Raw genomic sequence first — 127,830 nt, 5'->3', positions numbered from 1 at the left:
ATTATTTCTTTAAAATGACAACACAATAGTAAAAAAAAAAGTAATTGGTAATTAATTATTTTGTTTGATATTTCAAACAAGGGAAATAATTTGTATTTGATTGAAGTGGTGGTATAAGCTGAATTAATCCCATTTATTGTTTGTTGGTGGTAGTGCTGACGAAGTTAACCGTAGGACACAGAAACAGATGCCCTTTACATCATCTGCCCTATAGACCACAAAGTCTGAAAGGGGAACTTTTAAAATGTTAGTTGATTAAATAATTGGCTATTTTTAATGTTACATGTGTTGTCATCTACACTAAACTAGATCCAAGAAAAGAATGTGGAAATATAACGAGCGTTTGACCAGACAAGTCGTTCAATATAATGTTGTTAAAATAGAATATTCTCTCAGGTTTACTTTGAGAATAAGTCATTTTTAGCGGTCCTCGTCTGTCCCGTTTAGATCTGAGAAACTACAAGAGAAATAGAAAATAGCACATCATGATATTTTAGCTCATTCAAAGTTCTGATGCAACGGCTACTTTTTTTTTCCTAAAGTGAACCATCTAATTTTACAAATTATCTATGCAAGCAGATTTTTTTTTAAAAATTACACCACTTTTCAATGAAAAACTTCAGGGGAGGTAACTTTTTTTTTTTTAAAGTCATGGACTTCTTCATTAGTTAATCAAGCTTCATTCATAGATTCGCGCATTGGTAAAAAATAAATTGCATCTAAGGTCAAAATGGTAAAAATGTCAATGGATCATTATAAAATATATTTTCTATTTATTTACTAACTCATTGAATAGAATACTGATACAAATGTTGTTTTTAAGAAAAAAGAATTTTGATACGAACTTCGTTTTAGTTATAAGTTAAAAAAATAACGTACTATTTTTATAGCGCGCAGTTTTAACATATCCTCATTATATATATATATGGCTCCTTTTGTCTCGAAAGGCAATGGATGCGCCCAAGTGAGTCACTGGTTTTGGCTTAATCTTGATAGGGGGCAGAATCTGGTGTGGCTAATCAAGCCAATTTTAGAACGGCAGACTTTGCCACAATTCGTACATTTGTATGCCTCTGATTTAGGGCTAGCAGACAGGGCAGCTTTCTTTTTTTCCCTCTTGATTAAAGCCGCTTCAATTCTTTTGTTCTCAGCAAGGGTTGTCCCAGCACGCACAGTCTGTCTCCATGCACTCCGGTCTTTGGCTATGTTTTCCCACATACTTTCACTGATGCCTGAGGCTCTCATGTCTCGCTTGCAGACATCTCTATATGTTAGTCTTGGGCGGCCCTTGGGTCTGACTCCTTCCACAAGCTCAGCATATAAGATATCTTTCGGGATTCTACCATCTGGCATGCGGGTGACATGTCCGAGCCAGCGTAATCTCCTTTGTGTCAGGAGAGCATACATGCTGTTCATATTGGCCAGTCTCAAAACTTCCTGATTGGAGACATGGTCCTTCCAAGAGATGCCCATTATGCGTCTCAGGCAGCGCAAGTGGAAACTATTCAATCTGTGCTCTTGGTACATGTATGTTGACCAGCTTTCACTGCCATAAAGGAGAGTGCTCACAACACAGGCGTTGTAGACTAGGATTTTGGTCGCTGTGGTCAATTTACCATTTTCCCAGACGCGCTTGGAGAGTTTTGCCAATGCTGTGGTAGCTTTTCCTATCCTTTTTGTCAGCTCGATGTCTAAGTCTAGGTTACTGACAATTGTTGAACCCAAGTAGGTAAATTCCTGCACCACTGAAAGGGTGTGGTTCCCAATTTGTATTATAGGTATTTCTGCAACGTCTTGTGCCAGGATTTCGGTCTTGGAGAGACTTATAGTAAGGCTAAACTCTTGACAAGCAGCTGCTAAGGTTTTCTAGCTTCTGTAGACCTCCTTGTGAGTGAGATACGAGTGCCGCGTCATCGGCAAACAGCAGCTCCCTTATCAAGATACGACGCCTTTTCGTTTTGGCTTTAAGACGTGCCAGGTTAAAGAGCCTTCCATCGGATCTGCTATGGATGTATATTCCGTCTTCCAGGGATTTAAAAGCACTGGATAGTACGACTGAGAAGAAGATGCCAAAAAGTGTAGGGGCCAGTACACATCCTTGTTTTACACCGCTTTTAATGGAGAATGGCCTGGAGGAAGAACTTCCAAACTGAACGGTGCCCTGCATATTTTCGTGAAAAGCTGACACTAGTTTTCTTAACTTATTTGGACAGCCGATTCTCTCTAGTACAGCAAACAGACCGCTTCTGCTAACAAGGTCAAAGGCCTTGGTCAAATCAATAAAAGCTATGAAGAGGGGCTGCTTTTGTTCTCTGCTCTTCTCCTGTAGCTGCCGCAGAGAGAAAATCATATCTGTTGTAGATCTTCCTGCCCTAAAGCCACACTGCGACTCTGGATAAACACGATCTGCCAGGATCTGTAATCGCTTTAGTAACACTCTAGCAAAAGCCTTTCCGACTATGCTAAGCAGTGAGATACCTCTGAAATTGTTACAATCAGAGCGGTCGCCTTTATTTTTATAAATTGTAACAATGTTGGAGTCTTTCAATTCCTGGGGGACCATTCCTTGTTCCCAGCACAAGCTTAGCAGTTCATGGAGTGGTTTGATTAGGGCATGTTTTCCAGCCTGAATTACTTCAGCAGGAATGCCATCTCCTCCGGGTGTTTTCCCATGTGCAAGCATGTCAATGGCAATGCTCAGCTCCTTTACTGAGGGCGTTTCGTCTAATTCCGTCAAAACTGGAAGTGATGGGAAGTTGGAAACAGCATTTGGTGAGATGGCGTTTTCAATCTGGTAGAGTTCTGCATAGTGTTCTACCCATCGTTCCATTTGCAGCGCACGATCGCTGATGATTGAGCCATCTTTTGACTTGAGTGGAGCACACTTGCTGGTGTGAGGTCCAAAGGCTTTTCTCATGCCCTCATATAGTCCTCTTATGTTACCACAGTCGGCACAAGATTGAATATCTTCGCATAGCTCCTGCCAGTATTTGTTAGCACATTGTCTCGCTACTCTTTGGGCATTGTTACGTTCAGCTCTGAGCCTTTTTAAGTTGCTTGGGGTGGGATCCTTCTTGTAGATTAGCATGGCTGCTCTCTTGTTCGTAGTGGCAGTTTCCATTTCTGGTAGACTAGCTTCAAACCAGTCTTCGCTTTTCTTGGTTTTGTTTCCAAAGACCAGTGATGATGTTTGGTAGATTGTATCACGCATAAACGTCCAGCTTTTTTCTACCTCAGTCACAGAGAAGTTTTTAAAAGCTTCCTCTAATTTGTTCTCAAATTCGGTGCAAAGATCAGGATTTTTTGTGCTAGTAGTATTCAGGCGTGATTTTCTTTTTCCCTGTGAAGTGTGGATCTTAGTTGGCAGCAGTCTTGTCCGGCATGACACTAAAGTATGATCAGTATCACAATCCGCGCTTTGGTAGCTACGTGTCAGCAGTATATTTCCAATGTCCTTTTTTCGTGTCAGTATCATATCCAGCTGGTGCCAGTGCCCAGACCTAGGGTGCCTCCATGAGACACAGTGCTGTGGTTTTGTTCTGAAGTATGTGTTGGTAATGCAGAGCTTATGGTATGTGCAGAATTCAAGCAGTCTTTGTCCGTTCTCATTCATCTTTCCGATTCCAAAAAGCCCAAGACAGTCTGGCCAGGTAGTGTGATCTGATCCTACTCTGGCATTGAAGTCACCTAGAAGGATCATATGTTCTTTTTGAGGAATGTTTGCAATGGCTTCTTTGAGGTTTTCATAGAACTTGTCTTTGTCCTCCTGAAGCGAGCATAGTGTGGGGGCATAGGCACTAATTAGAGTGACTTTTCCAGATGCTGTAATCATACTTATGCTTAGTAGCCGTTCCGAGCCAACAACTGGAGGGACTATCATGGGAAGAAGACTGTTCTTGACAGCAAAGCCCACACCATGTATTCGAGTCTCATCCTGTGCTTTCCCTTTCCAAAAGAAAGTGTAGTCAGTCTCGCGGAGCATGCCGTTTTCGGCCAGTCGGGTTTCTTGCAGGGCTGCAATGTCAATATGTAGCCTTTTTAGCTCGTTGTTTATAACTGCCGTCTTCCTTGCATCGTCGATCTGCCTTAGATCATCAGTGAGACCAGGACACATTGTCCTGACATTCCAAGTGGCCAGTCGCATGACAGGGATTTTCTTTTTCAGTTTAATTTTTCTTCTTTTGTTACTTGGTGCAAGTTTCCAGCCTACTTGTCGTTTTAAACTAAGCTCTAAGCACCCATTAGAGCAGGCAGGCTGTGGCGGATCAGCACCTAACTGACTGGGGGCTGCCCAGGTTGAGGCGGGCGGTAGCTGATCAGTGAGGCGCGAAGACCTCTCCCACCGTCAGAGACAACCCGTGGCGTCCATACATTACGCCAATCAAGTTGGACTTGACTCAAAGGTTGTCATGGCCAGGGGTGTCAATGGGGTTAAGCTCCCATTGTCTATAAAGTACTCCTAATGGCATGCGTCTCAAATAGCCTCTGACAACTAAGTCCAGCACCTGGCCTGCTCGTGTGGCTTAGATATTAAGCCCGGCGAAACTGCTCTTACTAACAGGTGAAGGGGTGAAGGCGGATACCTGGCGCCACAAAACCGGGAGCTTCGGGCAGATGGAGCTCGTCAGCCTAGTAAGGCAGTTCATCTAGGAGAGGGGTACTCTGACTTCAAACCCCCGCTGCCTTGCGGTACTGAGGCTTCAGGAGACAACCTCGAGGAGAAATCAGGAGTGAAGCCCCTTAGGCGTTGGGAGTATCAGCTATGAAATTCCCTCCGGCAGCTTCTGCAACTGAGTTGGTGCCAAATGTAATGCGATGCGTTCCTTTGGATCACATCAGCAAGGTCGAGAGAGGGATCATGACGCATGGGCCACCCATGACCCCTTTATCCAAGGCCCAGGAATGCGCCCCGGAGAGGAAACTCTGGTGCTGCTGCAAAGCGGCTAAAACAACACGGGAGACAACAGTTACGGGTTATATCCTCATTATAGGGGCCTAAACTTGATAGTCTAAATAAGACTAAATAGAGCCCAGATCTAGATATATATTAATATATATTATAAATGTATTGATAATTTGAACAAAATTTTAATTATTAAGGCAATAACTTATCTTCTGACATCTTAGGGGTGCAGATTGATTAATTATGTAAACAATATATATATAGTACCACATTAGATTAAGAAATGAATCGGATACGAACAGCATAGTACACCATTACCCTTTAACAAAAGGCCTACTATTCATGATCATAACATTGTCTAGGTCTAGTAATTGTAAGATTAAACTTGTAAATTCAGACGAGTTCTAGTCTAGATATAGTAGATTCTATATCAAGATTTTATATCTGGTTCTAGATCTAGAACTAGACTTAGATCTAGATATAGACTTAGATCTAACTCTAGTTCTAGACTTAGTAGGCCTAGATCTATTTCTAGATCTAGACTTAGATCTAGATCTATAACTAGGTCTAGATCTAGCTAGATCTATGTCTAGTTTGTATGACAAATGACAATGGAGATATTAATTTTTATTTGCGAGGGGAAAGTGTTGTTGTACACTTAAAGTAGGTCAAGATTTTTTTTCTTGTTGCCAATTTATTTAATTTATTAGAAGAATAAATCTTTTTTAGTTTCTCTTTATTACATGTAACATGATATTAATTTTGAATGTATGGATAAGGTTAATAATTATTGTTTTAAAAAATATAAGTGTACGCTAAATAAATATATGGAGATGCTTTGGCAGATGGGACCGGAAGTCCCGTGTTCGAATCCTGGTGAAGATTGTAGGTGGACCACTTCGGGTGCCGATTTTGAGTTTGTGTTTACACACAAACTGTCTTTGTAACCTTGTTTTGTTTTTTTTAATCTAGAAATGCAATAAATGCTAAAGACTTCAAACTAAAAGATAATAACGATTTGATTTTTTTTATTAATTATTATTGTTAATTGCTTTGTTTATTTCCACTGTAATTAGATATACAGTTTTTAAAAAAAGCGAAAAAGAATAAGATTTTTTTAAAGCTTTCAAACATCAGTAGATTCTGTGTAGGCTTCAAAAAAAAGCTGGATGAAGCTTGGAAGAAAAAAAATCATTTTGGAGAAAAATTATCCAGTTAATTCTGAAATAAATGGGTCGCAGTGGCTGAGTGGTTAAGCGTTTGGCTTCCGAACCTGGGGTCCTGGGTTCAAATCTCGATGATGGCTGGAATTTTGAATTTCGGGACTTTAGTTGGGAAAAAAAGTAAAGGCGGCTAGTCGTTGTGCTGGCCACATGACACTCTGCTCGTAAACCGTTGGCCAAAGAAAATGATGACATCATCTGCCCTTAAGGTCTGAAAGGGGAACTTTTAATGTCGAAATAACGAATGATATGCCACCCTCAGGATTAAAAAACATAATCATCATTTTAGCAGCTAAGTAAACATGCTGCAACTAAGAAATTATCCTAACAAGTAACTGATCACCAACCAAGAGAAAACACACGTCATATGTGTGCTCATTAAAGCAAGGTTTTGACAACACAGGATCTAACCATCAAAACAGAGGCGCAGTTAACAAGAGTCGTATAGAGTGCAGTTTCGCTCATTTTTTCCCGTTAACAGGATATGTCGCAATTCATGTACAATTCATGACTGACTGAAACGGTTAAAACAAGTTAGGATTACACCAATGACCTTCCATAACTGACGTACAACTAATCAACACTCTTCACTAGCCCATGAGTACATTTAAATGGACGTATATGCTATAATACAACTATATTAGGCCTATAGGAAAACCAATGACTTGGAAGAGTTAAAGTCATCGATTAACATGCATGACTAGATTGACCTTGGAGCACACGTTGGACGTAGTCATCCTTTTTTTTTTTTTTTTTAAGTAACGTCTGTAAGATGACATTTATAAGATCTATAACTATTACCTAAACTATTATTCTATTTGTTATTTACCTTGGGGCACACCTATTGAGCATGACAAGCTTTAGTTTAAATAAATCATCTTATTAATAGATAAATTTTATTTATTTCTTACTCTGAAAAATTATAAGTCAAAATTAGAGTTTTCCCAACTAGTATTTTTTTCCCAATAGTAAGATATATAATTTAAATTATTCAACATTTAATGACTCAAATTGTGTTGTTTCACCAACTTCTCAAATAGACCTTCTAGTCACTATATCCTTCAGCATAAATTGTTGTTCACATTTCAATCTACGTCATACTAAAAATGTTTTCGAATAGGATGTAACATTTCTGAAGGACGCTTGAAACAAATGAAACAGCAGACCAACAAGAAATAGTACTTTGGAGGAGACTGACGCCAGTTAAAAGCAATTGTACTTAACTTTTCTGTTGCTATGTTAAGGCATGACGTGTATCAGTGAAATCCTCTATCATATAATCATTTCTTTGCTGGTGTCAAAGTTGATCTGATTTTATTACAAAGCTTATATCTGCTCATTTCGTCTGTCTGTCTGTCACAAATGTTGAGCAAGTTATATCTTCCTCTCCTCTTTCTCGGATCAAGTGGAAACTTTGCACATGTATTCATAGTCACTAAGAAAGCATGAATCAATTAAAACATTCATTAAATTTAAATCAGCAACATCTACATCAGTCACACGTAATCTCTTGCAACTTGTCGGCCGTATTCATTTCCAATACGCGGGCCAATTTACAGCAACCCCCTCCCCCCAAAAAAAACAAACAAAAAAACAACTTTGGTCCAGTGAAAACGATCCTATACTTCTCATTATGCCTGTTGGACACGAGTTTCAAATGACGGATAGCATTGAGTCAAAGGCCGGATGTGGCTCGCAATCCATAGTCTTGGAATCTATTATCTGAATTATGAAACACTTTCCCTGTGAAATTAAAACAAATTTGCTTTTCTTTCCTTAACCTGACCCTTATTCGAAAACATTCATATATAGTCTTTCCCAGCCATCATATTAAGTCAGTCTGTTAAGTTGTAGGCTACTAATCATTCTCATTGTTTTCTTGGACAATACAAAGAAATAGACTTTTCTAATCATCAAGCTTTAAACCAAATACGTGTAAGTTGGAAAGAACAAAACCATGTTGCTATGTTTAAAATGAGTTTGCTATTTTCATCTATGTCCATGTTTTTGAGTCATGTGACATGTTTATCTGTGTTTTTGAAATGATGTTTTTAGTAGTAGCGTGAATGTCCTGCATCCTATGTTCTTCTGGGCGTGGAAAGGTAATTAAAAGTCACACCAGATCACTATATATGTTGGCTGTCACAGCTCATTACGCATTCTCTTTAAGCTGTCTTAAAGGTAGATATTGTACAGTTTTGCTTTCTATCTTTCTGTCTATCTATCTATCTATCTATCTATCTATCTATCTATCTATCTATCTATCTATCTATTTATCTATCTATCTATCTATCTATCTATCTATCTATCTATCTATCTATCTATCTATCTATCTATCTATCTATCTGTCAGTCTGTCTATCTATCTATCTATCTATCTATCTATCTATCTATCTATCTATCTATCTATCTATCTATCTGTCTATCTATCTATCTATCTTTCAATGAAAGTTTTTACATTTACAGTAGAGAGTGAGTGAGGGAGCAGAGGACATGTCCATAGAAATAAATGTAGGCTATAGGTAGAAACAAAAATCCTGGTTAAGCGTGGTTATAAATCAGAGTATTTAACATTGTAATGATAGGAAGCATAAATTGTATTTATAATAATAATAATAACAATAATAATAAGGCTTGTCTTCGATTCCAAAGATTAATGAAGAATGTAGTATTTCCCGTGGCTACGCAGCCATATCTGTGCCCTACATATTTTGCTACACCCAGGGCAAGCATAACCATTGTCCGCCGGTGGTTGATTTAGATTTTCTTTTCGCCGTCTGCGTCTGTTCGCGGCAGCGGATTTCCTTTTGGTCTTAATTGTTTATCCTGCGGCCTTTGTGAGTGACCTCTAGCTGTCTCGTTTTGAGGCCGCATGCAACCAATCTATGTCAGCTAAGACAAGTTGGCGCCTAAGCTGGTCTATAAAGCGTTTCCGTGGAGCACATCTGTTACGTCGACCACCTTTTAGCTCACCAAAAAAAGACTGCTTTTGGCATACGTTCGTCCCCCATACGGGATACATGCCCTGCCCAGCGTAACAGTCGGACCATAAGAAGTCCCTCTATACTGTCCATGCCGGCGTTCGCAAGGACATCGCTGTTTGTAGTGCGGTCTTGCCACCGTATGTCCATGATGGAGCGCAAGCATCTTTGGTGAAAGCGCTAAATTAGTCTTAGTTGCTTTCTGTATAGTGTCCATGTCTCAGATCCATATAAAAGGGTTGAGAGAATCACCGCCTTGTAGACATTGATTTTCGTAGGCAAGCGGAACGATTTATTCCGCCAAACTCTGGCCTGAAAGCGTTTAAAAGCAGTATAGTAACTATAGTCTGAGACTTAAAAGACGGCTCGAAAAAGTTACTGAACACTAATTTATTAAACTCTTGAAAGAATAAGCCATAGTCTTATATATACTGAATCTAGACTGGACATGGAGATTTTTAAATCTATAAAATATGTAAAATGTTTTTAAAAAGTTGAAACAAGTCGTTCTTTTGTAAAATAGTTATAAGAAGTAAAGAATTTTTTTCAAACTCTAACCTAAGTAACATAACTTAATTTTTTAAATCTAGATCTAGTAATTGAACATAATTATTATTTTGCAATCTTTAGAAATCTAGAAAGATCTAGGTAATCAATCTATTGAAATGTACACAAGATGATGTTGGGACACGGTTACTGTGTGGTCAACCGTGACACATGGTCAAGAGTTGGGTATCGAGAGTTAGGGGACTTGGGGGAAGTGAGGAGTGTGTAAACAAGAGAGAGAGAGAGAGAGAGAGAGGAAGTCAGCGAGTGAAGTAGGAGATCTGTATATAACGTTGCCACAATGCCATGTATATATGTTATGTTGAAATGTTACACAATTAAAAAGGCACTTTAAACGTAAAAAGACTTGTTTCTTCACAGATGATTAAAATCAATAGACATGAATTATTTCGAGCTAGGATTTTGAAAGATTATCTCAATGGAAACTAACAGGAAATGGCTTTGTTTCATATATTAGCGTGAATATATAGTTATGTTATTCATAGCCCATTCTAAAGAAAATCTGAGAAATGATTTTGCATTATTTCTAAACTTTGAAAATTAAAGATCATTACATTTCTAAGACAGAAAAGATTGATTGGGGCGACTTCCCTTAGAGTTTGAAAAAGAGTTACGTACATACAAATCTATATTTAAAGGTATGTGAATTGATCAATCGTTGATAATTTTTTTTTCCGGTTTCCAGTCTAGATATAATATTGTTGCAACTCTCGGTTAGGCACTCAACGAAAAGGCATGCAACTCAACACAGTTTAACAGGAAATAAATAGTTGTGTTTATTCACTAGGGTAAACACATACCCTCCTTCAGCTTCCTCAGAGTCTTACTATTAAGTATACCAGTCCTTTGCTACTTAACCCGAATGTGGACCAATGAGAGCCTTCCCCGCTTCGCTCCAGGTCCCTACAACAACCTTCAGGCAGCACAAAAGCTGGCCTCTTAGTTTCCCAAACATTCAGACTCTTCACAATCCCTGATGCACTGTTCTTCTCTCTATTCTAGTGCGTTCAACAGTGCGCTAGTGCGCATCTCAAGCACTGGTGCAAGGCAGGGTTACAACAATATATAAATCTATGGAATAGGTCTACATGCGGAAATACCCGAAGACGCTTAGTCTGTTCAAGATATATATTTTCTAGATATCTCGCCAAATTAAAATTATTATTTTTTTTTATACTTAAAAAAAACAACCAACTATTACGTTCATTGTGGGCTTTGTGGTTAAATAGTTAGTAATTCTTTTCTCAAAGATATACATCAACTGTCTAATTTCTAGGAAAATCGTTAGAGTACTTTTCGAGATACGACGCCAGATTTTCCCACCAGGAGGTTTTTTGGTGTTATTTGCCGATGATGTGCTACGTAGGCCTACCTGAATAAAAGACTTGTAATAGCAAAGCTTATATTAGTGAAACCAACGCAAATCATTGTAACATCTTTCAATCCTACACGGTTTATTTCTCTTTTCTATACAAGCACAATTTATTATTTGTTTTTTACTTTAATTCAACTATGACCTCTACATCATCTGCCCTATAGACCACAAGGTCTGAAAGGGGAACTTTGCGTTACTTTTTTAACTATGAATAATTGTGGACAATTATCCAAGAGTGGGATGTAGGAAAAAACCTTGCGACCTATAGGGCAGGTGAAGGCCTAAAGGTCATATGTTTAATAAATCGCCGAAAATTAACGAGGGTGTCATGTGGCAGCACATGCAGCAGCACAACAACCTTAGGCCTTTGCTTTCCTCGAAGTTGAGTGGACTCAGGGGCCTCCCTAAAAAATATCTCTAAATTCAAAAATCAAATTTTTACGACATTTGAAACCTAGACCATTCGGATCGAAGGATAACTTTACCGCTTAGCCACCAAGACATCTTATTATAAAGGGCATCTATTATATAAATAAATAATAATAAATATAGATAATATATTAATTCAAAAATTACATTTTGATATTAAAATAACACTATTGTAAATTATTTCTTCTTACCGACCTATATAGAAATACTAGTTTTGAAATAAATAAAATATACATGAATTATTTTGTGATCTTTTTTTTTCTGCAGACGAAAGTATTGATATGTGCATCAGTCGTATTGTCTTCTTTGTTCTGGCTGTTGCAAGGGGGTCACTTGCTGGCTACCTCAATGACTATGACCAGCCTTTCGTCTTCAGCTGTCAAGAAAATCAAATTATCAGCTACATTTCCAGTGTTCATGATAACCACTATGAAGACAGACGCTGGGAAGTTCACTGCCGGACTGCAGGGCCTACATCAAACTGCATTAACTCAGGTAAAGCTAAAGCATTAATTGTGATCGAATAACTTCACAATAACGTTGTACAAATGCTCCGTCATAATGAGCTACCAAAATTCAACCTTATCAAAAACTTTTAAGACATCAAAAGATTGTCTTATTTGATATTTTGTTGAACCATTTCAAAAGATATTTTGGCCATATCTAATGAACATTACCTGTGTTTTAGTCTTTAATTTGATTGTCTCACTGTAGTGCGCGAAGTTTTCTGGATGTTCTTTAATATGGATACTAAAATACTATAGTAACTTCTGAATCTCCAAATTGTTAGCATCAAATAAGTAAATGGCTCATACCCTCGTGAGGTATAAATTGAATGGCAAAAAAAAAAAAAAAAAAAAAAACACTAATACAAGCGTTAACTCTTTCTCTCCTAATCGACGATAACATCGTTGATTTTGACCTCATTAAAATAAATTAATGTTTAGTTTTATAAACTTGACTTTGTGTTATATAAAAAGAGCATGCATTCCCCTTAAATTCTAGACCAAATAAAACATTTTTGTGATTACAAACAACAAAGCTATTGAAGCCCAATCATAACAGAGTAGTAAAATAGTAATGAGCAAAATGAAGAACTCCTTCAAAAAGTGGAAAAATAATTACGGGGAGAAAGAGTTAAAAGTTTGCGATTAGAACAGCCTGAGAAGGTTTCATTTTTACAAAGTTTCTATCCATCTCACTCTGTCTGGCCAACAGTCTGTAGCACGTTGTTTCTCTGACACTCCATCTCACTCTGTCTGGCCAACAGTCTGTAGCACGTTGTTTCTCTGACACTCCATCTCACTCTGTCTGGCCAACAGTCTGTAGCACGTTGTTTCTCTGACACTCCATCTCACTCTGTCTGGCCAACAGTCTGTAGCACGTTGTTTCTCTGACACTCCATCTCACTCTGTCTGGCCAACAGTCTGTAGCACGTTGTTTCTCTGACACTCCATCTCACTCTGTCTGGCCAACAGTCTGTAGCACGTTGTTTCTCTGACACTCCATCTCACTCTGTCTGACCAACAGTCTGTAGCACGTTGTTTCTCTGACACTCCATCTCACTCTGTCTGGCCAACAGTCTGTAGCACGTTGTTTCTCTGACACTCCATCTCACTCTGTCTGGCCAACAGTCTGTAGCACTTTGTTTCTCTGACACTCCATCTCACTCTGTCTGGCCAACAGTCTGTAGCACGTTGTTTCTCTGACACTCCATCTCACTCTGTCTGGCCAACAGTCTGTAGCACGTTGTTTCTCTGACACTCCATCTCACTCTGTCTGGCCAACAGTCTGTAGCACTTTGTTTCTCTGACACTCCATCTCACTCTGTCTGGCCAACAGTCTGTAGCACTTTGTTTCTCTGACACTCCATCTCACTCTGTCTGGCCAACAGTCTGTAGCACTTTGTTTCTCTGACACTCCATCTCACTCTGTCTGGCCAACAGTCTGTAGCACGTTGTTTCTCTGACACTCCATCTCACTCTGTCTGGCCAACAGTCTGTAGCACTTTGTTTCTCTGACACTCCATCTCACTCTGTCTGGCCAACAGTCTGTAGCACTTTGTTTCTCTGACACTCCATCTCACTCTGTCTGGCCAACAGTCTGTAGCACTTTGTTTCTCTGACACTCCATCTCACTCTGTCTGGCCAACAGTCTGTAGCACATTGTTTCTCTGACACTCCATCTCACTCTGTCTGGCCAACAGTCTGTAGCACTTTGTTTCTCTGACACTCCATCTCACTCTGTCTGGCCAACAGTCTGTAGCACTTTGTTTCTCTGACACTCCATCTCACTCTGTCTGGCCAACAGTCTGTAGCACGTTGTTTCTCTGACACTCCATCTCAGATCAAGCGGAAGTTTGGCACTATTATTTCTTTCACTTAACAACACAAGAATCATTAAAACAAAATTAGTTAATTTACTATCGATCATAAATTATTTTGTTTGGTATTGTTAGACACCTAGTTTATAGTATTAGTTATTTAGCGACGCACCATAGAAGACGTATATTGAACGGGACTAGTGACGCTTGAGATATTTTGGGTTAGAGACTGGAAAATCAGTTAGCAATAGGATTCTCTTGGGTAAAGACGTGTTTTATTTGACAGAGACTCTGACTGTGGTCTTTTATTGGATTAAACTTATTATTCATTGTTCATTAGTGTTGACCACATCTTTTCACTTGTTAAATCGATGTGTGTTGATTATGTGCTGTCGTTCAACTACATTGAATACACCCGAACAAGAAACCCAAACGCTTGCTGAGTAATTGATTGAAATCTAACAATCAACTACAGTTGACTTCAGTACATAATTAAACATACATCACAGTATCTCAAAAAGGGAAAGAAATTGTACCTGACTAAAGTGGTGGCATTAGCTGAGCTAGTCCCATTTATAGAGTCTTAGTGAACACAAACATGAAATAGAAACAATAGATAACATAAATATACAATCTTCCATGTTCATAGACAATTCGCTAGTAGAGTGGTTAACGCGTTGGCTTGAGAAGCCTGAGAAGGCTTTAGCCCACAAATTCGAATTCATTTCCTTTTTTAAAAAGTGATCACCTAAATCACATTCTTTTCCCCGTATACCTTTCCAACGAGACCAGACAAGTGATAGGATCGTAGCGTAGTGACTAGACCAGACAAGTGATAGGATCACAGCGTAGTGACTAGACCAGACAAGTGATAGGATCATAGCGTAGTGACTAGACCAGACAAGTGACAGGATCATAGCGTATTGAGAAAGCTAAAAGCACAAATTGCGCTAAAAAAGACTATTGGTAACAAAATATTAGTAACTACAGATTTATTATAAATTTAAAGACACGACTGATCCATAGAAGCTTTTTTATTATATATATATATATATATATATATATATATATATATATATATATATATATATATATATATATATATATTGTATTTTGATTGTTGAGTCACCTTGAATTTTCTCTAGATTACTTCCCTCCCCCCCATGACTTAAAACTATCATACATTTTAATCTTACAATCAGCAATATAGAAGCTTTTTTATTATATATATATATATATATATATATATATATATATATATATATATATATATATATATATATATATATTGTATTTTGATTGTTGACAGTCACCGTGAATTTTCTCTAGATTACTTCCCCCCCCCCCATGACTTAAAACTATCATACATTTTAATCTTAAAATCACGCAATATATATATATATATATATATATATAATATATATATATGTAAATGGAACTAAGCGTGTATTAAAAGTATACTTTCTTAGAAATATTTGATACGTCTACCTACAGATTTTAAAATGTGCTCCTATTTTCCCCAGGCTACGTGAATAACTTCGATAGCCCGATGGTCTTCATTTGTCCTGGAAACGGAGTTCTGACCGGCATTGAAAGTTATCACGATAACCATTATGAAGATCGTAGGTTCGCGTTCAAGTGTTGCGATGTGAATGGAAAGATCCCTAGTAATTGCCGAACCACTAATAACATGAATAATTGGGATGGTAAGCTGACTATGCTAGTCCCAGAGAATCAAGCAATCACTGGAGTTTTTAGCCATCATAGCAACCACTACGAGGACAGGCTATTTAGTTTTAGACTTTGTACATTGTAGTTACATCCAGACAACACATTGATTGGTCTCACTCAAAGCTGTTGTCCCACAATGTCACTCGTACCTCTTCCCAGGATGAACTTTTTAATAAATATATCTCGTCTACTTTTTGTATTTATGACTATGTTTTTTTTTTTTTTTTTTTAAGAAGAGGGCCGGGGAAAAAATTACATACATCAGATGTTGCCATCAGTTAATTCATCACTTTGTATGTAGAAAATCAAAGAATGTTCACGCTAAGATTATTGTTTTGAAAACGACAATATTTCTCGCATATTTGGTGATAAGGATCGCGGGCAATCATGCTATACATATAGATTTAGAATGGAGGATTTGATTGTCGCCCGTTGATTTGTTCCCAGGCTTTAGAGGGCCTATATTGTTTATTTCGCCATGGAATCCTTCATTTTTTCCAAAATTGGACCAGCCCGTAAATTTGAGTATCACTTCACAGTCCCCCCCCCCCCCCCAACAACTCTTCTCCATGACCTGACAAATAGGGTCGACACTTATTTACACTTTATGATATTTGATAGGCTCTATTTCTTTTTGGCCAGAGACCCCCCTTTTTTAGGCTACATTCTGAAAATTTTCACATATAATACTTTGGCTGTACCTTCAACCCCTTCTTTTAGGCCAGTATATTCTAGTTTTTGCTACGTTTAATGTTTAACTGGAAAGCCGACTTTAAATCGCTATCTCTTCTGGCTTGATTTGATTTCCGAAACATTGACTGCATACAGTCTTAACCAAAAATAAAACAAGAATACAAAGAGAGTTTGTGTTATCGGATCTGCCTATTTGCAAGGAATATTCAAGACATTTTGGTTGTCAAAAGTAATAATGTTTCAAGATTCATTTGCGGTTGTAAAAAAATGAAAATTCTTTTTTTTTCTGTTTTAAATGTTTTGGATGTTCCTTCAAAGTTAAAGATAATTAATTTCCTTGTCCAAACCTCCCGCTGGACGACGGAGGATGGCAGCGAGCAGCGTATGAACCCGGCTTCATCGAGATAATCAGTGCAGCACGCTAACCACACGACCAGGCATTGCTGTTAACTTAATAACAAACTGGTTATGAACTAATAGCTTATTATTGATAAAGAGATATATTACACTTTACGGCATGACATCTACCGGATATGTACAATATGTCAGACGAGCGATTTTAGATCATCTTTCAGCATTGATTTAATTGTAGGCCTAATCAAAAAATAAAAAAGAAGAAAAGAACAGATATCGTGCTTGTACTTCAATGTATTTAAATGGAACTAGAATGAGAATGTAGATCTAACTTAACTAAACTTCTGATTTAGCACTCTTAAGATCTAGATCTAAAATATAAATTAGGAATAATTTAGATGTAATTTAGATTAGATTTATGAAAAAAAAAACAACTATATAATCTATCAATAGACTGAATGCAACATTGAATTTAAAAATAGTAGATTATTTTTAGTATATCATATCATAACATTGCAATATTGATCTAGACGTTTAGAAATCGAAACTCTACACTTTAAGTCTAGAAAATGAAATTCTATATCTTGGTCTAGTCTATATCATTCTAAACAAGACCTAGAAATTCTAGATCTAGAATCCCACAATGATTTTAATTAGAAAATAAATCTTGATCTAGTTAAAAATCTAGATATACTGTAAAAAAAATCTAAATCTAGTTTTAAAAAATATAGATAAGATCTAAATCTAGCTATCATGCCTTTTTTTAAATACGAGTCGGAGGCGTGGTGGGTGAGCGGTACAGCGCTTGGCTTCTGAACTGGAGTCCCGGGTTCGAATCCTGGGATTTTTAATTTCGGGATCTTTGGGCGCCTCTGAGTCCACCCAGTTCTAATGAGTACCTAACATTAGTTAGGGAAAAAGTAAAAGCAGTTGGTCGTTGTGCTGGCCACACAACACCCTCGTTAACCATAGGTCACATAATTAGATGACTTTTGCATCATCTGCCCTATAGACCGCAAGGGTCTGAAAGGGGAACTTTACTTTTTTTTTTTTAAATACGAGTCAGATAACGAGCTTTAACTGAACATAACTATACCGAGTTGTTTAAGCATTTCATTTAAAGAATTCATTCCATATGACGTCTAAGGAAAAAAATCCAGTACGTCACACTAACAAATGTCGTCATCAATACGAGCAAGTTTTCGAGGGTTAAAAAGACATTGGTGCACAGATTGTTTTTTAAGCATTACATTTAAAGAATTCATTCATATGAGCAAGTTTTCGAGGGTTCAAAGACATTGGTGCACAGATTGTTTTTTAAGCATTACATTTAAAGAATTCATTCATATGACGTCAAATGAAGAACATTCCATTACGTCACACTGGGCTAGTACCCCCCCCCCCCCCAAAAAAAAATGTCTTTATTATACGAGATATTTAACAAGGGTTCACACATTGGTGCACTGAGTTCAAATAGAATTCATTTAAAAAGAATTAAAGCCGCATTTTTTGTGCTTTTTTGTCAGTCAGTATGTCTGTTCGTCATGTTAATATAAAACAAAACAACTAAAAGTTAATGAAAATTTAATTAACCTTTAATTTTCCTTCTGAAACATCGCAATAGTTTTAAGTATGTATATAGTTTGTTCTGGATGTTTGTATATAAAGTGAGAGAAAAAGTGAATTTCAGATAAATCTAATACCGTTAATTAAATTTTTTGGATGGTCTCGTATGAAAATTAGATGTACCACAGCCTTGTGGAGAGATTTTCATACCATGCTTTGGTGTTTGAAAGTTGTTTTCCTTAAAAAATGAAACATAATATTAACAATAATTATATTTTGTAACGTTTTAGCTAGAAAATTAAATGTAGTGTAAGAGAGAAGTAGTGATGGGAACTAAACTAACTTTTAAAAGTTAAACTAAAACTAGTTATCAACTAAAATAAAGTAGTTAAACTATTAGTTTATCATGAATTTCAAAATATAGTTAAACTAAACTAAAGAAAATTAATTAAACTATAACAAACTTTTTTTTTTTTGGGGGGGGGGGTTGACCTAGAAATATTTATCCATAATAAAATCAGTACTAAGTAATATAAGTTACTTACATAAACGTTAATGCACAATAAAATTAAAGAAAGAGATGTCTAAATAAATATGTGTGCTTTGTATTTTTGCCTCTTCAATTAAAACCTTTAGAAAAAAATAGTACTCTTTTTTAAAATTATATTAACTTATTATATAACGGAAAATTTTAATTACTTATGCCGGTAAAGTTTAACATCTCATTAGATAACATAGAATTAGAGTTTAAAAGTTAGATCTAGTAAACAATGAAATAGAATCGAAATTGTTGGAGTTTTAAGAAACATTTGACCGTATAATTATTTGATCATGTTAAATACATGCTTGACTAACCATGCCGATGTGCTATTTTTTGTCTGACCACTAAAAATACAACTAACACTATTGCATAACCGTTAAACGCGCAAGGGAAAAAAAACAGGGTGGCCTTATAATCTTTATGGACTGCACACTCAGTACACTATATAGGCCTACACGTGTACGTCTATTTGGCCAGGTTGTTAAAATCAGTTGGACACACCGTCTATTTACTTTCTGGGCTGGAGGGTGTGTAACTATTTTAGTGTAAAGAACATGCTTGACTAGCCATGCCTCGTCTGACCACTCCACATTAAGCAAAAACACGATTGCATTACGCGTATTGAAAAAAATGCAAGTTAGTCTTGTAGTATCATCAACTACACACGTACAGTACACTAGGCCTATGTGTGTATGTCTAGCTGACCAGACGTTAAAATCAGTTGGACACAGTCTATTTACTTTATGGTCAAGAGAGGGCGTGGATTAAGATTTTTTTTTATAGAGTTGGTTATCCTATATAGGCCTAACTGTCGATTCTTAGATCTCAATAATAAGTCTTAAGACTTTAAAAATAGTGTACTTGATGTTTCTGCAGTTCATAAATTATTGTTTGCGCAAATGAATTGATCAAAACCACTAAATATTGACCTAACTCAGTAATCAGATTCCCACTAGAAACAGAAATTAAACACCAACAAAGTGGCTCTAAAAAAAATTCGGAACAATCCCATTTATAATATTGCAAAGAAGAAACATTTTATTATACTGCTACTTTCAATTGCAAATATTTAATCCCATGACTTCTATCAGCATCTTACTTTACCCTCTTCAAATGCAGACTGACTAAATAGTTGTTAACTGCATAATTTTTTTGATAATCAAAGTTATTGATATCACATGACCAGAAAACAGGAATGTGCGTTTTAACCCTGACCACATGTTGAAAAGTTTTACAAATTTTAATTAAACTTTTTAGTTAGTAACTAAAAAAAATTAATTAAACTACGATTTTAACTAAACTTTTTTTATCTAGTTAAACAATGGCCTTAACTAATTTTTTTTAGTTAAACTAAAAGTTTCTAACTTTTTAGTTAACTTTTGCCCATCACTAGAGAGAAGTGAGATTTTACAGAAATAGAGTTAAAATATTTTTCATAAAAAATCCGGAAAAATTTCGTAAATGATAAGAATATTATTTGTTTTATTTATTAGAACAGGGATTTCAAACAGTTATTTGTTGTTAGTAGATTTTTCATATAACATTCGTAAATTTCTGGCGAAGATTTGTAAGAAAATTAAAGTAATGTAGATCGATTTCTATTTCAAAACCAAACCCAGAACATTCTAATCCGATGTTTCGGCCAAAAAATTTAATGTAAAATAAGTCTAAAAAGTGATTTCCAATAATCGTTTCTATTAAATTACTTTCTTTTTTAAAAATCCAGAACAAGCTATTTTCGATATTTTTAAAGAATAAAGTCATTAGACATAAATTTGTTTTATAATGAAAATACGAAACAATTTGATATCGATAATTAAACAATAGTGACGTATTGTCAAAGAATATATATATAAGCGTCGTATTAGTCAATTATGCGACTTCAAACAATCATTTTTTATGAAACAATATCCAGTATAGAGATTTTCATTTAGCATTTTTATGCTACTAGCTTTAATTTTACCCGGCTTTGCTCGGGTTTTTCTTTCTACAAATAGCATGCATTTATTCCGTTTGAATAATCAATAACGGCGTGAACAAAAAGATGATAAATTAAAAAATAAATCAATTCATCTAGTATTTTATAATCAAATCGAACGCGTGAATGTAATTGTTTATATAACATTGTTAGTTTAATTTTATGTAGCTCTAGATTTAGAATCTAAACAATTTGAATGCCACAGTAGTCCAGTCAATAAATAAAAACTTTGAGCCTATTATAGTTAAAGACTATAAACACTGTGATGTGAGCTTGTGTCGATCAAGGTGTAATGTGTTGACCTAGATACATTAACCGTGTTTCATTCATCATTTCGTAGCTAAGTTGCTAACATTTCTAAATGCGTATTAAGTAAATCTAAAAGAAAAAGTACATTGAAAATAAAGACTTAAAATTAAACCGAATCGGTAACTGTAAGCTTAAAAGCTTTTAAAAAAAATTTGGAAATTAAATTGTATTATGTAAGTAGTTTATTAATTTAATAATATGCCTTTATAATGCGCAATATTATGACCTCTGACATTCATTTCATTTGTATCACTACGCGATATAATGGTGCCGCAAGCTACGGAAAATTATGTCAAGACGTTTAAAGCTATTTACATTTAGAGCGAACGATTTTATGAAAAAAAATGTTTTGTAAACTCAAATTTGAAGGTTAATGTGCATCAAATAATGAAATGAATAGACACGTATTTGTATGTTCATGTGTAAAATAACAAAATTATGTTTTCTTGAATGAGAGCTAATTTAGGTCTAGAGATTTTCATCTCTGCGCATGCGTGACCTCTCCATCTTGTCTCATCATTTAGACACATCATGTAAACATGGCCTAGATTTATAAGATACAATACTTTTAGAGTTGGGCAACTTTTTTTTTTGAGGGTCTTAAGTTTGTTTAAGTGCTACAGCATACAGTACGGTCTAAGTTAGTACCCACGGAACATTTCTGCCAAGTTTTATCAAGATCGGTGAAACGGTTTTGATTTCTATGCGGGGACATACATACATACATACGCCTTACTTTCTGCTTTATATATTAGATTTACATTAAAAAACCAGAACAACATATTATTGATCATGTGTTTTTGCAACGTTTAATCATGGAAATTAAATGTAATATAAGTATAAATATAAGCTAATATAAGATAGAAGAGCAAACAAACTTTCGTTGGCATTGATTTGTTTTTCACAAAAACATCCGAAACAATATATTATAGATACTTAAAACTATTGGGATGTTTCGAAAGGAACATTAAAGGTTAAATCAGATTTTCAATAGATTTTAGAGTTGTTTTTGTTATCTAAACGTGGCGGACCGACCTACCGTCAGACAAAACGCATAAAAATAAGCATCTTTTATTCTGATGGGGGCACTAAAAAAAAATTGATTATTTTTAAAAATTTGAGGGAACTGATTAGTAGTATTTCTTGCCGATGCTTGTCTCGATACTGCACGAAAGTCACTGCATAAAAAGTCCATTTTAAAAAATGTGCGTGATATTTACATGCAAAGTGCATTCTTAGCCTGTATAAACAAACATAAATGTTTTCTTTTCATTTTAGCAGCTAGTTGACCAGAAAAAAAAAAAAACTTTAACTAATATTTATAATTTTTGTGAACATTTTTAGTACATCCTATAAATGTATTTGACTTTGTGATACTGAAAATACACAAAAAATTGTCCTTCTTTATCTTTTCTTATATAATACAGACGTGATTTCAAAAAAGAACATATTGTAACATAGCTTCCTTTACATTTACGTAATTGTTTAAGAATTGATGTATTTTTATAAAAAATCGCTTGCGTAACTAATTTTATAAATGGTGAAATAATATTTTTCATTTTTCTTCTAGTTTTCGAGATCTGAGTGTGACATTTTGCACAAATCTAATAGCGGCTTTTCTCCTACGGGGGCCGCTAAAAAATTAAAATTTTGCGCATCGTCTTCTAAGTATAGATCTAAAGGCCCACAATTGAAATATGATGAAGTCTAATAGATTTATACATTCGCTTAAACCAGGATTCTCAAATGTGCTATGGTTATTTTATCTAAAATTTTTTTGATTTTTAATATTGATATTCGCAGTTCAAAATTTGAAAGGCTGTGTACAGATTTAGGGTCACTGGAGAAAAAAGTGAATTAAATTTACAGCACAATTGTTCTAAAGGACCTGGAAAGGAAAAATATGTTGATTACTGACTCGTATGATCGCATGAAAAAATTAGCGTTTGATGTTCATTACCTACCGTTATTGGGGTCTTCATGTGTATGCGAATAATAATTTTCAAGCATAAAATATTAATGAGTAAATTAAGAAATCTGATTATAGATGAGAAATTGCAATCATGCCTAAAATAAAAAAAAACAATAAAAAAAAAAATCACTTACAATATTAAAGTAGGGCCTATTTGTATGTTTTAGCAAAGCTTAAATCAACTCACTGGTTTGGTCAAAAGTTTGTACACGTTATTTCTCCTACACCTAATCTCAGATCAAGTTGAAATTTTGCACAATTATTTATTTCTTTTACCTGACAAAACAACAATGAATGAATTTTTAAAATATTAGCTAATAAACTATTGGTACCCGGTAATTAATTAATAGGGTATCGAACAAGGGAAAGAAATTGTACTTGACTGATGTGGTGTTAAGAGTTGAGTTAGTCCCTTTTATACTTTGTAGAGAGAATTAGGTCGCAGATTTAACATTGGAAACTCACAATAGATAACAATAAAACCTGTTTTTATAGCACTTAGCTGCATCAATGGCATAAAAGAGCTTCAGCAATCGAGCTCGAATACCGGTTGTTTAACTTACTATTATTATTATAAATGCATTTAAAAAGCTATCACAGTAACATTTTCACTGATATCCCCTTTTAATGGTTAGAAAGTTAGCTAGTTGAAAACTTTAAAAAAGTTTATTGATCATTATTTAATCCTGTCTGTTGTGAACTCCTGGCTTGACTTAGACATGACACATAAACACATACACTTCTTTCAATACATTCCAAGAGACGCCAGAGATGAATTAACAACAAAATATAACTTGAATAAAGGTAATCAGGACAACTGTAGCTGTAGACAACGCATCCAATGTTAACTATTAAATATGATCAACTATGAAAACTGACTTCTATATTACTTATACTACACGACTAGACTCCAAAAATCAGGCCTCTGACAACACTCAGAATCTCTCTAAGGGCCGTCACCCTGTCCCAACCAATGAAATAACAACAATAAATCTAGAAATCGTTAACTCTTACACCCAAGATTCTATCAAGTGCCATCCACAATACTACATACAAACAAAATCACCACATTTTCTCTACTTTGTATATGAGCTGCATGTATACTATATATTCTTATTCTGTCTCTACTTTGTATATGAGCTGCATGTATACTGTATATTCTTATTCTGTCTCTACTTTGTATATGAGCTGCATGTATACTATATATTCTTATTCTGTCTCTACTTTGTATATGACCTGCATGTATACTGTATATTTTTTATTCTGTCTCTACTTTGTATATGACCTGCATGTATACTATATATTCTTATTTTGTCTCTACTTTGTATATGACCTGCATGTATACTATATATTCTTATTCTGTCTCTACTTTGTATATGAGCTGCATGTATACTGTATATTCTTATTCTGTCTCTACTTTGTATATGAGCTGCATGTATACTATATATTCTTATTCTGTCTCTACTTTGTATATGAGCTGCATGTATACTATATATTCTTATTCTGTCTCTACTTTGTATATGAGCAGCATGTATACTGTATATTCTTATTTTGTCTCTACTTTGTATATGACCTGCATGTATACTATATATTCTTATTCTGTCTCTACTTTGTATATGAGCTGCATGTATACTGTATATTCTTATTCTGTCTCTACTTTGTATATGAGCTGCATGTATACTGTATATTCTTATTCTGTCTCTACTTTGTATATGACCTGCATGTATTCTGTATATTCTTTCATGTCTAAATTTAAAAGCATTAAACTCTAAAAAAAGTATATCAGCACTGTGTCATTTCATTGTTTATTAAAGTGGTTTTGAACTATAAATACGGTACCTTTGAATTGGTGTGTCTGATGCGTTTAAAGAAAATACTAAGAAAGTCTATCTCTTCAAAATAAGGATGTGACAAGGAACATATAAATATAAATTCTGAAAGAAGTAAAACAATAGAAACTTTACACAACCTAAGTTTAGATCAAATCATTAAAAAGCCAACTAGATTAAACAACACATTAGATCTCTTCTTAACCAACAGACCTGGATTAGTAGTTGATTATGATATTATCCCTGGTCTATCAGACCATGAGATCATAAAAATACACAGTCAGATAAAAGCAGTAGCCAATATAAAACCCAAAAGAAAAATCTTACTCTGGAATAAATGTAACCTAACACAACTACACCAAGCTGCATTAAACTTTCAACAAACATGATGACCTCTGGAATTTCATTAAAAACCATCTTAAAAGCATTATAGAAAATCAAATACCAACTAAATACACATCAAACAAAATAAATAAATGCTGGTTTAATAATAGACTAAAGAAGCTTTGTAAACAGAAGGAAAACCTATATAGAAAATTTAAAGAAACTAATGCAGAAAGAGTTTACAAAAAGTATATAAAAATTAAACACTTAACCCAAAAAGTAAGCAGACAGCTGCAGAGTGAATACATAAACAATGTAATATCTAAAGACAACAACAAAAACCTATGGTCATACATTAAGTCTAAGAAAATGGAAACAACAGGCGTAGCGCCATTAAAAGATGAACATAACATAATACATAATGATAATGAAACTAAAGCAAACATTCTAAACAAATACTTTGCATCAGCATTCTCAGCCCCAGGAGACAAAGACATATTACTGAATTTGAACCAAGTAGACAACATAGAAGATATAGTAGTACAAGAAAATGGAATTCAAAAACTATTAGCCAACACCAAACCAAATAAAGCTTCTGGGCCTGATGGTATTCCAGCTAGATTACTCAAAGAACTAAGTAATGAGCTAGCCCCAGTGTTCAAAATACTCTTTCAGGCTTCACTTAACCAGGGCAGAGTACCAAAGGACTGGAAAGAAGCTAATGTCACCCCCCTATTTAAAAAAGGAGAAAAATCTGGCCCAGCTTTGGTGTACTGTTCTTTTGACAAGATCGTTTTGGCTTCTGCCAGAAGTTTAGTAACCTGGGGTTCACTGGGCTTGAGTATTCCGTCGGGATTTTCACTGCTGCAGTTTCTTATCATCTCTAGAGCATGGCAACCAGCGATGAGGCTTCCTTCCCGTAAATGTTTCTCCTCTGTGCCGAGGTTCATAATTCTTACGGGTACCTTTTGGTCTTTCCTAATCGTGACTAGTGTCTTTCCTACTGCTATCCCGTTATAGTTGGTGTTCAAGCTTTCTACCAGCGCGGTTTTTGTCGTGGGATAGTCGTCCTCAATCTTCCCCCAAATGATCATTTCCGACTTAGCAGGCAAGGTTGTATTTTCCACCAACGTAACCCTTCTGGCTCGGCCATCTTCTTCATTTTCGTCGCCAAGCAAGGGTACTTCGAGGTCCCCACATTGTAAAGTGCCTCCGCCGATATTCAAAGAAAAGCCATATTTCAGCATGAAGTCGAGTCCTATTATGCAGTCATCTGTGACGTCAGCAATCAGGAATTCGTGTTTGAATGACTGATTTTCGATCTCGACTGTTATGTCGATCAGGCCTTTTATGGGCATCAGTTCTCCACTGGCTGTTTTCAACGAGTAGGCCCTAACTGGCGTTTTCTTGCTATTGTCCACTTTATCCGTCCGGATGACTGATCGTGAGGCACCAGTATCAAGGAGGAAGTGATAGTTTTGACATCCAATTTTCCCGATGACCTTTAGACTCTTACTTTGCCCTAGCACGGCGACCGGGATGATGGTTGCAGGGGCTCTCATTCTCTGTGTCGCCGGGTTCCGCCCCTTGAAGCCGGCGCGTGCTAGTTTCCCTAGTAGCCCCGAGAATTTGGTCGTGCATACCTTTCTGATCTGTAATGGGTTCCAGTTTGTGCAAATCTTCTAGTGCAGCTTCTTTGTATATGACCGAGTTCACCACAATTCCAGCATCGTACAGGAACCCTAGGTTGATTTTCTGGTACTTGGTTTGTTCGTCGTTCATCTATTGCCTCTGTCACCCTTCTCACAAGTTGTGTAAATTCTTCCTCTTTGACTTCTAACCTTCGGCCTTGATGAGTGCTCCCTGATGCGTCTTTGGCGGCTTCATATGAGAGAGCATATACGAGGGCTTCACTGGCCTTACGTTTACCACTAACTCTGGTGGCTTTCTTTAACTCGGGGTCTCGAAGGGCATCAATGAAAGCGTCTGTAATAATGACTTCCAGAAAATCTTGTGCGGCGGTTGGGTAGGCCAGATGTGCGAGGCGTTCGATGTCTGTCTCTAGTTCCTGTAGTGTTTCATCGGGGCGCTGTTGTCTGGTCTTTAGTTGCACACGATATACTTCTTGCAGATGTTCATCCCCGTATCGGAGTTCCATAGCCTGGACTAGGGCGGCGAAGTCTTGCTGGTTCGGTAGAGACTGTAGCAATTCGGAGGCTTTTCCTCTTAGGGATAACACAAGGGCTGTTGCTTTCTCCTCCTCACTGATCCATTTGTTAACTTTGGCTGCTGCGTCAAATTGCTTCTTGTATACTGACCAGGACACGGAACCATCAAATACGGGGGGCTTCATTTTCCCGGAGACTTCAGGTACAAATGACGTCATATCTGCTTCTGGTACATTTGTGTGCTTGCGTTGGACTTGTATCTTCATTTCGTCGATGGCCTTCTCCACTGCGTCGACCCTCTGATTCATCTGCTCGTCAATGTTGGTGATTCTCTCCTCCACAGCATGTATGCGTTGGTTCATTGCCAATAACTCCGTTTTGATTCCCGAGTCCATCGTGTCTATCTTGGTGTCCATGGCATCTATCTTGTAATTGATCTGTTCCAGCAAGTCCGGTTTGACCTCAAAAAGATATGTGTCCGGATCTTCTTTTTCCTTCACCAGTTCTTCCCGTAGGCGTGTTTGTAAGGTTTCTTTGTTGCCGCTCGTCTTCAGGCCTCGATCACGGAGCTCTTCCTTCAGTTCCTTCACACGGAGTTGGTCTAACGTTTTAATAGTAGCCATAGCGGATCCGTTCCTATCCGATACGATCCGATCCCACTTCTGACACCAGTGTTACCGTTCTCTTCTACTCCGGCCTTCTATAAACACTGCTAAACACAACACAACACATCAAGAACCTGCCAACAAGAGCTCCACAATAATCTGGTACTTTAATAATGAGTGAATAAGTAGAAGACAGCCAATACGACACAATTGGCAACACAATAAGCTACTACGAATGTTAAACTGTACATCACCGTATACAACTCTACTGTCTCTATTTCTTCCTAGACTCGTACATAACACTTGAGGACTCGACAAGGACCGACTTCATGGCCAACTAACAGTCCTGGTCTCAACGCTCTCCGGTCTTGAACTGCCGCTTTCTTACACACTGTGTCACTCGTACCGCAGGCTTTCGATCACATGACCATAACATTGGTCATATTTGCGTGTAATCGTAGTACTGTCCCTTGTCCATGGCCCCGCTGACCTGAGTGATTCACGGGTGTGTCAGCTGAGCCTATAGTTAACCCTTTTGCGCCGCCAATAGGGTCGTAACACTATATATATATATATATATATATATATATATATATATATATATATATATATATATATATATATATTCTGTGGCGTTTTACGTCTCGAGAGACGATCTTTTCCTTTTGCAACTTCTTGTTTGACTAAAGGGGACAATCCTTGACAATCCGATCGCAAGTTGGGCATATGAAATCACCAGGCACCGTTGCACTTTCACCCTTCTTTCTGTTTCTGTTGTGTATGACATCTGCAATCCTTGACCCTACCTTTATGCTCTCTCTCTATGTGGATCTATCCAGTGCCACCTCTTCCCAGCTGCTAGTGTCGATTTTGAAGAGCTTCATTTTTGCATACATCCGTAAAACGTAAAAGTGGGCGACCAGCGGCTCTCCTGCCTTCTATTAGATCGCCATACAGAATGTCCTCCCCTCTCTCTGTATATATATATATATATATATATATATATATATATATATATAGGTCCGTGCTGTATCGTTTCTGAAAAAAAATCTCACGCCAAAAAAGTAAATAAAAGGTCAATATAGGTAAGGGAGATAAATCTACTTTATAATGGCAACAAAATCTCTTGGATTCGTTTCTGTGTACGTAAACAAATAATTTATAGACCTAATGAAAAATATCGAGATCTTAAGATCTATATTACCGAACTTATACAAGACTTCTTAGAAGTATAATCTAGCTGTAGTCTAGATCTAGTAGTAGTACTACTGAGTAGTAGTGAAGATCTACAAAGAGACATGACTCACATGATTAAAAAATAAAAAATTGATTAGATCTATAGATCTACAATAGTGAATTTCAATTTGTCATCTATTCATATTCTAATTCTATTAGTCTATTGACTATTGGTCTATTCAGACTATTCTATTAAAAAAAAATCTATAGATTTACCATAGTTGATAGTATAGTCAGTCAATCTCAAGTCCATTTAGTCAATACTTTACTTACAATGAAACAGTATTATATAGAGTAAAGTGCGAAGTTTGATCACATTTGATTAAGTGTGATTAAGCCTGCTGGCGGCAATTTTCTCGTTTGGATTTTTATAGCACCGTAACGTAGCTATGCGAAATTCCCGGATGTTGATAGTTTTCAACTCGCGGGAAAAGTGGCGCCGCCATTTTTCATTTTTATATTTATTTAATTATGGGTGCTATTGATTTAAAGCAAAGAATGAAGAACCAGTCAATATATGAAGCACCTTAGAATTTTTTTTTTATTTGTGAATATTTTTTTTACAAAAATTAAAAAAAAAAAAATAAATAAAAAAAAAAAAAAGTGTTAATTTTTATTTGGCCGGACTTTCGTAAAAAGTTCGTTATTTTCTAGATCTATTTCGTGCTTCAGGTTGTTTATACGTTGAAAAAGTTTGGTTATTCTTGAAGATAATTTAAATGGCCGTAAGTTGAGCAAATTTCATTGTAATATGATAATCGAAGCGATTTTTGTCTAAATTCTTGTGAGGCAACAAATGTGACTTGTTTTAAAAATGGCGGGAATGGATCAGACCTCGAGGTCCTTCAGTTTTGGCAATAGACTAGATCCAAAAAACATTTTTTTGATGGAGTTTTTAATTTATTCATGTAAAACGTGCATTCTTCTACCAATTTTAGTTATTCTGTTTTCTATAGAGAGCTAGATGACTTCTCTAATAGCATTTTGGTTAAGCATGATACATGTTAAAAGGCGAAAAAAAATCAATTTATCATTACTGTCACGTGACAGCAATGTAGTATTTTTAGACTATTTTGTCTGTAGTCAAGTGTAAACATTTATTATTATTATAGTCTAGATCTAGACATTCTAGATCTACATCGAAGGGAAACTGAGCAATTCTTGAAACTGTATATCTAGATTCTAGATCTATATCTGAATTTTAGATCTAGATCTTTATTTAAATGATCTTGATTAATCTTGATAATACTTGATCTAATTATCTTGATATAATTCATTAACATCATTAAACTCCTTGTCCTTCACTGAAAGTTTCAGTGCCTGACTTGACTTAGACTTTTAGTAGTTTTAGAGTTAGACTCTGAGTCTTAGACAACATTTAGTTAGATTCTAGATCTAGATCTATATATAATATTATTATTAATATAAAATATAGATCTAGTCAATTACTAGTACTAAGTTTACTAAGACACTGACTATATTATAGATCTACTTAGTTACTATAAGTATATTCCAGCACAGTCTACTCTACTGACTCTACCTCTAGCTATAAGTTACTAGAATCTAGTAGTAAACTCTAGTTTATCAAGTATATCTACTCTGACTATAGTCTATAACACGACTACTCAACTACTGTATTAACTAATAGTGTGTGTACACTGTATAGATCTACATCTAGTATTTATGTATTAATAAGTTACTGGATGCAGAATTCTATACTAGTGACTATATCTAGACTACATAAAACTAGATGTACATACATTAGATTTAGATCAGTTTGATTGATTTATTTTGTTAGCTTGATTAACATTCATATTTATAATTAGATCATGACTCTACTATATGTCTATAGTCTATATTATATAGAAAAATAGATCTAGATAGCTTTTTTTTTTTTTTGGTTTAAGTTTAATGAGATGGGGTATTTCAATCTCATGAAATTAAACCTGCTAATCATGCTGATTGCTATCATTATTATCATACTCATGCTTTATGAGTATGATTAAAATGCTGATTTGACAGAACATCATGATCATCATGCAGCCCAGAGTGCCCAGACCATTGCTATGTAGTCCTTTATTTAATTCTATGATGAATCTAGGCTACTTACATTTTATATAATTACTATTAAAAATATATTCTAATTCAATGTTTATCTAATTTATCTAATTACTAGATTGTCTAGGTCTACAATAGAATATCTACTTCAATGTTTATCTAATTACTTGATCTACAATACAATCTACTATCAAATATTACTCAAGAATTATTTAAGATTTTCCATTGGATTATTCACTTACGCACCCACATTCTTTTATCTGATATCATGCCAAGACAAAGAAAAAGAAAGCTTTCATCCTGTACAAATGTTGAAGACACTATTTTGTACAAATTCCTTTATGAAAATTTTAATTATTCTGAACTTTCACCAGATGACAATAATAAACTATGCTTAAAAGGACATGTCCTCCTAATTTATATGCAAAATCAGTCCTCCCAAACATCCACAGCAGAAATTGTTGCTTCAACTTTTGGATTCCCATTTAATCCATGTTTAATTTCAAAAGTTCATTATTTAACTGAATGCACCATTGCAAAGTATAAAAGTAATGTAACAAAATATTTGTCAGAAATTCAAAACATTTGCTATCAAATATTTTACCAGTTACCTAGCACAACTGCTCCTAACTCTGATTTAACTCCAACAAAAGCTATACAACCAACTGAAATAAATCCTGTTTCATCAAATTTAAGAAGCAATGATGAATTAACCCCTCGTAGAAGACATTTAAAAAGACGACTTTCTTTTGTGTCCCAGGCAAGAAGTGAAGACAAGAATAAATATAGGAAAAAAATATGTTTATTAAAATCTCAAATTAACTCTCAGCCTAACCTTATTAAAAATCTTAGACGGTCTGTTCACCGAAAAAATGAGAGGATTAGTAACTTGTTAAAAAAATTGCACAAATATGAAATTGATTCTGGCAAACGTTTTTTAAAATGTAAAAAATGTATTTGGCAAACAAAAAAGCATCAAGAGATATTAAAGAAAATGAAATCATCATTTAATAAAGAATTGGCTGTGAAGGACGCTATCATAACATCTCTTCAAAGTGATAAACTACTTCTTGAAGATGAACTTAAAGAACTAAAAGAAAATAAAGCTAGGTCCCTTAAAAAAAATAATAAAACATATGATGTTATGACAAGGTTAATGTTTTTTAATTGTCTTTTATACCAGGCCCCAACCTCTTCCATCTCCCCTATAGTTAGTAGTTTATCACAGAGATTGGGTGTTCTTCTTGATTGCGTCCCTCACAGAACATCAGTAGACAACTTTGTAAGAGAACTTGGTGTTATTTCAGACCTACAAGCCGCTGAAGTTGCCATGAAAACACCACATCTAACTCTTGGGTTTGATTCCACAACCCAAGAGGGTGTACTTGTCAATTCAGTACATCTCACCACTCCAACTGATACTTTTGTTATAGCTTTAGATCAGTTGAGTGGTGGGAGGGCTGAGGACTATGAAAAACACTTAATTGAATCAATAAAAAATTTAGCATATGCTTACTCAGATTTTCATAAGATAGAGTTTTCCACTTGTCATAATGAAATTATCAAAAATATTTCCAACACTATGTCAGACCGGGCATCAGTGAATCATGCTTCCATAGTTAAATTAAATGCATTATGGGGTAAAACCTTAAATGAACTTAATTGCCACCTGCACCCACTTGATAGTATTTCAAAAGGCTGCAGGTTGGCACTTAAGTCCCTGCAGACAGAAAGGAGCAGCCTTATTGGGAGTGACTGCATAGCAGGCAACATTGTCTTACAAATAGACAAACTCAGGTATCGAGATGGAAAGGGTGACCCCAAAAATTTTATTTCCTTTCTACTTAATGAAAATTTACCGAAGGGCCTTATTCCACGGTATAGGGGAAATCGTTTGCATGTGTTTTTCCATACTTGTGGAATATTGGTCCTTCATTATGACCAAATATTATCATTTTTAAAATCCCCTGCCCTTTCCTCTGGATCGCTGATAAGTTGCCTGCACAGTGACCTCAATAGTGAAACTGGGAAGAAACAACTTTTTGTTATGGGTATGGTAGGGAAACTGCTGACAAGCCCTTGGATGAAAAAATTTTACATTGCGCCTGGTGCGCAAGCTGTTTCTCATCTTGGGGCTGTCACAGTCATTAAAGAAGTTCTAGCCCAAGTAGATCAATGCCTTAGTAATCCCTTTAGTATTTTTACAAGAAACCTAGACTTCTTTGGTGAAATCCTTGATGTTAATGATCCCATACTGGAGGTTCTTTTGCTCTGCCCTCAAGATAAGGAAGTTGAAAACATGATAAAAGCTAGTCTGTCTTCTATTGCAGAAACTATCAATAGGCAGTATAAAAGGTATCTTAGTATGAATGTGTCTGATCTGATGAGCACCCAGACAGAATCTGCTAGGCTACATAACATGGATTCTGAAGAGGTGATTGGCATGTTTAGTGCAGCCAAGAAAAAAGCACCAAATGCAACGATGTGCTACATGTCCTCTAGAATCCGTTCCCTAAAGAACAGAACTGTAGCCTATCTAGATTCTATGAGTGTCTCAGATATGACTGAAAGGGTGACTTGGGCCATTGGTGTCTCTCGCAGTAGGAGGCAGGCTAATCGAGTGAGGACGTCAGAGGTGACTAAGGAGATTGCTCTGAGGGCGGAGCAAAAAAACCAGGAGACAGAACAGAAAGAAAGAAAGAAAATTGAAAAACTTTTAAGACAAGACAATTACATTGACAAGATTAAGGAACTGATTACTAACGTGACTGAACAGACTTGGATGGATGTGCAGGAATTGTTATCTGGAAATGTTATTGACAGGTTGATCTGTCACTATTGGTACAGTGCAGGCCCTGTATTATATAGTGGCAGGGTAAAGGGACTGAAAAAAGGAATGAAAGATGTATATTTGGTAAAATATTGGCTGGATGATGAGGATGAGAGTAGAGGGGTTGACTATGACATGAGCAAGTATCAGCTTGCCTGTGACATACTGTTCAAAGACTTGACATTACTGTAGAATAGTATTTGTTAACATCAAGGATTTTTCCCTACCCATTGACAAAAATGTTCCAGTTTCACTTCTGTCTGACTAACAGGGATTCTTTATAATTGGGTGGTAAAACAATTCACATACTAATATAACACACTAATAAATCTGTTAGCTAATCATCAGTGACTAATACATTTCACTAAAATAAATACTTTTATAAAATTTTCAAACTGTAAAGTTTATGTCATTAATTTTAAACATATTCTATACTATTATAAAATTAACTAGAGGTAAACATAGTCTTAATCCTTTTATACTATTTTTTTTTAAGCTTTGAAATATTTAAAATAAAATAGTACCTTAATAAAAAAAAATATGTAAATAAAACTATCCAATTATGAAGAATGATCATTAATTTTTTTTTTTTTTTTTTTTTTTGTTGTTGTTTTCAACAGAAAAGTAAATCCCCTATTTCTGTAAATTTGTAACAAAACATTTGTGTTGGGATTTTTTTTGATAATTTGATTATTATTCATTTTCTTCATGCAACTATAATTTTTAAAATTATAAAACCTACATATTGTTTAAATTTGTTTTCCCATTGCATCACATGTAATACTGCAAAGTTTAAAATTAATAATGCTACCTTATAAGTGTTTCTCTAGTCCTCCCAGTAGATCTGAAATAACACCAGTTGTTGTCTACTTGTACTTTACATTTTTTTTTATTGCGCTTTTTTTTCTAACACACTATTTTGTTTTATATCATCTAATTAAATAATTATCAAATTTAATAAAGCCAATTAACTATTTTTCTTAGCTATTTTTACTATACATGGTACATCATCACTTTTTATATACTGTTCCATTTTAAAATTGTATTGATGGTTCATAAACAATTAATTTAAATAATGTGTAATGTAAAGCCATAACTTAAAATTAAAATATTTAATAATTTTTATAAATAATAATATTATTAGTTTTATAAAGTTGTCTTCACTTCAAGTTTGTGACTGTAAAGATATGCAAACTTTCCTTTTTATATTCATGTGTACCATTCAATATTAAGTTTTTTCAAACACAAATCATCATATTTCCTATTAACCTTTTATCTCTCAAACATTTAACTATCATAAAAAAACAACACTTTTTTTCCAATCCATTTATCATTAACCCTTCATTAAATTACACATTTAACCCTTCATAAATTCCCACATGTGCCTTATACTTTCATGATGTCCTTCAACTACTTGCATGTAATCAGAGTTCCTTCGGCACCATTTACTTCATCGTCATCCATTACATAATAACTTGCATGTCATCAGAGTCACTACTGCACCAACAAATAAGCCACCATTGACTTCATCATCATTATGTGCTGCTTACTTGCATGATATCTGCTTTGCTACGCTTGTAACAAAAAGAAGCCACCATTTACTTTATCGTCATCCAGTACACACAAACTTGCATGTCATCAGAGTCACTACGGCATCAACAAATAAACCACCATTGACTTCATCATCATTCTATGCTGCTTACTTGCATGATATCTGCTTTTCTATGCTACTAACACACAGAAGCCACCATTCATTTTATCGTCATTCAGTACTGACTAATTTGCATGTCATCAGAGTCACTACGGCATCAACAAATAAACCACCATTGACTTCATCATCATTCTATGCTGCTTACTTGCATGATATCTGCTTTTCTATGCTACTAACACACAGAAGCCACCATTCATTTTATCGTCATTCAGTACTGACTAATTTGCATGTCATCAGAGTCACTACGGCATCAACAAATAAACCACCATTGACTTCATCATCATTTTATGCTGCTTACTTGCATGATATCTGCTTTTCTATGCTACTAACACACAGAAGCCACCATTCATTTTATCGTCATTCAGTACTGACTAATTTGCATGTCGAGTCCCTATGTCACTAACAAATAAACCACCATGGGCTTCATCATCAGTTGGTCGAACTTAATTTCTATGTTATCGCATTCATCTTCTACGTTATCAGCACAAATCCAGCAATCGTTTATGCCTTGCCATCTTACCATGCTATACTTAAAAATTAACATCATATTATCAATTTCCAAGAAAAATGTATGTAAGTAATTAATTTTTTTTCTATACAAAATGATTTTAAGTTTTTATTTTTTTTAAAATATACATGAATCTAAAGATAAATTTGTTTATCACATCTAAAGTTTTATCTTTATCTTGGTGTTGTTTTTAGATGTGCTATAAAAATGAGTGAGATGGTATGCTTCATTGATTTCATTGTTAGGCCTAAATTTAATTGCATCAGAATTTTTACATTTCTGAATGGTTAGACTTATTTCAATAATCTAAATATCATTGGAAGGATCTTGACAAGTAACATTTAATATAAAAAAAAATATTATATAATGCCATGTTGAAATATAAAAAAAAACTATTTAAATTTTATGAAAATGAATATAATTTTATTCACTTTGATTTATTTTGTTCATTATGTTGGTAACAGTATATGGTTCTTAGTGGTGTGATAAAGATTAGCAAAGTGTCACGCATTTTCGTTCAATTTTAAGAAAACCTCACTTAGTGTTGAGTGAAAACGCGTTAAAAAAATTTGTAAAAAATTAACCGTTTGGCATATAGCAATATTCTATATATCATTGGAAAGCTCAGGATAAGTGCTTCACTTATCTGTTATCAACATTTTGTTAAAATAGAAAGATAAGAACATTTTATTACAAAAATAAATAATGAGAACCTCATATTGAGTTGGTTAAAATTAAAAAAAAAAAATATATATAAATAAACTGTATTAAAAACATAAATACATTTATTAAGCACACCCTAAGCTTTATTTTGATATATAGATTATAGCAATGTGATAAAAATTAGCGAAATGGTACACATTTTTGTTCATTTTTTCAGAAAATCTTGTGCCATGGTTTCCCATTGCTTCAATGTTAAGTGAAAACGCGTCAAAATTGTGTGTATTTTTTTATCTATTGGACCCATAATAACATTCTATACCTCATTGGAAAGCTCAGAACAAGATCTTTAATAATTTATTATCCAAATTAAAAAAAAAAAAATTTCAACAATTTTGTCACATACCTACGTAACGGTCTGACCTATGAAAAAACTGATGGTATCTCTGAATTTCTCGTCCTTTTGTGTATAAAAATAGATCTGATTTAATGTATCACTAGGCTTAATTAAAATTAAATATATATGAGGTCAAAGAGGTGTAGGGTGGGTATCGCCAAGTGTAATTTTCCTCAATCGGATTTCTCCCCTAGTTAGTTAGCTCGATCGGACTGATGGAAGGCTTAATCAGATCAAAGAAAATATATCTAAAACATGTTTTAATCTTTAATTTTCACTATGAAGTCATTTTCTTTTTACTCCAGCACAAGAACACCATCTACTGCCACCTTTCCCATGCTCCGCAACTTCAAATAGTCTCTTTGAGCTAATGAGCCACCAGAATTAAAAATATCCATTAGCCCATGTCCCATTTCCTTCACTACCGGGTAGTAAAAAATAATAATTCCACACCTCTTGAGTTTGACCTCATCATGATCTTAGCCTTTACAAGGAAAAGGAAATAGTATGTGTCAGAAGTGAAGAAAAAAGGTGCATGCGCAGTAGCAATATAATAATAATTTGGTAAACATTCAAATAAAAAAAGTTTTAGCAATAAAAAGTGAACTGATCGAACCTCTGTGCAAATCGGGGCTGATCGAGCTTCGCAATTTACTATAGATAGACTAAATCTAGAATCAATGGATGACTGCCTGGTCACGCCTTAGTTGTGCGGTTTGCGCACTGGACTGTCGTTCTGACTTATCGATGTTCCCGGGTTCAAACCCTGCCCACACCCTATTCCTCCGTCATCCTGCAGGAGGTTTGGACTAGGAAGTAAACTATCTTCAACTCTGAAGGGACTTTCGAAACATGTTTGTAAAACATTTTACGAACAGAAGACAGAATCAGATCTAGATTAGATCAATGAAGTTTTAAGGATTTTTCTATCATCTAATCATTAATGATCTAATTTAGATCTAAATAGTTTATAGTAGATCTATATTATCTTAGTAACTAATCTAAATCTAGTTTCACAGTCTTATTTGTAGAAGTTGTACTAGATCTAGATTCTAGATCAATCTAGATCCAGGATGAATCTATAGTTAATAATATAGTATATAAATATAAGTATATTAACTATATAGATCTAGATCATGATCTAACTAAGTATGTATACCTACCCTAGTCACTCGTTTCATATAATATGCATCCTCTGTTTGTGACCCCTCAACTCAGGAAAACATTAAGAAACTGGAACAGTCATAAAATAGAGCAATGAGATGCATAACAAACGAATATTCACATTTTACTACAGTAACACCTTTAGTAAAATCACAAATTTAGAAAGCCTTAAAATAGAAGACTTGAAAGTAAAGTAGCAATCATACATAAAACACTAAACCATAATCTTCAAAAATACAAAAACAAAATCTAATAAAATACTCAGAAAGACACAAAGATAAAGGCACTTTCTCGTTCCTTATGCTAGGACAAATTTGTACAAAGCTCCTTCTTCTCTCTGTCTAGTGCTATTAGAGCATGGAATGGGTTGCCTGAGCTAGCCAGGAGAACCAGTGGCATCTAAAGGCACTTGAGAAGCTGCTAATGGAAATGATTATAGTAAAATGCAACGGAGAGCTTGCAAAGTATAAATTTAAAAAAAATAAATTTTTACCTTAATTGTCTGGTGATTACATGTGATATTACATAGATATTAAGTCTACTAATCTAAGGATTGTATATTTAGAAAGCACTGTCTATTTGACATGCTTTATAATATTAATTGGTCCTATTTTGAGCACATTATTTTTAAAGAAAAGAAGCAATTAAATTTATATAAAATTTGTTTTAGTTATTTGGAAAGAAATGATTATTGAATTAATCTTATACTTTTATATTTATCATTTCTTTTCATAACAGAAAATCTCCATAGAGAATTGAAAGAAAATTCTGAAACTAACCAAAGCAAAACATGGATCACAATTTGAATCTTGATAGAAACATTTAAACACATAGGATATGGAGGGAAAAATTGACAATGTTTTGTTAGCCCAGTCCTATGAAGAACAATCTCATGAATCCTCTTGTACATCTTACTCTAATCCTAATTTTTCTCTTGAACTGAGAAATGTGATGACAAATGATATTGGGGAAAGGATGAACAAAGTTATTTCACCCCAAGCTATAAAAGAAGAAACTGACACATTGCATTTAGAGTCGGAAAATTATGAAATGAAAGAAAAATATAATGCCTTGTTTGATTCGCATTGCCAGGTAATAATTTTATTTTTAAATATTTAGACATAATAAATAATGTACATGTATTGGTCACTTTAACATTTTTAATGAAATTTAACAAAATCTATGTTTGGTTTAGTGACACCTGTATCTTTATTAGAAGGTCACCTTTATTAATAAGTCTTTTTTATCCATCTTTGTTTTTGGATAACTTGAAACTATATTTATATTTATAAATTCGAGTCTCAGAATAGAATTGTTAACACTTTTAATGAAATTTAACAAAGTCTATGTTTGGTTTAGTGACACCTGGATCTTTATTAGAAGGTCACCTTTATTTAATAAGTATTTTTAAATCCGTCTTTCTTTTTCGATAAATTAAAACTATATTCGTTATACAATAGTTCTCTTACAATTCTAAAACAAATTATAAAGTTAGCATTAATTTCCTTTTAATTCACTTTTATTAAGTTTTCTTTATATGACATTTTTTCCTCTGTCAACCTCTGGATCTCACTAAGAGTGGAATATGTTATATTTTTTGTGTGTAAATGGTCCTTAGACTAATTTGTTCGCTTAACTATTTGTGTGTGTGTGTGTGGCCCATGTAAGAGAAAAAGTCACTTTTTTCTGGGTGATCTTATGTCTGTTGTATTTAGATCTCAGAAATGAGAAAGGTTTTGCTTTTAAAGTTTATATTGTAAACTTGATTTTCCTACAAGCACATTTTAAAACAAGAAAAACATAAAAAAATACACCAAAAACAACAATGTTTATATGAAGTGTAATTGTATCAATTAGTTTGTATCAGTCATGTAATTAAATTTGTAATAGATATAGACCAACAACAATAAATCTATGTGATTAGAAATATTTTTACCATTTTGTTTTCATGCCAATTTTTCCTTATCGGGCTGTCAGAGAGTTGTCACCATAACAATATATAAATATGTTTGTATTTTTGGTACTCTACTCTACTGTCAGATGGATTTTAAATCTGTAGTGGTTTGGTTATGTTTTATTATATTATAGCAGTAAGGGAGATAAACCATTTAATTTTCAGAAAAGTGGCAGTACTTTCCTTAGATAAGTTTTGTTTTCAAAAAGTATTCTTTTTTTCGTATTTCTTGTTATGTAGTCTAATTTTATTTTTCAATAAACATTTCAATGTTTTCCTTTACTATTCCTTTTTTCTTCTAAATTATTATTTTTCTTTTCTTCTTCTTCTTCTTCTTCATTTTCATTTTCATGTTTGAGCGTTCAGATAACTAGACCAATATATGAGATGAACTGCGCTGTGGTTTTAAAAATCAGGGAGCTCTCCATATAGTTTTCTTTCTATTAGGGTGTTTTGGGGCCAGTGTCTTGTACGGGCGACTTGGTAATGAGAACAGTTTTGGAGGACATGGTCAGCATTCTCTGGTGACACTTCACATGGGCAGATTTCACTGGTTCCAATTTTGAGGTTCTGGTACATATGTTGTCTCATTCTGTTGTGTCCGGTCCTGAGTCGAAAGATTAGATGTTGATCTTGTCGGGATAGCTTATAATAGGCATCATCTTTCTTGTGATTTGGATAAGAGCTTTTCCATTTCTCATTTATTTTATTTACTATTAGTTTCTTCATTTCTTCTGGATAGAGTTCAATGTTTAATTGTGAGTTTGTTCTCCCACTCTTGGCGAGTGTGTAAGCCTTCTCATTTCCTTCTAGTTCTATATGATCTGGTATCCATTGAATAACAGTTTTTTGGCTGTTGTTGTTGAGCTTTGTAAGTGCTGTCCCGAATCATTTTATATAAGAGGAATCAGAGTTTTCTCTCCTATATGGGGAGCTACCACCATCTACCAAGCGTGTCCCCAGGTGGTAGATTGGGGAAGGACTCTAGATATAAAGGTTAGTTGTGAATACCAAACAGCCGCAGACCAACTGGTTTGCAGTCATGGAGGATGAGGTGGAGTATTTCAGTGGTTAGAATATTTACTTAAAACATCTAAAAAATCCGGGGAAATCATTGCGCTCTAACTCTAAACCTGGATAGATGAGGCTCATTAGCTAGGGATAGCAGTTCATCTAGGAGAGAAAACTCTTAAAATAAACACCTGCTGCCTTGCAGATAATCTTTGATGATCAAAGGCTATGTGAGCACACCCAAAAAGAAAAGCAGGCTGAATTCGGAGTCAATGGGCCTCCTGGCACATAACACATTGACACGCAACCTCATTTATGTTGGAGTTCAATTATTGTTTTAACATGGTGAAAATTAAAATATGAAACTGTGATTGCATGAGTGCATCTATGCTTAAGTTTTGCTGCTATGTCTTCAAATCTACCGCACCTTTTATTTTATTTAAAGAAGACATGTTTCAAAGTTCCTCTATGCTAGCAACACACTTTCCATAAAAACAAATTCACTGATGTTGCAGCTTCATTTGGACTAACTTTAATTTCAAAATAGTTTTAATCATGGTTAAGAAACCTTTCAAATAAATTTACTTGACTGCTAAAGGTAGTCAATTATTTTGTGTATGTGGATAACAAATTATGCAAAAGAGATCTTCATAAAGCTAGCAACATTCTTGGTTCCCTTTTAACTGTTGGTGGTGTGACGATACGAACTTGCATGCAATAGTTCATTTGAGTTTTTCCCAGCAAATCGTGAGAAACTTTAAACTTTAACTTTATCAATTATTTTCATGTCCACCCATACTTAATTTCTTTTAGGATTTATCTCCCCTTGCACTGTTTCTCACGAGACGAATCTCGCCGTAAAACATTAACTAGCCTCTCTAGGGCTAACTTTTAATTTTGACGGCTGTACAGGTGACCAGCACACAATAGTCGCTGCACCAGCGCTACACGCAGCGGCCTAATAACTTTTCACACCTATTCTCGGGCCCCCCCCCCCTCCCCCGCAGGATAAGCATCGCTCTAAGAATAGCATTGCACTCGGGCTGGACAGATACATATTCGCGTAAGACTTTACTCTCACGGTAGGCAAGGAATATTGACCATAAATCTGACCTGACGCCTGACATCTCCGGTACATCGATACATGTGAGAAAATCAGCTAGATTTCTTCCCCACCCATTAAACAAAATGCCCCAACTATATATAGAGAGAGACCCAAGCATTCTAAGTTAGGCCCGCTAGAATTCATTCAGTCTTCTATGTTAGGAAGTTTATTAGTGAGGTTTCATTAGGGACAAACGGGTGAGTGTAAATATTTTACTATACCTATTTTATCTTATAGGAATGTGTGAGTACACATTAGTACACAACCACATTCCCCGTCATTACCTTATGACCTTATTATGTACGTACCTTGTACTATTTTATGTCGATGCTATATCTTCATATAGTATTACTTATGCCGCTATGGTTGTCTACATTTGAAACCATAGTTATTATATTTGATTTGTTATGTTTCATCCATTCCTGTATCTTAGTGATTGATGTAAACAATACCCTTTCATGAATCTAAGTACTGTCTAAGAACTTAGATCACAGTGCTCTAAACTTACAGAGCCCATGTAAAATTAATCATTTCACATTTCTATTATATCCCTCATACATATTATTATGTCTCACACACTTGTGAACTTATAGTTCCTTGGATGAGTTTAATTTTGATTAATTATATCAAACCCTTATCATTGTATCTCAATCCCTAGTATTTTATTTCCATCTTATCCTTTAGTATACTATGCTCATTCCCCATTTTACTATAACTGATTACCTATTGTCATAATCAAATTTAATGGATGAATCTTGACTAGTATCATCCTACATTGTACGATGACACATTTATTGTGGTTATCTTACTTGTATCTTTTTTGTTATTGAGTTATATGCATGCTTTAAGATTTTATACATGATTGTCTTAAATGCCTTATTGGGATTGATACCAATGCCTGCATCTGAATGATTGCAAGGCATATGGGAATCCCTACTCAATGCCGTTAGGAGGTTTCTAATTGTCTGTCTTATCCCCAGCCTGGTTGCTACACAAGATTGCTACACCCGATTTCTACAACTACCAGATCTCCACCCAAGGCTGTAACCGGAGCAGACCACACCAGATCCCCCCCCCCTCATTATATACCTATTAGCAAGAAGGCATTGCCTACTGTCCTTGGCCTTAACATATTGCCCAGTGTCCACAGTGCCTTATACTGCCCAGTATCATCTGCCCAGTACCCGGCCCAAACTGTCCACTGCCCAATAGCTATTGCCTAAAGCCGACAGATTAGAGCAACCTTCGCTGCAGAAGATAAACTGGTGTTGAGTTACCACGGCTCTCTATGAGCTAGAGATCACAGCTGAGAGATTGTCCCACTACAACTTAGTCTGCAGCACCAACCCTCTCTACTGCTAAACAGGCAGCGGTCTCACCCTAGAGCCATCTTGCCTACAGCATAGAGAATATCCCGAGCCGACGTCCTAAGACAGAGCCGGATGACTTATCCTTCTGAGTTCCAGTCCTACGACCGCCAGAAGACGACCTACAGGCTAGCAGCTAAGAAAATAAGTAGCCAGACATAGGAACATTCTTCTCTTCCAATCACTCACCAATTAGCAATCCATGATGAGCAGTTATGTTAGATACTAGCACCTTCATTTCATTTCTTAATTATAATTTTATTTATCATTTTTCTTTTGTAAACTTTCATTTATTAAATTATTTTTATTTATAAACTTATAATATTGGTCCATTCTTACTGTTAGTTGCGGTGTGCCTGTACAAAATCTTATATGTGAGCGGGATAAATTAATAAAATTTCCCCCTAGACTTAAATAAACAAGCCAAATAATAACTAATTAACCTCTCGTCACAGGTGGAAAAAAGTCTTTCTCACCATTTATCCATACGAGCAGCTGCTTTCACATACTTTTTAAACCTGTATCCCATTTCCGCCAATACTTCTGTGCGTTATGGCTAGACTACACTACAAATATGGTGTTTTTAATAACACCAATAAGGGCAGTTTAAAGGTAAAGTTTAACAGCTATACTGAATGAGGCACCTATTAATTATGGAGAATGACTTTATGTAAGCTTGAAGGACAGTATAATAATACAAGAAAAAACATGAGTTAGCTTATCTTTACTGGCTTAGAAGAGAACACCTGGCAGCTGCTTGCTTCCCAAAGAAATAGCTGAATAAATTGTATGAAGAAAATGTAATATAATCTCGACCAAATATGAACAAAAGGTACTTGTGAAGTCCAGTGCAAATAGTAAAAAGAGAATACTAATCACTAGCTTACAGACAAGAAAATATATATAGGTTGTTTAAGACAATTAAAGCGGATAAAAAAAAAATTCAAATTAAAAGCCCTTAACCTAAAACTGTCAGTAAACTCAAATTAAATAGCTATACCAACTATTTTACCAAATTGGACTGCAGGTATTAAAATATGTAATAATACGTTTAAAAAAACCTTAGATCCTTTTGTATTGAGTCTCTCATTTGTTTCCTTTCCAAAATGTATCAAAGTTCAGTTTTATAAGCACTTGTAGAAAATGATGACAGCAAATTGTATCCCACTACCGGTATACGCTAATGTGAATTCAATTTTTCGCCGTATGCACATATAAATGCCATATACTCACTATATGCACATGTAAATTCAACAAATTATCAATAATTTACATATTTCTATCCTATTTTCACAATGTTCCTTTTTTCAGATGAATTCTACAAGACTAGAGAAAGAAAAACATTTGTTAAAAGAAGAAAATGTAGATATACAAGATGAACAAGAAGAAACAGTTGACAATGAAGGAAGGAAGGTTTGTTCTCCTGAAGGAAATCAAGAGATTTATATAGACACCAAGAAAATGAAATTCCAATGTGAATTTTGTATGAAAATGTTTAAATTCGCTTCACCATTAAAATCACATCAAAGGGTCCATACAGGTGAAAAACCATTTAAATGTCAACTTTGCCCCAAAGAATATGCCTCCTTATCAGGTTTAAAAACACATCAGCTGCTCCATACTGGTGAAAAGCCATTTAAGTGTCATCTATGTCAGAGAGAATTCTCTCTACTTCCACGTTTAAAAAAACACCTCCTGATTCATATTGATGAAAAACCATTTGAATGTCAAATATGTCTAAAATCATTTACAACCTGTTGTAATCTAAAAACACATCAGCTGGTCCATACAGGTGAAAAACCATTTAAATGTCAAATATGCCCGAAAGAATACTCATCCTCTGCAGGTTTAAAAATGCACAAGGTGTTCCATACTGGGGAAAAACCATATAAGTGTCAAATATGTCACAAAGCCTTTTCTCAGTCTTCAGTTTTAAAAACACACCTTCTGGTTCATACTAATGACAAATCTTTTCAATGTCCAATATGTCTGAAAATATTTTCTTCGTATCCAAAATTAAAAAGACATCTTGTAGTCCATACAGGTGAAAAAGCTTGTACATGTCAAATATGTCTGAAGGTATTTTCTACTTTTTCAGTTTTAAAAACACATATGATCCTCCATTCAGGTAAAAAACCATTTAAATGTGTATTATGTCAGAAAACATTTTCTCAGATTTCAAGTTTAAAAAAACACCTTCTGGTTCATATTGGGGAGAAACGATATAAATGTCAAATATGCTTGAAATATGCTTCAAAATCTTCAAAGTTAAAAAGACACGGTGGTGATGAACCAATCAAATGTCGGTTATGCCTGAAAGCATTTACAGACTCATCAAATGTAAAAGCAGGTGTACAGGTTAAAAAACATTTAAGTGTGAAATATGCCTAAGGGTTTTTTTTATTTAAAACATTCCCGTCACATCATTGTTCACATTCATACTTTGGGAATAAACAAAGAGATCTGTTTCATACATCAATATTAATAAAGAAACAATGCGTTCAATCTCGCCAAACATGCTACTGACCCCCCCCCCCCCCCTTTACATTTCTACTTCTGATCAGCTTTTTGCTGCTGAGCTCTAGGCACTTTTACAGTCTTGTGCTAAAGAAACTAGCGTGTTGTATTTTACAGTTGTTCAGCACTACCGTTCAGAGTGTTGGTTGTAATGGACTGTAGTGGTAGTAGGGTCTTGCCTAAGGTGGATTAAAATGAGACATTCAAAGATGATATAATTCACAGTTTTGTAAGAGTGGCTGCAGTTTCTACAAAGAATGGGTGAATTCTGTTAAGGTGATAGCTTTAAAGTCTGTTTCCTGTTCTTAGTTGGATGATTATAGATTGCTCTTCACGGGGGAGGAAATTAATACTATCCAGTTTGTTTGGCTGGTCATTTCTTTGTACTCTGCATGTGTTTCCTGATGCTTTTTGGTGATTACTCTCTCTGTAATGAGATTGAGGTAGTTTACTGGTCTGTCTGGTTGTGAAGTGGGAAATCACTGATAGGATGTGTGACATCAATGATCCATGTAGGTAGGAACAATGTTATATTAACTAACATTTAGTTTAATAAGTTTTGAACTAATCTTATTAGCAAATTTAGGCCTAAATAAGTTAGTTTTCTAAAGCTGCAAGATGAATCTTAAGTGTGATAAACAGTTTCTCTTGGTCTGGTATCACTTCTGCGTCAATTTAGTCCCAGAATTAATATAATCATCAATAATTAACTAATCAAAGTTCCATCCTTTTTATTTTATTAAAATCATAGGGATCCATACGGCGATTCACTATCTTCTGTTATATATGGCTTCTGTCTTGGAAGACAATGGATTCACTTGCTTCTATAATATCCAGTACCGGGATGACCGATCCTAGCTCGGTTCTAAAATGCATTTAATTTATTACTTACTGAAATTTGGTTGAAACAAACATGACTACATTCAATGGATTTTTAAAAATATAATACACTGTCGTAAAGTATTTAGTGGACAATCGAAGAGCAGGACCATGTGTTCATAATTGCAACAGATTTAAAGGTTATACAAGTTGATTTTCTTTTAATTAGGAATTACATTTTGATGGCAATAAAAGGAAAATGAAATGAAATAATTCTAACTTCAATTAAAAGAAGCTTTTTGGTCACCATAATTTGTTGAATAATATAAAATTACAATCTTTCTCAAATGGCATTAATTAGATGTAACCAAAAAACAAACAACAGATGGCAGTTATAATGTGAAAACCTTTAGTTACTAAAGAAGAATTAAAAAAAAAACAACATTAGATGTAACCAAAATAAAAAAAGACAGTGCAATTATAAAGTATAAAAGATTAAATGATTTTAATTCATTGAGGAACGTTAAATAGATCTATATTGAATATAAATATTAATAGAATATTTTTATTTCTACCATTTTACTTTCACTTCAAGACATTAACTTGAATAGAAACTTGCTTACACACATTCATCTCATAGTGAAACAGACACACTAACAAGATATAATGTCAGCTATGTAGTCATCAATTTATAAAGTAAAATTACATTAAGCATTACTGTAAAAGTCCTAATGATATTACTCACACAATTGACTACTTTATAGAATGTTTAGAATTTAGCCCTTTACTAATAGTGAATATAAGCCTAGAAAAAGAACTGAACTTGCACAGCTAAAGAATTTTTTTAATCTTTATTTAAAAGACATTTCATTACTTTACTTAGAAATGCTAGCAATCTACTGGATTGCTTGACTTTTATCTCATTCCCATTGCTTAATAAAAATCAGTCAATGCATGATCAAGGCCTTTCAAACAAATATCATAAATAACATTGTTTGTGGCTAAGAAGGCAAAAGAACTAATGGCACAAAGAGATACATAGCATTATTAAAAAGAACATATAATAAATGTAATCGTCATACATAAACCATTTTTACCTAAATGTAATGACAATACATAATACTTGGTTACTTCAATGTAATGATAATAGATAATACTTGTAATAACCATACATTCTTCATGGTTACATAAATGTAATGACCATACATACAACTTGTTTACTTGAATGAAATGACCATACATAATACTTGGTTATCTAAATGAAATGACCATACATAATACTTGGTTATCTAAATGTAATGACCATACATAATACTTGGTTATCTAAATGTAATGACCATACATTCTACTTGGATGCTTAAATGTAATGACCATACTTTCTACTTGGAGGCTTAAATGTAATGACCATACATACTACTTTGATACTTAATTATAATGACCATACATACTACTACTTGGATACTTGAATGTAATGACCATACATAATACTTGGATACTTAAATGTAATGACCATACATACTACTTTGATACTTAATTATAATGACCATACATACTACTACTTGGATACTTGAATGTAATGACCATACATAATACTTGGATACTTAAATGTAATGACCATACATACTACTTGGTTACCTAAATGTAATAAGCATACATAATACTTGGATATTTAATTGTAATAACTTAACATATCACTTGGATAGGCTACTTGAATCTAATGACTGTACATACTACTTGGATACATGAATGTAATGACCATACATAAAACTGTGTTACTTAAATGTAATTACCATCAGTAATACTTGGTTATCTAAATTTAATAATTATACATGACACTCAGTTACTTAAATGTAATGGTATTAGAAAAAAAATGGATATTTAACTGTAGTATTAAACAAATACTACAATACCCAAGAGTTTCCTAGAGAACAAAAATAAATTTATAAAAAAAATATAATGTTGGTACAAAAAAGATTTGATTCATGAACAAAATACATTTTGAGAAGTTTCACCAAATGTTCACTATTATTAGATCACTTTTGATCTCTATGATCTCCATTTGTTTCAATGCATCGATTTTGTAGAAAAATGTAAGACATATTTTTGTTTTTTATCTGATCTACTAAAACTGTTCTTTGGTAAACATATTCAAGCACTAAAGAACTCTACTTCTCCAGACATAAATTGTAGGGCTAGAGTGGATTATTATTGTTTTATAATAAAGGTATGTAATATCCAAAGAGATAAAACATAAACAATTAGGTCTGTGGATCTTGCAGTTAGACACGCCTTAGGTACATTATCAAATCTTCCTTGAGTCAGATGAACGCTGGTCATAGAGAGTCTAACATTGGTTCTAAGCCACGGTGCTAGCATAGCAATGTCTAATGAGGACTCACATCTCTGCTTCCCACTACCACTTGCTATCCAGTACATCAATTCTCCGGTACAAACAGGCTGTAATAGGAATATCCAAATTAATCTTAATTTGTGTTTTTCTTATAATAAAATTTCAAACAATAATTATATTTGTATTTTAAATTGATTTGCCGACATAAAATAAAAGGTCGAAGTTACATATCGTTCTGATGTTGACTAACAAATAGTTGTATTTTAATGCTTAAAAAATTTTAGAACTCAAAGTTTGAACTCTATGATGTTCAACCTATTCATAGCGAAGTTTATTATCAAACATAGTGCAAAAACTGTTGGGATTACTTTACCCATACCACCGTAGCATTGAATTGCATATTATATTTCAGCATTAGAATGAGTTGATCTCAAGTTGAGAATATGGACGTTTTACAGCTAATACAATCCCTATTTCCAATCCACGTTTTTCAAATGAAAAATGTTTTAAGCCTTATTCTAGATACCTATTGGAAAGTGTTATTTATAAATAATTATAAGACAATACCTATGTATCTAGCTTCTAGTAAAGTAGGTAAGTTTTGTCTCTCCTAATACTAACCTTCTTTATCTTAGTTCAACACTACCTTCCACACAACGTTCCGGGTGTAATTTGCGTTGTCTCGGGGAAGAAGGACTTTCAAACAACTTTGTCGTTTCACTCTTGAAAAGGCCACATACAGCATACCATGCATAAAGACTGGGACCCTGAGATCAACTCCAACGAACTGGAATGTTTGACCTTGTGATTTGTGGACTGTCATGGCGAAAGCAGGGGTCACAGGAAATTGATGACGCTGCATTGTGCATCCAAGTTTCCCCTTACTGGAATCTAGAGTGATTCTGGGAATGTGAACTGCCTTTCCAAAGTATTCGCCAGTTAGAATCTTAGCAATAATTATGTTGTTACACAGTTCAGTGACAATGAGCCTTGTCCCATTTCAGAGTCCTTCTGAAACATCCAAGATCCTAAGTAGCATGATAATTGTGTGTTTTTTTTTAGTTTTAGTTTGTGTGGAGGCAAATCAGCGATGTCTATGGAATTTAAAAATTCTGTGGTAAATTGAAGTGTACCTTCTGACATATCCTTGATTGAATCAAAGCTAAAATAGACTTTTTCCTCTCCAGGTAATCTGTCTATAAGCTCAAAATCCGTCTCTTCTTCATCAACTCTCATATTTCTGGTTAATCGAAATATTTTAAAATGTCTCCAGAAGTCACTCTTTTTAAGGGATACATCTAAAAGCTCACTTCTGTTAGCTCGTGGCTGAATTGGAAGACATTGCCGGAAGTCGCCCCCCAAAACTATTGTTTTTCCTCCAAAAGGCTCTTTTGAATTGCCGATTGCTCTTAGTAGCTGGTCTATGGTAGAAAGTCCGTATTTTGGCAGCATAGGGGCCTCATTCATTAAAAATACATCAACTTCCGCTAACTGAGCAGCTTTCATTGATCCTAGCTTTATGTTTGAAACTGATTCAGGTGTAAGGGGCACACTGAGGCCAAATGTGTTGTGTGAGGTACATCCATTAGGCAAAATAATTGATGCTATTCCTGTAAATGCCATACATTTCACATTGAAATTTCGACCCCGTAGAATGTGATAAATAGTCTTGTACACAAACATTTTTCCAGTGCCCCCAGGTCCATGAATAAAAAACATCTTGGTCCAGAGTTATGACTTGTGACAGCATCGAGAATGGTATTCACTATGTCAAGCTGTTTCCCTTTTATGAGTCCATACAACCGTTCCCCTTCCAGTATTGAGCAGTCTTTGTTAAGCTTATCCACATTTAAATGGTTATTGACAAAGTCAATGTTGTCCATGCCAAAGGTGTTGACCCATTACTGAAAATCTCTGCCTTCTGTGGCTTCGGTATTTAATGTGGAGGCGATAATTCGATAGGTATGATTTATCGCGTCTTCCACTCGGCCACCTGTGCGTTCATTTTCTAGAAGAAAATCTTCAGCCAGATTTGCTTGAAACATTTCCCAAAGTCTTTTTGGATTTTCTGGAGATTCAAATATTAAAATCTGTGTAAATAGCTCATTGCTCTAGGCGTTTTTGACATGGCCGATTCCTGCAGACCATCTATCCACTGTTGGTCATCTTAGGCAAGCCCTCGAGCCAGACGTGCTTGCTTGAACGTGGCATGTCTGATACCATTAAACTTAAGAAGGTCGTCAAAACTTGTAGGGTCATTGACGTGGTACAGAAGCATCCTGAGATGGTATAATTCTGGCTGGGCAGCAAAATTAACGCTGTGGATACGACCAATAACACTGATTTGTCGAAGCGTCTCAACCCATTCACTCTACCTTCCGATCCATTTAAAATGTTCGGGCATCTGCCAATAAAAGTGGTAAATAATTTCTTCATCTATTCCAGCAAGACGGTTAGCTTTTTCTTTTTGCTTCTTGGTAGCATTGGTTTTGAAATAAGACTCCAATGTGGATTCCTTAATGCCAGTATCCGCCAGATCCTCCAGCACATTCACAATGTCTGACATTCGGTAGTGACCAGGAAGATGTATGTCAAGACGTTGCACTACATGGCTCTTCTTCTGGAGTTCATTCCCAGATAAACGCCAGCAAGCCTCCGGTGGTGTGATGCATCGCCATTCAATATACGTGTCTGGTTCATTATAATTTTTTTTTGCTCCTCCACAATTTTAATATAGGCGCAGTCATGTCCTTTGTAAATATATTTGTATAAATATTTCACTGCTCTAATGCTTCCAACAAATTCAACGTTTATGTGGCAATTGAATAGTTTCAGCAAATATGCATTGTAAGGAGCCACGTGGCGGTTGTCTCGGTTATCTTTCTACCAGACTTGTCTTTTCGGTAGACAGCTAGTTCGTGAGAAAATTCAGGTCTCTGCTGGTCCAGTCTGGAATCATACCGACGTCTTAATTTTGGTTTTTCGTCGTCAACCAGGGATGTTGTTTCTTGAAAAGGTTTGGGGAAATCGAAACGGCAATGAATTTTTCCATTGTGGTTTTTCATGCATGACGCATTTAAGTCATGTTCACCGCAAGGATTATGGATCATCCATTTCAATACTAGGATCTGTGTTGTCTGGGATCTCAGCAGAAATTAAATCATCTAGCTCATCAGGATTGTGCACTTTGTCTTCCGATCTCATTATTAGTAAAAGATGCATGTGAGGGAGACCACGCTTTTGAAATTGAATTGTATAAACATAGGCTGCTACTTTCCCAAAGATTTGTTTCTTGTACAATTCCTCAATAATGGTTTCAAACTTCAGCTTGGCTACTCTCGCAACGAGATCAGGACGATCTTGAGCTCGCTGCTGAATAACAAATCCTTCCTCGGTAACAATGCGGGCAGCTTCTTTAATTTCAGGCCATTCCGGATTACATGTCATGGTTATAAAGAAGTCTGGTGAACCGAAGCGTATTACTATAGCCATGGCGTCTTCAAATTGTTCAGCATAGTATCGTGTTGAGCCTGGGAAGGAGGATGGTAAAATGATGGTTTCACTAACAACAGCATCTTTTTTTTCAGCCAGTTCTTCAAGAAAGTTAGACACTCCTATGTATTTTTCAGCCAGAATCTTTTTTTGGTTGGACTTGATCCACTGGATGCGATCGCGTTCGACTCTAATAAATGTGTCAACCAGATACTGCTGAAACAGTCGGCCACCAAAATGTAGTGCGTTGAATTGTGTTTCACATAGATCTAGACAGGTTCGATCTTTTTCAAGTGGAAGATTTTTGGTGAGTCCTTTGCGATAAGCAATACGGTATTGTGCCATTTTTAGTCTTGTTAGATGCTGCCAACTGGGATAAGGCTGTTGTAGGTGCCTTTAGGATAAAATAATGGATATGTGAAGTGCTCTGTTCGTTTGTCTGTGTTCTTTAAAGTAACTATTTCTTTGCCTCGCTGATGTACAGCCATTTTATTAGCTTGAATGCTTTGATCAGCATTCAGTGTCAGCACAGCACATACTTCATTGGATGAGGGGACATTGTAGCGCCTGATATCATCAACCATCAGGATTAGTAAACAAAAGTCGAACATGTGGAGGTGCAATTCCTTTTGCTGATGCAAGTTGTCTAGTTTCTGTCTCCACTTCTCTCATCATTTTAAATGCTTGATCGAAACAATTGACGGCGCGAATGATTTTCTCCAATCTATTCACTAAGTCTTGGTTGATGTCACTATTGTATGGATGTTGAATTCTTTCATTCACAGCATCGTCGGGATCCAGAAAGTAGAGCTGACCATATTGTGGTCTTTCGTAGTCACCATTTGGATTTTGTGTTGGATATTCTGTTGGAGACTCAGTTTCCAGTCGCTGTGAAGCTCTTCGTCTCAAGTCGTCAAGTCGCTTAGAAAATTCTATGGGAGTTTCATTTTCATATCGTCTTGAAGTTCGTTGTTGCATGTCGTCAAGTCACTGAGAATATTGTGCGCATATTTCCGCTTGAAGTCGCTGTGAAGCTCTCTGTCGTAGATCCTCAAGTCGCTGAGAATATTGTGCGCATGTTTCCGCTTGAAGTCGCTGTGAAGCTCTCTGTCGTAGATCCTCAAGTCGCTGAGAATATTGTGCGCATGTTTCCGCTTGAAGTCGCTGTGAAGCTCTCTGTCGTAGATCCTGAAGTCGCTGAGAATATTGTGCGCTTGTTTCCGCTTGAAGTCGCTGTGAAGCTCTCTGTCGTAGATCCTCAAGTCGCTGAGAATATTGTGCGCATGTTTCCGCTTGAAGTCGCTGTGAAGCTCTCTGTCGTAGATCCTCAAGTCGCTGAGAATATTGTGCGCATGTTTCCGCTTGAAGTCGCTGTGAAGCTCTCTGTCGTAGATCCTCAAGTCGCATAGAATATTGTGCGCATGTTTCCGCTTGAAGTCGCTGTGAAGCTCTCTGTCGTAGATCCTCAAGTCGCTGAGAATATTGTGCGCATGTTTCCGCTTGAAGTCGCTGTGAAGCTCTCTGTCGTAGATCCTCAAGTCGCTGAGAATATTGTGCGCATGTTTCCGCTTGAAGTCGCTGTGAAGCTCTCTGTCGCAGATCCTCAAGACGCTGAGAATATTGTGTGCAAGTTTCCGCTTGAAGTCGCTGTGAAGCTATCTGTCGCAGATCCTCAAGTCGCTGAGAATATTGTGCGCATGTTTCCGCTTGAAGTCGCTGTGAAGCTCTCTGTCGCAGATCCTCAAGACGCTGAGAATATTGTGTGCAAGTTTCCGCTTGAAGTCGCTGTGAAGCTATCTGTCGCAGATCTTCAAGTCTCTGAGAATACTGTGTGCAAGTTTCAACTTTAAGTCATCGTGAAATTCGAAGTCGCAGATCCTCAAGTTTCCTTAAACGCTTTTCAGAATTTTCTAGTTTGACGATATTTCTAATAACTGCATTTGCTCTAGTTGAAGCTTCTCTGGGATTTGTCGTAGTTAAAGGCTGGTGATTCACTGGAGACTGGCAATTTATTGAAGTTGAAGGCTGGTGATTTAATGAAGACTGGCAATTTATTGAAGTTGAAGGCTAGTGATTTACTGGAGACTGGCAATTTATTGAAGTTGAAGGCTGGTGATTTAATGAAGACTGGCAATCTATTGAAGTTGAAGACTGGTGATTCACTGGAGACTGGCAATTTATTGAAGTTGAAGGCTGGTGATTTAATGAAGACTGGCAATTTATTGAAGTTGAAGGCTGGTGATTCACTGGAGACTGGCAATTTATTGAAGTTGAAGGCTGGCGATTCATTGAAGACTGGCAATTTATTGAAGTTGAATCCCGTTCATGTAAAACCAAAGAAAGGCGAGGGACTTTAGCTGAATCAGCGTTGTTGTTTCCTTCTCTAGATTTTTGGTTGAAGTTGAATAACTGACGTTTTCTTGGCCGCGGTATCTTCCTAATAGCAATGGATTAAATTGGTTTTTTATTTGTAAAAATATAATTGGTATACTATATTACACTACTGAATATTAAAATTCCGAATAATAACGTTATGTCAATAAATATTAACTTCATAACAATTAATTAAAATAATAAATAATAATGCTTATATAAATAATAAATAATAGTATTAGTAGTAATAGTATTAAAATGTGTGCATTACATGAAACAAAACATTAGAGCTATAGCAAATGAAATGGACGTTCACACCAATTCCACTCAAGAATTTCATGTGAACATTTCTATCCCATAGATGGATTGTATTTACTCATTTGATTTAACTGTTTAGTGGCCAATAGCTAGATTAGTTGTTTTGTGGCCAATAGCTAGATGAGCTGTTTTGTGTAGCCAATAGCTAGATAAGCTGTTTTGTGGCCAATAGCTAGATGAGCTGTTTTGTGGTCAGTAGCTGGATGAGCTGTTTGGTGGCCAATAGCTAGATGAGCTGTTTTGTGGCCAATAGCTAGATGAGCTATTTTGTGGCCAATAGCTAGATGAGCTGTTTTATAACCATTCCCAACAAACAAAAGAAACGGTATCATGTTGCTGCTTAAGGATCAGTCACCATCCTCTAGAAATCTTATTTATTTAACCCCACAGAGGTAGAATTATACAATCGAAGGCCTAACGTCATACAGCCGTTGGGCCTTCGAATGAGAGAACCCATCCAAAATTTAACCCCACCCATTGACCAAATCTCTAAAATAGAAACCCCTCAGAATCCTCCTTGGCTAATGAATAAACCTAAATTAAATTTATCCCTCCTTAATTTCAAAAAAGAAAATACAGACCCAAGCATACTACAAGTCCACTTTAGGGAACTGCAGGAGAGCTACGGAGATTGTGGCACCATCTACACAGACGGATCCAAAATGGAGGGAAAGGTCGCGTGTGCCTGCTCCTTTCGGAACAAAACAATCTCCCGTAGACTCCCCGATGGCTGCTCCATCTTTACGGCCGAATTGCATGCAATATTGCTTGCACTTATGGCCGTAAAAGCATCAGAAAGGAGTAAATTTATAATCTGCTCCGACTCCAAATCTGCATTGCAAGCTTTGGGGCGGATGAAGACTGACATCCCATTGGTACATAAGAGCCTGAAGCTGTTGGACCTAATAACAGCCGACCGTAGGGATGTCACCTTCATCTGGGTCCCCTCCCATGTTGGCATTGAGGGAAACGAAGCCGCAGACAGAGAAGCAAAGAGAGCCCTAAATCATGCGGTGTCAGGAACCCAAATTCCCTACTCGGACCTGAGACAAAGTATTGCCTCTGCCACCTATCGAGAGTGGCAGAACCGATGGGAGGCTGAGACTCACAGTAAACTCAGGCAGATTGTGGCGGATGTCAGGTGGCGGCCCACATCTAAGGGTCTGACAAGGCGTGGTAGCACAACCATGTCCAGACTTAGGATTGGCCACACCTACATCACGCACTCTTTTGTACTGAAGAGAGAGGAGCCCCCACTTTGCGAGTACTGTGACTCTCGCCTCACCGTGGAACATATCCTCGTTGATTGCCCCAGATACCAGGATGTCAGGGTGAAACATTTTAGAGCCACTAATCTAAAAACACTATTTAATAATGTCGACCCTGGGAAGGTACTGGGCTTTATTCGGGAAGTGGGGCTATCTACGAAGATCTGATTTCTGAATTTGTGAACATGCACTATTTACATTAGATTTTTACCAAATATTTAAATTTTTACTACCTTTACTATTTTAACTGTGAATAGACCTTAATTTTAATTATATTACTGTATAGAATCTGGCCCTTGTTGTTTAGAGAGAGAGTAGTCCTTAGGGGACTGCAGGCACGACATGGCCTAAATTGTGCCGATGTGCCTCAAATCAACAAATCAAATCAAATCTAGAAATCTTATTAGCCTACGTCGTAAACCTCCATCTATTGTGCAAGAATAATGGCGAGCAACATAGCAGTTGCATCCCCTGAGAATCTAGTTTTAAGTCTTGAATCAAGATCTAGATCTAGACGTAGACTCCAGACTCTAAGTCCATAAGGACCATATCTATTCTATTCAGCCTACATTCTAGCTAATTAAAGTTATGCACATAAATCAAATTCTTCTTTTAACTTACCTTATTTAACAGGGATGAAATGTTTAGTTTGTAGAAACACTTGTAAACACTTGAGCTTCTTCAGATAACCACGTGCTTGATCAATTGATGTTCAGTTAAAAATGAACGCAAACACTGTTGTAAACCTTCAACTACGGTGCGCAAAATGTTGTGTCCATTCATTGAAACGCGATAAAACTTGTTCCAAAGAAATGCTGTAGTGAACGGCTGTAAGCCAGTGACGTAGGAGGTGTAAAGTTTTTTTCTTTTCTGCTGTGAGCCAAGTGACGTAAGCGGTGTCAAGTTTTTTTCCCATTGACGTCATATAGAAAATTTTCATTCATAAAATATTTTAGCCAAAATTAATTTTTCAATAATGAGACATTTTCAAATCGATATAACGGTCGACCTCGAGTTTTCCCGATGTGGCCAATGAGCTGAGATTTTTGTTCTTATTCATATACACCTAGAAATTTTAAAGAAAATCGTTATATATATAAATATATATACATACATACAAGAATTGCTCGCTTAAGAGTATAGGATGTTAATCGTAGCATCTAGTTGATAGAAGAAACAGGCCTATCTGCAACTGACCTAACCCACCCATGCCACATATGCGGCTGGCTTTTTTAAAACGAGGATTCGACTTTACAGCCATCTTCGAGTCCATAGGAAATGAGAAATGTGCTCATCTTCGGCCACGAAGGAGGATCTATATAGATATATTCTAGCTATTTCCTCTTGTAACATTCGTCTTAACGCCATTGGTACATTATACAGCCGTAAGTTTACTGGTTTATCAGATGTAAGAACTTTTTTGATGGATTCTCTTTTGTTTTGCCAGGTGCATCCGTGTGCAGTACAAAATCTTTCATGGCTTTTTCTACTTCCTTTATCAGGGTTTCGTCTTAGCCCTCATTAATAGCTTCTGTTCTTTGGTCTCTCCATTTCCATGCAACATTTCTGAAAATTTGTATTCGTCCATTTCATTATTAAGGATTTGCTTTATTCTGTAACGGTCATATTCATCAATAACTCCACAAATGCAACTGAAAAAATGTTGGTCTTACAATTATTGTTGAAGACATTATTTTTAACTTCAACTAAAGTATAAGATTATATTAATCTTCTTAATAATAATAATAATAATTTTATTTATAAAGCGCTGTTAACAAACAAAATGTAGGCTCAAGGAGCTGTGAAAACATACACACACAAACACGAGAGCTAAAATAACAAACTAATCTAAAAAAGTTTTAAACAGGTCTTAATGCTCTTCTTGAAAGTGGTGTAACATGTTGTCTGTCTGATATCAATAGGGAGTGAGTTCAAACATTTGGTCCGTGCACTGAAAAAGCCTGCAGACCGTAGCTAGAACTAGAAGCGTGTAGTCCATTGAGCGCAGGGCTCTCTGAGGGACATATGGAGTAATCAGTTCTCTAAGGTAGTAGGGCATTTCTTTGTTGTAGATACACTGATGACAAAGTGTGGCCACCTTGCAGTTGATTCTCGCTTTCACAGGAAGCCAATGGAGCGTGCGAGAGTAGTGGCAGAATCTCGTCTTGTTTTTTATAGGTCAATTTGTGCGGCGTTGTTCTGAATACGTTGCAGCTTGGCTATTTTGTCATCGGGTATACCTGCTAGCACGGCGTTGCAGTAGTCAAGGTGGGAGAGTATAAATATGGTCGGATAGGACTAACCTGCGCAGCTGCAGATAAAGACCCTTTCAGAGCTGACTTATGTATGGATCGAAAGATATTGTTGAATCGAAGAAAACTCCAAGATTCCGCACTATATGGACATAAGGAACCTGGCAGTTCGTGATAAAAAGAGAATCTGTGCTCTCGACTTTTGAGACGTTGTTCCGACTGCCAATCTTAATTATTTCTGTCTTGTCTTCGTTCATCTTGAGTTTATTGTCAACCATCCAATCGCTCACCCTTGCAACGGTACCACTGATTTTCTCTGCCAGATGCGACACCTCTGTGGATACATTTTACTGAGGAATCGTATAACTGTGAGTCATCGGCAAAGAAATGGTATAAGGTGCCTGTTGGCTGTATGACACCGCTGAGTGGATATGTATAGGCCTACATAGGGAACAGTACTGGGCCTAAAACTGATCCTTGGGGTACTTCGTACTTCAAAAGTAACTTGTTGATTCTGTCCCGTTAATAACGACACTTTGGGTGCTTTCAGACAAGTAGGATCCAAGCCATTTTAGGACGATTCCTGCTAAACGAAAAGTGGCAGAGAATCTGGCCATCATAATTTCATGGTCTAGCGTATCAAAGGCTGCGGACGTCAAGCATGTGTCTTATGTCGGAATTGTGAAGTAAGTCGTTTAGTACCCTGACCACTGCTGTCTCTGTGCTACGGCACTTCCTATATACAGATTGAAACATTGCGTTCCAGAAGCTTTGACAGGAAGGGAAGATTTGATACCGGGCGATAGTATTTTTTTTTTAGACATTCCGGGTCAAGACTGGATTTCTTTAATAAGGGCCTCACAAGTGCATGTTTAAATTGCTGTGGTACAATGCCTGAAGTCGGTGAAGAGTTCACAATGTTAGTAATTGTGGGTACATCTAAACATTCAAGGAGCAAGGGAGTTGGAGTGGGATCATGGTCACATGACTTATTTGGCATTTTTAAAATAATACTCTTGAATCTTCAGAGACACGCTGAAACTCGCAAAAAGAATTTTGAAAGATTGGAGAGTGGTTAAGCTGTGATGAGAGGGATGGCATGTCATTTCTGATCTGTTCAATCTTGCCAAAGAAGAATCTATGGAAGGAATCAGGGAGTTCAGATGCTGGGATAGATGACGACAAACGTTCGTTATTTGCTCCCCCTAACATTTCACCGTTGATCCTGAAATAGCTCCTTTGAAGAATTAAAAGTTTCAATGTTTTGGATGAATATGACTAGTTTTTGCGTCTCTAATCATGCGGTTCACCTTGGTTCTAGGATGTAGATTTGTCGATGTATCATCAGACCTGTCTTTTGAAATGTTCTTTCGGCAATAAGTTTGGCAGTCTTTATGTCCGTCATCCGGGGTGCAGATGACCTAACTGAGACTGTACGAGTGACAAGAGGTGTATGGCTATCCAGCAATTTTTTCAAGCAAGAACTGTAATAGATGAGAACGTCTGTGTTGCTCTGTTGCAACAGCAAAGCGGTTATGTCCATTTTGATGGATACAATGTCTATGGCTTTAAGTTTACGGGAAGTCACGTTTTTCTTAGGCCTTTTTGTTTTTGGTAGGCGCATTTCAAAGTGTACAAGAAAATGATCTGACAAGCCACGGTCTAAGACATTGAGTTTGGCTATAAGTTCACTTGCGCGAAGGATCTTCAATTTTATTCTTTTCTTTATAATCTAAAGTCTGATAATTGTCTTTTCTGTTTCGTACGGGCCTTTCAAGTAGAACTTGTTTATCTCCCTTGTTCGGCTTCAATACTCACACCATTTCCCCTGGTGCAAAACGTTTTTGACCTATCCTATAGGCGTTTCTGTTCCTGTTGCGCTGTGTCTTCATTACCACATGTAATATCAGCAGTGGTTTGTAGTCTTTGTTTGAACTATGTATTCAAATAGGTTATTAACAATTAGTCTTGTCTTCTTTCTCGTGAGTCTTACTTTTCTTCAGAATTGACATTGGCCCTCTAATTAATACGGCGACAATCCATTTGTAGCATTGGGTATTTTTCTAATAGCAAACAAGGCCGAGCATAAATATTTGTCTCATTCTTTAGATCTCCCAGAACACATTTTTCTTAATATACTCTTAAGTTCAGGCGTTCGACAGCTCGTTCGAGGCGGTATGGTATAACGAAGGCTTGATGATCTTAACTTTGAATAATTTGCAGGCTTCCATATAGAAACCTAAACTAAACTTAGAAGTTACTTAGAACCATCACCACTAAGGCTCCTATGACAGTAGTAATTTCTATATTTTTTAACATTACAGCTTCAGTTCATCTGGAGAATGTATCTATGATAGCATATATCTAATTTTCTGTCTTTGGAAGAGGTCCTACCAAATGTTTAGCTATTTTCTTTGTCTCTCCATCTTTCCTAACACTGCTTTACCTGTACTAGACACACTAAAACAGCAAGAGTCTCAATTAACACATTGATTTCATTAGTCTTCCATTCGTCTCCTATACTCCAGCCTCTTGTTGTAAATCTGACCCTCTTTTACATACAGTGCTGACTTACACACTTTCTATGCTGTTAACTCAACCATGTATAATGAAGGTCCACTGGTCATTTCGTACACAGGCACACACACTGCACAACCAGCCCCCCAAAACACATACACTTACTATCACATGACCAGCTCGACCTTGAACTTTTGCTCTTGAACACATGTCGCAGCACTCACTTCTTAACAGCGTTATCTACTCCTAGTCAATACACGCTGTCTTGTTTGATTTCCAGACATTGCCAAAAGTGATCTGTTCGCATTTTCCAGAATCAATTTTCGTCTGCCCTTGGGCACAACTAAGGGTCCTTATTTACATGAGGTTCAGCAAGGGATGTAACTCTTTTGTAAAGCCATTTTCTCCACAAATGTTAATACTAGCTTCTTTAGTTACATGTCAAGTTTGCTCTGTGGATTTCCTCCATAATGGTGCCAATGATTTGTCTTGTGTTTATTCATTCTCTACATTTCCTTTGTACCTATGACCGGTGTTTTTACCAGGGTCTTCCCTTTCTCTGGTCTTCTACCTCTCGTCGCTACCACAGATGACCCTTCGTATTTCCAATTAATCTGCCACTAGTACATGAAAAGGTACAACAATGAATCCTCCCCCCTCCCTTTTTTTTAAGGTACAGTGTAACGAGTAATGCTTTTGCTGTTTTATGCTTGTGAATTTGTCCGTCTGCCGAGCACAGTGAGCATTTATCTGCTAAAATAGCATGCTTATTTAGTGACTCTTTGACTGCTATCACGCTGTTACCGCTGTCTCTAAGGATGGACATTTTCCTCTCATTTAATTTTCCTTCCTCAATATTTAAGGATCCCGTAGACTTGTCATTCAGGATGAAATGTGAAACACTTTTGGGATTGTGGTGAATTAAATGACAAGTTCCTTGTATCCCAAGCACTTGTATTACAGCACATTCAGCTTGACTTAAATAGTTTCTTCTCGCTTCATTTGTATATCCTCCTTGGTGTCTCTCTAGTATCATAATTGATTCTTCCATTTTTCTCTTGGTTGTTATTGGCCTATTCCTCCTTCTTGCTCTATTGTACGGTTTGTGTTAACGCGGTCTGCTGAAGTTTCTTTCAGGTTTTTTCTATTGGTCCTTTGGTCTGCTATAGTTCCATGTGTTTTCATTTGGACTGATTTGAGACTTCTAATTCGGCCAATTTGTTGTTACCCGTATTGACCTGTAGCACCAAACTGCTGCTACACAACAAAATCATTTTAGGCTTAACATATCTTAACTAATAAACTTGAAAACAAAAAACTTGAAAAACTTTCTTGTGAACAATTCTAATATAAGTATATTTATAATATAGACAAAATCAAGTTAATATGAAATCAAATAAATGTAGTAGACTTTAGTAATAATATTTCTTGAGAAAATCTGGCATCAATAACACAACTGTTCAGTCTTGTAGTAACGTTATAAAACACGAGAGGAAGACATGTCGTTATCTTAGGCTTTATTGTACAAGAATGACAAAACAGTTCACAATAACACAGTGCACACACAAGCTGACCAGGACACCAGGACATTTTGACATAGCAGTACAGATAAGTTCACAATACACAACAAGAAACATAAATACACTACAATCTCGTTCTGGAGTCGTCCCCTAAGACCAAGTGACGACAATGCCACTTATGTTGCATCATTCACAACCAATCGCTAACCTCTTCCCACCGTCACCAAATACACACAAACATATTCCATACCACTATTTACAAATCTTCTTTCATTGACTGCATTGGCCTGACACTCCTGATTTCTTAAAAATACTTTTGTAGAGAAAATTATTTTTCTGTTTTCTAGAAGGTCCACTAGTACTTCTAATGATTTCCAGGTTCTCTGTCTAGAATTATCTCCCTTACTTTGTCATTCAAAGCACTCGGTATTGAGTCTTAAACATTAAATCTTCAAGCTGCTCGAAGTTTCGTTGTATCTTAGCTGCCTCACACCATTGCCTGAAATTCTTGTGTAGAGCGATGGAACATTCTCTACCCTTTCGTGCCACCTTTTTCTACATGCTTCTTCAGTCGTTCCAACATAGTCTAATAACTCCTTCTTAATGTTATCATAGTCAGTGCAGTCTACCAACCTTCAAATTGTAAAAAAAAATGTGGCGTTATCTTCTCTTGTAACTATGCCACCAATAAACAATTTGATATGTTTGGCCACAAAGCACAAGCGTTACAAAGGCACTCATTCAAACACATAAAAGTATACAAATCACATACTCAAAATAATCGAAAAGAAAACAAAAGAAAAGTAATAATGATGTAACTGGTACATTACATTATAAATAATAATAACTATATTAATAATAAACCACGGTCTATCTTTGTTAATTTCAACATGTTCTATACTATTATGTTCAGTGACTTTTAAAAGATGTAAATCTCTTGAACCGTTTTCTAATTTTTTCCTTTCTCATCTTCTTCTACATCACTAATGACAGCAGCAACACGTCTTGTTGTTTGTTTTGGCTGACTGTGTCTGACCTATCATGATACTTTACAAGTCTGTTTATGTGATATACATTTAGTTTGTTTCCTTTCCTAATGGCGTAGTTCAGGTTAGAATTTTGTTCTCCACTTTATACGGCCCATCCCAGTACATGGATAGTTTATTTTGTCTACCGACTACCTCACCCTCATCGTCAACTGTCCTAGCACCCTCATGTGGGATTCATATCAGTTCTTTGATAAGTATTTTTAGCAAAACATTGTCTTGCCTCCTTTAGTCTTGGTATCAACACATGTCTTTTTCTATTCATTTATTTTTTTCAGATGTGGCTAAGATAGGTCTAATATAGCCTCTTTTATATTGCTCTAGCTTGTTTCTAGGTCTTCTTCCTTTATAGTAATGAGAGATGATCTTTGAGAAACTGATTTACTATGACTTTACACTTCTCTCTTGGGCCACGCTCCTCAAAGTTAGTGAAGAGGAGGTTTTTTTTATGCGTTAAGCTCAATTTCTGTCGCCAGATTCTTCAATGCGACCAACGAGTCTTTGAGTATCCGCATATTATTATCATATCCGTAAATTTTATCTTTGTTCTCCTGAGTTGATTTCATACGTGATGCATGATCCTTGTCTGTTGTGTTCATTCGTTCAGCTAGTAAGTGAAATGTACTCACCTCCCCACTAAGGGGATCACCTTTTGTCATTATGGTATCAATGAACGATTGTAATTTTGAGACACTCAAACTGTAAAGCAATTTCTCCAATTTTAGTTTCATTTCCTCTTATGGAGGATTTCAAATTGTCTAAGCTTTGCTACAGTAAATTACAAATATCACTTGTTTGTAGTGACTGACTAGATATAGGTTGTTACAGAGGTTGCATTTGTTGTAAGGGTTGTACAGTTTGCAAATACTGACTAGCCTGTTGAGTAAAGACATCTAAAAGATGTTGCTGCTGAGATTTTGATCTTGCTAACAATTTGACCGTCATATGTGGTTTGTAACGGGTTTGGAGGCTGCTTTTTGTTATCCTCGTGGAAATTTGTTGTGATTACAAGGACTCTTTTCTCATATAAAAACAACACAACAGAAACATTCACATAAATAGAACAGACACAATACAAAAAGTTTATTGAGCGACTACAGACAGACATCTTGATCCTTTTCATGTTTCCTGATCAACGAGTGATATAGTCTGACAGAATAAGGAACAAACGAGTTTTTGTACCGCTCGGTTCTAGCGTCCTTGTCCTTCCGAATAACATCTGAGCCACCATGTTAAGATAGATACTTGTAATGAAATGACAACACTTTCATATTGTCAGGGAGAGGTATGGCGAGAATGAATGTTAGTTTGATATTTTGGTATGATTGTTATATCCCCTTGTTATGAATGCGAAGTGTTGCACGTGTTGTGAACTGAGTGATTAAGTCTATGTTGAATGTGCGAGAGAATGTTTTAGTCAGTAAGGTCTTGCTCCCGGTCCAGGAAGGTTGGACGTTTACTTCCTGGACTGGTATTTATGTATTTATAAGTTGATGGACTGGTGTTTTGTTTATTAATATTTACTTGAGCAATATTGGATATTAAAATATTGATATATTCTTGGAGATTTGGAGTTGGAGTTGATGTGTAGGCTATCTAGTGGTAACTGTTCTTATTTGAGTAATTAAACAAGTATTGTTAAGTGTTATTGAGGATTCATACCCCCTAACGAGCCAAGTCAAGAAATACACCAACCAAGAGAGACAAGCAGCAAGCAGCAGTACATATATATAAATTAGAACTCTGACACATATAATAAGTAGATTCTTTAATTAGACATCTTGGCTCACAGAATAGTATTCCATATGAATAGGCACAACTCTTCCTACTATATACAATATCTACAATATTATGATTATGTGAGTTACTGAAAGGGACGTAACATTCCATCAACAAAAGCTATTAAGTTTGTATAGGAAAAATAGCCGCTGGGCCGTTTTCTTTGTCAGAGTTTCATGGTGGTCTTCCCACGAAAGCTTGTTATTAACAATGACGCCTAGATATTTATATGACTTCACTTGTTGTATCGATGTAGTGTTTATCTGCAGTTCATGTATCATTTGTTTATTCTTCTAGGGCAGTATTGCCCTGGCAATTAGTAAAAGGCGTATCAAAGATCTGAGAGTTGACAATTGGAACTTTTCTTGTTTCTTTAGAATGTTGCTAAAGGCCTGATCAAGCTGTTTTCTTGTTTCTTTACAATGTTGCTAAAGGCCTTGTCAAGCTGTTTTCTTGTTTCTTTAGAATGTTGCTAAAGGCCTTGTCAAGCTGTTTTCTTGGTTGTGATTTGTTGATGCTAACAAAGTATTTCTAAAAGATTTCTGAAACGTTTACTGCTATTAGCTCCTTGGAGCCTCTAATGGATTGGGGCGTTACTATTTGTTAGCTGTCCTGTTAGCTGGCAACGGAGGGTCCAGGCCTTTCGACCATCCTTGTTTAGGTCTAGTTGCTCACATATTGTGATCCACATTGTATTTTTTTCTGTTTTGATTTTGTACCTAATAAACTTAGTTAATTAGTTTGTAGTTTGTCTTATTTTCTCTAGTAGGGTTTCTCTCTACAGGCTTCCGGGCTATATGTGTGAGCAGGTCAGGAGGCGCTGGAGACCTTTTCTCTGCTCAACATTAAATTTTATACAGTAGGCAGATGTTAACACTACTGGGTGGGCTCAATCCGTGACACCTCAGTCTACGACCAAGGGGCTAGAGTCGCCTAAGTAACCAGACAACTAGACTAAACTAAACTAACTAAAAGAAAGAAACAAACTTTAATTCAAATTAAATACTAAAAATGAAACTTTATTTACATAAAAATCATAAAAATAAATCAATAATAATATATATATATATACACTAACCACTACAACTGAACCCAGCATCTAACTAAAACCCTCTAAATCTACGCCACTACAAACACCAACAAACTAACCAAACCAACTATCTAACACAAACTAATCAAACCAACTACTATCTAACTAAATCACTACAACTACTACACTAGACCTAGATCTACACTAACACTAAAACAAGAACACCTTAGTTACTAGTTCCTTACTATTAGTATTCCCTAAGAGCCGACTAAGTACTAAGTCTAAGGCAACTCTACAGAAACAAAATAACACTAGAATCTAGATCTACAGCAGCAGCTTAAAGCAGCAATATTAGATACAGCAGCATGTATTTCAGCAGTAATAATAGCCTGCAATACATAAATGCAAAATCATAAATACAAAATCATATATTCTATTAGATCTAGAACACTCAAAGCACGCCTGATGGGCGCCGCCATCTTTAAATCAACATGCTCAAAACATAAACTGCCAACTAGAAAATAAAACTAAATTAAAATATATCTAGCATATTTACACACAGTGTGCCATAGATCTAGAAAAGAAAATATAAAATAGTTACAAACTTACAGGCCGTCACAGGTACAGAATAATAAAATTACACGACAGACCACAAAGATCTTCCGCTGTCACCCAGACAGAGATATGGTACTGACCACTGGTCAAATGTACACTCAACTGTTTTAAGACAGCATGTACATTACTTTTTATACTATCCCGCACTAACCTATATAAAAATATGCGGAAGTACAATTATAAAATCTGACACTAAAACCTATAAAAAGGAATATAGAGAACAGCTATAACCTATGAAAATACACATAAAAAATAGCTCTGGGAGCGCAAGCTCACATATGACTTTCTTGTATTAGTTTGTCTAAATTTAATGTCTTGAAAGGTTAGTATTTCCTAACGTGGCCTCCAGGGATATGCACAGGGATATTCTTTTTCGCTGCTGCTAAGATGTTTGACATTCTAATGCTTATAGATAGCTGCGGAGGTTGTTTTTGCATTAGTTTCAGTTATCTTTGATAGCCGTATGTCTGGTTTTTTTTTTTTTTTTTGTGCAAAGGCTGCCCTATGGGCTTTTTATAATTCCAACTAGCTGTTTGCGTGGTTGGTATCTACCTGGTCTTCCTATGTAATATTAAGAAGTATAGGCTTGTGGTCACTACCTATGTCTTCAAGAACTGTGAGTTTAGAAATGTTGATAATATAAAAAAGGTCAATTCTGCTGATTGTGTTGTCTGCTCTATGGAGAATTGTTGAAGGTGAAGTTTTGTTTTGTAGAACTTGTAAGTTACAGGCATTTGTTATATCCTCTATTTCTTCACAACGCTTGTTCAAGTATGGGTATCCGAGGGAGGGTGTGTGTGGGCATTACAGACACCAGCTATTATTGTCCTTGTGTAATGTGGTAGTTGTATATTTATTTGTGCTGTTGAAGATGATGGGCAATAGAAGTTTTTGATGGTGTATTTAGTTCGTACTCTCCAAAAAAAGTATTTCTTGCATATCAATGTATTGTTCTGTCCTAATGAGAGTCGAAATTCTCTGACATTTGCTGTGAAGTCACCTGTATAATGTGTAGTCTCTCACGATATGACTGGTATTATATCAAATAACAGTCATAGAATATAAGTAGGCCCTATTAAAATGAAAGAATAACAGCATACACACAAAATGACACAGGGTACATATATCAAAAGTAAAATGACATGCAATAATTAAAAATAAAAATAAATGCATTTCAAAGGAGGTCTAAGCCTGTACTTCGACAATTTTCTATTCGGCTTCAATCTTAAATCTTTTTGGTTAGGAATGTTCAGTTTGTTTGTTTCATGAGTACATTGGACAGTACTCCCACTTGATATAAAGATAGAAAAGTTGTTAAAATCATTCTGTCAATATTTTATAATATTTTCCATCCAAGAACTCCGAAGCAGCCTAAAAAAAAAAGAGTGAAAAAAAATCTTGTGGCGTTGTCCAACATAAGCCTATGAAGCACCTTTCTAAAGGTGTGAAGGAACATTTCATGACAGCTCACATCCTTTTCTGAACACAACTAAGCAAATAATTGCTTTTTCTATGTATGGCTTCCGATTCTGTTAACTGCATTCATAACAAATTGAAGCGATTCATGCAATGCGATTTTTAGCAGCTAAATCTTGCCAATAGATAATGCAGTGTTTAAAATCCACTGTAGCCCTCAGCCATGGCAAGCATCTGTTGCTATGTTTGATAAAGAAATTGCTTTTTCTAAAAAATAAAAAAAAAGTTATCAAAACTTAAATATTGATTAGATGGATTAGTGTCTTTGTCAAAGTTCTTTCAAAGAGCAGTCATTTCTTGATTTTGTGATCTAGTAATAAAACAAACTTATGCCAATTATAATGCTTCATTACCAGTTAAGTTTGACTCTTCCAGCTATATAAAAAAATATGCCATTTGCAAATAATAATATAAGAAGCTTTCAGTGTCATAACGCATCTCATCAATATTCCTGTGAGCTGTTTTAAAGGAGTTATTTTAATGATGTAGATCCAGGCATGTTTTAGACAGTTTTTAAAACTTCTACAACAGCTGGCAAAACAACCTTTTGTGAATCTCTTTTTTTATGTTAAATAAACGTGGGTCTATTCTGAACTTTATTTTTGGAGAGTTTGAAAGCATTTTAAATCTGCCACTATTTGATCAGTGTGTTATGTCTCATGATCCACGAGCTTAGATGGTTTCATAATGGAATTGTTTGGTTTCATAATGGAATTGTTTGGTCTCATAATGGAATTGTTTGGTTTCATAATGGAATTGTTTGGTTTCATAATGGAATTGTTTGGTTTCATAATGGAATTGTTTGGTTTCATAATGGAATTGTTTGGTTTCATAATGGAATTGTTTGGTTTCATAATGGAATTGTTTGGTTTCATAATGGAATTGTTTGGTTTCATAATGGAATTGTTTGGTTTCATAATGGAATTGTTTGGTTTCATAATGGAATTGCTTGGTTTCATAATGGAATTGTTTGGTTTCATAATGGAATTGCTTGGTTTCATAATGGAATTGTTTGGTTTCATAATGGAATTGTTTGGTTTCATAATGGAATTGCTTGGTTTCATAATGGAATTGCTTGGTTTCATAATGGAATTGCTTGGTTTCATAATGGAATTGCTTGGTTTCATAATGAAATTGCTTGGTTTCATAATGGAATTGCTTGGTTTCATTAAATGCTCTGTAATGAAATAACAAATATTAGAAAACTACCATCTTGTCTTTATTCAACAAGATTAGGCTACAGTAAACAGAGAACGAATACAAACAGGTCTTAAATGACACTGTTGAAGTATTATAAACACGCACTGGACTTGACCTTCTGACACACTGGACACTCGCAGAAAATCAACCACTCTGTTACACTACATGCACATAGGCAACTGTTGGTTTGACACGGAAGAAAAGAAACCAACTCTCAAACAATCAAAACTATACTTTCTATATTTCTTTGTTTTAGATTGAGCCATGTTTAATATTAGTTACCTTTAGACAATTATAGCAATTTTAAATAAGCTATGAAAAGAAATTTAAAAAATCTTCAGGATAACATTCCTCAAATGTAAAGGTTTAACGTATGTACAAATATGTATAAGGTAGTTTCATTCATCACATATGTGTGTATGAGGTAGTGTCATTTGTATCGTATGTGTATGAGGTAGTTTCATTCATAACATATGTGTGTATGAGGTAGCTTCATTCATAGGAAATCGCTATTACATTTACAAACTGGTTAATATAGACCTCATGGCCATGGGACTCAATGGTCTAATCTAAATGTTATTTCAATTGCTCAAAAAAAAATAAATTATGAATTAAGATAGCCCTTATTTTGTTTAGCTCAAGATCAAGTCAAACTTCATTTACTGAAGAGGTATTGTGCTCCTCTTCTCAAAAGTTGGGAAAAACTTATCAAATAACATTGTTTACTAGTTGTAGGCCTAGGATTTAAGTTTTTTTTTAAATCTTTAAGTTAGCCTATTTATTAAAAATTGTAAAACGTTGATTGCATCATAATTACCACAAAAGAAACTTGTATAATATTTTTGTAAGATAACAAAATGTTTTGTTTGCTTCAGATGTCAACATAATATAACATGTCGACATTTTTTGTTTAGATTCTTATTTTATTGGCATATATTTTATATATGAATCTCATAAAGAAACAAAATAGAAAGCCTTTATATTACAACTTTAGATTTTATAAATTATACAACTTTCCCGAACTTTTGTGTGATTTGGTTAATTTTAGAATATAATTACATTTTTGTACGTATAAATAAATAGATAAAATTTTGATATTTAAAAAGCAGTAATGTTTTAAGTGTTTTTTGATGGTTTTTAAAATGATTTTTACACAGCTTATAACAACTCACTTTTGTTTGTCCGTCTGTCTGTCTATTGCTTTTTTACAATAATTTTTGCTACTACTACTCTTTAGTTTTATTGTACCAGTTCAGTTCTGTAACCAAAGTACTTGATATGATGTTTGTGACACACTACTAATTATTTCATTCAATTATTTTTGATGTCTGAAATCTCGAGGATTAATCAACTCTTCCCTACATTTTCAGTCAACGTTTTTGAAAGTATCTTCTTGATAGAAAGCAAATGCAGCAACTTTTATGGTTTCTTATATTGAAAAGAACTCGATTGAATTTGTTTCTGTACTTCAGTGCTTGAACTGAACAATTCTTCTCTTTGGCCTCCTTTAGTCGAGAAGCGACTATGGATCAGCTCATAGAAATGAGAGGAATGCCTGGGCATTAGCTACGGTTGAATCGATTTTCGCCCACACAGCAGCTCTCCACTCTCCACGCAGCTGATGTTTCAAAAAAAAAAACGACAAATGCCGATACAGTTTGGGATCAGCGGCGTCGCAGGCTCTGCCTCTATCGGCTCAAATTTCAGCACTTGCGAGACCTCCACATAAAAAGTGTAATGGTTACCATCGCAACACAAAACATTGGATAAAGAAGAACGATTGAAAAAAAAAAGTGTTACATTTATGACACAGTCTATTGACTGTATTGATATATATATAGAGAGATATAGATGCATACCCATTAGTAGTACATATACGTCTTTTACTTTGCATAGATTTATTTTGGCTAGAGATTTAAAACATGAGTTCACTTAACATCACTTTGTTCAACTTGTCTCTGAATTATATGCTCTCTCAAGGCTCAAATAGCAGCTCATTAAATAAATCAGACATACTAACGCAACTGAAGTTTCAATGGGATCAGTTCAGGCAAAAAGTATCCAATCTAACATCAATGTTTGATTTCACTGCCAACAATGTGTCACCTATAAATAAAGAAACAGAAGAATGGTTTGAGTATATCTATGCAGTGTTTGCTCTTAACCATTTTAAAGTGACTCAGTTTATGCACAGCTGGACATATAATCTGTTTACGTTGTTGTATTTAGGCGAACGTCAAAGACTTGGACATCTCTGAGGAAATATTTCTTTTGAATCAATCCAGGAACACTGCCGAAGTATTGCTAGACTTGGAGATAGATCTTGAAGTGTGTGGAATCGGTTGGCCGACTGATCCATCCTTGTCTCTTGCAAAACATTTTCTGGACATAATGAAACATTATGTGAACCCAACATTGTCTCTGTTTGGTATATGTCAGAATGTGTTGAGCTTCGCAATACTAAGTAAAGATGGCTTCAGGAAAACATGTAACATATTTCTTTTGTCTGTTGTGATAGCTGGCAGTTTCCAGCAGTTTCTCTCGCTTAATATTGCTGGACTGATTGAGCATCACTTGCGAAGAAAGTTGTATGTTAAAATCAAGAGATTTGTTTGCATGAAAAAACATTATCTGGTTGTGGAGATATTTAGACTTACTTTTATGTTTATCGGCCAATGGGGACAGTACGTTTTTTCTTCCACATTTATGCTTATAACTATAGAACGTTTGGTGGCAGTGTTTATACCTTTTAATTTAAAATTTATCGTTACTAAAAAGTTAGTAATTTGTTGCGTAATTATGCTTTTTCTTATCTGGTTACCTTGGATTGTATATAAAACATACTGTTTTTACTTGTTTGATATGTATCTTTTGTCTGATTTTAGATCTACGAACAATAATCGAAATGAATTAATTTGTTTTCTCCCTTTCATTCAGTCTGAATTATTTGTCTTAATCTTAAGCAAAGGAATTCCGCTAGTGTGTGTTCTGCTTGGAAGTTTGGCTATAGCTCTCCGAATTAAACTAATGATAGCAAGACGCAGTAATTTAACATCTGTCATTGGTAAAACTGAATGGTCTCGCCAAACTACTAAGACCTTATTAGTAACATGTTCAGTCTTCTGTTTCTCCGAAGTGTTTCTGTACGCCGTCTCTTACCTTGCAGCGACATCTATCCAACACTCACATACTGCGGGTAAAATTCACTTTGAAATCATTAATTTCTCTTATCTCATTATAACATGCTCTACATTTGTCCTTTTTATTTCCTCCAATAGGAGATTGTATCAACATTATATTTTGTTTAGAAACTTAATTCAAATAAAGGTTAGGCAATTCGTTTAAAGGAACACAAAAATTATTGCACCACTATACTTAACATAGGCTTTTAATAAACGGACGTTTCGTTCTATTTTCAAATCAGATTAAATCGTGTTTTCCACAAGCAAGAGTTATAATTCTAAAAATATGGCTTCTAGATGAATAACGCACTACTCTATAGATCTAAGCCAAAATTAGAATCTAGTCACTGTTTAAATACCTTGTTAATCTTCGTAGTCAAAGACAAGATTTGTAATTATTGATTCCAGTATTATATTAATTAAATATCCAGGAGTCCTAGATAGTTTTGTGTGTGAACTCTTCGTGTAGATTTAGTAAAATTAATTTTTATAACAAAGTATATACAATTTAGCGTTGACTTCGTCATCATTGACATTATTATCCAATTTAAAAAAAAAAGATAGCAAAAAAAATAAATTATAAATAAACATGAAGTTAGGAAGGAATTAACCACACGGGGAACTTAAAATGGAACTTATTTCTTAGTATTACTGAGATAATAGTTTTTATAATATGCTTAATAAGTTAATTTAAAATTATTTTCATAAAAAAATATCAAAGCTACTTTCAAATGTTTTTACAACGTTGCAAAAAAGAAAATGAATTCGTTTATTTATTTATTTTTTTAAAAATATTTCTAGTGTCGATATGCTATTCTATTGTATTAAAATAAATTGTCATCCCATGTGACACTTTACGATTCAAGAGATAATCATCTTCCTTTGCAACTTGTCATCTGACTAAAGAGCTCAGTACGTTGTACACATCTACGGTGACAAGTTGGGCAGTTTGTAATCACCAGAAGCTGCAGTCTTTGTTTCTTGCTTCTGATCATCACTCTCTGAAATCCAGGACCTCTCCTCTGTGTTCTAATTGTTGGTCTAGCCTATGCTTTAATATCTATAGATCTCTCTGTATACACCTATACCTGGTTTACTTACAATACACACACCTATACATTACTTACTTAAATAACTATAAATATTCATGACTTCTCAATTTTATCTTAGTAATCATTATCATAGACTTTTTTTTTTCTATTCTAAAATAGACAGTGCAAATATGAAGACAACTTTTAATACATGTATAAATGAAAAAAAAAGGGAATACTTCTTTCACTTGAGTTTAAAGGTTTTCTGCTTTTTTCAAACGTTTTTAATACATACGAATGTTGTTTTTTTATATATATATTTCTTATTTACCTATATCTTATATTTATTCTTTGTCAATAATTTATATTTATAATTATGTTTTTATTTTCAATATGTTTTTAAATTATTTGAATTTTATGATTATAGAATATGGCTATATGCTCATGTTTTGCTGGCAAAACTATGTGGGTTTTTTTTACCACTTATTTTACTACTTTACAACCTAGGTGAAAATGTATTTAAAACATTAATTGAAATGATTAGAATTTACAAATTTACAATCTAAAATGAATTTACATCCTTTTGATTTTTTTTCGCCTATTGTTTTTAGCCATTTCCCAAAAAGTACATCAGTTGAATTCTTATCTTCTTATCTTATATAATACAGACGTTACTTCAAAATAAAAAAAGATGATTACGTCCTACGCGTCATGCATTCATTCATGCATATTAACCAATGACCTAAATTCTACCAAGTCACTGGTTTTCCTGGTTGGCTCAGGCAACCCATTCCATGCTCTAATAGCACTAGTGAAGAAGGAGCATTTGTACAGATTTGTCCTAGCATATGGAACGAGGAATGTGTCTTTATTTGTGTGTCATTCTGAGTATTTTATTCAATTTTGTTTTTGTATGAAGATTATGGTTCAGTATTTTATGTATAATTGCTACTTTACTTTTGAGTCTTCGATCCTGAAGGCTTTCTAAATTTAGTGATTTTACTAAAGGTGTTACTCTAGTCAAATGAGAATATTCGTTTGTTATGAATCTCACTGCTCTATTTTGTGTGTTCCAGTTTCTTAATGTTTTCTCGAGTTGAGGGGTCCCTCACAGAGGATGCATATTTTATTATTATTGGCCTAACCAAGGTTATATAACATTTTAGTTTTATATTCTTATTTGATTTTTAGAAATTTCTTTTAATAAACCCTAATGCTTTGTTTGAATTTAATGAAAAAGAAATGCAACAAGATATAACATTCTGTTTTTTATTGGACTCCAGTCTTGCAGTTAGAAGGAAGAAATAAAAAAAAAATTGATAAACTCTTGGAGTTGATCAAGATCAACTACTTTTAGTTAAAAGTGTACTAATCACTAGTTGCTTCTATAACATTGAATGAAATGCTGAGCTTAAGTCCATGTGCTTAAGAATAGCCCAGGCCTTGGAGTGGAAATATAAAGATTGTGGTGTAGAAGACACCAGCTATAAAAAAGAGTTGACTTTTAAAATCTAAACGATGTTATGTTTTAGTAGTCGGGATGTTTCGGACACACAATTTGATTTTGACAGAATTCATTACTAAAGGCATTCTAAACAAAATGTCGAGGCGTAGGCAGAGTCGCTGGTGAAACATTTTGTAGAAGATTAGACGACCTATCGTTTTATAAACTATTGAGCATCCGAACAAAATATTCTTCACCCAACTTTAGTTACCTAGATATCCGTAATGATACCACAAGGCGCTGTAACACTGCAGCCCTCATTGTCAAAGTATTTTTAAATTCTAATATATGAGTGTTGAGGCTAGTATATGGACTATTTCCATACATGAGTTGATCCCCCAATACTTTTCATCGCTTAATTTTTGTTTGTAAATTTCTTTTTGTAAAATTTTATTTCTATTCAAAAGGCAAATTTTGAAGTAAAATAAGACAGAAAAAAAAGCGATGTTGATAAATGTGGGGGCTAACTAAAGAAGAACTAAGAAAATTTTTGGCGGTGATTGTAAACTGTTCGACTTAACTTCCCGCTCTCTCCAGATTACTGCAAAGTCAGCTGCTAGTTACTAGTACTTATACATTCAACAGAGATGAATAGAACACATACCATATGAATAAAAAAAAATATAGATAATGTAAGAATTGTTATTATTTCTTCGTTGATTTTGAAATAACCAAGATTGAAAGATTGAAAAGAAAATGAAAGATTTCAATAATAGCCTTGATAAATATCCGGAGAGAAATGTTGTTAAATCAAAGCATGAGAAGAAGCCACAAAAAAGCAAGTCTGTGTTGGAATTATGCGTTTCAAATCTGCAAAAGCAAACTTTTACTTCTTATTATTGTCAATTGCTTGAAGCCTAAGGTTATCACGCTTATATCTGAAGATAATAATCCTACTGAGCGTATATGAAATTTGTCAATTCAACACAGTAGAAACTAAATTAATATTGTTATAATATAAAGTGCTAATTTTTCTTTCTTTTTTTTTTTTGGGGGGGGGGACGGGGGGCTATATATGTGTTACAATGTTTTATCAACTTCATTTGCTGCACAATGACACATCATCTCATATCTACCTGTGCTCTCGTCTGGAACATAGACAGCTAATCATCTTCCTCCAGATGTCTCTCTGTTGTGACACAGTTATTATACGGCGTGTGTGGCCAACCGTGACACACGGTCAAGAGAGTATACCTGACCAGTAAGTGGACTGGAGAGTAGTCATGTGTTCTGTGTTGTGAACCATGAGAAATAAAACACCTTGTGAATTTGTTGTGCATGAATGTAGACCTTATGTGCATATATTATTATTAATCTCTTTGCAATTAAAAGGAACTTGTATCACCACACAGTGGCGTTACTAGGGGGTGCGGTCAGCACCGGATGACACCCTTTAGGGGGGTGACACAAAAGTGAAAAAAAAATGCACTTTTGGAATAACAGATAATTAAAATAAACAGTAAGTTTCATTGGCTTAATATTGGAAAAAGAGCGCCAAAACCAACAAAAAGCTGAGAGAAGAAGCAGGCCTATCTGAAACTGACCTAACCCACCCATGCCACATATGCGGCCGGCTTTTTAAAGCGAGGAATGGAGTTTACAGTCATCTTCGAGTCCATAGGAAATGAGAAATGTGCTCATCTTTGAACACGTAGGTGGAGCTATAATATATATTTTGGAAAATGTTATTCACAATTGTAAATATATATATATTAAAAAATATTTCGGCTAAACATATTTTAATTTTTAAATGAAATTCTAAAATTGTTCAAAAGGTTACATCATACATTATATCAAAAGCAGATGTGAAACCTTACTTTTAGATGTGTATTAGCTGCATGTATATAAACACTGCTTTGATTTTTAACCAGGTCTTTATCGAATCTATTGAAATAGTAGCTAGCATCGTAATATCAGGATGCCAACCAAAAAGTCACTGTTTAACTAATGAAGACATTCTCCAGGCATATGTAAATTTTTGTAGAATAGGAAATTAATTAAGCAACAATTGAGATTTCTGAAAATGATGATGTAATTTCAGAATTGGAATGTAAAAGAAACTCTAGCCAAGAAGAAGGGAATGTTACAATGAATCAGTTGAATGATATAGATTTCAATATTTAAGTCTTTTTGTCGTGTGCCTATTTCCCATAAATTGTGCAGACAATTATCCTAAGGGAAAAGTACTTGCCAGTTGTTAAAATAATAGTTCTGATGCTTCCTTTTGAGGATGATTTAGTCACTTAATAGTAAGGAATTGTATTTGTTTTGTTGTCAACTATTTTCAACTAATTCTATAGAAATGAAATGCAAATTAGTAGCTTAATAAGTGGTGGATAAAAAGTCCGAAATTGGAATATCAAAAGACGTATGAAGAATAGTCATTAGGTTTGGAAAATTGGAAAACAATGGTAGGCCTACTAATACAGTTGACAAAGAAGTCGTTGCTATGGTTGATGTAAAGAAGAAAAACAATGGAAGGATATATTGCACGGACTGTTTCTATAAAATCAGAATATTTGACATTTTTTGACCATATTAAAGACGATTTTGATGGAGAACAATGCTGGTGAGATCTACTTAATATAGTAAAATATTTAGAATGGAATGAGCTTGAATTTCTGATATGTCGAGCTCAGGAATTTAAACAATGCAGCTTCGGTGTATGGAGCCATAAAGGAGTAGAGACAATTTTAAGAACCAACAGAAAAGCTATTTAATACATGTGTATAAAAGTTCCCCATTCAGACCTTGTGGTCTATAGTGCAGTTGTAAAGGTCGTCAGGTTCTATGGCCTACGGTTAACAAGGGTGTCATGTGGCCAGCACAACGACCAACCGCCTTTACGTTTCCCCAACTAATGTCAGGCACCCATCAGAGGCGCCCAAAGATCCCGAAATTAAAAATCCCAGTCTTCACAAGGATTCGAACCTGCCACCCAGGGTTCGGAAGCCAAGCGCTTTACCTCTCAACCACCGCTCCTCCAATAGATGTGTATAACTTTCACTTAATCTATGTGGTCATTCTTTTTCAGAAAATGTTTCTTGCCTATAATTTTGGTGCAGTGGAAATTTTTTTTTCGTTCTATAATTATTGCCTTTAGACGTGCAGCTTAACCCTTAAAACGCGTGTGGTAGTTTAGCCTCTAAACATTAGAATTGTGTATGCACTCATTGTAAAACAGTTCAGCACTTTAAGGGTTAAGATCTATTGCCAGATTTTACCTTTCTTTCCTTTATTTATTTTGTTTGCGGGGAAGATGTACTAGAACTATTGACAAAGTGGTAGCTAATTAAACTTTTTCATTACCAAAAGCATAACACGTTCGAAAAAGGAGCAGACGACTTTTTCATAAAGAGTAAATTTATTAAAAAGGAAACCTTTCATACAATTAATTTCTAGTGATTGATACGTTTTCAAGCTTGAAATCCAGAAAAGAAAAAACACTGTAATTTACTTAAGGTTGCATTGTTGTTACGTAGATAAATTGTAACAACTGAATTTTAAAATTTAATTGACATTTTCTAGTTGTTTAACAATCAATGAATGTAGTTCATTATCAACTATTTGTATTATGGCTCAACAAACAAACAAAAAAAAAAAACACGAAATTTTTAGTCTGTGTGTGGGTGGAGGGGTGTCTATTTGTTAGACTACATATGTTAGAAAACTTTTGTTTCTTTTTGTTATTTCTGGTCTGGTGATCATGAATCGTCCATAAAATACAGATGTGTAATCAGCGCTATATGAGTTTAACTTATTTGTTGATTCAGATATAGATATAGATACAGAAAGTATATAAAAAAAACTCATTACATATTTTTTGGCCTTAATTTTTTAGCACTAGCTATCCAGATTTTTTGAGAGGGGGGCGATTTTTTTCAAAAAACCCTAACCCTAACGCCCAGTAAACCCTAACCCGTAAACGATGTATTTGTTTATGATAAATACCAATGAAGCATTGACTAATGGTACGGGTAATAGTAACTAGTTAGACTTGGACTTCTGCTATAAAGTCACAGGGAGTAATATGTCTTAAGTTCTAAGATTCCTACTTTATACCAGAACACAGAACAGACCACCGACACACTTCCCAGTGTCGCTCCAGGTCTCCCAAACAGTTTCCTAGTATCACACAGCACAGCACTCAGCACCAGACTGTTCAGACTCCCATGACTTCTAGCCGGCTTCCCAACAGTCCTTCTTGTTTACGTTCACTAGTGCACTGGTGCAAGGCTGGGTTACAACAATATATATATATATATATAATATAATGAACATATATAATGAAATTGGGGCATTCTAAGAGGGTGTAATGGTCAGTTTCCCAAGCATTGCTCAGTGTTTGCAATGGAAGGGGGTGTGTATTCGGTCTGCGTGTTTCCTGGTGTCTAGTGGTATGTTCGAGAATGGTGCGTTTATTTCAAGTGCGCACTTGCACTTATTGTGGCAACAACACGTCAGTTTTCACGAGCTGAAGTTCAGAGTGCCAGACACACAATGAAACATAGAAGGAAAGCTTATTGATAATATTTACAACTGCAAAGATTTTCGATGTGTCAACGTAAGAACTTAGCACACACACACAAAATATAATTAAAAAAATCATGCCTTGTAAATGTAACTGTTGGTAAACTTCATGCCTTGTAAATGTAATTGTTGGTAAACTTTATGCCTTGTAAATGTAATTGTTGGTAAACTTCATGCCTTGTAAATGTAATTGTTGGTAAACTTCGTGACCGTCATCTGGAAAGACGTTTTTTTTTTTAAATCACTGGCTGAAAATGGAGACACAATGAAGAGATTCAAGAGATTATCATTAAGCTGTCTAAAAAATTCTAAGACTGTGATTTGTGTGAAACCAAGAGACTAGTGTTGTAGATCATGTTAATGGAGCTTTAGATTTACATTCCTTCATTATTTATTCCTTCATGATCCCTCCCTGTCACTGTAGACTACTCATTGAACGTATTCCTCTAGCTGTTGTTTAATGGGAAATGTTCTAGAATTACCTGGCATAGATTTGTGGAGTCCATTAATCTAATTGAGAGAAATTAATTAAAAAGAACATCGCTAACTCTGCACAATAATTCAAAAGCTAATGAAGAAGATTGGATCGTGACCGATTCGTGGTAGACATTAAACTGAACTGTTTAGTCATTAATATTAACGAAGTTCAGTTGTCTGTATTAAATATTGAATAGCTAGGAATGGCAATAATCATTCAGTTTTATGTCATTGAAATTAATTGGACGTTATTCGTGTTAGGGCATTGAGATAGTGGTGATTAAAAAGTGTGATACTTAGTGACATCTAACAATTGTTAATGTTATAAATTTGATAAATTAGTAAGGTAGTAGTGAGAAAACATTGAATTATTAGTGAAATGGTAATGACAGTGGTGAGATAGATAAAAAAAGATGGTGATCTGGAGAATCAGATAGCGGTGAGATAATAGTGAGATATTTGTTGTGAAAAGTGAGACGCTCAACAGAGTAGTGAAACGTTGGGAAGAATGAGTTGTCAAATAGTTGTAAAGATCAAAGAAAAAAAGAGATAGTGGTGAAACTTGGTGGAGAGAAAGAGGGTTTTGTATGGCCAGCACAACGACCAATGATCTTTACTTTCCTCTACTAAAATCAGGTACCCATTAGAGTTAAGTGGACTCGGGGGCGTCCCAAAAATACTGAAATTCTAAATTCTATTCTTCACCAATATTCGAACCCAGTTCGAAAGCCAAGCGCTTTATCATTAACTCCATTACCCTCCCTTCCCACCCCCCCATAATTAAAAAAAACAACAACTGAAAGTTTATGTAAAAAAAAATTTAAGAATAATTAAAATACTAATGGGAAACAAATGTAATTGCAGAAATTTTTTTCAGGATTATATTTCGTCTGGCGACACTAATTGTACCAAATCTTTATTTACCATAACAATGCCATAAAAAATGTCATGAGTACTTTTAGTGACTTAAAACAGTGAAACAAAATTAATTACTAAACAAATAGAAACCAAACATTTCATTAGCTGTTTTAGTATCAGCGTAATAAAATTTGTTTAGAAGATTATAAAATATTGTTCAATATTGTTTAAAAAAAAATATAACAGAAAACATGTTTAAACTCATTAGTAGGTGATCACTGGTGTAGACGTAGTTGTACTTTACAGAAAACCGTAGTTGTACTTTACAGAACATCATAGTTGTACTTTACAGAACATCGTAGTTGTACTTCACAGACATTGTAGTTGTACTTCCTAGAACATCGTAGTTGTACTTCCTAGAACATCATAGTTGTACTTTACAGAACATCGTAGTTGTACTTCACAGACATTGTAGTTGTACTTCCTAGAACATCGTAGTTGTACTTCACAGAACATCGTAGTTGTACTTCACAGACATCGTAGTTGTACTTCCTAGAACATCGTAGTTGTACTTTACAGAACATCGTAGTTGTACTTTACAGAACATCGTAGTTGTACTTCCTAGAACATCGTAGTTGTACTTTACAGAACATCATAGTTGTACTTCACAGAACATCGTAGTTGTACTTTACAGAACATCGTAGTTGTACTTCCTAGAACATCGTAGTTGTACTTCACAGAACATCGTAGTTGTACTTCCTAGAACATCATAGTTGTACTTCACAGAACATCGTAGTTGTACTTTACAGAACATCGTAGTTGTACTTCCTAGAACATCGTAGTTGTACTTCACAGAACATCGTAGTTGTACTTCACAGAACATCGTAGTTGTACTTCCTAGAACATCGTAGTTGTACTTCACAGAACATCGCAGTTGTACTTCACAGAACATCGTAGTTGTACTTCACAGAACATCGTAGTTGTACTTCCTAGAACATCGTAGTTGTACTTTACAGAACATCGCAGTTGTACTTCACAGAACATCGTAGTTGTACTTCACAGAACATCGTAGTTGTACTTCACAGAACATCGTAGTTGTACTTCCTAGAACATCGTAGTTGTACTTCACAGACATTGTAGTTGTACTTCACAGAACATCGTAGTTGTACTTCAAGGAACATCGTAGTTGTACTTCACAGAACATCGTAGTTGTACTTCACAGAACATCGTAGTTGTACTTCACAGACATTGTAGTTGTACTTCACAGAACATCGCAGGTGTACTTCACAGAACATCGTAGTTGTACTTCACAGAACATCGTAGTTGTACTTCACAGAACATCGTAGTTGTACTTCACAGACATTGTAGTTGTACTTCCTAGAACATCGCAGTTGTACTTCACAGAACATCGTAGTTGTACTTCACAGAACATCGTAGTTGTACTTCACAGACATTGTAGTTGTACTTCCTAGAACATCGCAGTTGTACTTCACAGAACATCGTAGTTGTACTTCACAGAACATCGTAGTTGTACTTCCTAGAACATCGCAGTTGTACTTCACAGAACATCGTAGTTGTACTTCACAGAACATCGTAGTTGTACTTCACAGAACATCGTAGTTGTACTTCACAGAACATCGTAGTTGTACTTCACAGAACATCGTAGTTGTACTTCACAGAACATCGTAGTTGTACTTCACAGAACATCGTAGTTGTACTTCACAGAACATCGTAGTTGTACTTCACAGAACATCGCAGGTGTACTTCACAGAACATCGTAGTTGTACTTCACAGAACATCGTAGTTGTACTTCACAGAACATCGTAGTTGTACTTCACAGAACATCGTAGTTGTACTTCACAGACATTGTAGTTGTACTTCCTAGAACATCGCAGTTGTACTTCACAGAACATCGTAGTTGTACTTCACAGAACATTGTAGTTGTACTTCCTAGAACATCGCAGTTGTACTTCACAGAACATCGTAGTTGTACTTCACAGAACATCGCAGTTGTACTTCCTAGAACATCGTAGTTGTACTTCACAGAACATCGTAGTTGTACTTCACAGAACATCGTAGTTGTACTTCACAGACATTGTAGTTGTACTTCACAGAACATCGCCGTTGTACTTCACAGAACATCGTAGTTGTACTTCACAGAACATCGTAGTTGTACTTCACAGAACATCGTAGTTGTACTTCACAGACATTGTAGTTGTACTTCACAGAACATCGCAGTTGTACTTCCTAGAACATCGTAGTTGTACTTCACAGAACATCGTAGTTGTACTTCACAGACATTGTAGTTGTACTTCACAGAACATCGCAGTTGTACTTCACAGACATTGTAGTTGTACTTCCTAGAACATCGCAGTTGTACTTCACAGAACATCGTAGTTGTACTTCACAGAACATCGTAGTTGTACTTCCTAGAACATCGTAGTTGTACTTCACAGAACATCGTAGTTGTACTTCACAGACATTGTAGTTGTACTTCCTAGAACATCGCAGTTGTACTTCACAGAACATCGTAGTTGTACTTCACAGAACATCGTAGTTGTACTTCCTAGAACATCGTAGTTGTACTTCACAGAACATCGTAGTTGTACTTCACAGAACATCGTAGTTGTACTTCACAGAACATCGCAGTTGTACTTCACAGACATTGTAGTTGTACTTCCTAGAACATCGCAGTTGTACTTCACAGAACATCGTAGTTGTACTTCACAGAACATCGCAGTTGTACTTCACAGACATTGTAGTTGTACTTCCTAGAACATCGCAGTTGTACTTCACAGAACATCGTAGTTGTACTTCACAGAACATCGCAGTTGTACTTCACAGACATTGTAGTTGTACTTCCTAGAACATCGCAGTTGTACTTCACAGAACATCGTAGTTGTACTTCACAGAACATCGTAGTTGTACTTCCTAGAACATCGCAGTTGTACTTCACAGAAAATCGTAGTTGTACTTCACAGAACATCGTAGTTGTACTTCACAGACATTGTAGTTGTACTTCCTAGAACATCGCAGTTGTACTTCACAGAACATCGTAGTTGTACTTCACAGAACATCGTAGTTGTACTTCCTAGAACATCGTAGTTGTACTTCACAGAACATCGCAGTTGTACTTCACAGACATTGTAGTTGTACTTCCTAGAACATCGCAGTTGTACTTCACAGAACATCGTAGTTGTACTTCACAGAACATCGTAGTTGTACTTCACAGAACATCGTAGTTGTACTTCACAGAACATCGTAGTTGTACTTCACAGACATTGTAGTTGTACTTCCTAGAACATCGTAGTTGTACTTCACAGAACATCGTAGTTGTACTTCACAGACATTGTAGTTGTACTTCCTAGAACATCGTAGTTGTACTTCACAGAACATCGTAGTTGTACTTCACAGAACATCGTAGTTGTACTTCCTAGAACATCGTAGATGTACTTCACAGAACATCGTAGTTGTACTTCACAGAACATCGTAGTTGTACTTCACAGACATTGTAGTTGTACTTCCTAGAACATCGTAGTTGTACTTCACAGAACATCGTAGTTGTACTTCACAGAACATCGTAGTTGTACTTAAAAGTACATCGCAGTTGTACTTCACAGAACATCGTAGTTGTACTTAAAAGTACATCGCAGTTGTACTTCACAGAACATCGTAGTTGTACTTAAAAGTACATCGCAGTTGTACTTCACAGAACATCGTAGTTGTACTTAAAAGTACATCGCAGTTGTACTTCACAGAACATCGTAGTTGTACTTAAAAGTACATCGCAGTTGTACTTCACAGAACATCGTAGTTGTACTTTACAGAACATCGTAGTTGTACTTCACAGACATCGTAGTTGTACTTCCTAGAACATCGCAGTTGTACTTCACAGAACATCGTAGTTGTACTTCACAGACATAGTAGTTGTACTTCCTAGAACATCGTAGTTGTACTTCACAGAACATCGTAGTTGTACTTCACAGACATCGTAGTTGTACTTCCTAGAACATCGTAGTTGTACTTCACAGACATCGTAGTTGTACTTCCTAGAACATCGTAGTTGTACTTCACAGAACATCGTAGTTGTACTTCCTAGAACATCGCAGTTGTACTTCACAGAACATCGTAGTTGTACTTCACAGACATCGTAGTTGTACTTCACAGACATCGTAGTTGTACTTCCTAGAACATCGCAGTTGTACTTCACAGAACATCGTAGTTGTACTTCACAGAACATCGTAGTTGTACTTCACAGACATCGTAGTTGTACTTCCTAGAACATCGCAGTTGTACTTCACAGAACATCGTAGTTGTACTTCACAGACATCGTAGTTGTACTTCCTAGAACATCGTAGTTGTACTTCACAGAACATCGTAGTTGTACTTAAAAGTACATCGCAGTTGTACTTCACAGAACATCGTAGTTGTACTTCACAGAACATCGTAGTTGTACTTAAAAGTACATTGCAGTTGTACTTCACAGAACATCGTAGTTGTACTTCACAGAACATCGTACATTTTAAACAAAGAACAAAAAAAAGTTAGTAACTTTTAAGACATTCCGCTAGATGAGAAGAAAGATGTAACGCCCATCTGCTTGTGTAGACTATAATTATTGAGGTTAGCAACTTGCCAGCACAACTACCAACCATATTTACTTTCCCCCAGATACACATTGGATGTGGACTTGATTGCAGCCTCTCTCAACATCCTAGTCTTTACCATGATTCGATCTAGACCCTCTAGGTTTGGAACTTGGAAGCCAAGCGTTGTGTCTATGGGCCACAAAACCCCATGTATCGATCATTATCATTAGCAGACTTCTCAGGAAGAAATGAATCATAGCCAAATTTATAGTAATCTTTTTGGACTGCATTCTTGTGGACAGCCGTTGTGAAGTGTGTATTGACATTTCTAATTGGGCAGTAACAAAAAAACAAGATGAAAAAACTACTTTTGCAGCTGTAGAAACTAAACTAACCTGACTAACCTGTGTGCATGGCCGGCCTTATACATAAGCAAACTACGCAACGCCTACGGCATCCAAAACTAAGAAAACATTGTTGAGAGATAATGGCGAGACATGGATCAGATCTCAATCATAGTAGAACACTAGGACTCATTTATGTTTACTAATCTAACTATCTAACGGACATTGCGATGTAAGAATTTCGTCTATTTGTCCCTCTAAATATAGACTTGAAGGTTTTAAAAAAAATTATATAATTGTATTTTTCCCACTGTTTCTTTTTAAATAAAAAAAAATTTTTATTTAGGGCCACAAAATTCACTTTGCCAAAAGCCTCCAATTATCCAAGGCCGGCCCTGCTGTTTGGTTACTGTTACTAACAAGAACTGACAATCGAATGGGATCAGTTAGATCTTTGTTTCATTTAATACATACTCATTTACTTATAGACGGCTTTTTTTGTTCAGTCGACCACCAATAAGCATAAAAGATACTCTAATGTTTGTTATGGTTTATTCAGATAATACTTTCACTTCGAATAACACAATACAAACATGTTCATGGATCCAAGTCCAGACTATATGGCAACGTCGAGCAGTCAAACCATCCCTCTTTAGTAGCCAGCCATCACTCGTGGCTTTAGTTCAAAGTACACATTTTTGTTTTGTATTTGTTTTCCCAAGAAAAGCATTGGGCTAACAGTATTAAGTGGAACATGATCTCTAGACGTCCCACGCATTGACTAGAAAGTGAGCTGTGTATAAAAGACTTGAGACAACAAAGATTCCGAACACTCTTGTTTGTAAATGTAAATGTTTGCCTTGTTTTTATCATTGGGATATAGAATATAAAGATAGTCTTCGAGTCCGAATATTAATGAGGAATGCAATATTTCCCGTGGCTACGCAGCCCCAGCTGTGACCTACACATTTTGCAACATTCAGGGCAAGCATAACCATTGTCCGCCGGTGGTGGATTAAGATTTTCTTTTCGCCATCTTCACCTGTCCTCGACAGCGGATTTTCTTTTGGTCTGAAATGTGTATCCCGCGGCCTTTGTGAGTGACCTCCAGCTGTCTCGTTCTGAAGCCTCATGCAGCCAGGTGCTCTCTTCTAGTCAGCTAAGGCAAGTTGGCGCCTAAGCTGGTCTTTAAAGAGTTTTCTTTGGGCACCACTGTTACGTCGACCACATTTTAATTGACAAAAAAAAAGCTTAGAGAATGAACTCCTTTGAAAACACAATGTTCAACTTGTCACAGAGTTCTATCTTCTCCCACGACTTGAATTCAAGCGCATTGAATGGAACAAAATTACAACTGTATTTACTTTTCAAACAATATCAACTGAATATGACGTCAATCTTAGCTGTATACCAACGCAGAAAATTCAATATATCTACAATGCTCTACTTAAACAATGTGTCATTTCTTGACCAGGATAGAGAAAGAAGAACGGAAGTTCATTCAGTTGTATCTGCACTCATATTCTTAAAGTTGAATCAGTTCTTTCAAAGCATAACATACAACTTGTTTACATTCTTGTATTTTACTGAATCAATGGCAAGAGAAGACAATGTTAAAGAGATGAATATTTTTAATCAATCCATCGAAAACTCAAAGAAAATGCTACAAACGGAGGTAGACTTTGAAGTTTGTGAAATCGGCTGGCCATCAGATTCAACTTTGTTTTTGGCAAAACATTTTTTAGATATTATGAGATATTATACTAATCCAACACTCTCCGTGATTGGCATAAGTCAAAATATCTTGAGCTTCGCAATACTCAGTAAGGATGGCTTCAGGAAAACATGTAACATATTTCTTTTGTCTGTGGTAATAGCTGGCAGTTTCCAGCAGTTTCTCTCACTTAATATTGCTGGACTTATAGAGTACCATTTGGGAAACACTAAATATATTCAAATCAGAAATTTTTTTTGCATGAAAAAACATTATCTGGTTGTGGAGATATTTAGACTTACTTTTATGTTTATTGGCCAATGGGGACAGTACGTTTTCTCTTCCACATTTATGCTTATAACGCTAGAACGTTTGGTGGCAGTGTTCTTACCATTTAAAGTAAAATGTATCGTTACCAGAAAGTTGGTCACTTGTTGCATTGTTCTGGTATTTGTCGTCTGGTTACCTTGGATAGTCTACAGGACTTATTGTTTCTATATTTTCAACGTGTATTTTAATTCACTTTTTAGAAGTTTCGGAAATCTCCAGATGGATTTCAGATTTGCTATCCCTATCATTTATATAGAGCCAGTCGTGCTCATTCTTAGCAAAGGAATCCCGCTAGTGTGTGTACTGATAGGAAATTTGGCTATAGCCCTACGAATTAAACTAATGATAAGAAGACGCAGTAATTTAACCAGTGTCATTGGAAAAGCTGTTTGGTCCAACAGCACAACTAAAACATTATTAGCCACGTGCGCTGTCTTCTGTTTATCCGAAGTGGTTATGGCTGTCTTCTCTGTGGTTGTCGTACAACTGATCAGTCATGGGGAAATCGCCTCCAGAATTCACTTTGAAATTATAAACTTCTCTTATCTTATTATAACTTGCAGTACTTTTTTCATTTTTATTTTCTCAAACAAGAGATTGTTTGAACACTTTATACAGATGAAAAACTTAGTTACAAAACCTACTTTATCCATTTCTATCTTTTAAAGCCAAAAAAAAAACAACCCCAAACAAACAAACAGACAAAAAAAAAACAACAACTAATGTCAAAGTCACATTAACATGCAACAATAAAATCTTGATTGCCACCATGTTATAGCGCATTAAAACCAGGCTGCATACCAACAGTTAGGCAACAGTAGTAATTAGTCCCTAAAAGTCAATACGCCTTTCTCAGAAAACCAAACAAAACACGAAAAACACAAACAATATACATCTTTGCGATGAATAATATTTGTACCAACTGTTTTTGTTTAGCTCTATTTCATACTTTTAGCTTTCTCAATACGCTATGATCCTAACATTTACCTGGACAAGTTGGGGGGAGGGGAGGAGTAAGAAAGGGAGACCAGGGTCAATTTGAATGTAATTGGTTTTTAAAAGCATTTACAAAAATAAAAAAAAGTAGGAACGACCTGTATTTGAGCTCGTGTCTCACGCTTCCTAGGTTTGACATGCTAACAATTCTACTGGTGAGGTACTTATGACAAGAGAAGATCTGATCAGATAGCAAGAATTTGTTTTTGTGAATCTCAAAAAAAAAATCTTTGCCAAAAAAACAACAAAACAAAACAAAAAACGCTGGTCTGATAGACTGACCAAACATCAGGACCGAAATGAAATATGGGAAAGAGGGAAGATATTGAAGAAATTCATAACATTAAAACTTGATTTCTTTTAAGTATTTTATTAGCATCCATTTTTTTTACATTTTTTTTTTACAAAATAGTTGCAATTTAAATAATATCGTTTGACATATTTCATAAAAAGCGTTTTTCTTTGTCACTGATTTTTAACCCGCCTTAAATCTAATAGAAAGTAAAAAGTAAAGTTCCCCTTTCAGACCTTGCGTTCTATAGGGCAAGTGATGTTAAAGTCATCTGTTTCTTTGTCTAACGGTTAACAAACAAGGTGTCATATGGCCAGCAGAATGACCAACCATCTTTACTTTCTCCAACTAAAGTCAGTTACCAATTAGAGTTGGGTGGACTCAATGGCGCCCTAAAAATCCCGAAATTCAAACTCAGTCTTCACTGAGAAATCTTATATCCCACGCACTTCAACAAGTGTTTTGTCCCCACCCGTGGGCTTCATATAAACATCAACTAATTGACTCACCTCATCATGATGACAATACCGGTACTTGAGTGGCACATTTATTTCTCTCAAATAAGACAAACAGTTTTTGTTGTTGTTTTTTTTTAAAGAAGATCTCGCGCTGTCTGTTTTTGGGTTGGACTTGAAGTATTGCAAGAGTTTCTATGAAAAAGAGAAAAAAGAAAAAAAATTACACTTACAAAAAAAAAACTAGAAAAAAAAATACAACTTATTTAGTAGTCATCGAAGCTAGAGAAACTCTCTAATTGTTTTATTCTTTTTAATTCGACTGTTTAGGTTTTAATCTTATACTAGGAGAAGTATTAGTCTACATTTGTACATTTCTCTTTACTTTGATCTTTTGTAATGTCGTACTGTCTACTCATGTGTAACCAGAGAACTAATTGAGAAGTAAATCAAGACTTAGGTTTTTTTTACATAAGGAATTTTGATTGTTTTAAGTAGAATAGAAATTTTTTAATTTTCCGCATTACAGAGAGGAAATTGTATCTTACTTCAAACCATAGGCAATTGTAGTATGATGGAAATCAGTGTGTGGGCATCATAGAGCGCTGTTCGGTAGATCATACTACAGGCTAACGTATATGTTTATGGAATAAAGTATAAAATAAATCACATAAAAAAAAATTCCTTTTTAAAATGCATGCATTTATTTTTCTAAGCTATGAGAAATTAATTCCTGTATAATTTTCTCAAAATATTAAAAGTGTTGATAACATGAAACAATTAAGCAAATAACCAGGGGCGTAGCTAAGGATTTGGGGGCCCGGGGGGATTGACCTCTTTGGGGGACCATTGCATTTTGCTCAATATACTAGATGTCTTTTCTGATGCCTCAGAAAACAGTAGGCATGCAAAGAAAACAAATCAACAGACAACCCAAGTATGGAGAGAAAAGGAGCGTTACAAATTTCTCCTGTTGGAAGCTTTCTAGTGAACCATAATGTCAAACTTCGGGATTTATTTTGGGTAAACTACTGGAAACAAATACGTCTTTGTTTTGGACAAATAAGCTGCCATTTAAAAAAATTTTGCTCGCAGGAGGAAGTGATTTTGGAAGATCATCACTTGACTCATCATCACTTGATTCAGATGTTTTCTTTGACTGTGGTAAAAGGTATTCACTACTTCTCTCATCTCATTGTCACTTTCTTCAACTGACTGCTGTATCTTTGTATGGATCAACTGAATAGTGATACTTTTCTTCGACATGCTCATGGTCTCCTTTGTTTTCAGTGCTGTTATCGCGCTTCTTCTTAATATGATAAGGATGATGAAATAAACTACCCTATATACCAAGTTACTTCCTGAGAGTAACACGGCACTAGACAGCGCTATGGAAGTTACTTCTTGAAATTGAGAATAAACCCTCACGGAAAGAGTAAAAATCTGTGTGGAATACATACAACAGGGTCACTAACTTATATAACAAAGCGAAAAGCAAGAGTACATGGCAGTGACGTAATATTTAATTTATTTAAAAACGAAACGAATTTCGGACACTCATTTGGGGGCCCATTACTCATCTGCTATTTTCTAACTGACAAATCAGCTGTTTATTAGGACTCCATTTAGGGTAACAACAACAGACAACAAGGGACATTACTCCTAGATACTGAGTAACATAGCCTACATTTAACATACATACTAACATCCTTCCCTTTCTTCAGCTTAATGAAATCAACTTCAATATTACGCTACATTTGTCTCCCTTAGTCCCTTTGTTTTAACTTTTACTGCAACGGAACGACGTAGTGCGTCCGAACACAATTTACCGACTCTATTGCTTTATTGGTTAGTTTGGATAATTCTCCTTTCTGAAAAAAATAAAATTGCTATTTTTATTAGCGGCCACTGAAGTCCGTCTGTTTAGATCTCGTAAACTAGAAAAATATTGGAAATCTGACATTATAATATTTTAGTCCTTTCAAAGTTCTGATGCAACGGCTACTTTTTTCTTTTCTAAAAGCGAAAAATCGAATTTTTAAAATCACATATTCAAGCATTTTTTTTTTACATAACAATACACCACTTTTATAACTATTCACTATTAATAGTAACAAACATGGGAGGCTCTTTATTAGGGGTCTCCTGGACCGCTGGGGCACCAAACAGGATCTGTCAACATTCTTTCTACATTCTTCTCTGTCATTTGTCTTTTATAGAATTTAATTCTGATGTTTTTTTTCTGAAAATATTGAAACCTGCCTTTTTACCTACCTGGGTGGACCACTTCGGGGGCCGATTTTGAGTTTGTCTTTCCACACAAACTGTCTTTGTAACCTTGCTAATTTTAAGAAGAACTTTAGAATATAGATATAAAATATAACAATAATGATTTATTGACTTAAACAATTGTAAATCTTTCTCTGTGACAAAATATACCTAAATTAAATTCTAATATCTGCTGTAGTGTGGGGTCATGTTCTACACTGGTCTCAGCTAATAATTTAAAAAATTGAAGAGTTATATATCATTTCAAATTTGTCCAATAAATTAGATATTTCTTGATTCTGGAAGATCCCAGATATACATATTTTAATCCCATACTGATCATTGAAAAGCAGTCCCTAATTTTAAACACAAAAGTTTATAGCTTCTAGATGTTAAAATCAAACACATAACAAAACCATAAAAGCTAGAAGGTAAAGATATATGTGATGAAAACATTTCAAGTTTGTCAGCACCTCAGGCTATGACTTTAAATTTTATTACAATTTACGGCGTATATAATGTCTGTTGAAAAGCCCTCGAAGTTTATTATCCATATGTGCAATTTTTTAAAAAGATACTTCACTCCCTTTATATTACGTACATCTGAATGGACCACTCCTCGGACTAGCCACTAAGTCCAAAGCTAATCGAGAACCATCTCACATTAAGTGATATTAATTCAAACAGCTGATATTGATCTGAAGTCTTTTTAACCAAAATTTCTAGTTTACGAGGATTAAAAGAAATACAGACTCGGACATTAATTCTATCGTTAGCTAACAATGAGTTTATTAAAGAATGCATTGTTGAACACTACACTTCAATCGCTGATCTCTAACACCGGCAATGCTCTGCTTTCTAAGAACATTAACGTGAGCACATTAACTGGAACAGAAAAGAAAAAGCTGATCATATTGAAATTAGAGAAGCTGAAAGAATATGTTTTAAATTTCACATCCAAACCCAAGCTGAACAATCACAACAGTTCACATCTTGATTTGGAAGTAGGGAGACACATGGAGTTTTTGTATGCTTACACTAACCTGATGGCTTATAAGGTGGTCCAGTTCTTTCACGGTGTAACGTACAACCTGTTTGCTATGTTTTTTATAGGCCAAACATATAAAGTGGACGAGATTCTCAGTGTTGACAAACTAAAGCTCTTTAATCAATCCAGGAACACTGCAGAAGTATTGCTAGACTTGGAGATAGATCTTGAAGTGTGTGGAATCGGTTGGCCGACTGATCCATCCTTGTCTCTTGCAAAACATTTTCTGGACATAATGAAACATTATGTGAACCCAACATTGTCTCTGTTTGGTATATGTCAGAATATGTTGAGCTTCGCAATACTCAGTAAAGATGGCTTCAGGAAAACATGTAACATATTTCTTTTGTCTGTTGTGATAGCTGGCAGTTTCCAGCAGTTTCTCTCCCTCAATATTGCTGGACTCGTAGAGTATAATTTAGGAAACACTATTCACCGTAAAATTAAGAAATTTGTTTGCGTTCGAGAAAACTTTCTGTCGGTCGAGATATTTAGACTTATTACTATTTTTATTGGTCAATGGGGACAATATATTTTTTCTTCAACATTTATGCTCATTACCTTTGAACGCATGGTGGCAGTGTTTCTACCAATCAAGTTAAAATTTATCGTTACAAGAAAAGTTGTCATTAGTTGCATAGTTATTTTGTTTATCATCTGGTTACCTTTGATAGTTTATAGAACACATTGTTTTCACTTTTACAATAAGTATTTTTTGTCCGATTTTGGATCCATAGACCCTAGAAACCATGATTATACTTGCATTCTCCCAATTTTTCAATTAGATTACGTAGTGCTGATATTTAGCAAAATAATTCCAATTCTATGTGTGCTCATTGGAAGTTTGGTCATAGCAATCAGAATAAAAATAATGTTAAACAAACGCAGACAGTTGACGAGTATAATTGGAAGAGCGATGTGGTCCAACCAAACCACTAAAACACTTGTAATGACGTGTTTGGTCTTCTGTTTGAGCGAAACATTTCTGTACAGCGTGTCCTATGTGGCGGTCAAGTCAGTCCAACATACTCACATAGCCACCAGAATTCATTTTGAAATCATCAGTTTCTCGTATCTCCTCGTGACTTGCTGCACGTTCTTCATTTTCATTGCTTCAAGTCAGAAAATGTTTCAGCATCTGATCGACATGACAAACTCAATGAGAGTGTTCCTACTGAACATCAAGGGCTTCGTCTTGCAACAATAGTCCAAGCATTGGAACGTATTCATTGAAACAATCATTAAATTAAAAAAAATAATGTTATGTATGACTTCAGAGTCTTCTCCAATGACCACTGGTCACTCGTTCATAAGGCATACATATTAACAGTAATGTAATAACACTGTACATGTTGTGAGTATTTGATATCATCATCATCATCTTTCCTTTGCGTTCCTCATTGAACATAGAGCCTCAGTAAATACACATCACTCTCCAAAGTCTATTGCTAGTTGATGGCTTCCCAGCTCTTTATTGTCCACTTGGCTTCATCTAGTACACTTCGTCGCCATGTTCTTTTTGGTCTTCCTCTACGTCGTGAGCCCTGGGGGTTCCCCTCTATGGCCTGTCTAGCTTTTTGTTTGTATTTTTTCTTAGAGTGTGACCAATCCATTTCCACTTTCTAAGATCCTAGAGTAGTTGATATGTATATATAGATGTATATATAGATATATAGATATATATATATAATATTGCTCCTTCTCTCTCGGAAGACGATGGATGCGCCCAGATGAGTCACTGGCTTTGATTACGCCTTGAGATGGGGCAGAATCTGGAGAGACTGATCAAGCCTATTCTGGAGCAGCAGAGTCTATCACAGTTCTTGCATGTTTATGCATCTGTCCTAGGGCTGGCTAAAAGGACAGCTTTCTTTTCTTTCTCTTGGCTGATGCAGCTTCATTTCTTTTGCTCTCGGCGAAGTTCGTACCAGCATGCACAGTCTGTCTCCAGGCTGTCCGGTCTTGGGCTATCTCCTCCCACATACTTTGGTCGTTGCCCGTAGCCCTCATGTCTCACTTGCAGACATCTCTGTAGGTTAGTCTTTGGCGGCCCTTGGATCTGACTTCCTCTGCAAACTCGGCGTATGGGATGTCTTTAGGGATTCTTCCATCTGGCATGCGAGTGACATGACCAAGCCAGCGTAGTCTTCTCTGTGTAAGAAGAGCATAGATGCTGTGCATGTTGGCCCGTTTCAAAACTTCCTGGTTGGTGACATGATCCCTCCAGGAGATGCAGATAATGCGTCGGAGGCAGCGTAGGTGGAAGCTATTTAATCTGTGTTCTTGACACATGTAAGTTGCCCAGCTCTCACTGTCATAAAGAAGTGTGCTCAAAACGCAGGCATTGTAGACTAGGATTTTTGTTGCCGTAGTCAATTTGGAATTTTCCCACACGCGCTTGGAAAGTTTCGCCATTGCTGCGGAAGTCTTTCTAATTCTTTTTGTCAGCTCATATATATATATATATATTATGCATCAACAGGACTAAAACTCAGCTTATCTCAGAGAGAAAGTAATTTCCAAAAAGTTTAGTTATCTGAATAGGTAATTAGTAATTAGGTAAATATTTTCTAATTTGTTGGTATTTGCTAACTTGTAGTCACTTGCAGATATTTGCTTTATATTATACCCGGTATCTCTAAGGCTTGTCTTCGAGTCCGAAGATTAATTGGAAATGCAGTATTTTACGCGAATACGCAGCCCCAGCTGTGACCTACATATTTTGCCACATTCAGAGCAGACGTAAACAATTTACCGCTGGAGATCGATTTAGATTATCTTTTCGCCGTCTACGTCTAAGCAAGGGATTTTCTTTGGGACTCACCTGTGTGTGTCCCGCGGCCTGTGATCTCCAGCTGTCTCGATCTCAAGCCGCCTGTGTGTCCCGCGGCCTGTGGTCTCCAGCTGTCTCGATCTCAAGCCGCCTGTGTGTCCCGCGGCCTGTGGTCTCCAGCTGTCTCGATCTCAAGCCGCCTGTGTGTCCCGCGGCCTGTGGTCTCCAGCTGTCTCGATCTCAAGCCGCCTGTGTGTCCCGCGGCCTGTGGTCTCCAGCTGTCTCGATCTCAAGCCGCCTGTGTGTCCCGCGGCCTGTGGTCTCCAGCTGTCTCGATCTCAAGCCGCCTGTGTGTCCCGCGGCCTGTGATCTCCAGCTGTCTCGATCTCAAGCCGCCTGTGTGTCCCGCGGCCTGTGATCTCCAGCTGTCTCGATCTCAAGCCGCCTGTGTGTCCCGCGGCCTGTGATCTCCAGCTGTCTCGATCTCAAGCCGCCTGTGTGTCCCGCGGCCTGTGGTCTCCAGCTGTCTCGATCTCAAGCCGCCTGTGTGTCCCGCGGCCTGTGATCTCCAGCTGTCTCGATCTCAAGCCGCCTGTGTGTCCCGCGGCCTGTGATCTCCAGCTGTCTCGATCTCAAGCCGCCTGTGTGTCCCGCGGCCTGTGGTCTCCAGCTGTCTCGATCTCAAGCCGCCTGTGTGTCCCGCGGCCTGTGGTCTCCAGCTGTCTCGATCTCAAGCCGCCTGTGTGTCCCGCGGCCTGTGGTCTCCAGCTGTCTCGATCTCAAGCCGCCTGTGTGTCCCGCGGCCTGTGGTCTCCAGCTGTCTCGATCTCAAGCCGCCTGTGTGTCCCGCGGCCTGTGGTCTCCAGCTGTCTCGATCTCAAGCCGCCTGTGTGTCCCGCGGCCTGTGGTCTCCAGCTGTCTCGATCTCAAGCCGCCTGTGTGTCCCGCGGCCTGTGGTCTCCAGCTGTCTCGATCTCAAGCCGCCTGTGTGTCCCGCGGCCTGTGGTCTCCAGCTGTCTCGATCTCAAGCCGCCTGTGTGTCCCGCGGCCTGTGGTCTCCAGCTGTCTCGATCTCAAGCCGCCTTTGTGTCCCGCGGCCTGTGGTCTCCAGCTGTCTCGATCTCAAGCCGCCTGTGTGTCCCGCGGCCTGTGATCTCCAGCTGTCTCGATCTCAAGCCGCCTGTGTGTCCCGCGGCCTGTGATCTCCAGCTGTCTCGATCTCAAGCCGCCTGTGTGTCCCGCGGCCTGTGATCTCCAGCTGTCTCGATCTCAAGCCGCCTGTGTGTCCCGCGGCCTGTGATCTCCAGCTGTCTCGATCTCAAGCCGCCTGTGTGTCCCGCGGCCTGTGATCTCCAGCTGTCTCGATCTCAAGCCGCCTGTGGCCCAGGTGCTCTAGTCTATGTCAGTTTAAGCAAGATGGCGCCTAAGATGGTCTTAATTGTGTTTCTATGAGTCTTGCTATATATTATATCTTTGCTAATTTGCTAAATAATATGCAGATGCTTGTAACTATGTGCTAATTTGGTATTTGCTTGAGAATATGTATTGGTAAATTGTAATTATTTTTTTAGGTGTTTTTTCCATGAGTAAATAATATGTATTTGTTAAATTTTACTTATTTACTTTTAAGTATTCCCTAACTTCTAGTTTTTTTTGCTAAATAATATATAATTTCAATCTTGTAGATATTTGCTATATTGTATGTGCGTATAGGTATTTGCTTACATTTGTAAGATTTTTCCAATTAATATTTTAGTTAATTTGTAAATATTTGATAACCTGTAGTAATTATTTTTAATATGTATTTGCTAGCTTGAATGTATTTGGTATCTTGTAGGTATTTCCTAGCTTGAATGCATTTGTCAAATTAGTGGTAGTGGTTAGCTTGAAGGTATTCGCTAACTTGAAATTATTCGCTATTTTGCATATATTCCCTAACCAGTATTTTTATTCCTCTTCGAGAGCTGATTTACTAACTTCTAGATAATTGCATATCCCCTAAAGTGTAAAAAATTTACCTACTTGAGATATTTGTTATATGTGCTTTTTTTATATTAATTCTTACAAAAAATCATTTACTTATGATAGTGTTTTCTTTTTTTCTTTTTTTCTGTGTCAATAAAGTAAAAAACAACAACTACTATTCACTTATATTGATGTTAACTGTGGTTCTTTTCCTTCTTCTCCCAAGTAGTTTTCCTATAAACAGAGTCGAAGATCCTTAAAATTAAATGGCCATGGAAGCTCCCCACAATCAGCATGTCTCAACAATAGCTCTGTCTGAGATATGCAGCAGATATACATTTGTTACTTCCCTATAATGCCATCAGACTTCTAATAGAGGCGAGGCCGAAGGTCCAGCACACAAGCGAATCTCCCCAATATTCCATCTCTATAACACATCATTTATGTGGGTGTCCGCCATAAAATTAACCTTAGTAGGTATATGCAAAGTTATGATCAATGACGTGAACAATTTTAAAAGTCAAGATAAATTTTGTCTAAAATAAACAATCAAGCATGGGTATTTTTATAACAAACAAAACATTGTCATGACATGATATGAGAAATACATTACTTTCCCTTTCCATTCTTTGATCAAGTTGAAATTTTACATAATTATTTATTCTCAGTGAAAATTCATGAATCCATGATAAAAATTGACCCATTTTAAAATCTTTTAGTCTTAATCGATTAATTTTATATTGTATAGAAATTGTACTAGGCTAAGGGAAGATAAGCCTTGTGTAAAGAAATAGATCGTTTGTTAAAAAAATTTCAAAGTAACAATAGAGTATAAAACATTCTATTTTAACAAGTACTTAAAGCTCAGAGGCAAGCATATCAGCTTTCCATCGAGGAAGTTTGAGTTCGAATTCCGATGAGAGGAACTTTAAAAAAATGCTTTTGAAAAGGCACTAAAACCTTCTCATCCCGCAATAGGTCCACAAAAGCACCCATAGGGGTGGGCAACTTGTTTGTATCGAGAAAAGTTGGGGAATTGGGGGTTGCATATATGTACACCACAATAACACCAACTTAAAAACCTTGACAACTAAGGTCTCCAAATTGACGTAATGGTTTAATGTCCAAGAAGTATTCACAGCCAACACTGTAATAATGGCAATACGTAACACTAACTATAACACTAACTGCACAATGTTCTGGATATCTGAATCGCCGTATCAAGTATCAACTGTGTACTGAAGCAAGAACTCTACTGACTTCACTGAACCTTGTTGAACTCTGTCGTAACGTACTGAACTGACTTGTAGATTGGTAAGTTGAGACTGGTTCGACTCTAATACCTTCACTATTTATATAGGATCCCTATATTGCCTTTTAGAACCGGATCAAACATTGCTCGACCCTTCTGGGTGGTCACCCATCTATATTTGACGTGACTCGCCTGAGTACTTTTCATTTTAGATGTTTCTTAAAAATTCGCCAGACATCACAGATGACAATCTTGGCTCGTCTAGCGCTGGCCTGAGGCGCTTGTCGTCGGCTAATTACACACACACTCCTATCCTTATCTGTGTCACCACCAGGTTTATAAAAATATATATATAAATAAATACTTACTACCAGTGCTTTTTTTTAGTAAAAATATAGGTACCGGTAATCAATTATGGATTGCCTAACTTTTAACTACTAATAAATTAATAATAAATGTTAAAATACAAGAAAAGTATTTTTTTCCCCACATTGAAAAAGTTGCCGGTACAGTCACAAAAAAGCACTGCTTAGAACTCAGAAAAATACGTTAGCTAACTGTGTATGTCTTATAATTCAATTTATATTGAAATTTATATTTATACATTTTAATTTTTTCACACTCCCAATTGAGGAATTACAACAAGAGTTATCAATTTCTGAAACCAATTTCACGATTAAAAAAATACTAATGTCTTTTTGCATCACAACATTTCAACACAATTGAACAATTATATGTAATTTACAAATACAAAAACAAAATCTAATAAAATACTTATAAAGACAAAAAGATTAATGGACATTCCTCGTTCCATACGCTAGGACGAATTTGTACAAATGCTCCTTCTTTCCTAGTGCTATTAGAGCATGAAATGAGTTACCTGAGCCAGCCAGGAAAACCAGTGACTTGGCAGAATTTAAGTCCTTGGTTAACATGCATGACTGACTAGATGCATGACGCGTGGGACGTAATCATCTTCTTTTTTGAAGTAACGTCTGTATTATATTAGATAAGAAGATGTGAAGTAGTTAACTGTTTACACTCGTGTGTAATGTTCCGGAACTGTGGAACTGGCTTAATAGTTGTGACTGATGTCACATTACAATCAGTCACCATCGACGGGAATTACTGACTGGAACTTCTCTTTCAGGTCATAGTTTGCTTTGAGTTATGCCCTCTAGTGCTGAATTAGCTTCTGGTTTCTCGAGCTCTTAAAATTATTTGCTTTATAAATTCCACAATTAAGGAATCTAAATAAATATGAGATTTTTTTTTTCTTATCACCTTGCTCATGCTTATCCAGCGGATACATCGGAATATTTTGTTACTAAAACTTCAAGTACTTTTGGAGATGCCTCTGGTTTAGCTCTAATAACTTTATATATTGACAATTGTTCCTCTAATATGTTTTATGCAGCTTTGTACAAACTTTCCTGTTTAAAGTTAATGGTTGGAATATTCTTTATTTAAAAAAAAATTATTCTCAGTTGTTACACTTTCCATCTTGTTCCAAGCATACCTAACAATCAATACAGTTCTTAATAGCAATATAAAATAAAATAAAATATTGGACAGAGATTGTTTATTAGACTAGGTGTAATGAAGTATAACTAATAAGAAAAATCTTCGTTTACTTGAAACTTTTTTATAATGACACAATTTTACACAGTTTCAATAATTCGTATAGATATTATTTTTTTAAATACATTTGGATTAGTATATGTATATACTATGGGCATACCTGATTTTTGTAGGTGTCCGCGGGCAACATAAAACACTCCGGCGTGCAGCATGTGGCCTGCGAGTCGTAATTTGTCCACGTCTGCCATATCATGATAGATTTAAACTTATTTTTTTCCATTTCTATTAATACTTGACCTGAGTCAAGGAACGCACGCACTGAGCCTTAAAAACTGAAACACTTATAAAACAAAGGACGATAAAAATAATGGTTTCCCAGATGTGCTGTCTACCTTGCACTACTTTCATGAAAGTTCCTTAGTGTAAGATTGTTTGTGGTACAATAGGTACACCAGACGATGCTGAACAGAGTAGACGGCGGTACGTGATGTTTTAGCGCCGCCGTTTTGGCGCCGCCGTTTTGGCGCCTCCGTTTTGGCGCGAGACGTTTTGGCGACGGGGACGTTTTGGCGCGGTATATAATTTGACGATAATTTAATAAGCACGTAGCTTTTATAACAATGTTTATTTCACTCTATCATAATATTGTATGTATAGTATGAATTCAAACACCGTCCAGCGAATTTTTTTTTTAATTTATAAAGGTTTTGCTTATTTCATGAATATAGGCCTATACTAGTAAGGTAAGACAAAAGTCATACATTTATTTTTCTGGCTATATTTTAGGACAGCACTGCACATATTACGGGCCTTATCTGGCACGTGACGCAGTGCTTTCCGGCCCCTGGAAACTTTTGCCCACATGATATGAATCCGCTATTGAATGCACATTTCTATGTTCCCAATGCTGAAAGAGTCTTGGCACTACTGGAAGTAGAGTGGTTGGAAACTTTGGTGTGAAAGATCGATGTGACAAAGTATTAAGCGCAAACGGAATTAATTATTAGGCGTAAGCTAATATGTGTAGCAGCTCACATACTAAATAGAGTCACAGGATAGCACAGGCTAGTGCTGTAGCATTACACCATTGGGGCATCAAATCATAAAATCCAAGCGTCTCACGAACCACACAGAGATGGATACTAGAACAGGTGAGTAATGTAGCATCACATCATTAGGTCCAGGTGACGATGTCGGTTGATAGAGACAAAATGAGTTAAGGTCAAGAGAACCTGTTTGAGGTTTATCGACTTTGTAGTGAGTGATTAAAAAAAAAAAAACAAGTGTGACGGCCAATTTTGGATATAGGGGCAATGATAGAAGTCAAGATTAGTTTTGTGTCAAAGAGAAAAAAAGAGAGTGGAATGAGATTTTGTCCGTTGAGAAAGAGAAAGAGAAAGAGAGAGAGAGAGAAAGAGAGAGAGAGAAAGAGAAAAAGAAAGAGACAAAGAGACAAACAAAGAGAGAGAGAGAGAAGGGAGAGAAGAATGGGTTCCCCCATTCTATGGTATAAATGAGTGACAGTAACCCTATAGAGTGGATTGTTGCAAGTCGTGTCTACACTGATTGCTTATGTAACATTGGGAAGGTCAGGGAAATAAATGTCCACTTCATATAAAATAGCTAGAAATGTGCTATTCAATGCTACGATATCAGCATCATCCCCTCCCTCTTTTGCTAGCTCATTGTCTTCGTTCTAAAGGCTCTAACGACAGGCTTGCCTCTCATGTAGTGCTAATGCTAAATAAAAATACCCACAAGGTAAAACATCGCTACCCCCCTGCTAACACAGCAAGAATTCAAACACGCCTACATTGTAAATCTAGATACTGGACCAAAGATTTGTGTCTGCACACTTCGGAGAATAAGATCACTTTCTTGTCCAGCCGGACTAAAACTGTGACAGGTTAATAGATATGTAAGAAAATAAGTCTACATCTATATAGCTGTGTCATACATTAAGGATTTCAAGAGTCAGGTTATGGAAAGACATATATAATATTTTTTTACACCAATAAATCTATCTATCTATCTATCTATCTATCTATATATCTATCTATCTATCTATCTATCTATCTATCTATCTATCTATCTATCTATCTTTCTATCTATCTATCTATCTATCTATCTATCTATCTATTTATCTATCTATCTATCTATTTATCTATCTATCTATCTATCTATCTATCTATCTATCTATCTATCTATCTATCTATCTCTATCTATCTATCTATCTATCTATCTATCTATCTATCTATCTATCTATCTATCAAATATCCATCTATTCACCCATCCATCATTTATAGCAGTAAGCCAAACCAATGCATATACTTACTTTTAAATAATCTATTTTAAGATTTAACAACTCTAACAATGTCAGCAGCTATATCCAGGTCTATTTAGAATAATTTTAAATTATAATTATATTAATTCAATTATGTCACTAAATATATCTTAGAAGCTACAGAGTCAATAAATATGTCTTAGAAGCTACAGAGTCACTAAATATATCTTAGAAGGTACAGAGTTACTAAATATATCTTAGAAGCTACAGAGTCACTAAATATGTCTTAGAAGGTACAGAGTCACTAAATATGTCTTAGAAGGTACAGAGTCACTAAATATGTCTTAGAAGGTACAGAGTCACTAAATATGTCTTAGAAGGTACAGAGTCACTAAATATGTCTTAGAAGGTACAGAGTCACTAAATATGTCTTAGAAGCTACAGAGTCACTAAATATATCTTAGAAGCTACAGTGCTAAACTAAGATTAAGTAATGCGATTTTATATTAATTTCTAATGTGAATAATGCATGTATACTTTTTCAGAACACACAATGTTAATGTAACCAACATATTCTGAATGGAAGGAAGATGAAATACTCACGAGATGGAGCCAAGGGCGTACATTAGTTGGTCAACATTTCTATTCCTATATTTTAGACCTGTACATCTTGATGGGACTAGTTTTATAAAGTCAATGTTTGGGTACGAAGTGTACAATGATGACTGGATAGCAACCAATGCAACAGGTAATTGTTTTGAATGTATTGAAATCGCTTATAAGTGAAACATGCAAATAAAGACCAAACCTCTGGATATATCCGGCCCTGCGTGTCGCTGTCCTGCTACTTGAAACATTTATCCTCATAGCCATCACAGAAGATACAGATACTTTTAAAAGTAGGCCTACTTATTCAATGACTATATATTTAAATGAAATATCTCTGCTCATAAAGCCTACACAGAAGATACAGAGACTTTTAAAACTGGTCTACATCTTCAATGTATATATTTAAATGAAATATCTCTGCCCATAAAGCCTACACAGAAGATACAGAGACTTTTAAAACTGGTCTACATCTTCAATGTATATGTTTAAATGAAATATCTCTGCCCATAAAGCCTACACAGAAGATACAGAGACTTTTAAAACTGGTCTACATCTTCAATGTATATGTTTAAATGAAATATCTCTGCCCATAAAGCCTACACAGAAGATACAGAGACTTTTAAAACTGGTCTACATCTTCAATGTATATGTTTAAATGAAATATCTCTGCCCATAAAGCCTACACAGAAGATACAGAGACTTTTAAAAGTAGGCCTACTTATTCAATTAATATATATTTAAATGAAATATCTCTGCCCACAAAGTCTACACAGAAGATACAGAGACTTTTAAAACTGGTCTACATCTTCAATGTATATGTTTAAATGAAATATCTCTGCCCACATAGCCTACACAGAAGATACAGAGACTTTTAAAAGTAGGTTTTCAAATTCAATGTAAATGTTTAAATGAAATAAAATATCTCTGAACTAAAGCAGTAGGTGTTAGAGAAATAGTTCATTAAATTGTGCCCTGTTCAACTTGAATGAAGACACAAGAATGAAACTTAAATGTTAAGATTAAAATCATTCCACTCCACCCCAACCAATTCTTCTACAGACAATAAATGAATTATTTGGGTTTGATGTTCTGTACCGAACTGGCCCTAACATGAATCAATGAAAAAAGGAACCAATTAGTCTAATAATAACTTGTAGCTTTTATTTGTTTTGATATGAAAAAGGTAAATGAATCTTTCAGTATTAAGAGATATGGCTGAATAGGTTATTTTTTTGCCTTTTATAATTGTACACTTTTTTTTTATCCCACACCCATTTTCAGATGAAGTTAAAACTGCACACAATTATTTATCGTACTGCTGATGATTGATTATATTGTTTAATCTGAAATAAGGGTAACAAATACTACTGGAGTGATGTGAAAGTCAATGTGTCCGGTAATCTAACTTGAACAAATATCTATTTTGATTAACCGACAAGTATCCAAATATTTTCAGTTTCTTTAAAGGATTCATCAAAGATTTTCTAGAAAAAGAAACATTAAAAGTTATTTACTGGAGACGTTTCCTTACATAACTGTAAAGTTGTATCATAGAACTAGGTGTTGGGAACATTACCAGCAACAAATGTCTTACTTTCATTCCCCCCCCCCCCCCCCTTTTGTAACCACTAGATTTAAAGTTGAATCTGAAAATCAAGCTCCATGGTCAGCATATTGCCCAAGAAACAGTTGTTAATCTAATTCAAGGTCATCTAAAAGACACTGACCCGACAAAAGCTTTGGTATTGTCTTTTCATGGACCTCCTGGAGTTGGAAAAACAATTGTCAGTCGCCTAATAGCCAAGTCTTTATATAAAGCATGACTTGGCAGTCAATATGCTCATGTCATTTTTGCCACCAGAGAGTTTCCACATGAAGGCCTAGTGGAGACATATAAGGTATTTAGTTCATCCTGTTTTACTATATCGAACAGTTGTTCAGTGTCTATGGTCAGAGGGGATTCATTGTTTCCGGGCCTATGACTAATTTCGACCCATTGGTGCCATTGCAAGAAGTCCTTTTGTTATTTAAAGAAGTTAGACACGCGTGTATCATTTGGCACGTACATTGTAGGATTGAAATGTACATACAGTAATTCGATCTTGTTCTGTTTCACTCTGTTATTTTTTTATTTTTTTTTTTGGGGGGGGGGTGGTGGAATGTTACCATATTCTTGAACCCTCGCTCACTGGCACCTATCTATAAATATTAATTTTCGTTTCAATATTAATTAACATATATTGTAAAAATTTGATCGGTTCACCTCGGACTTATATAGATAAAGTAAGTAATTTTGATAACTACAATTAAAAAACACAACTTTTAACAGGCCAACTGCCCCTCCTTTATTTTGGTAGACGTCGCGCTCCCCATTTTAGGGATATGGTCATTCTGGAATGTAGTGTAATTACACAAAGGATGATTTATAAGTTGCTTATTTAAAGTACTAAAACAGTGAACAATACTGTTATAAACCTGGGGGTGGCACAGATGGGGGTAGTGGTGTGAGTGTAGTCAGCCGACGCAAATCGCCCCAGGCCAGCGCTAGACGAGCGGTCAACCGTGACGAGTTACGACGATCGGCCGAGACGAGTGTCAACAAGAGAGTTCGGGAAGGATCGCCGACGTGAACTGAGCTCAGGGGCGTCACGAGAGTTGTAGTCATCTGACCACCTAGAAACGTCGAGCGGCGTTCTGTCCGGTTCGAGAAGGCCAGTAGGGACCCTATATAAGAGCGGAGGTGTCGCAGTCAAGTTGTTCACGGCAGGGGTTGAGAGCCCGGTTCACTACAGTCCGGTCGACTACAGCACAGTTCAGCGGTGTGGTTCTGTACGGAGCATTACGACGGTTCAGTGCGGAGTACTATCAAGTACAGTTGAGACGAACGGCGTCTTGATCTTGGTCTGTGATCGAGTCCGACACAACGAGCCCTAGTGTGTGAAGTCAGTCCCGAACTGTTGAACCCAGTGCAAGCCCGGAACGAGACGGAGAGGCCAGTGCAAAAGACTTGATACGGCGGAACGGTGTTATCGGAGAGATATTTGTTATCGCAGAGCTATTTGTACTGTTCTGCGTGCTGCCAAGTGTACAGTATTGGCTGTTATTTATGGACATTAAACCTTTACGTTATTTTGGAGCCCTGACTTGTCAAGTTCTTTAAGTTGGTGGTGTATGGTGCAGTTTGCAGAGAGCCTGGATAGTGAGATTCGTAACACTGGTGTCAGAAGTAGGATCGGATCGGAATCGGATTGGATCGGATCTACTATGGCTCTTCTGAAACTGCTGTACGAACTTGAATTTAGAGAACTGAAGGAAGAACTCCGTGGACGAAGGCTGAAGGTATATGGTAACAAGGAAACTTTACAAGCACGCCTCCGAGAAGACATGTTGGAAGAAAAAGAAGATCCGGACACATATCTTTTTGAAGTCGAACCTAACTTGCTGGAACAGCTCACCAGTAGCATGCAGCAACAGATCACCAGTACCAGTTTCATGCAGGAACAGATGGCAGCTATGCTAGACGAGATGAGTGTGACATTGAAGAAGAACACCGAGGAGTTCTGTAGAGAGATTAAAAAGATGTGTACCTCAGCGAAGGAAGTGACGAGCCCCGTGGTGAAAACGATGGGCGTGGTGGAAGTAACCTTGTACGACCAAGGAGACTTGAAAGATGAAGGAGATTCACCATCGTTGGACATTGAACTATTACCCACCCAATGCTGTGAATCAATAAGCAGTAACAACGGCAATGTTGGTGAAGGTGGTACTGCCTGTGAATCCGAAGACAAGGAGTACAGACCTGAGAATCAGAAAGAGAGCGAAGAAGAGACAAGAGAAGCGGCCTATAGTCCAACAGAAGCTTGTGATGCAGCTGTACCTGATATGAGCACATCAAACAGCAAGACAGATCAAGTGAATGTTTGCTCCGCGTCCAAACATGTTGCTGAGGAACGTTTGCATGTTGAAAGTGGCCTACAAAGGTTGGACCCTACTGACGTTTGCCCAGATTCTAAGACCAGCGAGAGAAGCCCTGATGGTGATCATGAGAACCCATTGAAACCTGACGAAGCCGTTGAGAGACATATGCAAGTCGAGAGATACCAGCCAGGTCCGGACCTAACAGACGTTGGTCCAGCTGCCAAGACTGGAGATGAAAGTCCTGATGATGGTGAAGAGAATCCAAGGAAGCTTGACGTTGAAGTTGATGAACATTCGCACGATGAAAGTCATCGACCAGGTCTGAAACCAACAGGCGATTGTCCCGATACTGAGACGAGAGAGAGAGGTCCTGATGGTAGTGAAGAAAGCCGAATGGAGCCTGCGGCCGAAGATGAAGTGAAGTGTTACCAACCTGCCCCACAAGCATGCCCTCAAGACAAGGCTGAAGATGATGACCTGTCCCACAATTCCCTGTCCTGTGGATTTGAAGCCCATCCCAGTCCTTCTTCGCAAAGCCCTATGAAGCCACCTCTTTGGTCAACAATCTTGGTAATCCCTGCCCTTACATCCTATACCTCTCCATGTGTCAAGTGGCTGTCCTCAGTACCGACAGACAAGAGAGCGATGCAACCAAAACGTCACTGCAACAAGAGGACGATCAACTGGAGGAAAAGAAGAAGGCGGCGTTTGCGTAGTCCAACGTGCATGGTGATTAAACCAAGAAATAACTGAAGCCACATGAAGACCAACTGGCGGAGAAGAAGAAGAAGGCGACTTTTCCTAAGTGCAACATGGATGACGATGCGATCACGAGGTCGATACAACCAGGTGAAGGCTAACTGGAGGAGAAGAAAACGTTTTCTGAGTTCCACGTGGATGGCGATGAAAGCACGACGGCGAGGCAACCAGGTCAAGGCAAACTGGAGGAGAAGAAGGAAGCGACCATCGCTGACTGCAACATGGATGGCCCCATTAAGCTCAAGAGGCAAGCCAACTGCCACCGATCGACCCCCACCTACAGCTATGAAACTTCACAGCCAATGCCATGATGTTGTATCTGTCCGGGACGGACAGATCTAAGGAGGGGGCAGTGTTATAAACCTGTGGGTGGCACAGATGGGGGTAGTGGTGTGAGTGTAGTCAGCCGACGCAAATCGCCCCAGGTCAGCGCTAGACGAGCGGTCAACCGTGACGAGTTACGACGATCGGCCGAGACGAGTGTCAACAAGAGAGTTCGGGAAGGATCGCCGACGTGAACAGAGCTCAGGGGCGTCACGAGAGTTGTAGTCATCTGACCACCTAGAAACGTCGAGCGGCGTTCTGTCCGGTTCGAGAAGGCCAGTAGGGACCCTATATAAGAGCGGAGGTGTCGCAGTCAAGTGGTTCACGGCAGGGGTTGAGAGCCCGGTTCACTACAGTCCGGTCGACTACAGCACAGTTCAGCGGTGTGGTTCTGTACGGAGCATTACGACGGTTCAGTGCGGAGTACTATCAAGTACAGTTGAGACGAACGGCGTCTTGATCTTGGTCTGTGATCGAGTCCGACACAACGAGCCCTAGTGTGTGAAGTCAGACCCGAACTGTTGAACCCAGTGCAAGCCCGGAACGAGACGGAGAGGCCAGTGCAAAAGACTTGATACGGCGGAACGGTGTTATCGGAGAGATATTTGTTATCGCAGAGCTATTTGTACTGTTCTACGTGCTGCCAATTGTACAGTATTGGCTGTTATTTATGGACATTAAACCTTTACGTTATTTTGGAGCCCTGACTTGTCAAGTTCTTTAAGTTGGTGGTGTATGGTGCAGTTTGCAGAGAGCCTGGATAGTGAGATTCGTAACAATACCATGAATTGCTTAGAATTAACAATAATGAAAACATAAAATTCATAGAGAGCAGGATGTTACATTTGATACAAAACTGTGTTTAGAACCAACTGAGGTCTTGGATAGAAGGGAATGTTACAGCCTGTGAAAGATCCTTGTTTATCATTGACGAAGTGGACAAGATGCCAGCCACCTTGTTACTGACCAACTGAGGTCTTGGATAGAAGGGAATGTTACAGCCTGTAAAGATCTTTGTTTATCATTGACGAAGTGGACAAGATGCCAGCCACCTTGTTACTGACCAACTGAGGTCTTGGATAGAAGGAAATGTTACAGCATGTGAAAGATCCTTGTTTATCATTGATGAAGTGGACAAGATGCCAGCCACCTTGTTAGATGTTCTTACTCCGTATCTTGATGCTAATGAGTGTGTTAATGATATAGCGTATCGAAAATGTATATACATAATAAGGTACTTTTTGGTATTTAATTTGTGAGACACTTTTAAATATAAGCAATAAAAAAGTAATTTGTAACTACTAACAATTTGTTACATGAGTACCTTGTGATTATTACCAATTATATGCAAAGTGCTGTTATCTTTAAAAACAAAAAAAAAAAAAAAATTAAAACGCTAGCTGTTAAAAATATTTTATGATCGAAATAAAGCAATCATAAATCTTTACTAGCTTGTTATCGCAATTAAACATGATCATGTTCCTTTACTGTATTGTTTAGCAGATCATTGTCATAACGAAACACGTCTAAGTGATACTTTGTAAAAAGCCTACAGACTCACTCTGTCTGTCTGTCTGTCTGGTGAAAAGTTCGTACACTTTCTCACACACCCAATCTCAGATCAAGCTGAAATTTCGGATAATTATTTCTTTGATCTGACAAAACGAGAATTAAATAAATAAATAAATAGTTTATCAACTATTTGTGAATAAATATTTTGTTTGATTTCGACTATGGGAAAGAAATTATACTTGACTGATATGGTTTTATAAATTGAATAAGTCAACTATACATTTTATAGGTCGCCATTAGAGAACTGTAAAACCTTCAATTATTCATAAGCACTTCCCTAGCACAGTGGTTAGAATGTTTACTTGAGGAGTCTTTACGAGGCTTGAGCTCTCAAGTTCGAATTCAGGTCTTTCAACTTTTTTATAAATGCATTTAAAAAGTGATCAAGTCATTACGGCAGTATTCAAATATATACCCCTTTCTTTCAACCCCCTGTTATTGACGGTCTTTGACTTGTAGCACCAAACTGCTGGTAGACATCTAAATCGCTGTAGGCATATTATATTTAACTAATAAAACTTGAAATGTATAACTTTTAATATTTTTTTTTTTACAAAATGTAACTTACAAACAATGACAGATTCTTTCAGTCTCACATTCTGGACTAGTCTCCCCTAAATAAGACTAAGTGACGACAATTCCACCTATGTTACATCACTCAGAACCAATCGCTAACCTCTTCCCACCGTCACCATAAAAACACACACACACACACACACACACTCCATAACGACCTCACCCTTTTCCAAATGGTCCAGACAAGTGATAGGATCTTAGCGTAATGAAAAAGCTGAAGTCATAGAATTGCGCTTAAAAAAAAAAAAGCAATTGGTAAAAATATCTCTAATCGCACAGAATTTTATACATTTTTATTCTAGATCTATTACAGATTTAATTGCATGACTAATAGAAACTAATTGATACAACTACGCTTAATATAAGTTGTTTTTTTTTACATTATTTTAAAAAATATATTTGTCTGTATTTCATAATATAAAGTAACACTGGGGGAATCGATATAACAACACTTGTTACGAGACAATTGGAATCTGGCCAAAGAAGAGAAACATTAAAACTTTCGAACTTGGAGAATCAGTTGATGAAGGGAGCCTTAAATATTGAAAAATCACGTAAGTTAGTGTTTTCTCTAATAAAACGACAGTTGTTCTGGATCTATGCTGTTAAAGTTAACAATCGCTTGATAATAAATTTGTTTTTTCACATTTCATAGATGTCTTTTCTAGTAGAAAGATCAATATTGTTTTAAATGAAATGTTGGTGTCAGTAGGAGTGGATGTCAATGTCTTCTCGATACCGTCTAGCTCAGAGTACTTTGATCGATCAAGAGTTAAAACTGTTTGGACAAAATATAACCAGGTGACCTCGGAGCTACTCTATCTATTCCATATAACCAGGTGACCTTGGAGCTACTCTATCTATTCCATATAACCAGGTGACCTCGGAGCTACTCTATCTATTTCATATAACCAGGTGACCTCGGAGCTACTCTATCTATTCCATATAACCAGGTGACCTTGGAGCTACTCTATCTATTCCATATAACCAGGTGACCTCGGAGCTACTCTATCTATTCCATATAACCAGGTGACCTCGGAGCTACTCCAACTATTCCATATAACCAGGTGACCTTGGAGCTACTCTATCTATCCCATATAACCAGGTGACCTCGGAGCTACTCTATCTTTTCCATATAACCAGGTAACCTTGGAGATACTCTATCTATTCCATATAACCAGGTGACCTCGGAGCTACTCTATCTATTCCATATAACCAGGTGACCTTGGAGCTACTCTATCTATTCCATATAACCAGGTGACCTCGGAGCTACTCTATCTATTCCATATAACCAGGTGACCTTGGAGCTACTCTATCTATTCCATATAACCAGGTGACCTTGGAGCTACTCTATCTATTCCATATAACCAGGTGACCTTGGAGCTACTCTATCTATTCCATATAACCATGTGACCTTGGAGCTACTCTATCTATTCAATATAACCAGGTGACCTTGGAGCTACTCTATCTATTCCATATAACCAGGTGACCTCGGAGCTACTCTATCTATTCCATATAACCAGGTGACCTCGGAGCTACTCTATCTATTCCATATAACCAGGTGACCTTGGAGCTACTCTATCTATTCCATATAACCAGGTGACCTTGGAGTTACTCTATCTATTCCATTTAACCAGGTGATCTCGGAGAGTGTGCTTGGACGCAATATAATCAGTAGCCGTCAAAGTGACTGAAAGGATATAATACAACCAGGTTACCTCGGAGCGACGCTATCTATGCCATATAATCAGATAACCTTGGAGCGAAAGAAAGGGCATGATATAACCAGGTTACCTGGGAGATTCTGCATGTTGATATAACGAAACTTCTGATCCTATAGAAAAGGGGGAGTTTGTAAAACTAGTTCGGTCCAGTTCATAAAATGTACATCTAGTGTTTCAGAGGTAGGATTGTAAAGTTGTAGAGCTGTTAAGTTGTTAAGTTGTAGAGTTGTAAAGTTGTTAAGTTGTAAAGTTGTAGAGTTGTAAAGTTGTAGAGTTGTAGAGTTGTAAAGTTGTAAAGTTGTAAAGTTGTAGAGCTGTTAAGTTGTAAAGTTGTAGAGTTGTAGAGTTGTAAAGTTGTAAAGTTGTAGAGCTGTTAAGTTGTAAAGTTGTAAAGTTGTAAAGTTGTAGAGCTGTTAAGTTGTAAAGTTGTAAAGTTGTAAAGTTGTAGAGTTGTAAAGTTGTAGAGTTGTAAAGTTGTAGAGCTGTTAAGTTGTAAAGTTGTAAAGTTGTAAAGTTGTAAAGTTGTAAAGTTGTAGAGCTGTTAAGTTGTAAAGTTGTAAAGTTGTAAAGTTGTAAAGTTGTAGAGTTGTAAAGTTGTAAAGTTGTAGAGCTGTTATGTTGTAAAGTTGTAAAGTTGTAGAGTTGTAAAGTTGTAGAGTTGTAAAGTTGTAAAGTTGTAGAGCTGTAAAGTTGTAAAGTTGTAGAGTTGTAAAGTTGTAGAGTTGTAAAGTTGTAGAGTTGTAAAGTTGTAAAGTTGTAGAGCTGTTAAGTTGTAAAGTTGTAAAGTTGTAAAGTTGTAGAGTTGTAAAATTGTAGAGTTGTAAAGTTGTAGAGCTGTTATGTTGTAAAGTTGTAAAGTTGTAAAGTTGTAAATTTGTAAAGTTGTAGCGTTGTAGAGTTGTAAAGTTGTAAAGTTGTAAAGTTGTAAAGTTGTAAAGTTGTAGAGCTGTAAAGTTGTAAAGTTGTAGAGCTGTTATGTTGTAAAGTTGTAAAGTTGTAAAGTTGTAGAGTTGTAAAGTTGTAAAGTTGTAGAGCTGTAAAGTTGTAAAGTTGTAGAGTTGTAAAGTTGTAGAGTTGTAAAGTTGTAGAGTTGTAAAGTTGTAAAGTTGTAGAGCTGTTAAGTTGTAAAGTTGTAGAGTTGTAAAGCTGTAAAGTTGTAAAGTTGTAGAGTTGTAAAGTTGTAAAGTTGTCTACTGTGTCGTACAAGTACTGCACATTTTCACTTCGAGATTCTTTGAGCTGGTGGTGGCTGTTTTTTTCTACGAGTAGCGTAAGAGAGAGAGGGAGAAAGATTGAGAGAAAAAAAAAAGGGTGATGATGAGAGAAAGAGAAAGAATAGAGACAAAGAGATAGAAAGAGAGGGAAAGAGAAAGGGTGAAACATAAATATATATCTGTACCTTTTATTTACAGTCTAATTCTACTTTAGCTTTGCAAAATGTACAATACTTAATGTTGACAAATTTTTAATAGTAGTGACATTTCAACACAGGTGGTCTGTGGCACAGTGATCTAATTATCAATCACCTCATCTCAGCATACGTCCCGTTCCTGCCATTGGCTAAAGAGCACGTCAGAAGCTGCATCCGAGACGGACTAGTCTCAAAACACTATTATACAAACCTGAGAAGTGTTCCGGAATCGGTCGTAGATCGAATCATTAAAGAGTTGACTTTCATTCCAGAAGAGGAACAAATATTCTCTAGTAATGGTTGTAAAAGAGTAGTTGATAAAATATTTTTAGTTGTGGAATATATAAGGGAAGAACTTTGAATAAAACATAAACTTTTGACCCTGAAACTTGTATCAACATGGAGTTTTGTATTTGTCTGTAATTTCTCATATGTTTATAAAAAAAAAAAAATTGTAGATCATTGTGCTGGCAACAGTATGCCTTCATTAACATACAATTCTCTCATTTAAGCTTTTTTTTTTGACAAACATATTTGACCAATCGTTGATTAGAACAATAATCTAGATCATACAATGCGATTGCGTACATTGTGGTCGATGTGATGTTGCGATTATGCTGTTGTTCTCCAAACCTAAGATAACTCAAGCACCATCGTAATTCCGGAGATACTAGTTTAAAGCGTAAACAGAAATACAAAGAAACTAGGAACTAGGAATCACTTGAATAAAGTACACACTGTACAATACAATGAAACAAGTTGAAGCTCATAACTATAGCTCCTCCTTCATTGTCGAAGATGAGCACATTTCTCATTTCCTATGGACTCTAATAGGACTGTAAAGTCCAATCCTCGCTTTAAAAAGCCGCCCGCATACGTGGCATGGGTAGGTTTGGTCAGTTACAGATAGGCCTGCTTCTTCTCTCAGCTTTTTGTTGGTTCTGTGCTCTATCGTCCTGGCCACTCTTCTTGCTTCAAATCTTGAGACTCTGAGACTCACAGCTTCACGCCATGAGGAGCGTTTGAGAGCTAGTGCTTCCCAGCTTTGAATGTCGATATCGCATTCCTTGAAGGAGCTCTTGAGAGTGTCTTTGTAGCGCTTGCACTGGCCTCCCTGAGAGCGCTTTCCTGCACACAGCTCCCCATAAAGAAGTCGTTTGCGGACAACATGTCCCGCCCATCGAAGGTGGGAACTTTTTACTGTCGCATAGATACTGGTCATGTTGGACAGTCTTAAGATTTCTGTGTCTGGTATGTGGTCGGACCAACGCACCTTATGGATACTCCTTAGACAGCGTAGGTGGAAGGAGTTTAGCTTTTTGGTGTGACGGGAATATAAGGTCCAGGACTGATGCATATAGGAGTGACGGGAGGACTACAGCACTGTGGACTTTCAGTTTAGTGGATATGCCTATTTGTAGTCACTATTGTTCATGAAGTCTGCCAAAAGCAGCACTGGCACAAGCGACACGGAAGTCCACCTAATCATCTAGGTTGGCGTTTGCTGATATGGTGCTTCCCAGATTGACAGACTGTCACAGTCTTAGTTGACATTGCATGATCTAAAGTTCTCGTCATGTTAATAGTTTAAAAGACACGTGGAATTCCTGATGTAGAAAACAGGAAGTAGAATGAAAAGTTGACTTTGAGTTCAGTCAAGTCAAGTCAGAAGGTCTTGCTCCCGGTACAGGAAGGTTGGACGTTTCTTCCTGGACTGGTGTATATATATATGCATATAGCATGAGAGTCGATGGACTAGTCATTGTTGATTAATAATATTTGAGAGTTGATTTCATAATGTGCTTATTGGATATTAAAGTATTGTTCGTATTTCAATGGATAGCTATAGTTGAAGCTCCAGTGTCACTAGTAGTAATTGTTCTTATTGTTACCCGCTGAGATGCGGACGTGATTTGTTGTTAACGTATTGGATACTTTTGATACCGCTGTTATGCGGATATGATTATTATTTCTTGACTTGTAGCACTAATAAGGAGTGCAGTATATTATTATTATGTTGTAAATAAAATCCTCATGTTGTCTGCTGAACGGACTTGAGTCAGTCGTATAGTGTTTGTCTCGTCACGTGTCTAGAGTACTTCAGGAAGCAAGAACCCAGTATTACACCATTCAATCAGTCTCTAATATTCGTCAATATTCATTTACAACTACGCAGATGACTGTGCCCTTAATGCTGCAAACGAATAAGACCTTCAAAAGAGCCTGTCCCTCTTCGCTAATGCATGCACAAATTTTGGCCTCACCATTAATGTGAAAAAGACAGAAGTGCTGCACCAACCTCCACCAAATAAATCAGTCACAGAGCCAGATATTCTCATAGATGGACAGCAATTAGCAAACGTTCAAGCTCATCACTACAACTAGATCTAACAATGGTTCCGGTTCTACACATTAAACTACAACTAGATCTAACAATGGTTCCGGTTTAACACATAAAACTACAACTAGATCTAACAATGGTTCCGGTTTAACACAATAAACTACAACTACATATAACAATGGTTCCGGTTCTACACATTAAAGTACAACTACATCTAACAATGGTTCCGGTTCTACACATTAAACTACAACTAGATCTAACAATGGTTCCGGTTCTACACATTAAACTACAACTACACCTAACAATGGTTCCGGTTCTACACATTAAACTACAACGAGATCTAACAATGGTTCCGGTTCTACACATTAAACTACAACTAGATCTAACAATGGTTCCGGTTCTACACAATAAACTACAACTAGATCTAACAATAGTTCCGGTTTAACACAATAAACTACAACTAGATCTAACAATGGTTCCGGTTCTACACATTAAACTACAACTAGATCTAAGAATGGTTCCGGTTCTACACATTAAACTACAACTAGATCTAACAATGGTTCCGGTTCTACACAATAATCTACAACTAGATCTAACAATGGTTCCGGTTCTACACATTAAACTACAACTAGATCTAACAATGGTTCCGGTTCTACACAATAAACTACAACTAGATCTAACAATGGTTCCGGTTCTACACATTAAACTACAACTAGATCTAACAATGGTTCCGGTTCTACACATTAAACTACAACTAGATCTAACAATGGTTACGGTTCTACACATTAAACTACAACGAGATCTAACAATGGTTCCGGTTCTACACATTAAACTACAACTAGATCTAACAATGGTTCCGGTTCTACACATTAAACTACAACTAGATCTAACAATGGTTCCGGTTCTACACATTAAACTACAACTACACCTAACAATGGTTCCGGTTTAACACAATAAACTACAACTACATCTAACAATGGTTCCGGTTCTACACATTAAACTACAACTACACCTAACAATGGTTCCGGTTCTACACATTAAACTACAACTTAACTCCACTTGAATTTTTCTACAACTGACTTTTCTTACCAAACTTTTTATTCATTAACATCTCTCTCTCTCTCTCTCTGTATTTGCAAATAAGCCACACCTTTCATTCCGCTTAATCCTCGCTGCTCCGTTTTTGATCATTGAATTTCTTCTTTTCCAAGAAAGCATGCTCGCTGCAAGAGCTCATCGCTATGGAGATGGTTGCAGAGAACTAAAAATAAACATAGCTTCATTATGCTACGTGACATAAAACACTTAATGAGATCAGAAAGCAGCAATAAAAATGGAAGAACCGATTCCGTCTACGAGAGTTTTTTACTTAATTACCTAAACCTTGTTAATCATATGGAGGCGAAGCGCTTCTGAGTTCATCCAGCTCTAATGGATACCTGACATTAGTTGGGGAAAAGTAAAGACGGCTGTGCTGGCTACATGACACCCTCGTTAACTGTAGGACACAGAAACAGATGACCTTTACATCATCTGCCCTATAGGCCATAAGGTCTGAAAGGGGAAATTTACTTTACTTTTTATTATATTAAAACTTTCAATTATGCCTAAAAAAAACAACAAAAAACAGCACAACAACAAATAAACAAACAAAAAACAACGCCTCAGAGTTGATATTTTTTGTAGACTCTTGTAATGTCTTAGTTCTAGTTAAGAGAGAAAAACAAATTCAGGTTTTCATCAAGATTCAAGAAGATTCTTAGGATTCGCCGCTTGTCAGACTAAATTACAAATGGAGAACTGTAGAAATAATAAAACAGCAGCTCATTGAAGTAAAGATACTTCATGGACTCTGGCGATGGATAGGCCACGCCCTTGGCTAGTCTGCATCCTGCATTACAAGACAAGCCTTCACATGGCACCCTAAGGAAGGAAAAGAGGGATAAACCAAATAGACTTTGCACTTATATTTAGAAGCAGAACTGAGCCACCCATGATTTAGAAGCAATGATTGCTGGGAACTGAGCCACCCATGATTTAGAAGCAATGATTGCTGGGAACTGAGCCACCCATGATTTAGAAGCAATGATTGCTGGGAACTGAGCCACCCATGATTTAGAAGCAATGATTGCTGGGAACTGAGCCACCCATGATTTAGAAGCAATGATTGCTGGGAACTGAGCCACCCATGATTCAGAAGCAATGATTGCTGGGGACTGAGCCACCCATGATTTACAAGCAATGATTGCTGGGAACTGAGCCACCCATGATTTAGAAGCAATGATTGCTGGGAACTGAGCCACCCATGATTTACAAACAATGATTGCTGGGAACTGAGCCATCCATGATTTACAAGCAATGATTGCTGGGAACTGAGCCACCCATGATTTAGAAGCAATGATTGCTGGGAACTGAGCCACCCATGATTTACAAACAATGATTGCTGGGAACTGAGCCATCCATGATTTACAAGCAATGATTGCTGGGAACTGAGCCACCCATGATTTAGAAGCAACAATTGCTGGGAACTGAGCCATCCATGATTTACAAACAATGATTGCTGGGAACTGAGCCACCCATGATTTAGAAGCAATGATTGCTGGGAACTGAGCCACCCATGATTTAGAAGCAATGATTGCTGGGAACTGAGCCACCCATGATTTACAAACAATGATTGCTGGGAACTGAGCCACCCATGATTTAGAAGCAATGATTGCTGGGAACTGAGCCACCCATGATTTACAAGCAATGATTGCTGGGAACTGAGCCATCCATGATTTACAAGCAATGATTGCTGGGAACTGAGCCATCTTTCTGTAGTGTAAATGAGTTGTTATTTTTTCTGCGTGTATCCATGTGCCAAATGATCATGTCCATTGTGTATGTTGCTAGCAAACAATCCATCATGTGAGACGCGTACGTCCACAGTTTACTTCAATCTAGTTGAATGAGGTATCTCATTACAGCATAGCATGCTATTAATGCAGTTAATCTATTATGAATTATCTATCTTTTGATTACTTCAGCAGGAATGCCATCTCCTCCGGGTGTTTTCCCATGTGCAAGCATGTCAATGGCAATGCTCAGCTCCTTTAGTGAGGGCGTTTCGTCTAATTCCGTCAAAACTGGAAGTGATGGAAAGTTGGAAACAGAATTTGGTGAGATGGCGTTTTCAATCTGGTAGAGTTCTGCATAGTGTTCAACCCATCGTTCCATTTGCAGCGCACGATCGCTGATGATTGAGCCATCTTTTGACTTGAGCGGAGCACACTTGCTGGTGTGAGGTCCAAAGGCTTTTCTCATGCCCTCATATAGTCCTCTTATGTTACCACAGTCGGCACAAGATTGAATATCTTCGCATAGCTCCTGCCAGTATTTGTTAGCACATTGTCTCGCTACTCTTTGGGCATTGTTACGTGCAGCTCTGAGCCTTTTTAAGTTGCTTGGGGTGGGATCCTTCTTGTAGATTAGCATGGCTGCTCTCTTGTTCGTAGTGGCAGTTTCCATTTCTGATAGACTAGCTTCAAACCAGTCTTCGCTTTTCTTGGTTTTGTTTCCAAAGACCAGTGATGATGTTTGGTAGATTGTATCACGCATAAACGTCCAGCTTTTTTCTACCTCAGTCACAGAGAAGTTTTTAAAAGCTTCCTCTAATTTGTTCTCAAATTCGGTGCAAAGATCAGGATTTTTTGTGCTAGTAGTATTCAGGCGTAATTTTCTTTTTCCCTGTGATGTGTGGATCTTAGTTGGCAGCAGACTTGTCCGGCAGGACACTAAAGTATGATCAGTATCACAATCCGCGCTTTGGTAGCTACGTGTCAGCAGTATATTTCCAATGTCCTTTTTTCGTGTCAGTATCATATCCAGCTGGTGCCAGTGCCCAGACCTAGGGTGCCTCCATGAGACACAGTGCTGTGGTTTTGTTCTGAAGTATGTGTTGGTAATGCAGAGCTTATGGTATGTGCAGAATTCAAGCAGTCTTTGTCCGTTCTCATTCATCTTTCCGATACCAAAAAGCCCAAGACAGTCTGGCCAGGTAGTGTGATCTGATCCTACTCTGGCATTGAAGTCACCTAGAAGGATCATATGTTCTTTTTGAGGAATGTTTGCAATGGCTTCTTTGAGGTCTTCACTGCTGAAGTAATTCAGGCTGGAAAACATGCCCTAATCAAACCACTCCATGAACTGCTAAGCTTGTGCTGGGAACAAGGAATGGTCCCCCAGGAATTGAAAGACTCCAACATTGTTACAATTTATAAAAATAAAGGCGACCGCTCTGATTGTAACAATTACAGAGGCATCTCACTGCTTAGCATAGTCGGAAAGGCTTTTGCTAGAGTATTACTAAAGCGATTGCAGATCCTGGCAGATCGTGTTTATCCAGAGTCGCAGTGTGGCTTTAGGGCAGGAAGATCTACAACAGATATGATTTTCTCTCTGCGGCAGCTACAGGAGCAGAGCAGAGAACAAAAGCAGCCCCTCTTCATAGCTTTTATTGATTTGACCAAGGCCTTTGACCTTGTTAGCAGAAGCGGTCTGTTTGCTGTACTAGAGAGAATCGGCTGTCCAAATAAGTTAAGAAAACTAGTGTCAGCTTTTCACGAAAATATGCAGGGCACCGTTCAGTTTGAAAGTTCTTCCTCCAGGCCATTCTCCATTAAGAGCGGTGTAAAACAAGGATGTGTACTGGCCCCTACACTATTTGGCATCTTCTTCTCAGTCGTACTATCCAGTGCTTTTAAATCCCTGGAAGACGGAATATACATCCATAGCAGATCCGATGGAAGGCTCTTTAACCTGGCACGTCTTAAAGCCAAAACGAAAAGGCGTCGTATCTTGATAAGGGAGCTGCTGTTTGCCGATGACGCGGCACTCGTATCTCACTCACAAGGAGGTCTACAGAAGCTAGTGAACTTCTTAGCAGCTGCTTGTCAAGAGTTTAGCCTTACTATAAGTCTCTCCAAGACCGAAATCCTGGCACAAGACGTTGCAGAAATACCTATAATACAAATTGGGAACCACACCCTTTCAGTGGTGCAGGAATTTACCTACTTGGGTTCAACAATTGTCAGTAACCTAGACTTAGACATCGAGCTGACAAAAAGGATAGGAAAAGCTACCACAGCATTGGCAAAACTCTCCAAGCGCGTCTGGGAAAATGGTAAATTGACCACAGCGACCAAAATCCTAGTCTACAACGCCTGTGTTGTGAGCACTCTCCTTTATGGCAGTGAAAGCTGGTCAACATACATGTACCAAAAGCACAGATTGAATAGTTTCCACTTGCGCTGCCTGAGACGCATAATGGGCATCTCTTGGAGGGACCATGTCTCCAATCAGGAAGTTTTGAGAATGGCCAATATGAACAGCATGTATGCTCTCCTGACACAAAGGAGATTACGCTGGCTCGGACATGTCACCCGCATGCCAGATGATAGAATCCCGAAAGATATCTTATATGCTGAGCTTGTGGAAGGAGTCAGACCCAAGGGCCGCCCAAGACTAACATATAGAGATGTCTGCAAGCGAGACATGAGAACCTCAGGCATCAGTGAAAGTATGTGGGAAAACATAGCCAAAGACCGGAGTGCATGGAGACAGACTGTGCGTGCTGGGACAACCCTTGCTGAGAACAAAAGAATTGAAGCGGCTTTAATCAAGAGGGAAAAAAAGAAAGCTGCCCTGTCTGCTAGCCCTAAATCAGAGGCATACAAATGTACGAATTGTGGCAAAGTCTGCCGTTCTAGAATTGGCTTGATTAGCCACACCAGATTCTGCCCCGTCTCAAGATTAAGCCAAAACCAGTGACTCATTTGGGCGCATCCATTGCCTTTCGAGACAAAAGGAGCCATATATCTTTTGATTAGAAGCCTTTGTTGGACTATGAAGAGTTCTTGTTGCAGTCTGTAGAAGCATAAATAATGTATCAGTATCACAATTTTTTTCTTTCAGAATTAAAAAAAAAAATATAAATGCAGAATCTAAAAAGTGTACCCGACAATCAATACCCTAAAAAGTAATCAAATATCATCAGTGGTTCTTAAGTTTGATAAATTTGGCATCTTTGTTTAAATCTTTCAATGTGTATTCATATTAAAATTTCCTCTTAGGTAAGCATTTACATTTCAAACCTTTTTTTTTATTTGTGTGAAATTTGGGTATGTCCTTTTTAATGTTTTACTGTGAATATAATTTTCCCATTACTAATCTTTATGCTTGATTTAAAGTTTAAATTTATTTTAAAGCACTACATCTGTATGTTTCAGGCGCTATAAAAACACAAAACTCTTAACGTATTAAGTTACAGAAGATTATAATAAGAAGCCTGTTTACTGTTATTTACACATTGCCATTGATCTGTAATCGTAAATGTTAGCGTTAAAAAAAACAATAATTTTGGCCAAATATTCATACTGAAAATAGTCAATAACCTTAAACAATCGCTTACTTCAAGAAGAATGAAACATACAATTCGTAATCAATCTACACTTTCCACTGTGAAAAGCAAATTTAGTCAGAAACAAATTAAGTCAGAAAAGTACGAAAAAAAAATAAAAACATTTTTTTTTAAACTCTCATATTACCTGCTTCTAAAGGAATTGATGGGACGTGACGATGGTAATTATCTGCTTTCATTCTTGTTTCCCGACCTCAGTATTAAATGTTGTGGGGATCACTGCTCATTAGGATCAAATAAACCAAGCTTTGTTTAGAAAAAACAACAACAGTATACTAGATAAAGAACAATGAAAGAAAAAACGTTACAAGTTGCAAATAGACTTTTTCAAGCCAAAATATTTCTAATCCTTGTCTACACTACACTTACTGTCGTGATCAGGTCGACCACTGCTCTCTACGGCGCTGCCAGGTTCAAACCTTCGCAACAGAGTTCGACATTAGGAGATTTTTATTCATATCTAGGAAACGATGGAGATTATGATGCTAACGTATTTCACAAACATTGTCAGCATACAGAAAACGAGTACACGCCCTGGTGGATAGTGGACCTGCTGGGTCAGCTTGGGATTGAACAAATCAGGTTAACTAACAGGTAGTGTCGTTCATTTTTTTTTTTTGGGGGGGGGGATTGTAGTTATAGTGTATTTCCATTCGGTTGGACCAATAAAAATTATGTGATCTTCTGTAATTTAGAAAGAGCTTTATGGTTGATAATCTTTAACATATTTTCTATTTGTTCTTATTTTGTATAAAAAAGGTCTTTGATATTTCGAAGCGAATAAACTTAAATTGAAAATGTATTTAGAGCAAAATTTTGAGATTCAAAAACATTATCTGGTCTGTCTTCTTTTTTTTTGGCAAGTTGTAGGTTTTATACAAACTAATATGAAAACAACTGCACAGTTGTTTCTACATTACCAGCTCACTGTAAAGTTTGTCTTCTATAGAAATATTCTAGGACCAGTCTATAGGTAAAGTCTTTTGTCCGCATCTCTGGACATGTACCAATTTTTATCTTCCGAAACATGCCTGATGCTGTAGTGTCCTGTTCGTTGTTGAACCATTGTTCGTAGATCATGTCGGCATAGCTTGTACTAGGTTTACTTTGTCCTGAATGTGAGAGTTGGGTCCATTTGTTAAAATTATCCTACATCCTCTCACTTTCTTCATCTCTCCTACATGCACTTTGGACTACGCCTGCTTGTTGTTCCATATTTGAACACTATTTCAGCGGTTTCATTTTCTTATCTTTATATATGTGCAGAAATTTATAGAATAATTTTTTTATATATTATTTTTAAGGTTTATTAGAAGTCTCTTAAGAGTTGTTTAATATAGAAACTTTTATAATATTTTTAAAGTATCGGTGAAGAGAACAGTTTGCTATCTGTGGTAGTACAAAGATAATGTTAGCATCATTCCGTCATCTTATAAACATGAGCTAAAAATCTTGGCATTCATTAAACATTTGCTACCCTCACAGCTGTCCCCCTCCACCCCTTCCCGTAGCTTATGTGTCGGAAGGAACGGCAGGTATCCGATACAGTTTTGGATTAGCGGACTCGTGTAACGATGTGTGCTGCAACCTGATAATAGGTCAAAGCTATTCACAGGGTTGACCTCGAAAACTTTCCCATGTTTGCATCAGACGTTTGTATTCAGAATTTAGGCCCGGATGCTCTCCTTTGCCTCTTCTCGTGTCAATTATAACAGTTCATCCAGACCCAATGTATGAGCCAAACATAAAGGCGAGAAGTTTTGTTGTCAGAAGCTATTTGAGATGAATGCTAGTAGTAGCATTGTTTTAGAAAGTACAGCACTTATATCCATTACCAATCTCAACAACATCTTAACAAAGCTTCAGCTACAATAAGATACGAAAACTAAACTCTATAGATCCAGTGAGCGTAGCAAGGTACTTCTGGGTTCCTTTTACAGTATATGATGGAGGGGCCCCTTCCACCAGTCCATTTCAAGAAACAATAAAAATGGTGTCGGGTCATATAGTTTTCTTACAAGTAATATCCTCGTTAGATTTGGATACTAATACACCTTATTTAAATTAATCAATGGTTATCTTTCATTGACCCAAAAGCCCATGTCCATATTAGGGCGCAGTTAGCTCTATCGCGTCGTGGATCTTTAAATCCTTGGTGGATAGTGGTTCATTAGCTTTGTTAAGTGTATAGTAATCTTCAGATCTCTTGAGTTGTTACTTACTTAATAAATGTGTTGATTTTAAGTTTTCAACAAATTGTATCGCTAGCTATTTTCCATCGGGAACTAAATTGTAAAGGTAGCCAAAGAGGCTTCTAGTACTCAGCCTTATATCTCAAAACTAAAGTGTTGTTTTTTCAATGCTATAAATGTCTAAATCTAAATTTATATGAATTATTTTAAAATATCTCTACATCATAGAGGCGATGACTACAGTAAGGCCATAAGGTTCAGAAACTTTACTTTTGATGTATTTGATGAAGATCCAAGAAAACTTGCCAACTTTCCAAATATAACTGGTAACATCTGTTACTATCAAATTGACCCACTAGAACCAGGAACATATCTGTTTAACTGCAGCACATCAGTCATTGGAAGATACGTCCGTCTTAGCATGAGGTATGTTTGGAACGTAGTTTCTGTTATAATTGTTGTTAGCTTTGCGTGTAGTAAACGTATTACAGTATTATTAAATCTATGTCCTATGTCTATATCTAATAATCTAATAATTAAAAAACTTTAGTCTTTATTAATATCTAGACATTTTTCTAATAAAAACTGACTATAGGCATAGCATAGGCTAAATTCGGCAATCTAGTCTCAAGATAGAATCTATACTATTACTAGATCTATTATATTTTTATATATAGATCTAGACTAGAATTAGATTATAGATCTAAATATACTAATGGAGAGATTATATGCGGTGTTAGCTAATAGCGTTGCACAAGAAACAAACCTGGGTTTTTCTAAATTCTAATACTTGGTATGTAATAGTAAAACAAGTTAAACTACCTAAATAAATCGTAACTAGAAATCAAAAACCTATATTTATTGTAGTATATATAGGTCTGTGGTTGTATTTTATATAGCCTTCGTAACTTATTCTATAGAGAAATGACTTTTGTAATTTCTTTTACTGAAAATTGGGCTATTCGCGTCTTACACATATATAATTTGTATGTTCAGCAACAAACCCTATTTAACTCTAAATAATTGTATATAAAAAAAATTTTGTTTTTTTTTATATTTGACTAGTATATACAGTGCTTTAAAAAAAAATTGGTGCCGGTACTCAGTGATTAGGTGCAGGTACTCAGTAGTTGATTGCCTAACTCTAAACTACTACAAATTAATAATATACGTTAAAATACTAGAAAAGTAATAATTTTTTCAAAAAAAGGTGTTGGTACGCCGTACCGGTGCGTGCGTCACAAAAAAAAAAGCCCTGAATTATATTTATATATATAACCGAGTGATCTTGTTTGAAGATGTGCATTTAAAAAAAAAACCTTACCTTCTTTATACATCTTTTAGAGCTATAATTATGCTAGAAATGTTAGATAAAAAGGGAACAGTTTTAACTTCCTCCACCACCCAAGCTAAAAGAAATCCTGGTTAAGCGAAGGTGTAAATCTACTACACTTCATGATATTCTACTGACAGATCTTCATATCTAGACTTAGAAGACGATGCGCAAAATGTTCTTGAACAGACATTTTTTATTGAAATCTTAAATACTACAAACAATGCTTACATGGGGAAATACTCGAAGACGTATAGTCTGATCAAGATATATATTTTCTCCTTCTCTAGCCAAATTTAAATTTATTTATAATTTTACTTTGAAAAATTATAACGGTCAAACTGGAGTTTATCCGGTTTGGTCTACCCGCACAGGAGGTTTCCAGGTTTTTGTTTCTACGAAGTAATGAGTCTAATAGAGGTATTTTAAATATTATGTAGTACTTTCACAAGTATTAGAATCATGAATAAAACCATAAAACTCAATGTTTGTACTGTATGTCATCTGAAAAGTAATTAAAGGCTATCTGATTATCTTTAAATGAACCATGTTGTCCACTGTTAGTCTTGGACATATCGGCGACACAAGCGATATAAAGATAATCTCAAATGAAGTGACATCAACATCCACGAAGTGGAAAGTCTTGCTCTTGATCGCTCCTCGTGAAGCCGTGAATGTCGGTATTTTGACAAGGAGAT

At 36.3% G+C, this 127,830-nt stretch overlaps 5 protein-coding genes across 7 annotated transcripts in view; all 5 read left to right on the top strand.

Moving 5' to 3' along the window:
• Positions 1-8,191: 8,191 nt before the first annotated feature.
• LOC106072766 (dermatopontin-like) lies at positions 8,192-15,721 on the top strand. Of its 2 annotated transcripts, none has more exons than XM_013233210.2 (3): positions 8,192-8,228; positions 11,745-11,972; positions 15,324-15,721. In XM_013233210.2, exons 1-3 carry the CDS (start codon positions 8,207-8,209, stop codon positions 15,614-15,616), a joined length of 543 nt encoding a protein of 180 aa, XP_013088664.2. In that variant the 5' UTR covers positions 8,192-8,206; the 3' UTR covers positions 15,617-15,721. The 2 variants fall into 2 exon arrangements, with proteins under 2 accessions (XP_013088664.2, XP_013088662.2); XM_013233208.2 differs by having other exon boundaries at positions 8,206-8,307.
• Positions 15,722-28,933: 13,212 nt separating this feature from the next.
• LOC106058738 (zinc finger protein 271-like) lies at positions 28,934-70,629 on the top strand. The gene is made up of 3 exons (XM_056040602.1): positions 28,934-29,012; positions 39,173-39,526; positions 45,183-70,629. Exons 2-3 carry the CDS (start codon positions 39,272-39,274, stop codon positions 46,260-46,262), a joined length of 1,335 nt encoding a protein of 444 aa, XP_055896577.1. The 5' UTR covers positions 28,934-29,012; positions 39,173-39,271; the 3' UTR covers positions 46,263-70,629.
• Positions 29,491-37,278, top strand: LOC129928092 (uncharacterized). The gene is made up of 2 exons (XM_056040593.1): positions 29,491-36,278; positions 37,094-37,278. Exon 1 carries the CDS (start codon positions 31,433-31,435, stop codon positions 34,184-34,186), a length of 2,754 nt encoding a protein of 917 aa, XP_055896568.1. The 5' UTR covers positions 29,491-31,432; the 3' UTR covers positions 34,187-36,278; positions 37,094-37,278.
• Positions 70,630-103,497: 32,868 nt separating the features above from the next.
• On the top strand, positions 103,498-115,197 carry LOC106058731 (uncharacterized). Its single transcript, XM_056042594.1, has 7 exons — positions 103,498-103,610; positions 104,462-104,664; positions 106,158-106,342; positions 107,976-108,505; positions 110,560-110,784; positions 112,098-112,228; positions 114,890-115,197. Exons 2-7 carry the CDS (start codon positions 104,523-104,525, stop codon positions 115,168-115,170), a joined length of 1,494 nt encoding a protein of 497 aa, XP_055898569.1. The 5' UTR covers positions 103,498-103,610; positions 104,462-104,522; the 3' UTR covers positions 115,171-115,197.
• An 8,170-nt stretch (positions 115,198-123,367) lies between these two features.
• Positions 123,368-127,830, top strand: part of LOC129928323 (uncharacterized) — a 6,669-nt gene continuing 2,206 nt past the window's right edge. Inside the window, exons 1-2 of one of the 2 annotated variants that reach the window (XR_008779927.1) lie at positions 123,368-124,201; positions 126,090-126,225. Coding sequence is in view for 1 of the 2 variants with exons in the window: in XM_056042218.1 (XP_055898193.1) it covers positions 125,996-126,225 (230 nt within the window). In the remaining variant the exon portion in view is untranslated. Of the gene's footprint in view, positions 124,202-125,156; positions 126,226-127,830 lie in introns of those variants that run through there. The other variant, XM_056042218.1, reaches the window with a different exon arrangement.

This window comes from Biomphalaria glabrata, chromosome 9 (assembly GCF_947242115.1).
Source record: "Biomphalaria glabrata chromosome 9, xgBioGlab47.1, whole genome shotgun sequence".
Taxonomy (NCBI): domain Eukaryota; kingdom Metazoa; phylum Mollusca; class Gastropoda; family Planorbidae; genus Biomphalaria; species Biomphalaria glabrata.
Note: the sequence above shows the minus strand (reverse complement) of the source record. Positions and strands in the feature narration are given on the sequence as shown.

Excerpts from the sequence above, each read along its gene's own strand:
- LOC106072766 (XM_013233208.2), top strand. The coding sequence starts at position 8,259 with ATGTTGGCTGTCACAGCTCATTACGCATTCTCTTTAAGCTGTCTTAAA. Across the intron at positions 8,308-11,744 it reads CTCTTTAAGCTGTCTTAAAG|ACGAAAGTATTGATATGTGC; the intron begins GTAGATATTGTA and ends TTTTTTCTGCAG. Across the intron at positions 11,973-15,323 it reads ATCAAACTGCATTAACTCAG|GCTACGTGAATAACTTCGAT; the intron begins GTAAAGCTAAAG and ends TATTTTCCCCAG.
- LOC129928092 (XM_056040593.1), top strand. The coding sequence starts at position 31,433 with ATGCCAAGACAAAGAAAAAGAAAGCTTTCATCCTGTACAAATGTTGAA.
- LOC106058738 (XM_056040602.1), top strand. The coding sequence starts at position 39,272 with ATGGAGGGAAAAATTGACAATGTTTTGTTAGCCCAGTCCTATGAAGAA. Across the intron at positions 39,527-45,182 it reads TGTTTGATTCGCATTGCCAG|ATGAATTCTACAAGACTAGA; the intron begins GTAATAATTTTA and ends TCCTTTTTTCAG.
- LOC106058731 (XM_056042594.1), top strand. The coding sequence starts at position 104,523 with ATGGAGCCAAGGGCGTACATTAGTTGGTCAACATTTCTATTCCTATAT. Across the intron at positions 104,665-106,157 it reads GATAGCAACCAATGCAACAG|ATTTAAAGTTGAATCTGAAA; the intron begins GTAATTGTTTTG and ends TGTAACCACTAG. Across the intron at positions 112,229-114,889 it reads CTTAAATATTGAAAAATCAC|GTGGTCTGTGGCACAGTGAT; the intron begins GTAAGTTAGTGT and ends ATTTCAACACAG.